The sequence below is a fragment of the Gossypium arboreum genome, chromosome 13 (assembly GCF_025698485.1).
Source record: "Gossypium arboreum isolate Shixiya-1 chromosome 13, ASM2569848v2, whole genome shotgun sequence".
Taxonomy (NCBI): domain Eukaryota; kingdom Viridiplantae; phylum Streptophyta; class Magnoliopsida; order Malvales; family Malvaceae; genus Gossypium; species Gossypium arboreum.
Window position 1 is genome coordinate 127,432,748 of NC_069082.1, and position 142,448 is coordinate 127,575,195.

Consider the following 142,448-nt stretch of genomic DNA (forward strand, 5'->3'; position numbering starts at 1 on the left):
AAGTGAACTCTATACCGATATTTGCAAATTTTAGAAGATGGTCTAACTCTAGTGTGAAATTATTTGAAAAAATTCTATCCATATTTGAAGTGAAATCGTGTATACAAAATATTGGATAATATAAAAAAAAAATTAAGTAGGAGCAGAATATGATTCATGGACAGTTCTATACTCAAATTGATGATATCATAACAATTAAAATGACCCAAAAATAAAATAAAATAAAACACATAAACTAAATTATATATATTCCAACTTTAGGAGACTAATTGTCAACCTAGATGCCAAATTTCCCATTTAAAATAAGACGCAAAAAAATTAATTTTAAAATTAAAAGTAAATTAAAGCTTTTTTATCCTATTGGCAGAAAAGGAGATAGGGTCACTTAAATATGTTCATTGCTCATGAGTGGGATTTGGTATGGATTTATTCCTTACGTCTTGTCATTATTTCCTCTAACCTATCTTTAAAGATAATAAGCAATATTAGTGGAATAATTAACAAATATGGAATAAAAAATAAAGGTGATCGTCGATTGAGTCTTAACTCAATTATCATGTGCATTGTTACTAATATAAGAGGACGTGAGTTTGAGTGCGCTGAAATACATTATCTTTCCATTTATAAGTTGAGGTAGGGTAATTGAAAAAGATGATAATAAAAGTTAGTATTTAAGTAGAGATTATGCCACATGTTTTTTTTTTTTTGTTAACTTTCATTACACTTTAATATGAGTAAAAGTATAGTAAAGGTTCCTATACTAAAAGTTAGATAACATTTTGCCCCTTCGACAAAAAAAATAAATGGACAAGTTAGTTTTTATATAACAAATTACTGTTAAAAAGTTCATCCATTTGTACTGTTAAAAACTAGTGTGACAAATAGAATAATCAAACTGTGAACGATAAACGTGACATATCTCGTATAAGAACTAATTTGAATGGTAATACATCAAACCTAAATTTCATTTATGACGTATAGAATAATTGAATGTATATTAGTGGATTAATTTTTCTATTCATGATACTTTTACCTCCTAACACGATATATATAAATTTTATAAATTTTAAATTTTCATTTTTCAATAAATTATATGTATATATATTTATGTAATCTTATTTTGGGTAATTTACATTCTAAATGAATTATATATACAATCATATTTAATTTTTTTTGTATTTTTATAAATTATAATATGTTAATAATTAATATTAAATAAATTTTGAATAATATGTTTATATAATTTTATATATTTTAATTAAATTTTTACACACATGTACATTGAAAATGTGTGAAAAGTGATTATCTGATTATGTTACCAAATTTATGTTGAACAACGGAATATGAAACAAAACTCCACGTGTCATTTAGTGATGAAGCTGACAACTTAAGTGGGTCCCACATCACCATTTGAAGAGACAACTATCTGGTGGGACCCTTCACCCTTATCCTAACCTTTTTAAGTTTTTTTTTTTTTTTAAACATGATTCTGAATTTTAAATTTAAAAAAAAAAGTAAATCTTAAATTTACGAAGCTATAATTCGATAATAAATAAAAAAAAAAAAGGAAGAAAGAAAGCAAAAGTGTGAAGCCTTTATTTGATTTGTTATTTCTTCTTCAATTTTATCATATTTCCTTTGAATTATTATTTAGCAAATATGGAACAAAATGAAATGGAATTCGCTTAAAATTTTAAATTTAAACTTAAATCCAGCTAAATTGTGCATATATGTTGGGGTTTTTTTTGTTAATTGGTCAAATAGATCGTTTTTTCAATATTTAGGGAAATAGATCGATTTTGGAGAAAGTATGAAAGCGAGTCTAACCAGATAAACTTTTGTTAACTTGTCAAGAAAGCACGCACAGCTGAAAACGTTTTCTGAAAATTCCAAAGGAAACTTGTCCAGTTGGGTGCACTTTCCCTGACATGTCAGTAAAAGCTCGTCCAGCTGGACGTACTTTCCTACCAAATGTGCAGAAAGCTCACCCAACTAGATGTGTTTTCTTTGGAACTGTGCGGAAAGCTCGCCCAGTTGGTGGGCGAGCTTTCCTGCCAACTGTATAGAAAGCGCGCTTTTCATATTCTCTCTCCAAAATTGACCTATTTCCCTAAATATTAAAAAAAAACGATTTATTTGATAATTTTTTTTTTAAAAAAGCATCATTTATAACTAATTTAACCTTTAAATCCATTCAAATTAAAATCAACTTGAATATATGTATTTCATCTTTAATTATAAGGAAAAAAGTAACAAGTACAAATAAATTTGAGTTTTAATTTTATTATTAAACCAATACATCATTCACATATAATGCATTATTAAATATCTTTGTAATTAATTTCATTCCATGTTTTTAAAATTAATTAAAACCTACAAAATGTTCATTAATGATAATCATAAAATACAAAATAACCTCATTTTGGACTATCAATTGTGTTTTCCATTAAAAATTGTACTAACTTAAAAATACAGAAAATGAAGGGAAAAAATTAATTTGTTATATAATTATAGTAAAATATATAATAATTTAATTCGAGATTTGATCCGAGATCTAACCCAACATATTCGTCGTTTAAGTAATCTCAGGCACTTCATTTAAAAAAGGGGACTCTCACTCTATTTCTTGGACGAGAAGACCATCCCCTCCATCTTAACCTCCATCTTGACTTCTATTAGTACCGTGTATCAAAAAAATTCACTATAAAATAACATTCACTCTATTTGTACAATTAAATTAAAAAAGTTCAATTGACCAAACTCTATATTTTAATAGATTAACTGATTAGTTTCAGTCTTAATTAACTGAACCTATAAATAAATTTAATTAAATGTAATGTTTAATAAAAGATGTCCACAAAAGGCATACATTTCAAATAAAAGTGCATGCACCATACAATTTCAATCAACCATTGGCTTATATCCATTGAATTTGAGTATTTAAAGTTAAAGTTGTAAGTCCAATCATAATAATTTTACAATGGGTTGTTAATTCGTGCTTATTATCTTTTTTCTTAAAAAATTTATTGATTTTCTATTGAATCTTAGCTCAATTAGTATTAGTATTGGTGTCAGTGCAGGAGAACATGAGTGTGACTGTGCTGAAGCACATTTATCCTCTTATTTAAGAGTTGGGATGAATCATGATTAGTTCTAAGCATTGTATCAACTTAAAAACTTCCAACAATTGAATTAATTTTTTTTTAAAAAGTATTGGTAAACATTTAAATTATTTATATTTTTACTTATAACATATAACTTTGTCAAAAAGAAAAAAAGGAAAGAAATTTTGTTGTGGGATTGGACTCTTTCAAGTATAAATTTTTGAAGTGTTCTTTGGGAATCAACGAGTCTTTTAACAGTGGAGATATTGTGCTTGGGATGTCTATATTCGATTTAACCTCGGATTTTGTTTCTCAACTTCGCGAAGAGCACTTGATGAGTTCATGGAGTGAAAAAAGTGGCAACATTCCTACCACCAAAGCTAAAAGCTCACATTTCCTTGGTAGGCAAGGCATGATCTACTCCGTGAACCTGTCATGGGCCATCTACAAAGTCAAGAGACAAAATTTGAAAATAAACCGAACACGGATGCTCCGAGCAAAATATTTTCACCTATGAAAAGTCCATTAACTATCAATGTACCATACCTCAAAAAATTCTCCAAAAAAAAAATCTAAATTCCTCTCAATAACCTCACTTACAATTAATTTTGAAAAGAATTTGGTTACTCAATTCATTCATTAATTGTCATAAATTTTAACTCAAAAAAGGATAAAAATTGTTGAGCTAAAATTGGTCCAATAATTTCAACTAATTTTTGGCATTATTTGTTGTTTTTTTTTTTTTATAATATGATGCTTCAAATGTACATTACTTTTAAGCTTTGATCATTATAATTATATTTTCAACAATTTATCATCTTGCAAATCAAATAAATATTTTCTTTGTCTTTTATATTTTAGAGTTAATTATTAATTAATTGTTCATGCTCAATCCATTACCAAATCTATGTATTGTTATATGAGTAAAAGAAATAAAAAATACATTGCTTATCTTCATACTATCTAAATTTGGCAACTCATTAGGTTTTACATGCATATATAGGCATTGTTCAAATTTTCAAGTTTATTTATTTATTTATTTATTTATTTTTGGAAGAGATAAAGAATAAAGTTATTTGGTGATTGAATTTGATAGAAGACTTGAAAATAAATCTTTTAAAGTTTAAGTACATTTTGCCGATTGAGTCTTACTTTGATTGGTATGAGTATTATTGTAAATACAAAATGACGTGGCTTCGAGTGGACTAAAGTGCATTACCCTCCTATTTATGAGTTTTTATGAGTTGTAAAGGGGCTATGGGTAGTTCTAGATATTATGTCAAAAAGAGCAGATATAATCAGAACTTACAATGAGATTGTTCAAAAGGAATTATACTTACAAATTTAAGAAAAACTTAGACATAACCCACTATGGAGCAAAAAAACTCTAGACAAAATCCATATATATAGCGATGGAGAAAATGAAAATTTTCACTATATAATTTTAATTTTTAGTATAACACAATTAGTATAATAATAAAATTACATTTTGACTTTTTGAAAAATTATTCATTTTATCACTCTAAAACAATCTTCTAACTTGACCCGTACATATAACGAAATTTAAACAAAATCAATACATAATTTACATAAAATAAAACTTGAATCCAAATACTTAAACTCTCATCTCTCAAATTTATCAATCATACCAAATTCCCATTATCTACTCATACATATATTGGATTATGAAATTTCATAACATGGCCAATTGTTAACCAAAATAAAAATAACATAATTTTTTTAACAATCTTATTATAGGTTCTGATTATATCTTTTTTTTATACAATATTTAAAACTATTCATAGCCCTTCTCGAACCTATAAATAGAAGGATAATGCATTTAAACGCATTCGAACTCATGTCCTCTTGTATTTACAACAATATTCATATTAATCGAACTAAAATTCAATCCAAAAAGATAGAATAATTACATTATCATTAACAATTTAATATTATATAACCATGAATGTAACAATCGTGAAGAAGACCCTCACTTATAATTTTTCAAAGTGCAATCCACGTATGACTAAGAAGAAGGACCATGGTTTACGTGTTTTAAATTTTACTTTATAATAAAATGTGTCTAAAATTATATTTATATTATTTTTAATATTTTTAATTGAGCTATTATCATAAATTAAAGAATCTAAGACTTTAAAGGTTTATGTTCGAGTTTCATTATTTATGAGTGTCATATGTGACTCCTCTCTCAAATTATTTCAATTTAAATTTCACTATATGTAGGCTCTAATCATATTTATTCTAATTTAAATATTTTCTAATTTTCAATCATATACTCTATATTGAGTTGATTATAATTATAGTTGATTGAACAGTTAGTCTTTAAGCTTTGAAACATTTTTCACTTTGGAATTTAAATTTTTTTTTTTGTCCACATTAATTTCGGCTCTCCCGTGTTCTTAATTTAATCCTTAAATTTAGATATCGTTAAGGTATGGTGATGTGGCGCTTTGATATTGTATCACATCATATAAAAATTTATTTTTAAATTTTATATAAATTTTAAATGATGATGTGGTACCATTTTATAGTCTACCATTATTAAATCTTAGCGAAATTTGATAATTAAAAAAATTGTGAAAAAATTACATAAATTAATTTATATTTAAATAAAAGAAAAGAAAATTCATTGAACTTTTTAAAGCTGATTTGTTTCTTCTAGTAAGTGCGTTTCCCCATACACTGTTTCGTTTAGAAATTCTCAAAGAACTCCTGAGTGGCCCCCACTTTGTGGGTCCCTTCAAATTTAGTACAAAAATGACGCCATATTTCTCATTAATTTTCTTCTTCTTTTTTTTTTCTTATATAAATACCTTCACATGCTCCAAGCATTAACTCAAAGCTCACCAAAAAAAAAAAAAAAACAACTCAGCTTTCTTTTTTTATTTTCAAGCAAAAATGGAAGCAAGAGAGCCACATAATACGACGGCAAGGACACATTCAGGAGTAAACAGTGAACTCCACACGTCGCCCTGGCATTCGCCGGTGCCGTACTTGTTCGGCGGGTTAGCTGCCATGTTGGGTCTTATAGCGTTTGCGCTTCTCGTCCTTGCATGTTCTTATTGGAAACTATTGGGTTACAACGAGAACGACGGTGAAGGGGGAACGGAGAGAGACTTAGAAGCCGGAGAAGGTAAAGGTGAAGCTGGTCGGCCGGCTATGGAACCAAAGGTTCTTGTTATAATGGCGGGAGAAAAAAAGCCGACGTTCTTGGCCACCCCAATTGGTTCTAACGGGTCGTATTATTTCGGTGACAATAGAGAAAAGCGATGTTGCTGTAGTGATCAAAAGGGAGAGGAAGGCAAGCAAGATGAGAAAGAGGTCTGCCGTGGTGGTGATGGTGGTGGTGACGGTGGAGCTGAAACTACGGTGACCCAACAATCTTCAAGTGATGATCATTGATTTTGTAAAAGAAAAAATTGAAGAAAAAAAGAAAAGAAAATTTAGGATGATATAAGGTCAGATATTGAGTATTTCAAGGTGGGGGTTCTTTTGAAGGATGGGTGGTGGTGGTTGTGTTGTCGGTCTGTATATTTAGCTTTTTATTTTTCAGCTTGCAATTGCATGCTCCATTGATGTTAGCTTTAGCTTTTTCAGTTTTCCTTTTGTTTTTTTCTGTTTTTTTGGGCTCTTCCTCTTCCATTTTTTTTGTTATGTCAGCTTTTCACTATGTTTTACGGTTCATGGTAGAGGTTCGTAATGATCTTTTTTTAACATTATCATCTCTATTAATTTTTCTTTTTTAAAGTGTAATATATCTTATTATTGGACTTAGTCCCTTTTTTATTTTCTAATAATTTCGATAAATGTAAATTTTAATGAGATTGAATGTAAGCAAGAATTCACTTTCTTCCTTGAATTCGATGTTCGTTATAAGGGTGAATTCAGAAAAAAATTTTCTAAGTTTTTCTGAAGTGTTAGAATTAAATTATATATTTTTGTGAGAGTTAAAATCCAATTCTACAATTTTTATAGCTTATATCTTTATAAACTTTAAAAGATTAAATCAAAATTTTATCATCTTTAAGAGGCTCAAGTGTAATTTTACATTTTACAAAATTAAAATCATGTAAAGGTTAAAGGGGCAAAAGTGAAAATTTACATTTTAAAGGGACTAGGCCCTTGCTAGACCCCTAGCACAGCCCTTGGTTCAGCAATCATATTAAATTTCGAATTTAGTTGAATCAAACCTTAAATTGAAGCAAAGGTTTCTCAACATTATTTCTCTATCTATAAGATTCGAATGGTATTGAATTCCTTATCATTTGACTCGATAAACAGAGCAAGAATCACATTAAGATTTGATTAAATTATAAGTTTCGTTTATTCATATTTTAAACAGAAATAAAATTATTTTATTATTATTTTCTTAATTCACAAAACTCGAGCTTAAAAGATCTGATTTAAGAAATATTAAATTCTTTGAAATTTTGGGAAAGTTTTCTCACATTTAGAAAATTTTTAGATCCTCAAAAGTAACATAATTTGGTATATGATAACATGGAAGAGAAAAGTAATTACTATTTATGTTGAATGGCCATATTTTGTGTTTATTAGAAAAAGTAGTCAAAAACATTTTGTTCCAGTGCAAATCAAACTCTTGGTGCAATCGCAAATAAACTTTTGATTAATATTAAATCTTGGGTTGAATTTATCATTTATATCGGTATAAAATTAAATTAGTTTTATATTTTTTATTTATTTTAACGATTTAATCATAAATTTATTAATATAATTATATATTTTATGCATGAAAATTTTGAATCAATTTCATATCTCCATCATATCAATAAAATAATTATATATATTATTATTTATTAAACGATTGAAAGTTTTTACATGAAAAAATAATTTAAAAAATTAATTCATGTAAAATTACTTTAGTTTTACCTTGATATATGTATATAAATATTTATTGATTAAACTTTAATTAAATTAACACCGTTACCTATTGCAACAAAGAAGAAATCCTTTTAAAAGTTAAAAGAAAATTATGAATATAAATATATTAATATTTATATTTTTGGTTCATATTAAAATTAAAAATTCCTTTAAAAAGTGATAAAAGACAATAAATATAAAATCTTAACTGTCGTACAATAGTTCTTTGCTTGTGAAATAATTTAGTCTACTTTTTCCTTATCACTTTCGTCATTATAATTTTCTTTTTTCCTTTTGAGTTAACACAAATATTTTAATTTTAAGTAATCATTTATCAAAATAGTGATTTTAAATTCCATAAGAAAATACAAATATATATATATATATATAAACATTGCACAATCTAATTAGAGCTGACCGTGTACCGTGCTAAATTTTGGTGGGCCAAGTTAAAATTTTAGGTTTGTTTTTAGTCTTAGCCGAAAAATGAGTTTAAAATTTTGCCTAAGTCTAATCTAAATAAAAATGCTAAAATCTAAGCTCGGTCTGGTTTGCTGTATTAAATTTTTTATATAAAATAAATTTAAAAAATATAATAAATCCAAAACATTAAAATAAATGTTTCGAAAATTGAAAAAAAATTAAAAATTATACTTAAAAACACTAAGACAAGTGCAACTTAGCAAACAAATACCTCTAAAATAGTAGTAAAATTAATAATAAAATAAGAGTTATACAATATCTAAATAATAACTATATAATAGCGAAATGATACCAAAACAATGAAAAAATAGTGAAAAAACAGTAAAAAACAACAACAGTTTTTGATTTCATAAATTCGGGTCGGGCTAAAAAAAGCTTACTTGAGGCTCGCCTCATTTAGAAAACGAGCCTTACTTTTTGCCCAAACTCATTTTTCGGGTCTATATTTTTACCCAAACCCTCTCACTTTTCTAGCGAGCCTTCGAGTAGGGTTGAATGACTCAACCCATGATTAGATCTAAATCTAATAGCCGTACAAATTATGATTGTCTTATTTATTTATTTTGTTGGAGACAATTGTCTTATTTATATAATAAATGTAATGTACATGATCGAAGTATAAACTCAATTAGAATACATTATTCCAAGGTTCCTTACAACTTAGTAAATGAGGTTTTGGTTCGTTAGTTAAAGTGGATGTCTTCCAATTTTATTATAAATAATTACGATGTGTGGGTTTTTATTCTATGCATATGTTATTTACGAGTTTTATCTTCTTCTTTTTTAGTTCAATTCTTGTTTAATTTCAGTCCTTTGTGCTTTACATTAATTTAATTTTACATTGTAGTTAGTTTAACATATATTTGTATTGTACTTGTGAATGTACTATATTTATATTAGTCAAACTCTCCTCTCCAAAAAAAAAAACTAAGACAAAAATATGCATAAACAATGATATTCTTTTGAGGAAAATATTGGTCAGTGGAGATAAAAATAAACTTATAAAGAATTACGAAAAGAAGTAAAGATTATCCAAGCTTTGAACCCATGATTAGATATCAATTTAAGACTTGATAATACAAATCTTTTACCGCTACATGAATAGTTTAGTTGTCTCAATTTACCTTTTAGTCAAATTATGTTTTTAATCATTATACTCTACATAAGTTGTAAATTTAGTTTCTATACTTTAGTCTAATCTTTTTAATCCTTATATTTTTTAGTTTTGAAATTTCAATCATGACTTAGCAATAACGTTAAATCTATTAAATTAAATTTTTCTATTTCCAAGATCTTATTACAATTTTCATATAATACTCACAAAAATGCCATGCCATTGTTGTTAATGGATTTAGTGGCTACAATTCAATTCAAAATTGAAATTTCAAAATCTAAAAAGTAAAGAGACTAAAATGATTAAATTGAAGAACAATGACTAAATCCACAACTTACTCATAGTATGAGAGCATTAATAAAATTCGACCAAACGAATTTAACTACTCCTATTTGAATCAAGACTATAATATTAAAAATAAAATTAAAAATTAATCAAATTAAAGTACAAAAACTAAATAATTTTTATGATGAAAGTAAAAAGAAAAGCAATACTTCTCTATGGGGTTCATTTTTTCTGGTTTTCATCATAGGAGTGAGCACCCTAAATGTAAAACGAGATGGCCCATGGGCTGAATCTTAGGTAGGCCCAAGATTAGAGTCCATAATAGATGTTCAAATCAGAGAAACCAAGCCTACATTCTAAAAAATTTTAACATAGGATTATTATCTTATTTTAAATGCAATTAGTTTATTTTATTTTATTTTATTTTATAGAGTAGTTAACAGCATATGGAAGCAGGAATTAAGGTTCATTGTTGGATATCATACTTTAAATCTTATTGATGTAATTCTCCACCATAATTTTGAAGGTGAAAATATTTGATAGCTCTCTATTATAGAAATAGGATTAAATTTATGACTCGATTATTAAATAGGTAAATTTAGTCTATTTACTCTAAAAAAATCACATAAAGCTAGCATTCGATAGAATTAACATTTCTTGTTTTAATATATATATATATATATATATATATTATTTACTATTTAATAAATTTAATGTTGTGAAAGTTTTATGACTTTTGTAAATGAAATCGAGTTGAATAATAAATTTTAAAAAAATTGATGTCTACGATTTAGTTTTATTTACTTTTTTAATAATAATAAGATTAAATTAATCTATTTAATAATAAATAAACTAATTTGATTTAATCTCTATAATAGAGGTAGACCTAATCATGGGTCGGGCCACTCGGCCTGGGCTAAAGGTTAGCTTGAAAAATGAGAGGGTTTGAAAAAAAATATAGACAAAAAAAATGGGCTTGAACAAAAAATGAAACCTATTTTCTAAACGGGTCAAGCTTTGGTAAACTTTTTTTTGCCCAAGCCTTGCCCAACTTGAGTTTGCAAAAAAAAGAAGTTATTTTGTCATTGTTTTAACGTCGTTTTGCTATTATATTACTACTATTTTGTTATTATTATTTTATTATTAATTTTGTTACAATTTTAAAAGTATTATTTTTGCTAAATTTCACATATTTTAGTGTTATTTAAGTATAAAAAAATTTTTAATTTATTTTTAATTTGTTGAAAAATATTTATTTTAATATTTTTAATGTATTTGATATATTATATTTTTAAAATTTATTTTATATAAAAAATTAATATCAATGGACCAAACAAAATTTTTAGCATTTTATCCAAGCCAAGTTTGAGCAAAATTTTAGACTCATTTTTTAGGTTGAACTTGAGTCTAAAATTCTACTGAGGCCCGTCTCATGATCACCTCTAAATAAAAGGAACCAAAGAAGAAAGTGTCGAGACCAAAAAGGTATGCATTGCATTTTCAAGAATAAATAAAAGTTCAAATCTTGATTTCGATATTGTTGAGAGAAGTAATAATGAATCCCAAATATAATCCGTAACATAGACATGAACGATAAAAAAAATTTAGTTTGAGAAAAACCCAAGTAAAACTTTAGTAACATAAAAACAAAAGAAGCCCCTCTCAATAAAAATGGTGAAAAGGGCTTCATTTTTTTCAGAACTGCAAGCAAAATATCAGTTCTTAGAACTCTAACATCTGCTTGCGTATAACCCTAAAAGCCCCAAATATCAACGGCTACCAAAAACATCACCGTTATTTGGGTTACATAATATCTTCCTCAATCTTAATGGACTTGGGATTATTATTCTACTTGCTACATAAACTAGTGGAATTTTACAATATCATCACTAAAATTAAATTTTTTGGTTTCATTTTTCCACGTTTCCCTTTCATAAAAAAGATGGGACGATACCGTAGTAATGCGTGTGGGATGTCGTTGTTGTTGATGATGGTGATGTTGCCGAGTTACAGAGATGGTCAACTCGGTTGTAGATTTGAGTTCTTTTAACGAAACGACCTTTGATTCTCGGTCTTGATTCAGCGTAGGCTTTTCGTGAAGCGTAACGAACTGTTTTCTCAAATTTTCTCTTCTTTCTCTTTTCTCTGTACCTCAAAACCCGAGCCACTCGATCCATTGAACCAACTTGGTCTACTTGGTTGTTGCATATGAGTATGCTTGGATCAGTTGTGGTACCTCTTAATGGGTATGAGATATCTGATAAAGAATTCCCATCACCTAACTCAACCGAGGATGACGATACCTGAAAATTTTTATTTAATTGTCCACATCAAAATCTATACATATATTTGGTTTCAATATAAGTAAAAAAAATTAAATTATATGATAAATATATTTGGTTTTAATCATATTATGTGTATTTATAAATTAATTTCTTTATATATAAGATATGAAATAATAAAAACATCCTTAAAACAACATAATTTGCTTTGTAAAATAAATGTATTTTCATCATTATCTAAGTGAATTGTTATCTAATTGACTCGTAATAAGGGGTAAATCTAAAAGTGCTAGCAGAGGCTTTGGCCCCTTGAATAAAAAGACTATATTGCAATTTTAGCCCCCTTAAAACTTATCAAATTGATTTAACCCTTGGCCTCCCAACAATTTATATTTTTATCTTGACTCTCCAACCAAAAATTTCTAGCTTCACTCTTTTGCTCGCATGGGCAAAGTCAAAAAAATTGCTTTAAGGGGCGGTAGATGAATCATAAATTTAGAAGCCTCAAAGTATAATTTTATCATAATATTAATATGTAATTTCATAAAATTTTAAGCGGTTAAATGGCAAATCTACCATTTTGGAGGGTCAAGGACAATACTTGCGTTTTTGCCTTCGCCCCTGCCTGCTCATGATATCAAACTCAAATTTTAATATTAATAGAGATATAATCCGAGAAATAGGATTGAAGTACGTACACTATGGCTGAGAGACTGAGATTGGCAGAAGTGAATAGGGTTGACCACTGGAACTGTTGTTGCCGGTTCGATCTGAACTGGAACTAAGCTTTCCATACCTAAATTATGATGCTGTAAAACATGATATCCATCCTGGTACTCCAAATCAATAAATGGATCCATTTCTGAAATCCCCAAATCCTCTGTTTCAACCAGTTTATGATTGAAACCAGGTAACAAAGACCAAGAACCCATCACTACTACATCCTCTTTTTGTGGACCAAGAAAAGGGTCGATCGGGACACGGTAGTGACGACGAGCCAAATGATTAGCGGAGTGAATATCGGCATCACAAGCGACACAAAGCGCGGCGGCATCGGCTTTGCAAGTGAACGCAGCCGGAACTTGCTCGCAAACGTCGCACATCAACACCCTCCCAATGCAGCCATGGATGGCGGTGGAAGAATCATAACTCAGGCACATAAAATCTGGATCGGTAGCTGTTGGTTTACAGGCGTCGCAATGCTTTGCAGCCATTTCAGTTGATGGGTTGAGATCTTTGGAATCAACGTGGAGTTTTACAACAGGCTGTGTGTATTTAGCGAGGCAGGAAAATTAGGTGATAACGAGTGAGAGAAAGACACGTGGTACGATATACACCGTGGAAATGTATTTTGGGGATTTTTAAATGTTAGATTGAAAATGATGGCTTTGTGTCTGTGCCGACAATGGGCCCAAGAGGGACTGATAAGGAAGATGAAGTCATTGCAATAAAAATATTGATAACTACCATTTAATTTTCAAAAGTTAAATAACCACAATTATATTATTCAATAAAATTTATTTAAGTTATGTATATTTTAAAAAAAGTCTAACTAACTAACAAATTTTAAGTAATGATTAAACGGTATAGTAGCAGGGTAGATTAATACCCAATAGCCAATGTCAAAAAATGAAAAAATAATTTTTTAAATTTTAATTCGTAGACTCGTGATGTTCAAAAATATTTTATGAAGAAAAAAATTAATTTGTAAAGAGAATGGGAATAAAAGTTTTTATTGGTGCAAAAATGTCAACAAAAAAAATACATCAGTAATTTTAATAGTTTGATAATTTAAAAGAAAATTTTGAATAATTTAATGATTATTTTATAAAATTTTAAAATTAAGTGAAAAATATAAAATTATTAATAATTCGGATTACCGGTAGAATAGAATTTGACCATGAATTTAAACAAGTCATAATTTAATTTTGATGTAAAGGAGAAGACAGAGACATATTAGGATATAATAAATAAATAAAGTATAACATTTGGGCGGTCATATGGAAAAGGACGTCGAAAACCACTAAACATTTTGATTTTTTTAAAGGGTGTTGATGTTTGAAAATTATATTTAAGTAAATGCAAATCATTTACTCCTATATTAATATCTAATACATGATTGGAATTGTATATGAATGTTTACGTATGGTGGATTCTGGGATTAAATTTTAGGGTTTAATATAATTTTAAAAATTTTACGATTTTAATGGAATTTTAAAAATTAGGGTTTAATTAAAATTTTAAATTTTTTGGGATCAATCAAATTTCAAAAATTTTAAAAGAGACGGAAAAAAAAGTATACTGGTGTCGATTAAGTATTAGCATTCATTTTATTTAAATCAAACCCATAAATTAAATTTTATTTATAATAAGGATTTTGTTAAATTAAAAGGAATTTCATGTTTTCAATCAATTTTAAAATCCAAAATTTGATAGTAAGATATAAAATGTGTTCTCATCATATTTTTTTATTTATAAATTTTAACTATGAATAATTTTAAGTATTGTATAAAAAAATATGATCAGAACCTATTAACAAAACAGACAAAATAACCAAAATTATAAACAAAATAAAAGCCAAAACATATTTAATTTAACATTTTAATAAATGATTTTAATTGCAATTATAAATTAAAAAAGACTGGACTCAGTGCTTTTTATGTTAAATTAGGCTTCAGCCCAACTAATGGCATTGATTTGGGCCAATATTATATGTCCACTTTCAGATGGACCAAAAGTTTCATAATACATGAAACCATTTATAGCTGATTCAAACTATGCTGAAATTTTTAAATATTTAAAACTCGTGTTTTTATATATATTAGTTGTAATGTTATATGTGTTGTACGTGATTTTATGTATATATAGATTAGTTTTAATGTTACATGCGTAAAGACGTGATTTTATGTATATATAGATTAGTTTCAATGTTACATGCGTAAATGCGTAATTTTATGTATATATAGATTAGTTTCAATGTTACATGCGTCAGACGTGATTTTATCTGTATTTTTAATTTAGTAAATAATATTTTAAAAGTAATGAATATATAAAAGTAAAAACAATTTATAGTAAAATATTGAACAAACAGATAAAATAATTTGTCATTCGAATATGAGTCAAAATTTTACTTACAAAGAACCCTTATTTTAATATTTCATTGCGTTTAACATAATATTTCAAAATAAAATGGAAAATAATCATTAACAATTACGTAAGTATTATTAAAATCAAATAATAATAAAACTGGCGAATATCAAATAATAATAACTAAATTTATCAAATGATAATTAAAATCATAATTTTTGTGATGGAAACATAACCATAAAAATGATTTTTCCGGTCAATTCTTTAAATGTTATTTAATGAAAATGTTTTGCTAATACATATATTTACGATGCTAAATATTAGACGCAATATTAATTAAGTGATAATAATCTAAAATAATAAGTGTGATGCAATATTAATTAAGTGATAATAATCTAAAATAATAAGTGTGATTTAATATGGATTTAAAGTATAATTGAGTGATGATAATTATTGCATTAATAATGAAAGTATTATTAATAAAATAATTATAATTATTAATAATTTGTTATGAATCTAAACCTATCTCTTAGTTTTATATCTAAGTTTTAGTGAAATTATTTGATACACTATAAATAGAGTTTTTAGACAAAAATTAACAAATATTCTATAAAAATATAGTAAAATATTAAAAAAAGAGATACGTGTCAAATTTAAAAATTGCTCGTGTAATAAAAAGTACCCAACCATTGTACCAATTGCCAACCTTAAGATTTAATAGAAACATTATTAGTAAAATAATTATTATCATATTTAAAATAAAATCATATATTTAAAATTTTTAATTATTTAATAGAATATTTAATTAAAAACCTAAATTTTTATTATTTTAATTTATCTAATTATATTAAATAGTTTTATAAATTTATAATTTTATTAATTAATAATATATTATGTTATTTTTATGTAGAACTTTTAAAAGATATGACTAAATTAATTAATTTCATATTTATATACTGCCATATTAATTAATATCATTTTATTATTATCAATAATAATGTTGATAAATTATTTTTAATGTTAATTTAGTAATATAAATAATTTATTGTTAAAATAATATACGAGTAATAAAATAAGGAATATATAAGGACAAAAGTCAAGGGTTAATTATAATTTTACTATAATAAAAATATAATTTATATAATCATTATTAGTTAATCAATTGTAATCATTAGTTCAAATTGATTGTATTATTTATACTCTGAATGTGCTTAGGCTTACTAGACCAGCTTCAATGGGGATATGACCTCAGCAAGTCTGAAGAGCAAAAGCATTACTTAATTTCCGAGCAGTTTAACACCTCCAATTGCCATCGTCACCGCAAGGAGGTTGCCTGAATCACTACTCAAAGTCCTTTTTTAAAAAAAAAATGATAAAAAGATGTACGAGCTTTGTTCAAAGAAGTCCGCTAGGTTTGCTCGACCGATGGATGATCGTGGCAAATTTCGGCGACAAGATTTGATATTGGGAGCAATATTCATCTCCATGTCAGGGATCTGGGTTTTTAGCCAGAGCCAAACTCTTGCCCCGTTTTTTCAAATTCAATTCATACAATAAATCCATTAATCAGAACAACAATGAAAAAAACAATAGCAAAACTGAGACATGGGGCTTAGGGAAATTAAAGAAATTTAAAAAGAACAACAGAAAATGAAAGAGAAATCAGAGAGGCGGCGTTGGTAAATTAGGTTTGAGTGAGAGAAGTGAAACTTGAGACGCCTAGCGGCACACGTAATAAAGAGACGGATGTTGAATTTAGGGTTTTCAAAATATGCAAGGCGGAAATTATATTAGAGTTTTCCATCGGTTGACCCGCTTTTATAAATTTCTTATAAAATTTTAAATTTGTTTGATAGACACAGATATGGGCGGTTCAAAAAATGAATTTAAAGTTTTACTCAATTTTGAATTTGGATAAAAATGTTGAAATTTAAATGTAACTCAACTTATAAGTATTATTTTTTTATATATAAAAAATTTTAAAAATATAATAAATCAAAAATATAAAAAATATTTTCTAACAAATTGAAAATAAATTTTAAAAAGTTTTTATACTTAAAGAATATTAAGGTAAGTATAATTTAATAAGCAAATACCTCTAAAATAGTAGTAAAATTAACAATAAAATAATAGTTATCAATATCCAAACAAGAATAAATAAAATAGTAGCAACATAATAGTGAAATAATAATAAAACAATGGCAAAACACCAACAAAATAGCATATTTCATTTTTGCAATTTTGGGTTGAGTTTGGGCCAAAAAAACTTTACTCCAAACACGACTCATTCTCTAAACGAGCCTTATTTTTTCCCAAGCTTACTTTTAAGCCTATATTTTTATCTAAACTTTTCCACTTTTCGGGTCTAGTAATCATTTTAGCATTTTATTTAATTTTTCGCCTCTTTAAAAATGACTATAAAAATTAACGTTTGTTAACTTTACTGATACAACAATCTACATATATATCACGTAAATAATTGATTAGCTGTTGATGTGGCATTTATGTGACAATTTACGTACTAAATTAGACAGAGAACTAAAATAATTTTTTATAAAATTAACAAGTAATTATCTCATTAGATTAATGAAAAATATATATATATATTTTAGTGACAAAAGATATTTCCTACAAAAGTTTCCTATCATTGAAAGGGACGACATATTTATGTGATGGCAAGTTGTTTTGAATCTAACCAACTCCATTTCTTCAAATATATATATATAAATAATTTTAAAAATTCAAAATATTTATAAAAATTCTAATATTTATATTTTAAAATTTTATAATATATATATAAAGAAATTTAAATTTTTAAATTTTCTAAAATAATAATTTTATAGACATAAATAAGTTAATTAATAAGTTAAGTTTATTATACTAAAGTATTTTTTTTAATTGTTTTGTTTTGAAAAAGTTTTTAAATATACATGATTTCAAAATTATGTGCTCTAACATGAAATTAGTTATACCGGAACAAGATTTTAATTTTTTAATTTAACTCAAACAATTTCACTCAATTTAATTCGACTCGATTAAAAAAAATTAAATCAAATTAGGATGATAAAATAGGACTCGTTAATTCAAAATATTTTCACTCAACTCGATTCGATCGAGCACTACCCTAACTCATAGCCGAAAGTTAGAGAAGGGAAAGGAGAGGAGAAAGCTCTTGAATGTTCGGTCACTTGGGGAAGAAAATTGAAGGTAAGTTCATGGTAGTTTGCTTCTATCTTGATGTTCATGAGTTCTTCTTGATTCTACCTTAACTCTTGAAGCATATTTTGGTTTTTAGTTGTGTTGTGAGCATTTAGTCCTGAATTAAAATGAAGGAAATGGTTGTTGTTTCATGTTTTTTTGATGAAAAATGGAAGATATGTGAAGTTGAGCCAAACAAATGAGCATGCATGTGCCTTAGATGCTAAGGGGAAAAATCGGCTAACATGTTGTGCTTTAAAATGATGAAATGGAAATTATACTTAAATAAAATCATAGATATGTGATGATTGATTGGTGATATACATGTTTAAATAACAAGCATGCAAGTTAGGTGTGAAAGTGTGATTTGGTAATAAATCTGCTTGGGACAGCAGCAGTAACGTGACTTTGGAAAATCACCATAAATTGTGGGAGATGAGTTAGAAGTTGCATAAATTATGTAATTAAAGTTTAATGAGTCTAGTTTCAAATGGAATAAACGAGAACATATTTTGAATTCTGTACAATGAGAAATTTGATTCGTAATGAAGAGTGGTCAGATTAGTCAAACAGTGAAACATGGGAAACTTTAAGAAAAATCTGGTATTGATTGGCCATACCAAAAATTCTAAAAATTTTATGGATAGAAGATATATGAGTCTATTTTCAGGAAAAATTAACGACACTTGATTTAGAGTTTCGTAGCTCCAGTTATAAATAATTTAGTGACTGTTGCTCAGGAAGACAGCTTGCAGTGAAATTATGATTATGTGGTAAACATTGACAAAAATTTGTTAATGAGTTGCTTATTGTTTTCTTATAAGCTTACTATGATCTGTAGGTGTGGTTGGCCGAATATTGTAAGGGGTTAATACGTAGTTTGTATTTGAATAGTTAGATTAACGTGTTAGTAATCCAATTGTAGACGGTTCGTGTGTGGATCTCGTCAGCATATCGTCGCAAACAAGTGTGTAACTGACACCCTCTCATAGACTAGATTGGCAAAAGCCGAAAAGCCGAAATGCCAAAAAGTCGGTATTTTAGGAATTTGCGAGTGTGCGAATGCTCGTAAAATAGTTGGGTTTGTATATTTGGTAATCTAAAGTAATAAACTGCAGTACGCGCGATTTCGTACATTTTGATAATTTGGGCTTAATGGGCCAAAGATCGGGTTCATAGGCCAACGGGCTCAATTCGGTAAGTATGCGCGGTAAGTGTTCTGATAGTACATAAATAGTTAGGATATGCATGAAAACCCTTAAAGTAGCTAAATTACTATAATACCCTTATGTATGGAAAATTACTGTTATAACCCTAGGTGCAAAATTACCATTATACCCTTAGGGTTAATTTTGACTGAAAAGCATGACGATCTAATTCTGTATGATGTATGCCATGATTATATATCTGTTGCATGGGGACATGGGTTATATTATGGAGGAAGCGTCCTGGTGGCTATGCCACAATTATCTGATCTGATGGCTCTACCACATATATCTGCTCTGGTGGCTATGCCACGATTATCTAATTCGGTGGCTCTGCCACATATATCTGTTCTGGTGACTCTGCCACAATATCTGTGTCGTAACCATTTTTTGAAAAAAACGGGTATCGACTTGGAGAAGAAAAAAAATATGAAAACATGAGTCGCCACCAATCTTTTTAGGTGTGATCGGATCACCTTAAGTTAATCATTTTAATAAAAGTTAAGATTTACTAAAACGATAATTTTTGGTCTACGAAAATCAGAAAATGAGTTCGGGAGTCGGTTACGCACGAGGAAGGATTAGCACCCTCGATACGCCCAAAATTGGTACCTAGTTGATTAATTAGTGTCTTAGTGTCGAAAATTTGAAAACTTGAAAGAATTTAAAATACGATCCCTCTTTGTAAAGAAAATGCTCAAATGTTAAGGACCTTCTCGTCTCACAATATAAAATGTCACATCCGGTAAGTTAGGACACGACATCTTGAATTTTCGAGAACGAGCTTGCCTTTTATATAAAAATTCGTGTATTTCAAAAGGTTATTCAGTTAGTTAAGGTGAACGAGGAAAATCGAAACCCAGTAAGTTAGGGCACGTTTCCTCGAATTCCCAAACACCGAATATTGCCTTTACTTGCAAAAATCTTATTTCGAGGTAACAAAATGCCATACCCAGTAAGTTAGGGCACAACACCTCGTATCTTCGAGAATAAGTATTTTTCAAAACTCATGTCGCGATTTAAAAGAGTATTCCGTTATTTAGGTTAAAGGAGAAAAATCGAAACCCAATAAGTTAGGGCACGATTGTCTCGAATTACCAAATACGGAATATTACTTTTATGAAAGAATTATTATTGGGTTGGATATAATGATAATAAGAATAATATTAAAGTAAAGTAAACAATAATACTATATATAAATATATATATATATATATGTATATAATAGAAATACACACTACTATATAATAATAATAATAAATATAGAAATACAAAAAGCAAATATAATAAAAATATTAAATTAAAGTAATAAAAAACAATACTATATATAAATATATATATATATACATAAAATATACACTAATATATAATAGTAATAGTGATAGCAAAAATAATGAAAATATGAGTAATATTAATAATATATTAGAATACAAAAGTAAAGTAATAACAATAGGGTGATAATAATAATAATGATACAAACAATAATACATATATATATAATAATAGTAGTTAGAAATAAAAATAATAAAAGTAACAATAATGATAGTAATAATATAAATAAATATGAAGAGGGCATATATAATATAATAATAATATAAATAATAATATATACATGAAGAATAATAATAATAATATAAATAATAGTAAAAATAATAAAATAATAAAACAAAGCTCTCAACTTTCTTTCTCCTCTTTTCTAAATCCGCCGTTGGTCCGGCTTTGCTTCAGTCATGGACCCCACGGGTCACATCATCGGCACCACCACACTGCAATGGCGGACCTCAAAAAAACTTTTTGGTAATGAAAATATGGGTAAGCTTCTTACTTTTATTTTTACTTCAGTATAAAAAAAATAAAATTGAAAGGAAAACAATAAACAAACAAAGAACTAAAGATAAGAATAGACAAAAGAAACCTCTTTTGCTTTGATCTTTGATTAATCTCCAAAAACTAGCCTTTCCAAGAAACAAAAATAACCTTCTTTCCAAAAAAACAAAAAAACCTCCTCCAAAACAAAGAACAATCCTTCTCCAAAAAACCAAAAACCCCCCTCTTTAAAATCAAAGTCTTGAATGGCTTTTATAGCCAAATTTTACAAGTGGAGTGGTTGGGGTGGTTTAGGTGGCCAAGGGTGGTGGAGTTGGTGGCCAAGGTGGTGGAGTAGGTGGCCAAGGTTTTTATTTATTTATTTATTTTTTTTTTTTTGTGTTTGGGTTGGGATTAGGTTGGGCCAAAATTGGGTTTGGGCTTGTAACTGGATAATAGGCTAGGTTTAATTCGGGTTTGGTTTTATTGGGTCCCGGGCAAAATTTGGGTCTTACAATCTGTATCTGGTGACTTCGTCACAATATCTGGCAGCCTCGCTGCGATTTCTGTGGTGTGTAGCGGTTGGGTGGGTCGAGTAGTCTCCCCAAATTGTGTAAGGCTGGTACGAGGGTGTTATGGATGAATCTGGGTTGGGTTTCTGCATAAACATGTAATATCTGTTCTGTTCTGTTATGGGCCTATGGGCTTTATTCTGAATTCTATTCTGGGCTAAGGCCAACTTATTCTATTTCTGTGGTTTGAGCTGACTTGGGCTTTGAATGGGTTTTCCTTACACACTGAGTTTCCCCAAACTCACCCCTTTTATTTTCATCCACGCAGGAAATCCCCAACCATAATGGGCTTGGAGCTGTGAGGGAATTCAGAGTTGCCACCCGTTCTGAAAGTTTGATTTTCTTCTAGTGAACTGGACATCCTTTTAATTACGTTTAAGGTTTTGGGCTTTTAAATGTAATAAGGCCGCTTAATTATTTTTTGTAGTTTTAATATGTATTACTAAGATAGGTATTACTTATTTTAACTGTTGAAATTGGATAGTTTTAGGGCGCATTTTCAAAAAAAAAAAAACAATTGATTTCAAAATAACACGACAATAAGCAAAGCTTCCGCAATGAAAGTATTTTCCAAGATTAATCACTTTTCCTAAAAATGACTTAATCAAATCGGTTTCCTAGAAATATCCATGACGTTAAGGTGTGGCAATGACAGTATGCATGTCTAGGATTGGATCCGAAGGGAGCTTGGTACTTAAGTAGTCCGATGGACTCACCACCTCTTTTCCGGTTTCCTACCTGGTGCACAGCTTCCGTTCACTTTAACCTATAATGAAATTATCTTTTAAAACACTAAGTAAGTTTTTCTGGATCAACAATATAAAATGTTTTGAACGCTTCGATGTGGCATGTCGGATCCGGTCATAACGTCTGGGCCGGGTTTGGGGTCTTACATTTAGTGGTATCAGAGCTTAGTTGCAACAACTCGGCTGTGGAATGGGTTTACAAAAAAAATAAAGATTTTCAAAAACAAATTTTTTTTGGGAAAAACGCGATTTTCAAAATTTAGATCTTTAGAAGGTGGCATTCCGAATCTCCGGCTCAAGTCTATAAGTATTACTCTGAACTTGTCTAAATATTTTTCTGAATTATCTGTCTGTACTAAAATCCTGCTAGGATACTCTAGATAGGATGATACTGAAACTATAGAAAAATTTGATAAGAGACTGAAACTGTAGCTAGACTTCGATTCTGCGAAAACAAACTCTGAATTACTATCTGATTCATAAAACATCTGTAATAAATACTGGAATATTAATTGATGCATAAAAATTCGTAATCAATATAATACGATATGAGTACAAGAGCCGCTCGTGAAAGAAGCCGTGGACGGGGCCGAGGAAGTGCTCGAGTGAGATCTTCGTCATCAGGACATATGCCGATGGTGGATGCACCAGTACCACCGGCAACAGAGGTAGAGTCTTATGACTGCGGTGCCGGGGATGATGCCCTGTCACAGGCAATGCTTCGTGTTTTGAAAAGAGTTGCCGGGGCAAGTATGGGTAACGGAATTCGGGGATCTATTTCTAAACGACTTCGGGCTAACGGAGCGGAGATCTTTAGGGACGTGTCTGGTATAGCCCCGAATGTGGCGGAATTTTGGTTGGAGGCCACAAAACAGATTATGGACAACTTGGACTGCTCTGAGGAGATTGTGAGTGGGGTATCTGTACTAAGTCCTTTGGGTCACTCGGTTATGGTAGACAAACTGTATAAAGATGTACCCTTAGAAACTCAAGGTAGGATTTTCCCTGGAGATCTGATGGAGTTACCGTTCAGAGAGTTTGATCTCATTTTGGGAATAGACTGGCTTGTTAAGCATAAGGCGACCCTGGATTGTGCTGCTAAACGAATGGTGTTAAAGACCACAAAAGATGAAGAGGTTATGGTGATAGGTGAGCGAAGGGATTATTTGTCCAATGTGGTGTCGGCATTAAGAGCCGAGAAGTGGATTTGAAAAGGTTGTGAGACCTATTTGGCATTTGTAAGTCAGTCGGAAGAGGAGGGACTGATAGTGGATAAGGTTAGGACCGTAAAGGAGTTCGAATATTTTTTTTGGAGGAGCTTCCAAGATTGCCTCCGAACCGAGAAGTTGAGTTTGGAATAAATTTGTTGCCTGGAACGAAGCCTGTGTCCATCGCACCATATAGGATGGCACCGAAGGAGTTAGTAGAGTTAAAAGCTCAAATCAATAGTTGTTGGATAGGGGCTTCATTAGGCCAAGCGTGTCTCCATGGGGAGCATCGGTGCTATTCATGAAAAAGAATGATGGTACGATGCGGATGTGCATTGATTATCTCCAGTTGAACAAACTGACGATTAAGAATAAGTATCCACTGCCAAGGATTAACGATCTGTTCGACCAGCTTAGAGGAGCTTCTGTATTTTCTAAGATCGACCTTCGATCTGGATATCATCAGTTAAGGGTCAATGAGACGGATATCTATAAGACGGCATTCAGGACTCAGTATGGTTATTACGAGTTTTTGGTTATGCCATTTGGACTGACGAACGCTCCTGCAGCATTTATAGATCTGATGAATCGGGTGTTCCAACCATTATTGGATCGATTCATAGTCGTCTTCATTGATGATATCCTGGTATATTCTGAAACTGAAGCGAAACATGATGAGCATCTCCATATAGTGCTGCGAGTGTTAAGAAAGAAGGAACTCTTCGCGAAGTTCAGCAAGTGTGAATTTTGGTTGAGGGAGGTAACCTTCTTAGGACATGTGGTCTCTGCCGAAGGGATTAAGGTAGACCCTCGAAAGATTGAAGCGATTTTGGAGTGGAAGCCGCCTAGGTCAGTGTCGGAAATACGAAGTTTCCTAGGACTGGCAGGATACTACTGAAGGTTTGTGGAAGGTTTTTCTGTGATGGCAGCACCTCTAACAAAACTCATAAGGAAAGGAGTACCGTTTGTATGGACTAAGAAGCAGCAGTAAGCTTTTGAGAAGTTGAAGAAAGTTCTGACTGAAGCACCTGTGTTAATTCAGCCGGAGTCTGGGAAGGATTTTACTGTGTACAGCGATGCATCGTATGTGGGGTTAGGATGTGTACTGATGCAAGAGGGTAAGGCGGTCGCTTATGCTTTGCGGCAGCTTAAGCCTCAAAAAGCGAACTACCCTACGCATGACTTAGAGCTAGCAGTAGTGATCTTCGCGTTGAAAATCTGGAGACATTACTTATATGGAGAAAAGTGTATTATATACACGGACCATAAGAGCCTAAAGTATCTGTTAACTCAGAATGAGTTAAACCTTAGGCAATGAAGATGGGTAGAGTTGCTTAAGAATTACAACTATTCGATTGAGTACCACCCAGGTAAGGCTAACGTGGTGGCTGATGCGTTGAGTCGAAGGGTTGTTTCTGATTTGAGAGCCTTGTTTGCATGTTTAAGCCTGTTTGATGATAGAAGTCTGTTAGCAGAATTGCAAGTGAGGCCTATTTGGACTGAGCAGATTAAAGAAAAACAGTTGAATGACAACTCGTTGGTTCTTCGGTTTCAGCAAGTTGAGAAGGGTGAGAATGAGGATTTTGGACTGAATACTGAAAGAGTTTTATGCTTCCGAGGAAGAATTTGTGTTCCGAATGACTCTGATTTAAGGCAGACAATATTGAAGGAAGCTCATGGGGGACTATGTGCCATGCATCCTGGAGGGAATAAGTTGTATCACGACTTGCGAGAATTGTACTGGTAGCCTGGACTTAAACGAGAAGTAACGAAGTTTGTAGGGAAATGTCTGACATGCCAGCAAGTGAAAGTTGAGCATCAATTACCTTCTAGACTGTTGCAGCCAGTGAAGATACCACTTTGGAAATGGGAGAGGGTAACCATGGACTTTGTGAGTGGGCTGCCCTTGACACCATCAAAGAAAGATTCGGTATGGGTGATTGTGGATAGGTTGACCAAATCGGCATATTTCATACCTGTTCATACTGACTTTCACTTCAAAAGTTAGCCAAGTTGTATGTGGCGGAGATTGTATGACTTCATGGAGTCCCAGTTTCAATTATTTCTGATCGGGATCCCAGATTTACATCTCGGTTTTGGCAAAGGTTGCATGAGGCATTGGGGACGCGATTGAATTTTAGTACGGCTTTTCATCCCCAGACTGATGGTCAATCGGAAAGGGTTATTCAGATTCTGGAGGACATGTTGAGGAGATGCGTGATTGACTTTCGAGGTAGTTGGGAGGATTACTTGCCGTTGGCAGAATTTGCATACAATAACAGTTACCAGACGAGTATTCGGATGGCACCATATGAAGCACTGTATGGACGAAGGTGTCGTACACCTAGTTGTTGGACCGAACTAGGAGAGCGACAAGTTCTTGGACCAATGTTGGTAGCTGACACTGAGGATAAGGTCAGAATAATTAGGGACCAGTTAAGAAAAGCATCTGATAGGCAAAAGTCGTATGCAGATTTGAAGCGTAAGGAGATTGAGTACTCAGTAGGTAATATGGTCTTCTTAAAGGTTTCTCCTTGGAATAAGATATTAAGGTTTGGTAAGAAGGGCAAGTTGAGTCCCTGGTTCATTGGGCCTTATCGGGTTTTGAAGCGAGTAGGCCCAGTGGCTTATCAGTTGGAATTGCCTCCAGAGTTAGATAGGATTCACGATATTTTTCACGTCTCCATGTTAAGGCGTTATTGTTCTGACCCTGCTCATGTCCTGCCAGTTGTAGAAATTGAAGTTCAGACTGATTTGACCTTTGAGGAGGAACCTGTGCAAATATTGGCTCGAGACGTTAAGGTTCTCAGAAGGAAATTTGTCCCGTTAGTGAAAGTACTTTGGCGTAATCATGGAAGGGAAGAAGCTACTTGGGAATTAGAAGAGACTATGCATCAACAATACCCTCAACTAGTTGGATCAGGTAAATTTCGAGAACGAAATTTTTTTAAGGAAGGTAGAGTTGTAACGCCCCAATTTTCGGGAATTCTGTGAATGTTGGCATTGGTTTAATTATGTTAGTGGGCCTTTAAAAGGCCCAAGCTTAAGATAGAACCCGACAATTTTAGTTAATTTTTGTTCCATAAAAAAATTGGGGTGAAATTATGAAATAGAACCTATGTGAAAATGTTTGAAAATGCTATAGGCTAAATTGAAGTGGCCAAATAAATAGGAGTGCAAAATAGGAGGATTTGCATGACAAACCTCCCATTTTACATGAAGTGGCCAGCCATCATGTTGTTGTAGACAATATGAGCACTTGATATCCATAATTCATGGTACAAATTGATAATGGGTTAGGTAAATGTTCCATGATAATGGATTAGGTAAATATTCCATGATAATGGGTTAGGTAAATGTTCCATGATAATGGTTTAGGTAAATGTTCCATGATGGGCATTTCATGTCTTTTGTATTAAAAAATTAAATGGATGAAATATGAAATTTTATTAAAAGAAAAAGGGGTGAAAAGAACAAAGTTTTGTCCATCTTTGTTCATCATAGTCGAAAATTAGAGAAGAGAAAGGAAAGGAGAAAGCTCTTGAATGTTCAGTCACTTGAGGAAGAAAATTGAAGGTAAGTTCATGGTAGTTTGCTTCTATCTTGATGTTCATGAGTTCTTCTTGATTCTACCTTAACTCTTGAAGCATATTTTGGTTTTTAGTTGTGTTGTGAGCATTTAGTCCTAAATTAAAATGAAGGAAATGGTTGTTGTTTCATGTTCTTTTGATGAAAAATGGAAGATATGTGAAGTTGAGCCAAACAAATGAGCATGCATGTGCCTTAGATGCTAAGGGGAAAAATCGGCTAACATGTTGTGCTTTAAAATGATGAAATAGAGATTATACTTAAGTAAAATCATAGATATGTGATGATTGATTGGTGATATACATGTTTAAATAACAAGCATGCAAGTTAGGTGTGAAAGAGTGATTTGGTAATAAATCTGCTTGGGACAGCAGCAGTAACGTGACTTTGGAAAATCACCATAAATTGTGGGAGATGAGTTAGAAGCTGCATAAATTATGTAATTAAAGCTTAATGAGTCTAGTTTCAAATGGAATAAACGAGAACATATTTTGAATTCTGTACAATGAGAAATTTGATTCGTAATGAAGAGTGGTGAGATTAGTCAAACAATGAAACATGGGAAACTTTAAGAAAAATCTGGTATTGATTGGCCATACCAAAAATTCTGAAAATCTTATGGATAGAAGATATATGAGTCTATTTTCAGGGAAAATTAACGGCACTTGATTTAGAGTTTCGTAGCTCCAGTTATAAATAATTTAGTGACTGTTGCTCAGGAAGACAGCTTGCAGTGAAATTATGATTATGTGGTAAACATTGACAAAAATTTGTTAATGAGTTGCTTATTGTTTTCTTATAAGCTTACTATAATCTGTAGGTGTGGTTGGCCGAATATTGTAAGGGGTTAATACGTAGTTTGTATTTGAATAGTTAGATTAACGTGTTAGTAATCCAATTGTAGGCGGTTTGTGTGTGGAACTCGTCAGCATATCGTCGCAAACAAGTGTGTAACTGACACCCTCTCATAGACTAGATTGGCAAAAGCCGAAATGCCGAAATGTCGAAAAGTCGGTATTTTAGGAATTTGCGAGTGTGCGAATGCTCGTAAGATAGTTGGGTTTGTATATTTGGTAATCTAAAGTAATAAATTGCAGTACGCGCGATTTCGTACATTTTGATAATTTGGGCTTAATGGGCCAAAGATCGGGTTCATAGGCCAACGGGCCCAATTCGATAAGTATGCGCGGTAAGTGTTCTGATAGTACATAAATAGTTAGGATATACATGAAAACCCTAAAAGTAGCTAAATTACTATAATTCCCCTATGTATGAAAAATTACTGTTATAACCCTAGGTGCAAAATTACCGTTATACCCTTAGGGTTAATTTTGACTGAAAAGCATGACGATCTGATTCTGTATGATGTATGCCATGATTATATATCTGTTGCATGAGGACATGGGTTATATTATGGAGGAAGTGTCCTGGTGGCTATGCCACAATTATCTGATCTGGTGGCTCTGCCACATATATCTGCTCTGGTGGCTATGCCACGATTATCTAATCCGGTGGCTCTGCCACATATATCTGTTCTGGTGACTCTGCCACAATATCTGTATCTGGTGACTTCGTCACAATATCTGGCAGCCTCGCTGCGATTTCTGTGGTGTGTAGCGGTTGGGTGGGTCGAGTAGTCTCCCCAAATTGTGTAAGGCTGGTATAGGGGTGTTATGGATGAATCTGGGTTGGGTTTCTGCATAAACATGTAATATCTGTTCGCTCATTATGGGCCTATGGGCTTTATTCAGATTCATTCGGCTAAGGCCAATTTATTCTATTTCGTGGTTTGGTGACTTGGGCTTTGAATGGGTTTTCCTACACACCGAGTTTCCCAAACTCACCTCTTTTATTTTCATCCACGCAGAAATCCCCAACCATAGTGGGCTTGGAGCTGTGAGGGAATTCGGAGTGGCTACCCGTTCTGAAAGTTTGATTTTCTTCTGGTGAACTGGACATCCTTTTAATTACGTTTAAGGTTTTGGGCTTTTAAATGTAATAAGGCCGCTTAATTTTTTTTGATGGTTTTAATATGTATTACAAAGATAGGTATTACTTATTTTAACTGTTGAAATTGGACAGCTTTAGGGCGCGTTTTCAAAAAAAAAAAACAACAATTGATTTCAAAATAACACGACAACAAGCAAAGCTTCCGCAATGAAAGTATTTTCCAAGATTAATCACTTTTCCTAAAAATGACTTAATCAAATCGGTTTCCTAGAAATATCCATGACGTTAAGGTGTGGCAATGACGGTATGCATGTCTAGGATTGGATCCGAAGGAGCTTGGTATTTAGCGATCAGATGGACTCACCACCTCTTTTAGGTTTCCTACCGGTGCATGACTTCCATTCACTTTAACCTATAATGAAATTATATTTTAAAACACTAAGTAAGTTTTTCTGGATCAACAATATAAAATGTTTTGAACGCTTCGATATGGCATGTCGGATCCGGTCATAACGTCTGGGCCGGGTTTGGGGTGTTACAGCCCGGCCAGAAGGTCCGCCTGAAATGTGAGAGGGTTTGAGCAAAAATATAGGCCCGAAAAATGGGCTTGGACAAAAAATAAACCGTTTAAAAAATAGGCTGGGCCGAGCCTCAGGTAAGGTATTTTTAGCCCAGGCCCGGCCCGGCCTGAATTCACTAAATGACAAAAAAATCTGCACTTTTTTTTATTTTTTATTTTTGAATGTTATTTTCTTGTTATTTTCTCCCTATTTTGTTACTATTTTACTATTATCTTACTACTATTTTGTTGTTATTGTTTGAATATTATATAAAACTTATTTTATTGTTAATTTTGTTATTATTTTAAAGGCATTTGTTAATTTTTATTATTTTAGAGGCATTTGTTTGTTAAGTTGCATCTATCTTAGTGTTATTTAAGTCTACATATTTTTAAAATTTATTTTTAATTTGTTGAAAAATATTTATTTTGATGTTTTAGTATTTTTAATGTATTATATATATTTAAAAATAATATAAAAATTATCTGACGGTAAGCCTTGCGGGTTTTAGTATTTTATCCGGTCCGATTTGGGTAAAATTTTAGGCCCATTTTTAGGCTCGGCCTTGCCCGAGCCTAATAAATGGGTATGATTTTTTAGTTGAGCCTGACCCAAACCCGGCCCGGTCCGACCCATGAACACCTCTATCCCAAAGGGAAGTCTACTATAGATAATTCCAGTGCTAAAATTTAGCTAGATTTTTCTTAAAAATTATTACTAAATAAATCAAAATTAAAAATTAAAAATAAAATAAATATAGATTTTAACAATATAAAAAATAATTTGATCTTTATCTAGCTAATTTTAAGTCTTCAATATTTATCTAGTCAACTTCAAACCTTTGATCTTTCAATCTACCCTTCCTCTTTGTTTTTTATTCAAATTTAGCTTATTTTTGTAAGAGTATGAATTCAGTACACCAACTTCATTCCTAATAAAAAAATTCAAATTTATAAAAATATTAATTTATCTTGCTATAATTGAAAAAATTATTGAACTGAATTTTAATATTTTTATCTATTCAAATCTTTGACCTTATCAAATGTTCAGAGTGACGAAATAAATCAATTTATATTTCTTTCAATTAGGACAAAAGAAAAGCGTGCTAGTGATGAGTCAGCTCGATTCTCGCTACTCATAATATCTGTAGCCATTTTTGTTTTTTTATGGAATCACTTTGATTCTTTTTTCCCACATTAGCTCTGCAAAACCAGAGCTTTCTTGGGGAACAAACAAATACATGGAGAACCTTGAAGAGCGAAGGGACTGCCTTGAATCCCCACTAATTCCTCAATCTCAACAGGGATTTGCCAAAGATGAGATATTGGGCGAGGTTAAAAAGCAGCTCCTGTTAGCTGGCCCTCTTGTATCTGTCAATTTCTTGGTATTTGCTTTGCAGCTTATATCAGTAATGTTTGTGGGTCATCTTGGTAAGCTTCCACTTTCTGGTGCTTCAATGGCTACTTCCTTTGCTTCCGTTACTGGTTTTAGCTTGCTGGTAAGTACCCTTTTCACTTGAACACAAGCGTGTGTTTAATTGTCCTTTCTTTTCTTTAATTTCAGTATTAATCCTATTAAGTTAAAATCTTGTTATTTAAGCCAAACATATTATCGTGTATATATATATATATATATATATTTGATGTTATGTTAGTTTACTAATTTCACTCACAGAAAGCCAATTATTTAACGATAGTTGTTTTTATCAAAATTGAAATTTTGATATTCAAAAATATAGTGACTAAGAATTATCTAATTAGAAAATATGGACTAAATTTACAATTTTACAAATAGTATAGGATTAATATTATAATTTAACCAAATAAATTTAACAGTTAGGGACTAAAATTTATCAAATTAAAATGTAAACACTAAATCTATAACTTATGTGCAGTACGTGGACTAATAGTAGAATTTCACCTTCTAGTTCTAATGTTTTCCCCCTTGTGATGGTTTAGAGGGGAATGGCAAGTGCATTAGATACATTTTGTGGTCAGTCTTTTGGAGCAAAACAGTATCACATGCTTGGTATTCACTTGCAAGGGTCCTTGCTTGTTCTACTAACAGCCAGCATTCCCTTGGCATTTATATGGACCAATGCTGCTTCCATCCTTTTATTCTTCGGACAAGACCCGGAAATAGCGGCCGAAGCCGGTAAATACGCTCGTTTCATGTTGCCAAGCATCTTCGGTTTCGCCATCCAGGAATGCCATATCAGGTTCTTACAAGCTCAAAACAATGTGGTTCCCATGATGATAATCTCAGGATTCACAACATTACTTCACATCCTTGTTTGTTGGATACTGGTGTTCAAGTCCGGTCTCGGAAACAAAGGCGCCGCTTTGGCGAACGCATTCTCGTACTGGACTAATGCTCTGCTTCTAGTATTGTATGTCAGAACCTCTCCTTCTTGTAAGAAAACTTGGACAGGTTACTCCATGGAAGCTTTCTATGGTATCCTTAAGTTCTTGAAACTATCAATTCCTTCAGCTATAATGCTCAGGTGATTATGATTGTTTATGGTCATAGTTATATGAATGTATTGATTGTAACTGTAAATCCGTCTGTACATGTTCCGAAACAGCCTGGAAATCTGGTCCTTTGAGATGATGGTCCTTTTATCTGGTTTGCTTCCAAATCCAAAGCTTGAAACTTCAGTTTTGGCAATCAGGTTTATATCCCATTCCATTAAATGCGATACCTTTAAATTAGGTAAATGTATCACAGAGCCCTTTACTAGAAATCAGAATGTATTTTGGTTCACTCAACTCAAAAAAATGGGTAAATTAGTCATTGTACGTTAGATCCAAGAATAAATCGATCCTCTTATTAAAAATTTTATCTATTTTCACTGTTAAAAACTGGTCTTTGTATGTCAGTTTGAGGTATATATGGCACACCACGTCACTATTTAATTATTTTGTGCGCTACACCAATTTATAAGAATACCAAGGGATAGAATTTTTACTAGAAAGGATCAGTTAGTTCTTTGATCTAATGTATAGGGGCTAATTTGCCTATTTTTTTAATTGAGTGCGTAAAATACAATCTGACTTCAAATACAAGGGCCTCCAATAATGTCATCAAACATCATTCACCAATTGTGAATCTGTTACTCTTTCAGCCTTAATACATGTTCAACAATTTATATGATACCCCTTGGACTTAGTGCTGCAGTAAGGTGAGCTTTCAATAACTTCATGCGGTTTAATTGCTTCTTTTTGTTCATTTCCCTCTTATGGTTATATTCTTTGATCAGCACAAGATCTTCCAATGAACTAGGAGCCGGGCGACCGCGGGCCGCTCGACTAGCGATCTGTGTTACGTTGTTGATGGTGGTCACTGAAGGAACCTTGATGGGCACCGTCATGATTTCGGGTCGAAAATATTGGGGTTATCTCTATAGCAAAGATGAGCAAGTGGTGAAATACGTAGGACAAATGTTGCTGCTCATTGCTGCTTCCCATCTTATTGATGGTATTCAATCTGTACTTACAGGTTAGTGTGCCCCCAACTTACTAGTTTTACCCATTTATGCCAATGTATCCAAAAAATAAAAAGTAAAGGGTAAACTCTACTTATTAAACTATTAATAAGTTTATGTTTAGATTACTCAATTTAAAAAAATTACAAGATGATCATTGAACTATTCAAAAAATTTTATTTAAGCCACAATGAATTAGTACCCATCGACGAGAAGAATAATATACTTTAAATCGAAGTCAATCTTACAATCAATATCAATGGTCGAAGAATAAAATTGTTTGGATTTTAGTTTGTAGATGTGTGGCGTTCAAAATTGTTTCATGAAAAAAAATTTGAAGTATAGAAAATAATGGTACAGGTAGTGCGAATAGGGAAAGCTATACAACAAGTTTAACAGCCCAATAACTTAAATGAAAGATTTTGAATAGTTTAAGGGTCATTTTGTAACTTTTTAAAATTTAATGCTCAAAACATAAAATTAAGAATAATTTAATGATCTTGAATATATTAAATAAGACCTTGAGTGTAGTTTACCTATAAATAAAGAAGTACACGAATAAAAAAAATATATTGCAGGGGTTGCTAGGGGATGTGGATGGCAAAAAATTGGGGCATGGATTAATCTGGGTGCATATCATCTTATTGGTACCCCTTGTTCAGTTGTACTAGCTTTTGTTTACCATCTTGGAGGGGAGGTAATAGTTGAGTTGCTTTCAATGATTTTTTGAAATTCTTTTTAATATAATCGAGATATCTTTCATATTTATTTTACCCTTAATAATAATTTTAATAATGTTTTGATTACTGTTTGCAGGGACTTTGGACAGGTCTAATAGTGGCACTTTTTGTGCAAGCAATATGTTTAGCCATAGTAACTCTAAACATTAAATGGGAGGAAGAAGTAAGTAAAGCTCACTTTTGCTAGCTAGATAAATCATGTATATATATATATATATATATGGGATAAAGTAATATTTAGTCATTGAATTTTTTGGGTCCATATTAATATAGGGATTTGTCAAATTTTTCAGTTTTGATCCAAATGATAACGTAATACTCGATATTGTATCATGTCATCACTTAAAAATTATGATAATGACATGGTATAATCTTATAATGTCATGTCCTAATATAGATCAAAATTGAGAAAAATTGTTAAGCTTAGAAATTAATATGAACTAAAAAATAATTCAAGAATCTAATTAGAAAAAATGCAAAATTAAATATTAAATATTGCTGTATCCCTATATATATTATGATATATATTTACATATATATATATATATGTAATATTAAATTTTATTTTGTCTATTTGCAGGCAAAGAAAGCTTTTAATAGAGCAACAAATTCATGGGGTGCAATGTTATCATAAAGAGGAGAGATTGACTTGTACTGTTATGCATTATTGCCACAAAGTGCATTTCGATTAGCTCTTAGTTCAATTGGTATATGCTTTGTTAACAATGTAAGAAGATGTGGGTACAAATATATTAAAGCACATTATTATTCTATTCATGAGTTTTGAAGAGAAACTATGAACAATTTTAGATATTAATGGATACGATCAGAATTTATAATAAATTTATTAAAAATAAAAATAAAATAATCAAAATATTTGGACTGTTTATAAATTGGTCAATGTTTTTTATTTTCCATTTAAAAAATGAATTTAAAATTAAATTGTGGAAATCTAGTGCACTAAAACCCAGATTTAGATGCTTTTAGTTTATAATATTGTGATAAATTTGACTGAAATTTAATTAAAAAAAATACAAAATACATTGTATGATGCATATTGGTCCAAACAATTTCTTCCTTTGCTATTTTCTATATTTATAGCAGCAAAACAAAAGGTGCAAGTTGCTTCAAAATTTTGTCATTTAAAGGGTTGGATGCTTTATATATAATGGTAAATTACTTAATTAGTCACTGAACTTTTTTGTGTCTTTGTAATTATTGTAGCGACGTAAAAATTTTACTCTCGGTTGGTCGCTAATTGTGGCGATTTATTGAAAAAAAGTTTAAAATTTGACGTTTGATTTTTGAAATAAACATGGAGTCGCCACCGATCTTTTTTCTTAGGTGTGATCGGACACCTATTAAATCTCCTATTAAAACAAATAAAAGGCTGAGTTTAGGTCTACATTAAAATCCAGAGAAAATTTAGGGTTCGAGAGTTGGTTACGGGCAAGGAAGGTATTAGCACCCTCACGACGCCCAAAAATTGGTATCCCATAAACATGTGTTGTCTAGATTTTCAAAAATACGAGTTCAATGTAATGTTTAGTCGTGATCTGGTTGAAAGGACAAGAAATTTTAGTTTTTTCAGGTTTTCAGAAGGACATACCGTTTTAACACTAGTCAATGGAGTTTCACCCAACATAGCGATGAAATTCGATGACTTAATGTCAAGTCGATACGTTACCTTATTTTTGAAATTAATTAAAACATAGGAAAAAATATTCCTAAAGTAAGAATTTAAAATAAATCAATAATGCAAATAATGACATTATGAATGAAAAATATTAGCATGGGATACTAGAACATTCGAAAAACAATAACAATGACATTTGCAAAAGAAATAAAATTAAAGACAAATCATGAACGAATACAAAATATACTTAGTAATAATAATATAAAATAATAATATGTATATAAGGTAACATAAAAATATTTGTTCAACTAATAACATGAGAAATACATACATAATGTAAAATTAAAAATAATGTGCATAAGGTAGTTTAAAAAATATATGTACATATTTATATGATAATATGTAAAATGTAATATAGCTTGAAAAATATATATGACGATAAAAATACAATAAAAATATACACATTGAAAATATATGTATAGTATAACACTCAAATATTTATATGATACATACATATTGGGAATAAAACCTATTGAAATATTACATAAATGTATACTTATATATACTAGAGATATATGCACATATATATATAAAACATGTATTAAGATTAACAACAATAATAAATAAGATAATAGAAAAATATGTACGTGAAATAATATAAGTATATACTACTAACATTAAAATACATACATAATATATACATATTAAAAGATAATAAAAAACTATTGACATTGCTTCCCAAATATATAGGTATACACTTAAATGTACATGATTATATTGAGAACACGTGTTTTTAATATTATGTGAAATAATATATAGAATACAATATTAAAATATTTACGAATATACATATTAAAAATAACTAATAATAATATCCCATAAATATATATAAAACACATACGCATATATGTACATAATACAATATACACCACTACATATATTAAATATAGTAAATATAACAAGAATATAAAGATTATAATTAATAATAATAATTAACAGAAAATAAAAAACAAATAATTTGAAAATAAAACCGTAATCTAACAAAAAGGGCTAAATCGAGCTCAAAACAAAATTTTTAGGGCGAAATTTGAAATAAAATAAGCCACGGGACCGAATTGCAACGCGCATGAAACATGGGGGGATTGAAACAACAATATTTCCGCTATATCAAAACGCAGCGCATTAACAGGGATTAGATCGCAAATCAATTTAAATCTTAGGGCCGATTTATAAATAAATATAAACATGATTTAAACAACAAAAAATGCGGAAGGACCGATTGCACAAATATCCCATTGAGTTAAAAACACGCGGATCCTGAAGCGGGTTTGGGTCGAATCGGGTCAGGCCAAGTAAAACGACGTCGTTTTTTAGTCTAAGTTTGAGCGCCAAAACGGTGCCGTTTTGGTGGGCTATAAATAGCCTAAAAATTCTACTTTTTTTATTTTTTTGTATTCTTTTTTTTGTACTATATTTTATGTTTATATTAAATAAAAAATAAAGAAATGTGTATATATATGTATGCAAAAATCGAAAGAAATAAAGAGAAAAAAATGCAACCTTTTCGTTTACTCCTCGTTTGTTTGAACAACCACTATTGTCTGTTTATTGAAGTCTATAAATTCCTTTCGATGTTTACAAAGAATAAAGGAAGAAAGGGAAAGGAACCCTCATTTCAGTTTTCTATTCGGCTTTTATAGCCTATTTTGTTACATACTTTATTATTATTTTTGCTATTCTTGCTTCTGCTTTGCTTGTCTGTTGTTTTTGCAGGGCATGGCCGGTGCTGGTGGTGGGAGTGTCAGACGGTATGGGCAGTGCCAGGTCTCGGGCAGAGGCATGCCTAGCATGCGGCTGAAGAGGGGCTAGGGTTTTTCTTTGCTGGAAAATGTTTAATGATGGTGGGCTAGGGTTAGTGGATTAGTTTAGGTGGGCTGTTAGTTTAGATTGGGTTTGATGATGTTGGGCTGATGAAATTGGGGTGGGTATTAGATTGGATTGGGTTGTAGTGGGCCATTCGGGGGTATGGGTTAGATATTGGGCTGTTTTGTATTGGATTTTAAGGGGTTTGGGTAATTGGGTTGTATTTGGGCCAAAATTGACCTACAACAATTATTAATTTAATCACTAAATTATTTGAACTCGTTTTTTAGCCACTATGCCATTAAGTTTGAAATGGCTAGATAACGTGATTATTATAAACTGCATGAATGGTCACTCAATTATGAGAGTGTTTTTGGTTTGGTCACCCAATTATATATTTTTTTATTTAGTTACTGAAGTATTTTAAATTAGATTAAGCTGGTAACGAAAGTTTGACGTGATTTTTTTATTTGTCTAATAATAAATTTAGCCCTTTTGATATTTATACATTTTTATCAATTTAGTCTTAATTCTAAAACCAATAAATTTAGCTCTCAACATTTTTAGATTTTGTCAATATAAACCTAATTATTAGTTTTTTTTTCTCTCTGCCTAATCTTTTATGCTCTTAGTTGGTGCTATAAACTCAAAGGTCTCCGGCTTCCTATCTAGAAAAATCATAAGTTGTTAGTAAAACTTTTTAACAATCTAGATTAAACGGTGCTTCTCCGACACTAAAAAACTCAAAAGCTTTTAGTTTTTGGCGCCAAATAGACCATAAGTCCTTGGAATTTTTTTATATGTATTTTTTACTTTAAAACACTGATTCTCCGGTATCAAAAAACTTAAATCTTACTAATATGAAATAAAAAATTATTAAAAACCTTCTACTGCAAATTACTAATAAGGATGTTTAGGACCAAATTTGTTGATTTTTGTTAAAGAATTAGGACTAAATTTATAGTTCATATAAATATTAGACCAATAAAGAAATATCACGTCAAACTTCCGTTATCAACGTAACGGCAAGGTGACCAAAAAACTAATTTCAAAAATTTAGCGACTAAGTAAAAAAAAATTATAGTTAGGTGACCAAAATAAAAACACCTCATAGTTAAGCGATTATTAGTGTAGTTTATAATGGCCACGTCATCTAGCTGTTTTAGACATGACGGCACAATGACTACAAACAATGAATTCAAATAGTTTAGTGTTCAAATTTAAAATTTTCATAGTTCTGTGATCAAAATAGAAACATACAAAAACTTCAGTGACTAATTAGATATTTTACCCAATGTACGCAAGAAGAAAACCTACACCAAAGATAATTATTCTAGATTTAAAAATATGAATTAATGAAAAAATTGCAAGTTTTTGTCAACATATAATATTGTTGAATGATCTTATAGAATCCAAATGTGAATGTTGTGGGAGCACCAAAGAAGTGGCTATCACAATTTTATTTTGCTATTTTTCTTTATACTTTAAAAAAGTTATGAATTTAGTCCCTATACTTTAACCCGATCAATTTTAGTCTCTTTACTTTTCGAATTGGTCACTTTTAGTTCTTATACTTTTCGAATTTTAAAATTTAAGTCTTGACCTAAACAGTAGCTGTTAAATTTATTTGTTTAAATTTAATTACTAGACCCGTATTGTATGTACAATTATAGATTTAGTACAAAGTTTTCAATCGAATCATTCTAAGTTGCGGATTTTGAAAGTTCAATCTTGAGGCAAATGACAATTGTTAATTCATTAACTAAATTTGTAGTGAGTAATATATGAAAATAACAATATGATACACATAATGGATTCCCTTGGCTTTGCCTAAGAAATCTACATGTAGGAGACCCATTGACCAATACTAATTATATTTTAAGAAATTATTTATTTTACCAACAAGTATTGGTTGTAGTGGTAATGCGCATTACATTAAAGATGAAGTTATAAGTTTATCTTTGAAGGGTCAAAATTAAATTTTAAAATTTTAAAAGGGTCAAAGTATAATTTTATCTTTGTATATGCTTGCTATTTTAAAATGGATTAATTTTTCATCTTTGAAAGTCAAAATGTATTTTTATTATTAAATTAACTTATAATTTTAAAGACTTTAAGGGATTAAAATAATAATGTCATTTACGTGAATTCAAATTCAAACTTTAAAGATGAATAGCTACAAAACTCGAGAAAAGATATATCATATATAAAGTATTCCAAAGTTATATGGTTAGAAGGAAATTAAGATTATTATTCACAAGTCAATTGAGTCTTAGCCAGAGGCGAAGCCAGAAATTTTTTTTAGGGAGGCCGGATGAAATTTTAATTTTTTATAGTTTATATTTTTATAATTTGTAAAGGATTAAATCGAATTTTTATAATTTTAGGGGAGGCCAAAATGCAATTTTACCTTTACTAATTTAAAATTTTTAAAAAATTTTAAGGGCTTAAAATGTAATTTTACATTTTAGGTCGGGACCATGCCAGCCCCCCTGGCTATCCCTGGTCTTAGCTTGATTGATATGGACATTATTGCCAATGTAAGAGGACGTGGGTTTAAACGCGCTGAAACGTATTATCCTCCTATTTAAATATTGTATAAAAGAAGAACAAATAAATACGATGAAAAGATTATTATTCACAAAAATTTACATCATCTCAGTCTGAAATCCAACCTTAGATGTCCACTTTCCATGCCCAAATAAAGCTTAAACCCCTTGCCTACCAATCCCCCAAACTTGTTTTTCTCCTTCTTTTGTACTTTTCCTACATATTAAACCCCAATTCATAATCTTTGAACATTTCATTGAACTGAACAACAGAAGAAGCCGAACCCCAACAGTTAGAAGACCCTACTTTTGCATCAAACCCATTAGACCACCAAACCATGTTGTCCTTTAAACCATCAAACCCATCAACTTCAGCCATTTGACCACCATCTTCTACAACAACAAACTCATCCACCACCTCACCCTGCCGGAAACTCGAAACCAGTGGTCCCATTGCCACCGGTTTCGAGTCCACCAAAGTATCTCCGGTTAAGGGTGTTGTAGCAGCTGCAGCAGATTCCATAACAATGTTAGGGGTACTGCCATTAGAGGCACCTTGGATGGTTACTTTTTGTTGCAATGGAAGAATATTAGGCCATAGAGCTGGATTGTTGTAGAAGGAGAAGATTGGATTTTGAAGAGCTTGAAGTTGAAGATGGAGTTGTAAACGTTCCATAGCTGAGTTTGTTAAACCCTGTGTGAACTGATTATTATTATTATTACTATGGTCCGACAACTTGGTATTGATGTCGGATTGTTTGTGCCTCCCAAGTAGTTTCTTCTTCAGTTTGGTGTTCCAGTAGTTTTTTATATCATTGTCTGTTCTTCCAGGTAGCTGTGCTGCAATTATGGACCACCTAAGACAAAACAAAGCACATTATCAATTGGTCTAAATCCTATGAAACATGTATACATATATATTTGACGCTTAGAGTTTTGGGGTCTTGGAGATAATTTTGAGATAAATGTAATTTTTAGTCTCTTAAACATAATTTTTATTATCGTTTTTTATTTAGTTTTTATATTAGTTTTAGAATTTAATAAATTTTCTCGATTTGACTCTTCTATTAAAATATGATAACGTGACACTTTTAAGATTTTGTTACGTCATCACTTAAATTTTAAAATTTTCATATAAATTTTTAAAATTTTTAAAAAATAACGTGACACAATTTAAAAATGATACCCACTAAAAAATTAAAATTTGATGAATTATTTTAAAAATATGATGATTTTACACATTATCACAATTTAACGAATTCAAAATTAATGTATACTCAAAGAAGTTCAATACTTGAATTGAGAAAAAATTATAAAATTAGAAAAATACTAAAGCATAAAATAAAAAGACAATCCTCGCTTGTTAGGTTGAAGTAAAAAAAATTAGAAAAATTTCGCTTCAATTAAAGTCTAATTCTAAATTTAATTCAGACTTAATGTAATTTAAAAAAAAAAATCCAAGATACCTGCTTCCAATACTCAAATAGAGGTTGCAGATGATGTTGTCTTCTTCTTCAGAGAAACCACCATGTTTAATGTTTGGTCTCAAATAATTCAGCCATCTCAGCCTGCAACTCTTCCCACATCTCTTCAAACCTGTTCACAAGGCCAACTTCATCAACTATATCTTATACAAACATATATATATATATATATATATATATATATTACTTAAGGTTTATATATAGGGTTATACCAATTTTGTGGGGAAGAGCAATCCAATTGCCACCACGAGTGCCATGCTTCTCTATATAAGCCTTGAGCTTAGCATCCTCTTCGGGTGACCATGGTCCTTTCTTCACATTGGCTTTGTCACAGCAAGGTGCCCGACCCATCTCTTTCTTCAAAATTAGCCAAAGCGGAAAAGCTGGTTAGATGCTGGGAAACTTGGGTAAATGAAAGACCTTGATTTATAGGTATGAATTAGTAGTGGGGTGACGTCCACTGACGAAGGTATCTATGTGGACAAAAAGTCCAACACCTTACCTTCATTAGTCAACCCTATTCTTCTCTTTCTTCTCTACCATTTTATTATTACAAATTCAAGTATGATTATTGCAACGTAAGATTTACTTAACACATTATCGAATATGTTACGTTATTCTGTTTGGTTCAATTGGTTGAAAGATAAAGTTTTGAGTGTTTAACTGACGGAATTTACGATTATTATATATACATATACATTTTATTCAATTATATTTTTAATAGAATTTGTTTCTCTTAACTATTTTTTTAATATTTTTAGTCTCAATTTTCACAACATCATATAATAATTTTGGTAGCTTTTATTACAATATTTATTAATAAGTAAATATGTGGTGTTGAATATATTTATATTTTATTTACATAAAGAGTTAAATTTAATAAAATAATAAAACAAAAGAGTAAAAATGTCTAAAAATTAAGATTCTAGATGGACTTTCAGATTACTTAAGGAAGAGATTGTATTGAGGATTACCTCTCATGTTTCAAAATCATGACGCTATCGAAAACGTGAAATTATTAACTCATGAGAATGTTTGAAATCCAAACTTGGTAATCACGTTCTCAAAATCTTTCATTACTACCGAGAATATAAGATTTTACAAATTAATTATCCATTTCAAATAAAGCCCTCATTACAAGCATGTTTTAAAGATTTGAACTTGTATTTTCAATGTTAAAAAAGACGAGATTACTACCATCTCAACCAACAATATTTTTATCTTACTTTTTGTATTAGTTTGATTAACTATATGATTAATCTATGCATAAGAACTAGACAAAGTATACCACAACTTTTCTTCTTCTTTTGCATTTTAAATTAATCTCCTTTAGTTTAATTTAATATTAGGGAATTGGACCAAATGTGTACAGGTACAAGGACTTGATATGAAAAAAAAAAACACACACACACCTTATCTTTTCAAGTTTGTCTTTTTTTATCTTTGTTTTGTTCTATTATTTTTGAATAATCTCATTATAAGTTTTGATTATATCTATTTTTTTTTTACACAATACTTAGAACTATCCATAATCTCTTTCCAACCTATAAATAGGAGGATAATACACTTCAACCCACTCGAACCTATGTTCTCCTATGTATAATACCCATGCCAATCGAACTAAGATTTAATCGATGCATTAGTTCTATTATTAATCTAGGCTTAAAACTTAATTAATTAGACTCTATGAAATTATATATATGCTTAGAGTATTATTGTATATAATGGAGAATAAATTAATGCAAATACAACTTTTTTTTCTTTTCTTTTTGAAACAATGCAAACACAGGTTTGACTGGTAATTAAATATGTTAAATTTAATGGTATATAATTTTCACAGAGGAAGTTTCTTGGAATGACACTATAGTACTGATAGAATATGTGATCAGATGGTATATTATGAATTCATACCTTGATTAAGATATGTACGTTGGAAAACTACATTTCAGAGTTGGATCAAATTGAGTAAAAAATATATGTTAATTGAGTTGACGAGTTATATTTTATTATTCTAATGCGATTTGATATTTTTTGAATTGAGTAAAATTGTTCGAGTTAAATTAAAAATTAAACATGTCAAATTAAAATCTTGTTACAAGATAATTAATTTAATGTTAAAGCACATAAATTTTAAAAAATTAAAATAAAATAATAAAAACAATAAACTTGAATAATTAGTTAATTTATTTAGGTCCCAAAATTATTATTTTTAGAATTTTTATATATTTTTCTAAATATAAATTTTGGAATTTTTATAAATATATTTTTTGATTTTTTTTTGTATTTTTTGTTCAAAGAGTCCAGTTTACTCATTTTCAAAATTGTCAAGGACTAAAGGAGTATTTACACCAATCTGTTATTCGAATTATTCGAATTGTAAAATTTAATTTGACTCGAACTCAAAACTTGAATTACTTATTTGAGTTGACTCGAATAACTCGAAATTTATTTTTTTTCGATTTTTTCGAATCGAATCTAGTTTTGCTCATCCCTAATTTCTTCAATGGCTACTTTTTCTTTTCTTTTCTCGGCCAATGACTATTTGAGGATATTTTGAAACCAATAATATTTATGAATTTGATAATTAAGTTGATTTTGATTTAGGATGTTGTTATTTTTTTAATATTATATAAGGTTGATTTTTTTTTTTTAGTTTTTAAACTTTGTAATTAGGTTTATTTTTGTTGGTCTAGTTCTAGAGTGTCACATTATCGATTTTTACATTTTCCAAATTCAAAGATCAAAATAAATATAATTGTCCAATTCGAATATCAAAGTGAATCTAATTGTAAAATTCTAGAACTAAAAGTTATATTGAACCCATAATATATAGGTCACTGTAAAATTAAGAGCAGAGGGCGACACATACCCTTTTTAAAAAATAAAATATTAAATATTTTAAAAAAGATACATAATATTATTTGAACCTTTTATTCTTCCTCGTAGAATAATTTTTTTACTTACAATGTATCAAATATTAACCTTTAAAATTTTTAAAAATAACACATATTACCCTCCCAAACCTACATGCGAAATTTTTTATTCTACTAACGGTAAACAAAATTTACCTAAATTAAAAAGAAAGACAAACTACAAAAATAGTCATCCAAATATGCTTTGATTTTATTTTGGCCACTTAATTATTAATTTTTTTCGATTAATTACTCAACTTTTTGAAACTAAATATTTTAGTCGCTCTCCCGTTAGTTACCATTCAATAAACGTCGGAAAGCTGATATGAATCCTTTTTAGTTATCGTTTTACTCGAATTTTTCAAACTCTATCCCCCATCTTCACCCTTAATATGCTATTAAGAAAAACCAGTTACATATTAGGTAGAAAGTATTTTTGTAACTAAAATGAAGTAAAAATGGCTCTATATTTGACCTACTTGTACTAAGTGACCCTACTAACCATGTCATGGTAATGCTTTTTTTCTCTTATTGTTGTCAAAATTTCAATTATAGTAAAAAAAAAGAAGTATAAATTGCACATCATAATCATATGGTCATAGAAAAACAACTAAGTAGGTTACTACCATTGAATTGTACAATGAAAATCTAGAAGAAAATGGTTTTAAAAATCAGATGAATAATCGAATCAATTAGATCATTGATTCGATTTTAATTAAATAAATTATAAATTTTATAAAACTAATTTAACTGGTTTCAAGTGGGTTAATATATGATTCTCGATTTAATCAATTCGATCCAATTCCAATAATCATGGATTAAATTTGTAAATGTTGATTCGAATATCCAATTAACTTGAATCCAAATTAATTCCACATGTTTTATTGGTCAACGTTTCGCTAAACTGATAAGAAACAAATAGTCACAATTAGGGGTGAATCAAAAAAAATTTTTTAGAGGACCGAAATTGAATAATAAACTTTCGAGAGATCAAAACGTAATTTTATAATATATTAATTTAGTTTTCTTCATTTTAAGGGTCAAAGTGGAATTTTATGATAAATTAATTTTAAATTTAGTCATTTAATGGGAATTTATATGATAAATTTTCATTTGACGGGGACCAAGATTCCTACTTTCCCTTTAGATTCGCCTCTGATTTATGCTAGATGTAGCGATCTATAATTTTTTTTATTTGTATTTAGTGATATTTTATGTCCTACTCCTTTTCTTTTTCCTATAGAAGCAAGTAGAACAACTCATTGTTGACCTTATTTCCTTTGATTAATATATTTATTAAGGAATGAGAAGAAATAAAAGTGTTTTTAGAATCTTAACTAAATGAAAATAACAAGGGGAAACTATCAAAATCAAAATTATTCTAAATTCTTAATCAACAAATAATTGACTAAGATTTTTTAATTTTTCTATTTATACGATATGGTTCCCAGATTATGTGACGTCGTAAGTAGGTCCCTGTGCATGTCAACATGTACCATATTCTAATATTAACACCTATTTTTTAGTGTGAACTCACTTCGTGCGAGCTCATGAAAATATGCAAACGCCTCACGTTCAAATCCAAGATGCAGACGATGCAAGCTAATTTCCCCTTTAAAGAAAAACCTTAAAAAAAATAGAGTTAATTGCATCATAAATCTTCAAATTATAACTTTGATTCTAAATTAGTCCCAAATCAAAACATTTGGAGATGAATTTAAGAATGTCTAGTAGAATTTAATTACAATTTTGTGTCTCTCTAATATAAGGATAATATTTAAATTTAATGGAGGTTAAAGGGTTGAAAAATAATAAATGTAATGGTAATTATTTTATTTTTTTGTCTTGTATGTTTGAAAAAGGAGAGGGTTAGCTAGTGCTAAGCTGAATATTAGGCATGATATTAAAGGACAAATGCCTTAGTTCAAACAAAGTATGTGTATTTTAATCATTAATTTATTTTTAATGATTGATATTTTAAAGCCACCTGTCATTTTTAGATTCGAATTTTATTTGTTATTTTAATACCCCAAAGATTAAGATAAGATTGAATTTAATTCCCAAAGATTAAGAACAAAACATAAATAAGTCAGAGGCATCGTTAAATTATAATTGTCAGCTAAGTTGACAATCATGCATGCAATTTGTTGACTTTCATATCTACACCATAATATATTACACCACAATGTACAGTTAATTATCTCGTTATAAATTTTGATTATATTTTTATTTTTTTATACGATGTCTGGAATTATTCATAGTCCTTCCCCAATTCATAAATAGGAGGATAATACGCTTCAGCGCACTCGAACCCACATCCTTTTATATTGGAAACTAAAATTAACGTTATTAACATTATTATTATTTTTAAATTTGAAAAATAAAAAATTAAAGTTCTTAAAGTAAAAGTAAAGAAGCTAAAATTTAAAGTTGAAATAGTGCAGGAACTTGTAGCATAAAACATTATTCTTTAGGAATGTATCCACTGGAACAAATTTGATAACTGATCTTTCATGTTCTTTAGGAACATTAAGGGGCCGTAAGTTTTAAAGTTGTTTCATACCTAAGGCAATGATCGAATCATTCTTTAGGTTAATGCACTTTTTTTTGATAAAATAAGAGAGAAAATAATGTCTTGTTGAAGTGAAGTTGTTAAGTTCAAATAATTGGTCCCCTATCTTTATCCCTCCTTCAAGTTACCAAAAACTATCAAGTCTTATTGCTTTTTGTTATAGAGGTTTATCGATTTCCGTAACAAGAAATTTAATATTTTTTAAGTAAAGTTTTGAGTTTGAATATTGTGAATAAAAAGAATAAAATTAATAAAATTTTACTTAAATCTTATTCGATTCAACTTTACATTTAATCCGGACGTAATGTAACTAACAAATACCAAAACACCTCCTTAAAAGAAAAACAAATATGATTGAATATAGTTGTTGAATTTTGTTATTTCCTTGAGAAAAGAAAAATTCCACAAAATGGAGTCAAATGGAAGACTGACTGAGTTTCAAGACAAAATCATTCCCCTTTCTTGTATATTTCTGTTAGTTTCTTCTAAGGTTAATGACTTATGGAGATGATGTATGGTTAAATTTCAATGGAAAATGCCTCTAACATTGCATCACGCTTGTTTGAATAGTCACCATGTAACTAGAAAACTAGGCTCCTTTCTACTTTTCTTTTTTTCTTGTTCACCAGATTCATAAAATAAAATAAAATAAAAATCTCGAAATAAAAAGTTTATTTTCGTTTTCGTAAAATATAAAAAATATTAAAGAAATAATGTTTGGTTGAAAATTTTAAAAATAATATAAAATTTAAAAACAAAAATATATTATTTTTCACTGAAAATATTTTGTAAAATAAAAAAAAGTTAAAAAGGGAGGGTTTTTAATTTTAAATGAATAAAACCTATTTCAAACCTATATAATAAAAAAATACTTTTTAATTAATTTTTAAATATCAAATAGAAAAATTGGCTTAATACATATTCGGTACCTAAGTTTGACATTTTTTTGAATATAGTACTTGTATTATTTTTTGTTTAATGTGGTACATGTATTTTGCAAAATTCATACATTTTGTACATAAAGTTAACTTCTTAGTGTTTATTTTGGGTTTTATAGTTGATGTGGTGTAAATTCATAATTAAATAATAATATTATCAATTAAATTTCATCAAATCAACCCTAAAACCCTCCAAAAATCAAAGTTGTCATATTGTATCTAACAAATTAAACACAAAATTAAATAAAATCACAGTTAACACTAAATTTATTCTATTAACAAAATAATAAGAATTCAAACTTAATAATAATAGCAATTAAGTTTAATCATATCAAATCAATACCTGAATTAAATACTAAAATGTCAACATTGTTACGTTTGGGTACCAAAATATATAACGTTTGCTAAATACATGTACCACATTAGACTAAAAATAATATAAATGTCACATTAGAAAAAAGAAAGTGTCAAACTTGGGTATCAAATAACATGGGGCTAATAAAATTTTTGGCCCATGAACTTTGCACCATATCCGCTTTACTATTTGTACTTTTTTTGCGCATTTTGGCATTTTAAGATTGTGCCACATCTATCACTTGAAAAAGTAAAAAAAATTATATTAATTTTCAAGTGATGGTGTGATATAATCTTAGAGTATCACATTCAGTGTTTTAATAATTGAATCGATGGTTAAACAAATCAGACCATTGGTTCTCGATTCAACCAGTTCGACTGTCGAACCAACAATAATTGAATAAATAATTAAAATTTCATAAAGAAATCTTTTAAAAAATTATTAAACCGGTTCATCAATCGATTTTTGTCCTAATTTTTTATTTTTACCAATTTCAAGCAGTTTTCGAGTAAATTGGCTTCATTTTTTTCGGACCGTTAAATCAATCGATTCTCAATTCTTTTTATCCTATCTTATTATAGTAACATTAGTCACATCATTAAACCTTAATATAATCCAAATTGAAGGACTAAAATAAATTTAATTGTCAAATTAAAAATTAAAATAGAAAGAAAATAAACTCACAAAAATTATATTATGTCAACAATATAATAAGCCTAACAAAAATTGAGAAGTGAATGGCACATGAAAACTTTGACTTGAAAACCAAAAGGTACTTTTATTGTTTTCCATGTGTTAGGTGTATGAGAAAAGGATAATACAAGCAAAGTAAGGAGTTGCATAGGGGAAAGGCAATGGGGGGTTGGAGATGATGAAGTCACACTATTTGACTTTCCCCTCCATAGCTCCCATTAAATATCCCAATTCATATACAGTCAATAAAATCTTTGAACATCTATTCCCTTTTGATTTTGGGTAAATTACTTGAAATTAGTAAAAGTAAAAAAATTCATAATTGAATAAATTGAACTGGTTTAATATATAATTTTAATTTTTATGAATTTTTAGTAATTTATTTTACTATTGTTAGTTTAACGGTCGAACTGGTTGAATCATGAACCATTGATCTAACTCGTTCAATTATTTGTCTTGTTATTAAAACTCTGAATATGATACTCTGATATTGTATCACATCATCACCTTGAATTTTATATGAAAAATTTAATTTTCAAGTGATAATATGGTACAATTTCAAAGTACTACATGTATAGACGTTAAATTTTTATATTTTTTAAGTTCAGACTTCAAAATTGACTTAATTATCAAGTTTAAGTGCTAAAATGAAAAAAATAGATACTAATATAAACTTAATTATCAAGTTTAGAGCAAAAATTATATAATTTTTTTAATTATTTAGTTGGTGTATATCACAACAATAACCTTGGTGAGTGAATGTGGGGACACATAGATTACAAATTATCAACTAATCTAGATACCCTTCTAATTTTGTTTTTTTCTTTTTTTTTTTTTAATTCGAGGGTTGAAATTCTTCTATGAAATATTACAAATTAATATTTTAAGATAAACTAGAGTTTTTATTTTAATTGATTCATACAAACATCTTTTTTATAAAATGATATTCATATATATATATATAATAAATTTGTGATTAACTTTGTCGGAGTTTGGTAGACATAGTTAGCAGTAGGTAGTGACTTTGGCCCTTCCTTAGCTACGGGGTAAAATGATAATTTTAGTTCATTGTAGTTACGAATTATTTAATTTAAGTATATTTAAGCATTTTTTTAACATTTGCCCCCTCAAACTTTTAAATTTTTATTTTGGTGCCCCTAATATCATACTCCTGACTTTGTTTCTGGAGACTGACATGATACTTTTTGTGATTCCAATTCACTAAACAATCTTGTTTAAAACTCGGTGAGAATGTTAATAGTAGAATGTTGTATTGTAAAATGGACTCCTCCTCCTCCCTAATTTGTTGAAGGAAACTATGATGCCTCCAACTATTCGATGAATTTGGCATAGGAGGTGTCTTTCGAAATCGTTGTGGAAAGGGGATTGATGGTTAGGTTGAGGTTGAGGTTGTTGATATTGGATCAATTGAGAGCTCTGTGACAATTGCTCTTCCCCCATGCTTATTTACACACAAAAGAAAAAGGGTGGATCAAAATTATTATTGAATCTGATTGTCGGAATGTTATCGACCGTGTTAAATTAGCTTTATCATATGAGTCTTCAAATAGTTATTCTGTTGAAAACTCATCCTCTTGTTTTTTTTTTTTTTCCTTTTGTTGTAATAGAAGGAAACAATGTAACGGATTGGATTGCTAAATATGTTAGATCTAGTTGTATTCTTAATGATTAGGTTTTGAGCCCTCGAACGAGCTTATTTCACTCATTGCTTTGTAGAGTCTCTATGCAATACTAGATTGCAAAATGTTTTAAAAGAAAAAACTTGATTTCATTCAAAATATCAATAGTTTTAACAGTGGCGGATATTGGGACTAGACTTTAAGGTGCCTAACTAAAAATTTCAAAAAATTTAGAAGTTTAATGAGATGTTTTCAAAACATTGGGGTTTTAATTAAAATTTTTAAAAAACGTGAGAGATTAATGAGAATTTAAAAAAAAAATGAAAAAGAAAAGAAGAGGCTAATTAAGATTTTCAAAAAATTAAAAGTCAATGAAAATTTTCAAAAATTTGAGGGACCAAATTAAAATTTTTTAACAAATTTCAAGGAAAAAAAAAGAAAATTTCCAAAATTTTTTTGAGGCCCTTGGCCTCTTACGGTCTTGTTAATGTCCATGAAAAACCATGATGGTGTTTTTTAACGTAATGAGATGTTCACAGTAGGGATTAATTTGGTCTCCCTTAATTGAAAGGTATAAACTTTTTCGAGCTTGCTTATAAATTAAATAACTCAATTTAATCCCTTTTAGTTCTTTAATTAAACGAAATAAATTCATTTTTAGCCCCTTCAAGAAATTAATAATTCAATTTAACCCAAATTGAAAAATTATAAGACAACATACATAGCTTAAAGGGTGGTGTGGATCTCTCATTTTTACCAACAAATATTTACATTTCAAATCAAAATGTACATTGTAATTCCCATGCAAAATACTGCGATGAGTCTCTTACCACAATCGATAATCTTGCCCGATAATATTATTTTGTGTCACGTATATTTATAATTACTTATTTAGCCCGTCATAGATTAATAATAAAAATGCACGCGAAAATAAACAACACTACTTCTATAACAACATCTATACTACATGATTTGTTTCTTTATCTTCCACGAGAATAAGTTTCTCCTCTATTTTCACCTCAGCACTACAACCACGTTAAAATCATTTAAAAGCACTGTAATCAGTTGTGTTCTTAATGTTATGTCCTAAAGATTATGCATGGGTATATACACACTCATTTAATACTTGGTAAACATTATCTTAGTATAAATGTTAATGACATGTTGTGAATATGAGACATGAAAGATATTATTCTATCTAATATATGCAAAGTTTTATGTCGGTTTTATTAATAAAAGTAAAATGAAAAAATACTCTTAAGAATATAAATTATTTCAATCCTTAAAAAGAATTTACGGCTTCGTCCTTGCTTAGCAGACCATGTAACTAAAAATAAAATTGTAATGAAATTAAATTTAACAAAATAATTTTAACAGTGTTAATAGTTCGATCTAAATTTTAAAAATTAAAAAGTAGAAAAACTAAATTCTTAAAAATAAAAATATTGAGACTAAATTCTAAATTTATAAAAAGTAAAGGGACTTATAACATATTTTAACATTAGAAAATAGAGCCAAATTTGAAAAATTTTCTCACCAAAAAAAAATATTGAAAAATTGGAAATTTTATTTAAATTAATTTTACGAATTTAATATTTTTATCCCCACTCAGCTGGAACGCGCACTGTTCTTCCCCCTCCGTTTTTCAAACATTTCACTTGCTTACTACACCTTCCCTTCCACTCTTTCCCACCATGCTCCTCCGCCGTCATCACCACCACCGTCTCTTCCGACTCCGTCTCCTTCTCCTCCACCACCACCACCATCAATTCCAGTCCTTTTCCACTCTCACCATCCCACTTTCCCACCCAACCTACATAATCTGGTCCTCCAACACCTCCCTCGGAAAAACCCTAGTTTCCACCGGCCTTTCCTCCTCCTTCCTCCTATCCCCCTCCTCCTCCTCCAAAAAATTTCTCTACCTCAAACCTCTCCAAACCGGCTTCCCATCCGACTCCGATTCCCGCTTCCTCTTTCAAAAACTCTCTTCTCTTTCTCTCAGCCGCAATCTCCCCCTCTTTTCCTCCCATTCTGTTCTCCTCTCTTCCCTCCCAGCTGCCAAATCGTTTAAGCCAAATGAATTCTCTTTAAATGAGTCGCGGGAGATGTGTGAATTGGGGTTTTATGAGGAAAAGAAGGTTTTGGAAGCGGGAAGGGTGGCTCCGGAGCTTGTTTCGGAGACGATATATGCTTGGGAGGGCGCATTGTCTCCACATTTTGCTGCGGAAAGGGAAGGCGGAGCGGTGGAGGATTCTGAACTGGTTAAGAGGTTGGAGACACGTTTGAAGGAAGGATTGTTGGAAGGTGGTGTTGAGAGGGGAAAGTTGGATGGGTTTTGTGTGGTGGAGACTGCCGGTGGGGTTGCCAGTCCTGGACCCTCTGGGACGCTTCAATGTGATCTTTATCGGTAACTGTTTTATTTCTTCTCTAATGCTTCTTATTCATTTCCTTTGATCCTGTTTGCCTATTTTTGCACTGAAAATGGAGAGACAATGGGATGATAAGATTATAGTACATTTATAAACAAAAAAGGTAGAAATTTCATTTTAGTATGAAATTTAAATATTTTAATTAAATTTAAAAATAAAATATTCACACATGAAAGGAACACCCTTTTTTTTTCTTTCCTTTTATATTTTAAAACTTATATATTCTTCCACTTACATGCGTGAGTGTGATATAATCTAGATTTCACATGTTAAAATTCGTGTTCCTTTTTAGTTAGTTATTCCTTTTTAGTCAATCGTAAATTTTTCACTAACAACAAAAGAAACAAGCAACAGTACCTGCTTTCATCTTGTGTTCAGGTACTTTCAGGATTCCCAACTGATTGGAAATTTTCCTATTCTATGATTATGTACAATTATTTAAGTCAATTTAATTGTTTCCTTAAACAAAATTAAGGGTTATGCTCTGATGGGGTCTTTATTAGTATGTGGGTTATTCTTTTCTTATGCTTGCATTGTTTCCGTTGGTGTTGTGTTCTAATGCAACTATTCTTTTTTGGTTCTTAGTTGATTGGAATTAACTAATTTAATATCGGCTTAATTGTGAATTTCATCTCTTTACTTTATAAAAATTGAGAAGTTAGTCATTCTACTTTAATTTGTCAGTACTTCAAGAAAACTAAGAATTTAGGCCAGTTATTCATAAACACAACACATGTAGTTGAAGGGTAGTTTTTTCTAACTTATCGCATATAAATTATTGAATTGCTAAAATTTTACTAATTTCTTGCATATAAATTTCAGAATTGTTGATTTTCAGGTTTGCCATTTAATGACAAGGTTTAATAGTGTTTACCCAATTAGACAACTTTTCAATTTTAGTGAAGTACGAGGATCCAATTCTGACAAATAGAAGTAGAGGGACTAATTTCTCAATTTTTGTAAAGGAAAGGCATGGAATTCATAATTAGACCTTTAATGTCTTTTAGAATGTTTTGTCATTTTCAAAATTACCGTTGGCAGTTTGTATTTTATTGTGAACTTAAGAATCATCGCTGAAAGTTTAGCAAATCATAGTTTTTATGTTTTGTTGGAAAATAAGATCATATATTTTGGTTGATGTCTGTAAATGCTAACTTTTTTTGCTTATATAATCTATCCTGATGCCCTTTTTATTAAATGTGTAACCAGGCCCTTGCGCTTTCCTGGTGTTCTTGTTGGAGATGGCCGGTTGGGTGGTATATCTGGAACTATTTCAGCTTATGAGAGTTTGAAACTAAGAGGTTATGATGTTGTTGCTATTGTTATTGAAGATCACGGCCTTATAAATGAAATACCATTAAAGTCATATTTGCGTAGTAGGTAGGTAAGTTTTTTTAACCATCTTTTTTTGTTTTCATTGGGGTCTCGATCCTTTACTTTTTCTGTTTGTCCTCAGTAGAAGCTTTTGGGGCAATATCACCCTTGGCCATTCTATATAATGGGTTATTAACTTATTATTTTATTCTTTCCAGAGTGCCTGTGTTTGTACTGCCACCCATTCCACAAGATCCATCAAATGATCTAATGGAATGGTTTGATGAATCTTGCAATGTATTTAATTCTTTGAAAGACATAATGCTGGAAGCTTATTTAGAAAGAATGCGGAGACTTAATGAAATGCCGAGAAAAGCTGGAGATGTTTTCTGGTGGCCATTTACTCAGCACAAACTTGTACCACCTTCTACTGTTACAGTCATTGATTCACGCTGTGGTGAAAACTTTTCAGTGTACAAGGTTTGTGTATTTCAAATAATATAAGATGAACAATAGCCTAGCTCACTTCTATCTTCTGTTTTATACTCTACTTTTACAATATTGCATACCAAGTTCTTTTTGTCTTTCGTTCTAAATGTTAGTTGTCAGGTTTTGATGTAAAAATTAATTAGCTGTCTTTATTTCTACATTAAATTACAGGTTCAGAACAAAGAGTACATAACTCAACAATTTGATGCCTGTGCTAGTTGGTGGACTCAAGGACCTGATGCAACTTTACAGGTCATCTTTATGTTTTCTACTCTCTTTCTGCTCCTCTCTCTTTTTCTCTGATGGTCTGATCTTTTTTTATTTGTTTGTCTACTTAGTCTAGCCAATTGCAAATGGTTTCAAACGCTGGCCTAACACATGGTTTGTAGCTACATAGCATGTTGCTGAACCTGGGCCTAACAAACTTTATATTGGAATAGAGAGTTTCTTTTTATGCCCTTTTCAGGTTGTCAGGGGGGGCGGGGGCGGTTGGGCTGTTCTTTTGGACAGGACATACTTCTAAAATGCTTAAAGATTTTGACAAAGAGAACTCAATGCAATTATCTGTCTTTTGGACAGGACTATGGAACAAAGTTTCTTACTCTCTTACTAGTGGCTTAATCTGCTTTGTAGTTTAGTTGCAAATTGATATTGGGATTTTGACATCCAGGGGCACCCTTAAATAGGTTTGTGGAACTATTTATTATGGCAATGGACAAAATGGGAGATACAAGGAGCTGAGCATCAAATTATACTACTTGAAAGCTATAATTGGGAAGTTTTAGGCACTTGGTGGATAGTTGAATTACATGTTAAGATTTAACAGTTTTGTTTGATTGATAAGAAAAAAAAGTGGTATCACTGTTTATAATTTACAATTGCTGAGATTGTTTTCCCACTTCTATATCTACGTTGCAGTTGACAGCTCTTTGCAGATATAGTGTTAGTTTTGATCCAGCCTATAAATTGAAACTTTTCCACCACATATTCATCTCAAGATACAGAATGCTCAAAAGTAGGCATTATGTATGAATACTGAAAAACTCATGTTGACATATCCATATTTAATTCTTAAAGTTCATTATCAGCATGTTTTTGCTGATATGGAGATATGACTGTTCAAGGATCCTCCAAATACATGGAAAAACTTAGAAAAGTTGAACAACTCATACTAGACACATTCTTGTATCCAACACTAACACCTGAGCTTGAGTAACATAGCTTGACTCTTTCGCATTGCCATGAGGTATAATTTACTTTACCTACTTTGCAGCTGTCAGTTGTCTGAATTTTTTTTAATGCGGTAATTCATTTAGGTGGTTTCAGACTGAACTTGCAAGAGACATGGGTTATGCTGCTGCACGATTTGGGCATGTAATGTTCCCTGAGAATGTTTATGAGCCAGCTTTAGAATGTGCAGAGCTTTTGCTTGATGGTGTGGGGAAAGGTACGTATTATGTTTCTCTTTAGATATATATTAGCTTTGATTCTCGTCTCATTGATTCTTGGTTCATCTGAGAACATTGACTGTCACTTTCCACATTCTTTTCTTGGAAAAATGAAAACAATAACATAAAGGAAAAAGCTGATGATGGCTGTCAATATTGATCCTTTTGTAAAGAGCTCATTTTTGTTAAATTCTTTTCTTCGGTTTGATAAAGGAATGAGAATATGGTCCATGGATGATTTATATCTCTTTTATTATGTTTGAATACTAGTTTTTTTAATTTAATTGCAATAAATTATTAGGAGTTAGGATTCTTTTGTGTAGGTTGGGCCACTCGGGTGTACTTTTCAGATAATGGTTCTACAGCAATTGAAATTGCTCTGAAGATGGCATTTCGAAAGTTTTCTTCTGATCATGGAATTTTACCAGAGTTATTGAAGAATAACCCAACAGAAAGTTGTACCGAACTAATGGTGGGCCTTTTCTATCTTTTGGTGCCTTAACTACATATTTCATGCATTTTTCCAATAGCTAATGTTAAAATAGCTTGTAACATGCAGAGTGAAATAATATTTTTATCCCTCTGAATATATTTTAGTTCATGTCTTGAACATTCTCCCCTTCTCTTCCCTATCGTATATTTTTTATTTCTCTTGGTTTGCTGCTTGTAGGGCCTTCTATTAATGCTTATATATTTTTAAAAAGTTTGAGGTTCATGATAGACAATGTAAAATGCCCTTGTCTAAATTAAAAAATTTAAAATATTAGAATGGGAATTCTCTAGTTGAAAAGGATTATTTGGCTGATTCTAAGCACAATGGGAGGTGAATTTGTTTGTTATAAAACGGGAGTATTCATTGTGGTTGTGTTCCTTTTTTGTTTTTTGAACTCTTAAGTACTGCATTTTTGCATGAATGTGCACACAATATGTGCCCATGCACGAGTTTATGCGTCTGGATCTGTCAATATGGTTTGTATCTGTTGTATGCATTGCATGCATGTGCCATGTACATTTTGCCTACATTCATATGTCTGTCCATATGTGGGTATCTATGCATTCATGAGTGCATTGTCAATTGATAAACTCAATTGCAGAAGCAACTGAACAACAAGAAGAATCTGGGGTTATGTTATAAGTGCCTGTTTATGTTTAGCAATCATTTGGAAAAAACAGTGGCTATATTGTTCTTCACCACAGCTGTATTTTCAATGCATTCTTGCATGTGATGCTGAAACTTTTGCAAACAAGGGCTAAAAATTTGTTTGGACAGCTCTTAATCTTTTCAAAGTGCTTCATGTAGCTTGATGGTAATTCTTTTGGCAATAGCTGCATTCTGTAGTTATATGTAAAACACAGCTTTTCCACTACATGGAGTCAGTTATGTGAGTCAACTATATTTTTGTTCTATATTTAGGATCTTATCTTGAGTGAGACTAGTAACATCAAGGTTTTTCCATCAAATCACATGTTCTTTACACGTAAAATGTACAAGAGTTACATTATTTTTTCTTGTTGCAGAAATAGTAACCAAAATGGCCTCTTTATTTCAGGTCCTAGCTCTTAAGGGATCTTATCATGGTGATACTTTAGGTGCAATGGAAGCACAGGCTCCATCGTCTTTTACTGGATTTTTGCAGCAGCCATGGTATGGATTATTCATTCATGAATGCATTATTCTTTAAGAAGATTACTTCCGTTGTCTGAATCTTTAATTCTTCCTTAGATTGTGTGGATTTGATGTATTGTATTTTGACAAATGGTGCAAGGGAATTTATTGAAGTATTGTATTTTGATGGGTGATGCAGGGGAATTTATCTTATCATAGGATTACATGACTGCAAAGTCACATTTAGGATATTCCTTGTTCCCTATGATGTGTGGATTAAAGTATGTTTTTCAGAATTACATTTTATTACTTTAGCTAAGAATAAGATGAGATTAATTGGTGAGAGTCACTGTCTGTTTTAATCTCTAACTAGTGAAAAAGCTACTCCCATTTCCATACTCTCTCTGACAGAGAGTTGGCTAATAATAATACTTAAGGGTGGAAAGATATGATCTATTTTAATCTTTTCAGTTTGCGGCAAAGACCAGGCAGAAAATGTCCATTTAATTTCTGTGTATGCATGCATGTCTGACTCCCTGAACTTGAATTGAAGTTCCAGACTTCTAGTACCTGTTCATGCTTGGACCATTTTTCTATTGAAACCTATATGGCCATTTTAGTTTTTGAGACTTTGCAGTCAGAATGTCAATATTGCACATTTGCTGACACTGCAAGAAGGCAGTGAACCACACGGGAATAGATTTGAACTAGATGCACTCAAAAAGTGAATATTGCATATTTACAAACATTCCTTATGTATCTCCCAAAATTCAGTTTATTGATTTTAGCAATTTCTTTAAAATGGTTACAATAGATCCTCTAAACTTTGAGACCAGTGATATAACACTTGTGAACTACTGCATAGAATTAAGTCAATATAACACTTGCAAACTAATGCAGCTAAAGAAGTAATATTCTGAATTCAACAGGTATACAGGAAGAGGGCTTTTTCTAGACCCTCCAACTGTGTTTATGCATAATGGCAAATGGACTGTTTCACTTCCTGAAGTGTTTCATTCTGCAACTCTGAAACCAGAAGATACTAGTAAGTGAACTTGGTCCCCCACACCCATTTCCCTTACCTTAAAAAAAAAGGTGGGGGTGGGAAGTGTTTATCATCATCATAATTTCTAAGGTATTATTTTCTCATATATTTGTGGTTGTGGCAGCCTTCAGGTCTCGTGATGAAATATTTCTTAAGAGCAGGGACGAATCAAATCTTGCTGGCTTGTACTCATTGTATGTTTCTCAGCAATTATCTCAGTATTCAACATTATCTGAGACTAATAAGCAAATAGGAGCCTTAATTATGGAACCAAGTAAGAACTAAATTTCTTTAATTTTATTATTTGACAGTATTACTTTTTGCATGACTAGGTTTTATTTTCTCATGAGTTTGGAATTAAAGTTCCATTTTTATCTATACAACTACTGTTTTGAACTATAGTAACTGTCTGTTCTGTATACTCTCACGTAGTCTCAAATAAATTTCACCGATTCTAGGAAGTCATCCAGATCAGAAATGTTGTTTTTGACTGGCTTGGATGTTTCGAATAGATGATTGTGGCTAACCTTATTCTGCAAACCCCTGTTCCTTTCTTTTTACTTGAAAGCTTCTTGCTACACTTCCACTTGCTTGTATCGACTTCTGGATTGCTCCTAAGAGAATTGCTAAATTGTTTATGTGATGTTTAACCTCATCTGGTGGATGGATTATTTTATAGTTATCCAAGGTGCTGGAGGAATGCACATGGTTGATCCACTTTTCCAGCGGATGCTTGTCAATGAGTGTCGGCACTGTAGAATTCCAGTAATCTTTGATGAGGTTTTTACAGGTTTCTGGCGTTTAGGAGTAGAGGTTTGTTGCTTTTAATAGGATTTGTCAGTTCTTTTTCATTGGAAAATTATTTTGCTGAGATTTATTGGAAGTTCTCTAATCTTTATTTCGTGGCAGTCTGCAGCAGAACTGCTTGGTTGTGTACCAGATATAGCTTGCTTTGGAAAGCTAATGACTGGAGGGATCATCCCATTAGCTGCCACAATGGCAACCGATGCTATATTTGATTCATTTACTGGAGATTCAAAGGTGTTATATTGTTATTCATTGTCTTTAGAACTATTGTTTGGAATTTTTGTACTTTGCGGATTCAGATTGTTTCTTGTGGGAGAAACACTAGTTGTATTTCAAGGCACCTGCATTTATCCATAATCCACCTATTTATTTGCATTTTAAAAAATAAATAAATTACTTACATATATGTGGTTTGCTGCTTTCAGCTTAAAGCTCTTTTGCACGGACATTCATATTCTGCACATGCAATGGGGTGCACAGCAGCTGCCAAATCTATTAAATGGTTCAAAGATCCAAATACAAACCTTAACATCACATCTGAAAAATCTCAGAAAATGATGCTTAGGGAGGTATGTTAAACTTTTACTTTTCCCTTTTTACAATTTTAGTTTCCATACCTTTCTCTATTCTAAGACGAGAACTTGAGGTGTAAAACTTTCCAACAGGGTAGAATGTTATGCTATCCTCTTCTGGTTGGCAGTTCATATTAGCTGTCTTTTACTCTATTGATTTTATAAGGCTTTTAAATGACATCTTTCTTTTGGTTTTTTCCCCAAAGAAACAAGAAGGATCCAGTCTTGGATAAATCAATCCGGTTAAACTGAAATCAAATTTTCTTAAAAAATTAAAGTTTATAGCAACGATTTTATTCCAACTGCCTGTCATGAAAATACACAGACACATTGCTGTTTCCTAATTATATGCTCTCACACTTGAATTCCTGCAGTTATGGGATGCAGAACTTGTGCAACAATTCTCATCACATCCTTCTATCTCAAGGGTGGTCACATTAGGAACTCTTTTTGCGTTAGAACTACAAGCAGATGAGTCTGACGCAGGGTATATTTACTTCTTTCTCTGTCATATAGTTCTCTGGAACCACCATCCTACTTGTCTACCTTCTATTTCTTTAAGACTGGTAATTTTTTCTGTCAAATGCTTCAAACCTTTTGAATGCAGAACTGTTTTCTATGAAAGGCAATACCTTAATCCATCATGTACACGTGACAGTACTGCAATAGCAGTATAAGAAATAAATGAAACGTGCAATTAGTGACCAACAATAGTCCAAAAGATTTTTTTCCCTAGTAAATGAAGACCATCCTGGAAAACTCAAATTTATGACATTGATGATTGAGTGGTATGCTGAGCCTTCGGACCTACTTGAGTTCGATTGGCAAGTCTCAAAGTTCCATGATCTATGGCGTGCTGATCCTTTTTTTTTTTTTATAACAGGTATGCATCTCTATATGCAAGGTCTCTGGTTCAGATGCTCCGGGAGGATGGTATCTACACCCGACCCTTAGGAAATGTCATCTATGTCATGTGTGGTCCTTGCACATCCCCAAAAATGTGCACTCTACAACTCCTCAAACTTTACACAAAGCTTGAAGAGTTCACCCTAGTCAAAACAAAGATGAATATCATTTAACTGGTATCCTACTTTTCTCTCTTTTTTTTCCTTTGCTCTATGTAGGCCTTTCTTATTATGAATTTATGATTACCAAGTGAACTTTTTCTCTAATTTGGAAAAAAGCCATTTTGGGTTAGATAAATTTGGTCTGACACATTCTGTTGATGTTATTAATATTTTGATATGATGATATTTATCCCATTAATGGTCCCATTTGAGCCTTCGTATTCGAACATTTTAATGTAAGTGTCAAATCTTTTCATTGTCAATAAAAACTTTTTACGAAGTTAGTGGATGACATATATCTTTGGGTAAATCCAAGGGCGTTTTGGTAATTTAACTTAAAAAAATTACAAAATGATCACTAATTATTTAAAGTTTTCATTTAAGTTGCTTAAGTTTTTAAAATTGTTGTTGCATAGTCTTTTTTATTTGTCTGCTTGCATTTATTAAAAGTTATTTTTTTTTCCTTTTCTTTTTACAGTTTAATTTTCTCGTAAAATAGTTTTAAACTTCATAAATTCTGAATCAAAATTTCAATAGTTTTGTTTTTCAATTTTCGATATTGATCATCATATTGACTTGAATCTAAATTATGTTTTACTTGTTGATGGTATTGATTTATTGTATCAATCATTGAATTGTTACTAGGAGTTTATTTCTTGGATTTAAAAAAATAACATCTTAATGACTTGAATAAAATTTTTAAATAATTTAATTACTTAAATAAAAAATTTAATAGTTTAATGATTAATTTATAATTTTTAAAATTAAGTGAATAAAGTTAATTTAATTTTAGGGATGATAAAGAGTTCATATATGTAATTCGAGCTATTCAAGGAAGTAACTTTGCCACTTCGAACTCTGCTTTAATTAGGCGAATTTAGAATATGCTATTTCAAGAGAACTAATAGGTTTTGCGCTATATTTTCAGAGAACAAAATGAAGCTGATGATTACATGGCAAAAGAAGTGCTATCTTTTAGAATTGATCTGTAATTTTTTGATACTCCTCTTAGGGTTTCAAATTTTTTAGATTTGCACCAGTTTAAAGCTCTTTTCTCAAGTGTGTTGGATGTAACTAATTAGCTATTCATTTTTTGTTTTTCACCGAAAAAAAAATATGATAGAGTTGGATGTCGGCCAAAAATATTTTCAAAAATGTAAATTTATAAATGTGTTACCACATAATTCAATTTAATTTTTTTAACTCAAATTCAAACTTAATTAGAATCTAATATAAATAAACACCAATCTTTTATTTTTTGTCAAAATTCACTGTCAAATAGGGGTGTGTAAATTTCAGATAAAGCTGAATTAATTCGGTCGGGGGTTGATTAATAATTTTTTAAAAGTTCGATTAACGATTAATTCAGTTCGAAATCGGTTGGTTAATTGAATCAATTGAATTTAATAAATAATATTATAATATATTTATTTGGCTGGGGATCGGTCGGTTCAGTTAATTTTTTAGAAGTATAAATTAATTGGCCAGTTAATTTTATATGTTTTATATTTGTTTTAACAAAAATAAAAAAAATATATAAAAATTTTAGTTAATTTAATTAACTGATTGAATTTACTAAGAAGGTTTAATTTAGTTAACCATTAAAGATTTAAAAGAATTGATTAATTTAATTAACGATAGTTTGAATTATTAACAGATTCAACACTAAAAAACAAAAAAAATTCAATTGGGAATATATTCTTTTGAGCATTGTTCTTTTGTGGTTTTAAGGAACAAAAATATATTTATAGAGTGGTAAGGTGACTCTGTGAGCCTGTAACGTCGCTTGCAAATCTTACAATTTGGACGGCTCAGAAAATGACATGTGTCCTACCAAAACCACTTACTCCCGCTACAATGACTATTGGATATCTAAAAACTGACGTGGTTGACTCATCATCCGACAAACATCCAAATTCCAATCCACTAGCAAAAATCCCTTGCATCAGTATCCACCCTAAAACTTCCTTTCACCAAATCCCTCACTCGCCCGCCCTCAGTTTTACGTTAACCGTCATCGCATTACTCTGAATCTTGGTGTACAAGATTATTCTCCTCATCACTTTTTGTCTGCTAAGATACTAAAAGGCAAAAAAAAACACAAATACACAAACACTCACTGCAAAAGGATTTTCTCTCAGATTTTTCTTTCCTTTTTTTTAAAAAAAAATCTCTGTTTATTAATTGTTCGTTTAAGAGTAAGAACCGAATTTTTTTTTGTTTTTTTTTTTAAATTCTTTCAGTTTATTTTATCATTCTTTTTCTCTGTTTAAAAAGGAAGATTAGATAATGATTTTTATTTTTGATTAGTGAATTAGAAGTTTTCATTTGAATCGGTGATTTTGATTTTGTTATGATTGCAGATCTGGTACTTAGAGAATGCAAAGGCAAACGCGGTATATGACGAGGACTAATAGTATGGTTAGAGGGAAACGGAGTTTGGAAGGAGATGAAGACCAGCAGCCGGAGCCAAAACGTCCTGCTTTAGCTAGGTATTATCGGCACGCTTTCCTTCGCTTGCTTGGATTTGTGTTGTGTGTTATCCTAGTTGTTGACTTTTATATTTTTTGTTCATCAAAGAAGGAAAAAGAAGGAAGGCAAAAAGTGCGGTTGGATATGAAAGACAATAGTATTTCTGGATAACTAAAAGTAAAAATTGTTTTTCAATAATTGTATGACTTTGAATTTTTTTGTAAAACTTGTATGTTAATTTTAGTTATATGTTTGTTCGTTTTCAGTCAACTGGCGAAAGCAAAAAAAATATATATTTTTTGTATTCTGCTTAGTGAAATTTTCAACGCGTAAGGATTTTGATTCTGTTGACACAATGGAGGAGTTTAAAATCTTAATATTATGGTTAAGAAATGATGGGGGTCTTCTCTTTCTATATGGTTGACCTAGTGTTTTTTTTCTCAAAAATTTACGTGTATGTGTTATGCAGTGTGATTGTTGAAGCTCTTAAGGTGGACAGCTTGCAGAAACTTTGTTCATCTTTGGAACCCATCCTTCGTAGAGTTGTAAGACCTATTTCCTACTCCTTGCAATCAATTCTCTTGTTGTGGAGGTTTTATTAAGGTCTATGTGCCATCAATGAATCTTCTTTCTTTTTATTCTTTTGGTATAGGTTTGAATAGTGCAATTGTCTTATATGCAAATTTAAAGACTGTTAAATTGTATGGCGATGTTATTGGGAAGCATTGTTCTTCTGCTGATTGGAGTTTTACTTCTGAAATAGAGCCTTGCATGTATTGCAGATATATGTTTACACTTAGACATGCATCTACTGTGCTTTTACACCTGGTTACCTGTTTGTGTACACTACACAACCAAATCTTTCTTAAAATGTATGGAAATCATCATTATTGAAGGTTTCGATTTCTTATGGGACTGGAGTAAATCCTGTACATTTCTGTGATTTGAATGAAGAATGCTGATTGTCGTGTGTAACTTGTTCATATGTTTTCTCGTAGACGCTACGTGCTACATATAAGACTTTCCTCCTTTCATTTTGTTTTTGGAGTATTCCAACTCTCACCTCACTGTTATCTTGTTAGGTTTGGCGGTAGGTCATATGATTAGAATTTGGTGCGATTGGTCATCTGTTGGCACTGTCACAAAATTGCATGATTCTTCAATATATTTTTAGTTAGACTCATAATCCTAGATTAATAATGTTGTGAGATAGATTCATGATTAGATCTTTTAGATGATCTTGTATTACATTTGGCACCATCTTTAACTATGACCATGCCTTTTAGGATGTTATTGGTTCTTCCTTCTCCAGGGTTCTCTTAAAAGGTTAATTGATGTAAAAAATATTTTAACTTTGACCTTTATTTTTTCAAAGTGATCACTTGTTAACGCTCAGGTGCCCCATGCCCATCTTTGGAGGGTGATTTTGTTTTTCTAGGTTTTTTGCATCCTAGACACTCATGGAAATGGGTATCTGTGGTGCACATCTGTTCTGCATCCATGTAACATATATGCTCAAAGTTTTTGCAAAAATTTTGTTGGATGATGACAAAATGAGCTTTTTTTGTATTGCATATATGAGATCAATTTAGAATCTCTATTTTAGTGCAATTTAAAGCAAATCTGTTGTGTATTCTGTTATTCTCCCCTTTGGATTATGTTCTTTTCCTCATGTCTCGTATTATGTCTGCAATCGATGTTTTGCAGGTAAGTGAAGAGGTGGAAAGAGCTTTGGCAAAATTAGCCCCCCCTAGGCTTAATGGAAGGTAAATAATTAATGTCTGAGCATATATGGTTGCATAGTTGAATTTTATGTTTGTAATCTCTGGTTTTTTTAAACAAAGAAAGAAAAGAAAATCTGTTAATTATAAGACATGGACAATGATGCATGATAGGTGGTGTTACATCCCTATCAGTTTTGGCTTGGGATTTGTGGTAACCTCAAATCAGCTTGTGCTCCTCCCCCCCTTCCCAATTGCCAATGGGATTGCAATGCTTAACAGCATGGAATCAAATAGGGAATAATCACACCTTACATGACTTAAACAGACTGCTATTTTATTACTATGAGTAGTGACAAGGGTGTCTATCAATGCTAATAGTTTGTGTTTGATCTTGGCTGATCAAGTAGCCAATATTTAAAGAACATTGTGCATAAAAATTAAAGGGCTGGGATGAAATTCTGAAAGACCTTTAAGTGTTCTTTGGCTTAATTCTTTTCTTGTTTTTGCTTTGTAGGGTTGCATTGGTTAAGAAATTGCTTAATTTTAGATGAACTTAAGCATTATTAATGCAAGAATGCGTGCTTGATGAAAGTCATACAATATGCTTGGTTTTACAATAACTTTTATTAGGTTTTTGGCTGGTTGATAGGTATTAGACTTTCTTGAATAAGGTTGGTCACCTAGTGGAATTGTGTGTATTTTGTTTTCCTTTGTTGTTTTTTCTTTACAAAGAACCAGCTCTTCTTTAGCATTAAGGTTATGTGTTCTCTAGGCAACATCTTTTACTTTTTTCATGTGGAGAATATTCTAATATTTTTGGTTTTCAGGTCTTCTCCAAAATGTCTTGAAGGTCCAGGCGGAGGGAGCTTACAGCTCCGCTTCAGGTCCAGGTTGTCTCTCCCTCTTTACACAGGAGGAAAGGTAGAAGGGGAGCAGGGTGCTGCTATCCATATTGTTCTAGTTGACTCCAACACTGGGCATGTTGTAACAACCGGACCTGAAGCCTCTATGAAGCTAGATGTTGTGGTGCTTGAAGGTGATTTTACCAATGAGGATGATGAAGATTGGACACAGGAGGAATTTGATAGCCATTTGGTAAAAGAGCGTCCAGGAAAAAGACCACTGCTGACAGGTGACTTGCAAGTGACCCTGAAAGAGGGGATTGGAACACTAGGAGACCTCACTTTTACTGACAATTCAAGTTGGATAAGAAGCAGGAAATTCAGGCTTGGCTTGAAGGTTGCTTCTGGATACTGTGAGGGTATACGTGTACGGGAAGCTAAGACAGAGGCTTTTACTGTCAAGGATCACAGAGGGGAATGTGAGTTCATACTTTTTACAATATCTATTTCATTTGTGGATTTTTTTGAAAATTTTTTACTTGCTTGGCAGTGTATAAGAAGCACTACCCACCTTCACTGAATGATGAAGTATGGAGATTGGAAAAGATTGGGAAAGATGGGTCATTTCACAAGAGGCTTAGCGCTGAAGGAATATTCACTGTTGAAGACTTTTTGCGGCTTGTTGTCAGGGATCAGCAAAAGCTACGAAATGTGAGTTTGGATTTTGGTTCTGAAATGAAAAGGCTATTCCTTTGTAGTTGATTTCTGATATTTCTATTTCTGCGTGTTTGTAGATTCTGGGAAGTGGCATGTCAAATAAGATGTGGGAAGCTCTATTAGATCATGCAAAGACTTGTGTGCTGAGTGGGAAGCTTTATGTTTACTATACTGATGATTTAAGGAACAGTGGTGTTGTTTTCAATAATATCTATGAGTTGAATGGCCTTATTTCTGGGGAACAGTATTTTCCTGCTGATTCTCTATCTGATAGTCAGAAGGTGGGTATGATATACACTGTTTTCAGTTTCTAATGAACTGCAACATCTACTACACTTCTTTTCAAAGGTTACTATGTGGGATGCAGTAGAAGCAATGTTATCTATGCCTTCGAAGATATTTCTTTTTGCAGTGCTTCATATATTTTAGCCCAATTTCATATGAACTATATATAGTTGATATATAATATAATTTTTTGAGCATATTGGTTCGTCTCATCGGTGTCTGACTTGTATTCAGGTAAGGGTATGGGGATAAACCATACAAGGACCCCACAAATACATGGAAAATCTTAGAACAAATGAACATACATGTGTCCATGCATAGCTGTATCCCAACATGCATACCCAAATCCAAGTAACATAATATAGGACTGTTCTTTGCAATTTAACTTCGTCTTATGTGCTAAAAAAACAATCTTTTCCCATTTCAGGTTGTATTATATATAATAATGATCATCTGCTTCGTTTAGAGGTGGTGTATTTTATTTTTATTTGGTCTAAGTAGAGGGGTACTGGCTGGCTGGCTGGAAGGAAGGCCAGCCTAGGACTTATAACCCAAATGAACCAAGAAGAAAGAAAGATGACAAAACTGTGGATTATGTGGATGCTTTTATGGTTTGATAGATTAGGATGCCTTGGATAATAATTTATACATCTAAGGGAGCCTACAGAATAGGTCAGATGTGCATTGATCTAATATAAAATGACAAATCATGCTGAAAGGGATTTGGTTAGGCTGTTCTATGTAGGTTTACTTAACTGCATATCAGTTTGAGATGATGAGTAACCAATAGATAAATGCCAAATTTTCTCTACTATTGTACTGCAGATTTGTTCAGATCAATTAAAAGTAGGAACTAAAGAAATGAATAAGTAAAAAAATTAGTGTTGTATTTTTGTGGGTAATAGATATTATTCTGTGGCACCAAGTAAAATAAAACAATTTAGAAAATGTTGGTAGCTGGAAGGAATGAGTAAAGTTTTCTGAGTGCAGGACAGTATCATTCTGTCTCTGAAAATTCGTTACTTACTGGCAGTTTCTAACTTCAGGCTGGGGCAGCTTGATTTTGATGCTGCTGGCCTGCAGGTTTCAGAGTATGAGGAGGCTGATCTGAGACTTTCTCCTTGTTTCTGGTTTGTCATTTTGGATAATAACCTTCTATTTTCTGGTTCTGCTCTATGGTGGAAGTGGCAGTTTAATTAAGCAGTGCCTGCTGCATGAATTATCATATATGGTTCAGATTCAACTAAATTTCTTTAAATCGATAAATAGAGTCATTGTGAACTTCACTGCTTGATCTTAAATTTAAATTTATCAGATGCCATGGAGTTGCTTTGATTTTCTTCCAAATGTAGTACTTTGCTTTTTTCACCCAATAGGTAGGCCTTGATTGAGTTGTGGCTTGTTCCCAACTGCTGAAGGTTGGGGTCAGCTTTATTTTTAATTTCTTTTTTTATTTTAGTAAAATAGTTTCATTTATTTAACAATAGAAACAAAATTTCTGCAGGTTTATGTAGATTCACAGGTAAAGAAAGCCTATGACAATTGGAATCAAGTCATAGAGTATGATGGCAAGTCACTGTTGAACTTCAAGCAAAATAGGTGGTCAAGTGCCCGGGATGAACTTCAGATAGGTGAACTAGATTACACAAGTGCTGTCGATCATCAGATGCAGTTACCACGGGTGCCAGTTCCAGTTCCTACTGAGCAAGTTCACTCAGGCCTACAAGTTGGAGGTAAGTTTGCAGACTACTGTAAATATGTAGCTTTAAGGAGTTTTCATTTAAGTCATGTATAGCTTTGTTTAACCCAAACTTACACTCATATTCAAACTCGTAAAATCCATATAACTCAGTAATATTTGATTTTGAAGTAAATGTAGAATGTACCATTTCTGATAACAAATATCGTTGGACCGTTTTGTGTTGTACACTATTTCTTATATTAGGGCAATTATTGAGTTAGACACCTAGATACGTAGCAACACTGAACACTTGTAGCTCAAGGATCAGCAACATGGTGCTAGCTGAGATCGTAAATTGGTGGTTTGACCTTTGTCTATTGTTTTAAAATATAATTATAGATAGATACTTCAACATCATGCTGTCATTGAAATTGTTTGAAGGAAGGAATTCTTTGATATCAAAATGACTTTCTTCTAGATAACAATTATTATATAGTGAAATTTGGCTAGTTATAGAGATCCGGTCGATAATGCCTTGCCGTAAACAAGATGTGGTAATGTGTTGCTTAACACCAAATAGTGATGTACCTTGGTGTTGGAAATTATGCCTTTTGTTTGAGCATCTGATACAATTTGTTTCTCGAACACACTAAGGAAATATATACCTAATTATAATTGTGGCCTTTCTGATGAAACGAAAGTTGCTTTCGTTTTAGTTGGAAATGTCTCATTCTATTATTGTTTGATATCTTAATGTCTTGGTACAGTGTTCAGGTTTATAACCACCTTTTTCCCTTTTCTCAGGGTATAACGATAATCAGTCGACCGGATATTCAGGGCAGTCCCAGATTATGAATCCAAATTCTCATAATCAATTTGGCAACACGCAATTTGTGCCACAAGACCAGCTAATTGACAATTCTCAGCAACCACAAAGCTCAAAAAACGATACCAATGTTGTTGGGCTGGCTCTTGGTCCTCCACAATCATCTATCATAGGATTCCAAAATATTGGTTCTTCAATGCAGCCATCAAATCTTAATCCTTTCAACGATTGGACGAACAACCACGATAAGGGAGTCGAGGACTTTTTATCAGAGGAAGAGATCCGCGTAAGAAGTAATGAAATGCTCGAGAATGAAGAAATGCAGCACCTTCTCCGCCTTTTCAATATGGGAGGTAATGCTTCCATTAATATGACAGAAGACAGTGGGTACGGGTTCCCAAATTACATACCATCCCCAATGCCAAACTTTGTAGACGAAGACCGTTCACGTCCTGGCAAAGCTGTTGTAGGCTGGTTGAAGATTAAGGCCGCAATGAGATGGGGATTCTTTATCCGAAAGAAAGCTGCTGAGAGACGGGCACAGATAGTTGAGCTAGAAGAAGAAGAAGAATAGCTATGAAGTCTATTTTTCATTTTTAAGTGGAAAGGCTCTCATTTCCGACTGGTTTCGGAAGTTGCTAGAACTCCATGAATGCCAGAGAAAAACTAGTGACACCGTGGGGAATCTCTTCTTGTACAGTTTCCTGTACAGTAAGCTGTTTCTTTTCAATTCCCTTAGTTATGTACTTTCTTTTTTACCTTTGGTTTGTGTACTTGATTATTTGAGTTTCTATTAAGGGGTCCCTTCCCCTCTCTTGCCTTGTTGACTGATTTTTTTTTCTAATGCATTAAGTGTGTGACCAAAGTCGTTCCAGGTATTTGTTGTACAAAAAGGCTGTAAGCTATGTGGCCACGGAGATATTTTCCACAATCCAAAGAAAAATCCACCCCACCTCATCATTCGGAGCAGGTTAGTATCCATCGAGCAGTTCAGGTTTTGCCATATTTAGAAAGGCATATATTTAATCTATTGCTTCGCCTAGTGGGGTGGAATCTTGGATCCAGTTGTTCCATTCCTTTCCATGACACTTGCAGTGTCAAGTGGTTTCAAATCATTTTGGAATCCATCGGGTTAGTTCGGATTTTAACATCTTTAGAAAAGCATGCATTAGGCCATTGCTTCACCCCATGGGATGGAATCTTGGATCCAGTCGCTTCATTCCTTTTTATGGCACTTGCAGTGTCAAGTGGTTTCGAAGCTTATTTTAGCTCATATGGCTCAATATTTAAAAGAATTTGAATAAAAATATTAATCTTTAAAAAAAAAGCTTTAATAATTGATACATAAGTTCAAATGGTCCCATTCCAAGTTCATATTCCTGTACAGTTATCACGCAACTGATGTATGCTTTAATCGTAGTGACTGACAGACATAAAACAAATGCATTTTTACGTAAATCCAATCATTTGATTCAACTTTCTTCCGAGACTATCCAGAAATAAAAATTGATGTAACAATTTTTCTTGAATAATCTTATTATATATGTTTGGATTATATATTTTTTCTTATACAATGTTCAGAATTATTTATAATTTTTCTCAATTCATAAATAAGAGAATAATGCATTTTTACGCAATCAAACTCATATCTTAAATTGACAATAATATCCATATCAATCGGGTTATGATTTAATCGATTGAGCACTTTTAAATTATGTTATAAAATTGTATTTTCATCAAATAAGGAGCAACTACTATAAGTTAAGATTTGTCACTTATATTCCAATTTTCATTGATTCACTCTTATTTTTTAATTATAATATACTTGTTGGGGTACGGACGAAGCATGAAGAATGTTTAGGGTTTTGGTTACGTACGAAGAAGCGAGTAGTAGCAGCAAACAGCCTTAAATTTTAAGTCAAATGGAGTTAAAGCAATTAGTAGATCATTATTATAAAAAAAGAATAATGGACGGTTAGATTTTCATCTCCATCAAGTTCCCAAAATGTTAAAAGTTTATTTTCTTTCTCCTTACGTACTGGTTTTGTTCTTATACCCTAAACCAAGTGCCCCCCATTGGCGCCATGCCCTAATCAACCCAGGCTAAAAACCCAAGAAATTGGGAATTTTAAAATAAGTTACAAATCTGTAAAGTTACCTGTTAAAAAAAGTTGTGATGATGTTTGAAAAATGGATTTGGGTAAAAAGAAATTAGACTCATTTAAAATACGGGTTAGATTTAAGTTTCAATATTCTATGATCAAAATATTCTATACATTTTTTTATGTTTTATATATTATATACTTTATATCATTATATAAACATTAAAAAAATTAAAGTTGCATGTATTTAAAATTTTAATAAAATAACTGAATTATTAAATATTAGGTATATATTGTAAGAATAATATGGGTGTGATTATGGGTTAGTAATTCGTCAAAATGAGTTTAATAAAAATTTAGATCCAACTTTTCGGGACAAGTCAGTTTTGAGCAAATATATAATGTATTAAAATCATACATAAGCTTGGTCTCGAACCTAGCTCAGCCCATAAACACTTCTAAGCTAGAATTTACTCCTTTAAATGTGAAAAAAAAATTCACATTAATCAATTTCGACCTGAGATTTATTGTCAAGCCATTTGTAATTCTCTGTTCAATCAAAACAACAACTCAATTCTATGTCTAAAATTTATTGATTGGAATTAATTCTATTTAATTGATTCGAGCATTGAAATTCGATTCAACCTAAATATTAATTAAAAAAAATTTCCAAACTCATCTTAATTCGACTCAAGAATAAAAACACCAATTAAATCAATCATTATATGAATTCCACAAAAAGTGCAACACTTTTAGTTCCAATAATACTTGATATAAAAATAAATAAATTCTTATTTTAAAATCTAAACCCCAAAGATAAAAAAGAAATAATTTATATTTCAATGATTTGGTTAACAACCATCTTCACCTTTCCCATTAGCATAATAAAAGTAGACCTCTTTGGTGTAGTCAACTTCACATGTATGCCAGAATAAAAGGTTTGAAAGTCAAATACATACATAAATTCTTATATGTATTATTTTTGGGGGGGTTCAAACTTAGATGTACATAATATACATTGAATCAATCTCAATTTATTACCCTAAAAATGGTAGTTCCTTAGCCATGAGAAAGGCCTCGATTTGCTCCGGCTACCCGGCCTTCTTGTTCCCGTTTTGGTCCAAGTCTAAGGGTGACTTTAACCTTCATTTTGAGACAAAGTTAAGAAGGACCAAAATTGAAGTTTATGCTATCGTGGCATATTGGTGATAATAAATATTAGGGTAAATCACGTTGAAAGTTATTAAATTATTAGTAAATTTATGTTCTGGTCAATGAATTATTTGAAAGTTTTATTTACGTCATTGGGTTGTTAAAATCGTTGTTGTATGGCTTTCTCTGTTCATACCGTCTGTACCAATTGAAAACTTTCCTTCCCCTTCTATTCTGTAGTTCAATTTTTTTTTCATGAAACAATTTTGAATGTCATTAATTTGTGAACTAAAATTCAAACAACTTTCTTCTCCAATCTAAGGTATGTTCTTCTACTTATCGAGGGGTACTAATCCACCATATCAATCGTCAAATCGTCGCTTGGAACTCACTAGATAGACTTTTAAAAAAACTTTAACAACCAAATAATTTAAATAAAAACTTTCAAATAGTTCAGTGACTATTTTGTAATTTTTTGAAGTTGAATGACCAAACATAAATTTACTAATAGTTTACTAACCTTAAGCGTAGTTTACCCTAAATGTTAATATATACACTATTTTAAATCGATATGATAGTCATATCAGATCAGTTCGAAGATTGTTATAAAATGTTTTATTTATAATTACAACAGTGCAAGGGTAAAGTAAAAATCTTCTGTTTTTGTGAATGTTAGCTTTAAATTGTAAAATTTTGATAGAGTTAAAATATATTTTTACTACTATAGTAATGTAGAATTTTACAGTTTCCTAAAGGATTAAACAATAAAACTTGAAATTAATTCTATTTTTCAAAATTTCAAATTCAGGTCCAATTATTAACATCGTTAATATTTTTTTTGTTAAATTTGTTAACGTAATATTTTGAAATTAAAAAAAAACTTACCCAATAACCATATATCAAGAAAAGATAATGTTATAATAAACATGAATTTAATAAAATAATTTCAACATTATTAACAATTGAACCTAAAATCGAAATCTAAATAATAATAATAAACTAAATTTCAAAAATAAAACTCCCTTGACTAAATTCTAAATTTACGAAGAATATAACAACTTTATCCCATATTTTAACCTAGAAAATAAAAATAAAAAATCGTACGACGTTGTGATTTCTCTAGAAATCCAACAAAATAACCTAAGATGGAAAATTAGTAAGAAAGGACCAAATTATAAGAGTAAATAGAAAGAAAAGTTAGGTGGTGTCTTAAGGCATTGGTTACTGCACATGCTCTTCAAACCGCCCTAAAATTATTACAATCTTAGGGACAAAGAAATTATCCTTCTCCTTTTTAATCTTTCCTCAAAAAGTATATTATTATTAATCACTAAAAACACAAGTTTTATTATTATTATTATTATTATTATTATTTGTTTCTTAATATATTTATTAGAGCGAACCTAGTAATAACTTCTCCGCATTTTATAGACCCATTAAAGAGATAGATGCTGGCCACGAATTTTAAAATTACTCCATACTCAGTACGAAGATCGAACCCTCGACTATTGATTACACAAATTTTATTATTAATCATAATTAAAAAATAAACACATGCTTAGTCAACTAAGACAATATAGGACCATGTGCCTCTCTTCTCTATCATTTTCCACATATACCGTTAATTTAGGATCTTAATGCCTTCTATATATATTCGTCCATAATCTATCATTTCTAGCTCATCAACTTGTTCAACAATCATCAACTTACATTGAAGAAGAAGAAGAAAAAATGGATTATGCTCGTAATAGAGGGATATCTTTAATTCAAGATGACCAAATGTTCTTCCATCGAATCATCTCGAGAGATTCTTTGGTTGGTTGTTCTTCTCGGATTTATTATTATCGAAGTTCCGAAGGTATACCTTTTAATTGGGAAATGCAACCTGGGACACCGAAAGAACCGCAGAAGGAAGATGTTCTCCCTCCTATTAGTCCACCTCCGGCATTACTTAGCCTCGGTTTACCTAAACCGCGTATTGATGTCGTAGAAGAAAATAAGGGTTCGAAACTGAAAGTGTTCAAGTTTTGGAAACACGGCAAAAAGAATGACAAGAAGAAGAAGATTGATGATCATCAATCAGATAAGTACTCAAATTACGAGACGTGTAGTTCGGATGACGACGGGGAATTCGTGGGTTCACCGTGTGTATCGAGCTCGTCTTCTTCTTCGTTCTCTTTCGGATCATCGAATACTCTGTCAAGGGACTCATCGTTTAACCGACATTACGGTTGTGGTCCATTGAATTTTGCGTCGTTCCTTGTTCGTGTTTTGAGGTCTAGGTGACGATGTTATCATATGCGTATGTTGTTTTATAAAAACTGAAAATTTATGTTTTTTTTTTATTATCTGAAGTTGTATTTTAACAAAATCTATAAATAGTTTACAATATAATGTATGAAAATGTATACTTACAAAACTAATTTAGTTTTGCTTAATACAATTATTGTATTTCGTGTTTTGTTGATATAAATTATGGATAATAATTTTGCAAAAAGTTACAAATACATAATAAAAAAAATTGAATCATACCCACAGCAGCATAGTGAAGTCAAAAAAATTGGTTTAGGGGAATTAGAGATAGAATGATAAATTTTTGAAGGGTTAAAGTGTAATTTTATCATTTTACTAGTAATTTCATAAAGTTTTAAATGATTTAAATAGTCGATTTAATAATTTGGGAGGAGCAACCAGCTCCAAAACAGTTGGTTGATATGGTTGCAACTAGAGATATTTACGTATCAGATCATGCTTACATATGATATTGATAAGCTTTATGCTTGCTCAATTGCAACCCGGCCGAAAATATTGGCCTGAAATTTTATCCAAATTTGTTCACATTTGTAAATGGCTAACCCATGACTATTTTAGGCCTATCTATATTATTTTCTTTTTATTTTTTTTGAAAATATTTATATTAGTTTTGGTTTAATATTTAATAATTTTATATATAGGTATTTTAAGCATTTTAAATTTTTTACATTATAATATTATATTACAATAGATTTAATTTTTATATATTATAAACATAGAAAATTAATGAGTCGAGTTAACTCAGGCTTTGAATGTTTGAGTTGAGCTCAACCCATATTGTAAATGGGTTTAACTTTTTTGTCCAAATCTAATTTTTGAGTTTATTTTTGTTCACACCCTCTTAAATTTCGAATGAACTTTTACGCTTAAATGAATGATTCAACCCGTAAAAAGTCTAATTGCAGCTCGATAAAAAAAATTTGAATATTAAGAAGCGAATTTGTTGTGAGGAATTTACATTTATTGTATTTTAACTAAAAATTTGAATTAAAACTTGTATACAAACATTAAATTAAATAATTAAAAAATTAAACAAACTAACTTAACGAAATAAATGTAGATGAAGAAGCAATTTTGGGTTTTTTATGATTTAAGCCCAAACCCAACAGAATTTGAGTATTTAGCCACACATAGTGACCCAAATGGTTCAACACTAGATTTGGACTCAAATTGGGCCTTTTAACTTCGTTAAAACAATCACTCCAGAACTAGATTGAAAGGCCTTAGTAAAAAATTAGATTGAAAGGCATGACAATAGTAAAAGTACTATAGAGATTTATTTAATAGGAGTACGGTTACATTTTATCTTTTTATATTTAAAAAACAAGTAAATTAATCATTTTACGTTAATCAAAGAGCAAATTTATCTTGTGTGTTAAAAAATTCATCCATTTGTACTATTAAAACTGCCCCATATTGCATCCACATCTCAAACACAAAAATGAACCGATTCAAAATCCATCAAGTGATTAAAATTTTGCCATTTCTAATCCCGTTTATGGAGTTAAAAAACTCTACAAACAATAATATATTTGTAAGGAAATAACCTTGTATGCAACGAACAAGTAAATAAAGTAAAATCAACAAGATCGAACATGCAAAATTTATATGGAAAAACTCCTCAAAAGATGATAAAAAAATCACGGGTAAAAGAAGATTTCACTATAATAAAATGAGAGTACAAAAGATGAAGATAATCAAAGGAAAACCTGAAATAAAAAACCCTTCAAAACAAAGAACAAAATTTTCTCAATCTCAATATTTCTGTTACATAAAACCTAGAGCAACTAAGGCTTATTTATAAGCTTAAATTCGTAACATGTATGACTAGAATATCCCTAAGTAAATCAAAGTACAAGTGAAAAATTAAAAACAAAGTTTAAATAAGAGAAGAAAATCGAGAAACTTGAAAAATATGTCGTCGAGATAAAAAAGTACTTTTTTATTACAACGTCACACACTATTTGATTTGAAAATGTGAAACATAACTCCACACTATCTAATAATTTTGCATTGTCGTTTTCCAAAAAAGAAATAAAAAAGAAAGAAAGAAAAGAAATCCTCTTTGATGAGAGATTATTCAAAGATTTGTATTATTTGATTAGCCAATCTATGTTTCTACAAAGGACATTTTTAATTGTGATTGGTAGCAAAGTTTTGAAAATTACAACTTTGAAAGGATAAACATGGATTTTATTCAAAATCAAAATTAAAATCAAAATCAAAATCAAAATCAAAATCAAAAATCAAAAATCAAAGTCAACATCAGCATCAGCATCTTTCTTCCCAACCCTTTTTTAACTTTATTTACACTTAATTATTATTTTTTTACATAAATAATAATATCATAATCAAAATGTAATTTATTCGAGTTTTTTAATATTTTTTAAAAATAAATTTTAAAATTTTAGATATATATTTTAAAACTATATAAGAATTTTAATTCAATACACAATTATATGTATAAACTTTGATTTTGCATAATTTTATACATAAATTTTTATTTGATTCAATTCTCACAAATTATTAAGTACACAATTATTGATGTAACATTATTTTATGTTTATATATTCGCATACATAAATAATTATATTTATTCAATATAAAATAAATTGATGTATTTATTTTTAAAACGTGTATAATTGAATCAAAATTAAAGTTTCATGTGTATAATTACACTAAATTAAAGTATCAAATTGAATATTGAAATCAAACTCAAGAACCAAATAATATATTACTTTTTTTTTTGAAACACTAATCTTATTATAAGTTTTTATCATATATATATATATATATATATATATATATATATATTAATACAATGTCTAGAGCTACCTATAGCCCCTCCTTAACCCTTAAATAGGAGCATAGTGCTTCAGGGCACTCAAACTCATATTCTCCTATACTGACAATAATATCGATACCAATCAAATTAAAATTTAAAAAATATATAAGAATAGAAAATAATTACATCTCACATCTATAAATATTAAAACAAAACAATAGTCAAGTACAATAGAGATGGCTAGTTGACCCTTTATGCTTAAAGAAAACTAGGTGGTGTTGGCAACCCTCCATTATTGGCAATACCCATCATTGAGTTGATATTTCTTATCACTACAACTTTATTTATTTTGCCAAAAAAAACTTAAAATCAGAATTAAAACAAAACCTGAAAATGGTAATAATTAATAAAATTAAACTACAATTTGAATGTAAGGAAAGCTGCTTTGCAAGCTACTACAGTAAACATCTGGGTTAATTTGTTTTATAAGTCCCTGTGTTTTTGTAATTTTCTTAGATGGTTTTCTAGTTTTTTTTTAATTATAGTATAAGTCCTCATGATTTATGACCCTTACAGAAGTCTGAAATTGAAGTCTATAAATATACCATATTATTTTATTTCTTTTAATTAAGTTTAAGTATAAATTATGTAACTAATCTATTTAAACATTTTACACAGTTTCAACATTAATAACATTTTTATTAATAGTTGCAACACATAGTAATAATAATAATAAATTATCAGCATGAAAAATTATTTTATATTAGATTATATCATATCCACGATGAGTGAAAAAATATATAACTAATAAATAAAAGTGTATATAAATCTCGAGATAAATCTTAAAATTATACATGAATTTTGATTTGGTGTAATTATACACATGATATTTTAATTATGGTTCAATTGTATACATGAAACTTTAATTTTGATTCAATCATGCATATTTAAATAAATAAATATATCAATTTATTTCATATTAGATAAATATAATTATATGTGTATGCATTACTTAAACATAAAATGATACTATATCAATAATATGTGAGAATTTGATCAAATCAAAAGTTCATGTATAAAATTACACAAAATCAAAATTCACATATAAAATTACAATTAGACAAAAATTTATGTATATTTTAAAATTTATTCCTATAAATCTCAAATAAAACTTGAAAATATTGTATAAATTTAAATTTCACAGTGTGAAATTTATTGATTTTATATAAAAATATATAAAAAGAAAAAATATTCTAATAATATAACTTGCTTTGCTTTGTATATAAAAATATTTTAATAATTTGAGTTGGAAAGCATAGTATAAAATATATAATATGGTAATGTAGAGTAAAATAATATAAAAAACCACTCACGTGCTAACTTACTTTCAGTGATGAAGGAGAAGCGAAAAAGGAATATTTAGATTTACCCACCAAAACAAAAAGGAAAATTTAGTGGGAAAAAACTTTTAAAGATTAAATTGCACCAAGGTCACTAAATCATTAATAAATTTATGTTTTAGTCACTTAACTTCAAAATGTTATAAAATAGCCACTGAATTATTCCAATTTTCATTTAAGTCATTAAGTTGTTAAAATTGTTATTTTATGGCCTTTTTCTGTTCACATTGTTTGCGGCAATCAGAACTTCTCTTTTTCCTTCCTCTTCTACAATTCAATTTTTTTATTCGTGAAATAGATTTGAAGATCACGATCTGCGAACCAAATCTAAACAACTTTTTTCTTTGATCTCCGACATTAATCATCAAACCAATTTTGATCTAAAGTATGTTATTCTACTTGTTGCTTGCTAGTCGAGCTTTATATATATATATATATATAAAAGAAATGTAACAACACAATGACTTAAATAAAAATTTCTGAATAGTTTAATAATTTAAATAAAAACTTTTGCATAGTTCAATGACTATTGAAGTTGAGTGATTAAAACGTAAATTTATATATATATATATATATATATATATATATATATATATATATGGAGTTTACCTAAAACCAGAGTGAGGGTAGATAGCCAGATATTATATTTTTTCTCTTTTGAGGTGAACAATCAATCCAGGTAGATGTACGGCCCGCATATTTGTATTATTCACTTTGTATATTTTATTTATTATTATATTTAACAATTTTCTCATTTCATAAAATAAATTACTTAAATAATAATATACTAGATTTTATCACACTCAATTTATAAAAATTATATTAAAATTAAATAAAAGCTTAGTTAAAATGATTAAGTTGAAGATTTAAGTATTATGTGTCATAAATTCAAATACTATCATAATATTATTTCATTAAAAACGTGTATTGATAATTTTAAACTGAATTTATATTTGTTAAAAATATTTTAATATAACTTTTTTTTTTCTAGGAAAAAAGTCTTAGACGCTCAACTTTCTCAAACCAAATCTTAGGTTTGTTTGTACCGACCTTCGGGCTAGTTGTTGATTGTAGCTTTTTCAACAATAATTTCTTTAGCAATAGTGATTTTTTTTCTTACTTCCTAGTCATGATTTAGTGTATATATATATATATATATATATATATATATATATATATGTATAAATACACACACATATGGGATTTACGAAGTTAAGGGATTTGATAAATTTATTGGCAACAAATTTCAAAGGGTCTTATCATAATCAACCACAGTAATGGTGTTTGATATGGAGGAGGATATACCATATGAGGCTAGACCCTTTGTGCATCACTAATGCAGTGGTTTTTTTAGGCTCTTGGAGGTGATTCTTTATTGATCGGAATTCATCTTCAAGTTGGTTTGATGATGACGGGGCTATGATGTAATTTTTAGCCATTTGATCGATGAGATGTATCTTTAATTTGCTTTTGAATTCTTCCATTGTTGCAGTTATTGTTAGTTTGTCCTTCTCCTCTTTTTGAGAGTATTTCGTAGACCTGGCATTTGTGCATAAGCTTGTACCATGTGTTTTGTTTTTATAGAACTTTCCACTCCTATAAAATATCTACCTGAGTTTTTTTTTCAAGATATTTGAAATAGGACATGATTGGCCGATTAGATTGAGAATCAGTCGGTACACAAATTTGGAGCGATAGAAAAAACTGTTTTGTTTCACAAACTGATAGAAACCTAATAAACTAATAACACTTGAAGAGAGATCACAAAGAATAGAAAGATTTGTTTAAAGAATGATATTAATCTTTGCTTATCTTGAACCGTGTCGATATACACGATTATATACACTTGAGAACTCCTCACTATTGTTAACAATTTTACCATCTTGATAACTGCCTAACTACCTATGCTTCGCAGTAGTATCGGCCGCGAACAGGCTATTCACCATGAGCCAGACATCACCGGTAGTCTAAACTTCCGTGAAAGAATACAAAAAAGAGAAACTTATTGTGGACAACAGCCACGAGGTAAAAAGATTATCCTGTTGATCAAAGATTGATGCAGATGGATTGATGACCAGAGTACCATCGGAGGACTGAACGAACCTCGGAGGAGCCGTCAACGTACCATCAAGAAAACTGAGCAATCCGTAACCACGAAGAATGAGACGAATCTGCTGCTGCCACTGAAGGAACGAGTCAGCATCAAGCTTCACCACCTCATGCCGAGGAAACGACGTGACCACACGATCACCAAGAAACACCGATCCATTCGGCTCAACAAAACCAGACTCAGTGGAATGCATGGTGGCCATGCCCAAGACTCACCTTGCGATTGATACCATGATAGAAACCTAGTAAACTAATAACACTTGAAGAGAGGTCACAGAGAATAGAAAGATTTGTTCAAAGAATGATATTAACTCTTTGCTTATCTTGAACTGTGCCCATATACACGATTATATACACTTGAGAACTCCTCACTATTGTTAACAATTTTACCATCTTGATAATTGCCTAACTACCTAACTAATCACATTAATCACATGTATAATCTCATACTATAACACAAACTAAGTTAAACCGACAATTGAATCGGATTTTATAAATTTTAAAATTTTTACAAATTTATAATATTTTATTTAATTAAAACCGAGCCCACAATTAACCGTTACTAATTCAACCACTGACCTTGTTCCAAAAACATTACTACCTTAAAAAACAAAGCCAGTGTCTTAAAATATTAGTTTATTTATATTGTTTTGTATAATTATTTATAACATGTTATATTTTTAGTTTTTTTGGACAAATATTTTATGGGTAAACTTACATCTTAGGTCGAAAACTATTACTAAGTTTATTTTTAGTTAATTAATTTCAAAAAGTTACAAAATGATCATTAAATTATTCGAAAGTTTTTATTTAAGTCACTGTGTTATGAAAATCACTCTTGTATTACTTTATATGTTCGCACTACCCGCAACAATCGTCATTCTCCTCCTTTTTTATAGTTCAGTTTTTTTTTTGTAAAAAAATTTTGAACGTCACGAATATATGAACCAAAATCTAAACAACTTTCTTCTTCAATCATAAATATTGACTGTTAGATTAACTTGGATCTAATGTATGTTATTCTAATGTATGTTATTCTACTAGTTGATGGGTATTGATCCGCCATATTAATTATCTAATCGTCACTTGAGTTTGCTAACTAGACTTTTTTGAAACAAAACTCCACAACCCAAAGACTTAAATAAAGACTTTTGAATAGTTCAACGACTTAAATGAAAATTTTTGAATAATTCAATGACTATTTTGTAACTTTTTGAAATTAAGTGACTAAAATGTAAACTTACAAATACTCTAATGACCTTGATAGTAATTTACTCTATTTTTTATTTAGAACACGCGTGTAATTGGTGTCAGATATATGAGAGATACTGTCTAATACATGCAAGGAGGGTTCAACATAAACTGTAGCTTTCTGTTTGTGAATATAAAGAAGAGTTGGGAGTAGCCACGCTACCATTTTATCTGTCTCTTTCTCTCCATTTATTTCATTTCAGCTGAAAATCTCTCCCAAAATAAAAAACCCCATTTTTTCCCCTATTTCCCACCTTTTTTGCATTTTTTTTTTGCTCAATCTTTTCTTTTCTAAAACACCCATTTTAAAAAAAAAATATACTTATTTGGTTTTTAATTGTGTGACTGAAGTGAGAAAGGGGTTTTAGCCTTTTAGGGAGGGTTCTCAACATTTCCAATGGATGCTTTACTTCTTGGGTCCTCTACTGGAGGACTTTCTTTGTTCATCTCTGGTTTCTCTCTCTTTTTTAGCTAATTAATCTTTCATATCAATTTTTTTCATTTCATGTTCTTTCTTGGCTGACCTTTTTTATTTGATTCATGGAATGAACATAAACTAGGAAAGAGTAGCTGGAGGAGTAAAGACTTGAAGGCTGTGCATTTTCCAAGTATTATTTGCTTTTTTCCTCCCTGCTTTGTTTTTGTCTTTTTATAATCATTCACATGTTTCAGTACATTTTTATTTTGACATAAAAATGAGAAATTAAAGGCTTTGAATTGCTAATGTACGAATTGTTAATTAATGTTTAAATGAACTACTTCTTCAACTATTTTCTTGAAAGTAATGAATTTTGCTGGTTCAACTCATATCCACTTGAGTGCTGTGCTTCAATTGAGAGGTATATTTGTGATAGTTTTTAACAGTTTTGATTGATTTCATAATTTGGGTTTATCCTTTTTTATTTTTATTGTTATTACTTGCATTTTGCATTTTTTTTTCTATTTTGGGTACTTATTATTTTGGCTATTTGTTAAGTACTAGTATTTGTTTCTTTTAGATGTTGCTAAAAGGCAGAATCAAAAGCAAAGAGTCAAAGGTATTTCTTTTTCTTTTTCCCTTTTTAAAAAAAATAAAAATCTGAACCCCAAATGATTATGGATTTTAGATTGTGTATATGGTGAATTTGGGGAAGGTTTTACTTAGATTTATTAAAAAATAAATACAATTGAAGTCAAACACCATCAGTTGATAACAAGGAAGTTGAATATTTTAGCTGGAGTTTGGTATATAATTCATTAATTATTGCATAAAATTTGTTCCTCAGTACAAGCTTTTTGTCCATTATTTTCATGTTATTGGTCTATTAGAGAATATGTATAACCTGTTGGTAATATTTCATATGTATTTGTTATTTTAGTTTGTGTTAGATAAGGTTCAATTTGAACTTCATTTATGTTTATTGTGTTTAAAATTTTTTCTTCATACTTCTGTATGCCTTACAACTGATGTAAATGTATGTTATTTAATATTATTACGATCCCTCAACTATAGGTTCTGCTATACGAGTGCAAGTGCCAACAAACAAGTCATATAACCTCATTGGAAACTTTTATACTCAAAGGATTCAGCATTGTGCGAGAGGTATTCTGGAAACATCTACAGTCTTCCAGAAAAGTAATACAAAGTTTCTAGTGAATGCGACTTCTGGTCATCCGCTTGAATCAGAACCCAAAGCTTATCCCAATACCCCATGGAATTCTGCTAAAAATGCATTGGATGCTTTTTACAGGTTTTCACGGCCCCATACCGTTATAGGCACAGTTAAGTTTTTGGGTTTGGTTGTAGTTACGTAGAAATTTTATGTGGATTTGTCTAAAAAAGTAAACTCATTTGCATTTGTCCCGGTAGGCACTCAGCATCATTTCTGTTTCTCTCCTTTCTGTCGAGAAGTTATCGGATATTTCTCCCCTGTTCTTTACTGGGGTATTAGAGGTGATCATGCTGAACATCTGTATAATTTTTATGAACTTATCAGTAGTTACAATGCTTACATGTCTATTATATCTTTTCAGGCTGTAGTTGCTGCTCTTTTCATGAATATTTATATAGTTGGTCTAAATCAGTTGTCAGACGTTGAGATTGACAAGGTAGCTTGATATGAAAATATGGTCGGTACAAGTTCTTGTATTTAAATAAAAATGAAATAATCTGGTCTATGTCTTGCTTTATTTGAATGTGCTCGTGACAATATTTGACTAATCAAATAGTCTCGATGCCCTTCTTATTCCTTGCTCTTTCGTGCATCCTGGTTTGTTAACAAGAGATTTATGCACTCAGTTTACTTGGATCATGTTAGAGTGGATGAGCACATGAATTTTCTAACCTCGGATATGTTTCTTTGCAGGTTAACAAGCCTTATCTTCCATTGGCATCGGGAGAGTATTCAGCACTTACCGGCATCATGATTGTCACATCATTTTCCATCATGGTATTCGTAATCTATTCTATGCAAAACTTTCTTCTTGTATTGTGGCGAATATATATTTTGTCAGATCATCCTGAGCTATTTCTTTTTAATGTTTAAGCTGACCAATCTGGATTCATAACTACGAGCTCGTTATATTTTTTACTTTCAGAGCTTTTGGCTTGGATGGATTATTGGTTCGTGGCCATTGTTTTGGGCACTTTTTGTCAGTTTTGTGCTTGGGACTGCATATTCAATCAATGTGAGTTGGACTTTGGGTTTTCCATCACATATGTACATTAAGCAAAAATACTATCATACATTATGGCAGCAAGTGTATAGTTTCTTCTTGCACCTCTTTGGTTCAAATTCTTTTGCAAGGAGCCGCACAACGTTCTTCTCATGATTGCTAGATAAGGCATACTTGTGTTATGAGTACAATGCTTTGTCAAACAATTTTAGATTCATAATAGGGATGGAGAAGGAATAGGTGAGAAGTTCTTGCTCTACATAGGTCACTATTCCTCTGTGCCAGCTTCCCTCCTTTGTAAAGAATTGATCCATGTTGATGCCTATTCTTAGTTTCCTTGAACTAGGGGAATAAGAAATACATTGCATCAATAAAGATAATACAAGCATAGTTCCTAACTTCTTGGCTAAACCCTATAAAAATGCTGTAGTAATATACAAAAATTATCACAACGGTCTGACTTTATGATATTTAACAGTTTTTTTAATGATACAGTAAAACTTTCTGTAATTTCAGTTGCCACTATTACGATGGAAACGGTTTGCATTGGTTGCAGCAATGTGCATCCTAGCTGTCAGAGCAGTGATTGTTCAACTTGCTTTTTATCTTCACATACAGGTTGCTCTTTTTCTCTTTTTTTTTGTTTCTTTCTTTTCTCACTTTTCCCTAGAGTTCAATAAAACCATCTCTGCTTCTCTATTGTCATGGCCTCTAGATTGAGGTATGCCATGATTATATACTTAGGTACATTGAAATTGATATAGCCAAAGCATATCTTAGCTCGTATTGGTTCCACCAAATTAGTGACAAAAACAATATTTAACGTCCAACTGATCAATATTGTAAAATGGGTGAAAAGCATAGTTCCCGATTTTGAGGTAAAAATACTATGAAAGGCCACTGCACTAGGTCTCAGATTGCTTTTTGTCATCTCTACTCATAAAATGGGCAAATTCGCCCCTATACATTAGATCAAAGAGAAAACTGGTCTTTTCTGTTAAAAAAATAATTCATCTTTTACTTTTAAAAACTAGTATGACTGACTGAATAATCAATGACATGTGGCGTGCTATATGTACCTCATGCTGACGTACATGAACCAATTTTTAACAGAAGGACCAATTTACTCTTTGATCTAATGTATAAGGACTAATTTGCTCATTTTTTTAGAAGTGGACAATATGTAATTCAGCTCTTAGTACAAGCGCCTCCATGGTACTTTTACCCAATTTTGATGTTTGAGAACTCCAAGAGGGTCCTCAATATGCTTGAAATTGGTCTCTAAAGGGCATAGCAGCAGTTACAGTTTGAGACTTGACTGTCGAACATTGTAGTTGTCTCTATTCCCTCGTGTAATCGAAGCCCAATGGGGCATAATGCAATAAAAAATGTACAAAACTTATACATACATTTCATCGTCCAAAAATGTTTATGACGAGCATGTTTGCCTCTATTCACGATTCACCTACGGAAATCTTATTTTAAAGGTCGATGCTTCTTCTTAATTGTCTGATCAATTAAAGTGATTTAATCTTTCATGTGATGTTTCAGACCCATGTATTCAGCAGACCAGCTGTCATTTCAAAGCCTCTAATTTTTGCTACTGCATTCATGAGCTTCTTCTCAGTAGTTATAGCACTATTTAAGGTAAATGTTGCCCTCTGTATATTAATGAACTGCTGTATCTTCTTTTTTGCATTTGATTTTAGTCCATTAACTCATTTAATATTTCATGGTAAAAGCAGTAATTTCCATTCTATGTTTGTGATGGATATGGTGCAGGACATTCCTGATATTGAAGGAGATAAAATATTTGGAATCAAATCTTACACAGTACGTCTGGGTCAAGAAAAGGTTGGTTTAAGCACATAAATGTTTCATACATGAGAGCTCTCCCATTTGACGCTTTTATTATTCTTTAACCATATTAATTTAACTTCAACAGGTGTTTTGGACTTGTATTTCGCTTCTTGAAATGGCGTACGGTATTTCTATTTTGGTCGGAGCAACATCACCCTACACCTGGAGCAAAGTTATCACTGTATGTAATCAAGATATTTTTACTCGAATGTTTCTAGATTGCTTTCTTCCTTTTTCTTCTTTAAAGAAATATATGGCAGTAAATGTTTACCCGAGCTTGAAAAATTGGGTGTTTCATATAATGTTACGAGTCACTTACAGTTTCGAGTCCCTTACTAGAAAGTAGGCCGGTAAAAGTATCATGGAGGCCCTTGTACTAAGAGTCAAATTGCATTTTGCCTTTTTACTTAAAAAAGTAATTTTATATTAGAGGAAAGAGCAAATTAGTCTTTTTTGTTAAAAATTTCATCCATTTCTACTGTTAAAAACTAGTCTCTGTACATCAGCATAAGGTACACACAACACATCATGTATAACTGTTTGGTTATTTTGTTAACTACAATGAAATTTTTAACAGAAAAACCAGTTTGCTCTTGAATCTAATGTACAGAGACTAATTTGCTTATATTTTTAGTAGAGGGAGTAAAATGCAATCGGGCTCCTAGTACAAGGCCTCCATGGTACTTTTTTACCAAAGTGGGCCCTGTGTTTACCATTCCTTCACCTTGGTGAATATTAAAGAATGACATACACAATTGCGTCATGCCAGAAGAAAACCAAAAAAAGATGTCGGAAAAGATCATTATTTTATCGAGAATCTTTGATTGTTCTATTGTCGGTATATATGTTATTCATGGCAAACGATGTTGGATAAGCCGTTTGATAGATGATTACTTGTGTCTAATTAATTGAATAAGTAGTATTTGAGCAATGACTGATATATGATCGCTTCTCCTTCAACCGGGGTTAGGTTTTGGGTCATTCCGTCTTAGCTTCGATTTTATGGATCCGTGCCAAATCCGTCGACTTGAAGAGCAAAGCTGCAATAACATCATGTTATATGTTTATTTGGAAGGTAATCTTCTATCTTGGCCTTATGAAATTATTATTTTGTTTCTAAAATATTATGCTAATATCTTCACAATTTCTAACTTCACTTCAAACAAGAATTTTGTGCTTAAATATTATATTTGTGTGGCATATATGGACTAACCTTATTAAATACAAGGTATTGGATTTCATATAATGGAATCCAACGTTTGGTTTTTCCAAGTGAAAATTATAATCTTCATGTTATTTTTTTAAAAAATTATCTTGGTTTTTGTGTAATTTCATTGATTGAGTTGATGTAGTTTATCAGTGAATGTACTTGAGAGGTCCCTCTACTATTAAATTGATCAATTTAATTCTTGTACTATTAAAAAGAATCATAAGACCAAATTGAAATAGATTCAACATTTATTGTTAAAAAGATCATTATTGTTTAACAGAGTTAATATCTTTAAAATTTTTATAGTTCTGTAAATGAAATCTTTCGTTTGGAATTGAATTGCAACTGAAAAAAAGATTCAAGACATTTTTTATAAAGTAAATGTTAACTCTTTTTAATAGTACAATTTGGGTATCTTTCCCCATGCTTGTGCTTTAGGAAATATTGCTCCTTGGGAGGATTATTTGTGTGTGCATATTGTGTCTCGTATTCTTTTTCCTTGTATTAGCTGTTTAAATACGGATACGATTCTTTATTCTCATATTAGCTGTTTAAATACGATACGTGAACTAAACATACCCATGCTTGAAAATTTTGTTCTTCATCTTCAATAACTATAAATTTGCTTGCTTTCTTGCAGCTCTTTTATGCTGAGTACTTCCTTATACCACTTATAAGGTGAGTAGTGTGAAGCATTTCATACAAATGTTTACATCCGAAAGTAAAGATAGACAGATGCCATCGGAATACAAGACCCAGAACGGTATAAATAACGATATCGGGTTGTAGATTTGATCATACCGTGCGACGCCTATAAGTGAGTACTCGGTATGGTTTGACAATGGGATGAAGTAAATGTAGGGGGATTTACATTTTTAATAGACTATTGGAAATATGAATAGAAGACATAAAAGCTCAATTTCTTGGTGTGGTGTACTTTCCCGTCATGAACCTTGTTATCTTTAATATAACCAGGGGGAATTTAGGGGGTTGGCAGGCCGGCCTTCTTAAAATATAAAATTACTATTTAAGCTCTTGAAATTTTTTAAAAATTTTAAAGTAGTAAAGATAAAATTGTATTTTACTCCCTAAAATTATAAAATTTTAATTTAATTATTTAAAACTTATAAAGATATAGATTATCAAAAATTAAAATTTTATCCGGCCTTCTTACCAAATTGATTTGACTTCGCTCTTGAATATAACATATTGGTTGCAAGGCAAATTTGATTCAAAACTTTAATTAACTTAGAAGTTATAAAATAGTTATTAATTATTTAAAATTTTTATTTAAGTTATCAAATTTTATTTAAATTACTAAATTGTTAAAAAAATTTAAAAATTCGATCAACGAGCTTCAATAGTTGCTAAAAGACAAGAAAAGACCATTGAAAGAATTGGCTGCATAGGAAAGGACAGCTTAGACTCGATCAAGGTCTAATATCTCTAGCTTTTATATATATATATATATAAATTTCATTGGTATTTTGTTTGGTCACTAAGAGCTAACAAGTACTTTTCCAGCAATAGACTTGTCGGATATGATGCTTCCTTTAAGTGTTCATTCAACCAAACATTTGTTTCTTAGTATCTTCATAATTTATATATATATATATATATATATATATATATAAATAGAACTTAATAAATAAGAGAATATCGGCTTCCCGCAAATAAGGCTTTATTACTATTGGTAAAGGTGAAGATCTTAAGTCTAGAATATTTAGGTTCGAGATCTATCATATTCAATTATATGTGTGAATTTTCGAGTCTCACCATATGTGGTTTTAATTCAGTTAATCAATTCTAATATGGATTATTCGGTTGTTATTACGTTAGTAATTAAATGACCTTATTAATAGTTTGGTGGTAATATAAGTGCAATTAGTTATTGTACCATTCTTTAATCTATGATTCTAATTGAGTTATTTTTAGACTAAACTTTTTGAATTTCAAAATTTTATTTAATAATTCAAATAATAGTTGTTAAATTTTACTATTTCCCAAATTTTATAATGTCATGCTAGCTTTACTATTTCTACATACTCACAAAAAAAGTCACTTAATTTTGTTATTGGATTTAATTATTACTATTTGAGTTAGAACTGGAATTTCAAATTTCAAGAATTATAGAGACTAGAATTACAGGATCGAGACTAGCTCCACAATATATGCACAACACGAGTCTAATAACAAAATTTGACTGAATAAATTTAACTATTACCGTTTGGGTTAAGACTTAAACTCCAGAATTCAAAAAATACACAAACTAAAATAAATCAAATTAGAATACAATGATTAAATTCACAACCTACATATAGTATATAGTCTAATAACAAAATTTAACCAGCCGAATTTAATTATTGCCGTTTGGGTCAAGACTTAAACTTCAATATTTAAAAAATTACATAGACTAAAATTGACCAAATTAGAGCATAAAGACTAAAATAACAACCTAGCCATAGTATAGGGACTACTAACAAAAAATATTAGAGAATAAAGATTAAATCCACAATTTACGAATAGTACAAGATTAATAATAGAATTTGACAGAGCAAATTTAACTATTACCTTTTAGGTCAAGATTTAAACTCAAATTCAAAAAGTACACTGGCTAACTTAAAGTACATGGACTAAATTTGCAATTTGCACATAGTATAGAGACTAAAAACAAAATTTAACTAAATGGTTTTAACTGATATTGTTTGGGCGAAGACTTAAACTTCAAAATTCAAAAAGTACACGGACTAAAATTTGACCAAACTAGAGCACAAGTACTAAATTAACAACCTATAGACATAGTATAGGTACTAATAACAAAATTTGACGTAGGAAACAAAATGAGCCAAGATATGTGGCCGGCCATTTCCACACATTGTATATTGCATGCCTCAATAGAAATTAACTTCCAAAATTAAAAAAAAAAATTAATTATTTTGAAGCATGGATCTAAGAATATTCACCTGTAATTCAAGACAAGAAACATAGCTTCCCAATTCACTCAACAACATTTCATCATCAGCCATCATCTCTTTCCCTCCTGGTATAAGCTTCCTCAAACACATCATCCTCTCTTCCTCTTCGTGTTCGGTTTTCGGTTTCTTCGTTACGGGCTCACCGTGACCATCTCCTACACGATCATCATCATTGTAGTTCAGTCGAAGCTTGTGCTTCAAGGCACGGCTCCAAGCGAACCCTTTGGCCGATAAAGCCAATGCCATGTCCACTTCATACCTAACCATCTTCTTCGTTTCTTCATCGACGTCGTACGATGCTCGTAAACTGCCGATGTTTGTTAGAGCTGGAACCAAGTAGCTTACGTATTTCGTTGTAAAAGTGGTTGAATGGATTACTTTACTGGATTTCATAGGATAAGTACGTTTCCGTTCGTAGCTTTCCATCCCAACCTATAAACATTAAATTAAAAATAAGTTAAATAATGCTTCTTATGAGAATCAAATCCATCAAGGAATTTAATTTGTATAGTTTTTTTGTTTTTTGTTTACCTGTTTGCAGAAAACTAGCATGTACAGCTTAAGCATGTAGGTATAGGGTTTATATATATATATATATATATAAACAAAAGGTGGATATTTCATTTATCGTGATTGTGAACGTAATAAATATTATCAATTATATCAATATAATGGAAAATCGAAATCCATGACTAGATTCTCTTACTTGAGTTGAAGTGAGTCCACACTACACATACATATAAAAGAAAAATAAAAGGTGAATGTATCTGAGAGGTCCCTCTATTATAGGGACCTCATCAATTTAGTCTCTTTATTATTAAAAAAATAAAATAAGATTAAATCGGAATAAAATTATCATTTACTGTTTAATAGAGTTAATAATTTAGTCCGTTTTTTATAATACAGGGAACTTTCAAGTATATTAACCAAAAAAAGGTTGAATGCTCTTACCAAACCTACTTTGACATAAGGACTCATCAGCCCCGCTAATAATTTGAGTGGTCGTAAAATAGAGGGGCCAAAACTAAGGAGTTGATTGTGGAAGCTGAAGGTATAATTAATGAGGATTCTATTGCATTAATATTATAATTTATCGGTATATCAAATATTAATAATATGATTGTCGGAATTAGATAAAATAGTTTGGTGGTTCAATTCAGTTCAACCGGTAAAAAACCGATTGAATTGGATTTAAATTAGTTTAAAATGTTTAATTTTAACTTTATAATTTGTAAAATGAATGTTCGTGTTTCTATTATCATTTACTTGTATTTATTTTTTCCTTTATTTTCTGATTTTTCTTAATTAATTTTTGAAAATTTTATATTTTTATTTATAATTTTTAAAATTTGAACCTCTTTTAACTAACAATTTGAACCAAAAATTAATTGTCGTTTTGGTTCAATTATCGATCCAGTTCTTAAAACATTAATAAATTTATTTGTGGCCAAATTCATTTACTATTGTAGTAATAAGAAGAGAAGGATAGAAAGTTTTTTTTTTCTTCTTTTTTTAAAAGTCTAACTAAAAATTTTAAAATATTTGCAGGATTTAATGTGAATTTAGAAAAATTGTGAAGTGTAATTAAAATTTTGAAAGGCTTGAGAATCTACTTTAGACCAAAATTAAAGTTTAAAAAAAATAATGGTCTAATGAGAATTTCCAAAACAAAATTTTGGGAAGATTTTGGCTTAATTGTCGCCTCGATAATGATGTTTGATAATGATGTTTGAATTGGATTAAATTGAGAATTTATCGGGGTATCAATTCGAAGAAAGTCATTAGATCAATTGATTCAAGAATCAATATGAATTGGTTGAACTAGATAAAAACTGGTTGGATTGATTTTTTTTTTTTTATCTTTTTAGTATTTTTAAAAAAATTTAATGATTTATTTAAGAAGCTGACAAATCGATCGGATTAATTAGACTAATAAACCAATGGCCCAATCAGCTCAACTATTGATTTAATTTTAAAAATCTTACTGTCCGACTTTCTCAACAATACCGTCTCTAATATTCAAACTCAAACTCTCTTTTTAAAATGCTGCACACGATGTTTACACTAATAAACACATAAAAACACCAAAGATTCATGTGAAATAAAATAATTTGAAAGGGGGAGGAGAGTGTGGGGGAGGGGGTCTGTTGACACTTGATAATGAGCACATGGTCTCACATGTTACAAATTTGCCTTTTGTGCACCTTATACCTAAAGAAGGGACTCTTCTCTCATCCCATGTGCCACTATCCTACAAAACCAACACTAAATCCCCACTATAAATGCCCTCACATGACTCTCCCCTTTGTACTTACTTTCTCTCTTTATTTTCTTCCCTGCAATCCCATCATACTCCAATTCTTTCTAACTATGGACCTCACAATATCAGATACAAAATAATAATTTATTATTCTATATATTAAAGTGTTAAATTACTTTTTGAGACTTACACTTGGCAATTTTTCCTACATTAGGAGTTAAATTTTTTTTTATCCAAGTTTAAGAAAAAAAAATTATGCAAGTTTAAGCCCTGAATTAGGTGGGCGTGAATTTTTTTTATTCAAATTAAGCCATAAACTTGGCAATTCTTTTTACGTTGGGGCTTGAACTTTTTTTTATCTAAATTAGTCCTTGAAAACCCTAAAGTTCAGGCCCAATATGAAAACAATTGCCAAGTTCAGGCTCCAATGTGGGAACTGTTGCCAAGTTCAAGGCCTAGCTTGGACAAAAGAAAATTCAAGCCCCAATGTAAAAATAATTGCCTAATTCAGACCTCAATGTGGTAACAAATGCTAAGTTTGGGGCCTAACTTGGAAAAAAAATTCAGACCCCAATGTGAAAAAAGTTGTCAAGTTCTGGCCCTAAGTAGTGCTTTAACCTTATATTAAAATTATATATATTAAATTTATACATGAATTTTGGTCCAACGTGTAAATTGATCCATGAACTTTGATTTTGATTCAATTGTATACATTTATTTTCATATCGACTAATAAAATTGCTTGTGTATCCAATATATCAATTTAAAAATATATTGATTTGATAACATTATTAGTAATTTGTAAAAAAGAATCAAATCATAATTTTATATATAAAATCGTGTAAAATCAATACTCATGAATGACATTGCACATTGGGTTGAAGTTGATGTATAATTTTATATTTATCCTATATTAAAGTCAACATATGCAATATTAATTCTTTGGTTAAAATATGTTGTAAGTCATTGTACCTTTTATAAATTTGGAATTTAGTCTCTATACTTTTATTTATATGAATTTAGTCCCTATACTTTTGTTAGAATTAAGTGACCCAAATTCTTATTTAAATAAAATACGATGGAAAATAAAATAAAAGTAAAATCCATATTGAACTAGACCTCTTTTATTTTATTTTAGAATAATGTTTTTAAACCTTATTAAACTTCATCTATTTTATATTGATTAGGATAAAGTGTTTCAATCCTACTAGAATTTGGCTTTACAAGCCTATAAATAGACATAGTCTATTCCTCTTGTATTGATTCAAATTTTCGACATAGTGAATTTTCTTCTCCTCTGCCCGTGATTTTTTTCCCGAAAGGGTTTTCACGTAAAATTTGTGTATTCTTTATTTTTATTTTTTTATTTTATTTTTTCACAAATTGGTATCCGAGCTTCTGCGTTATTTATCTCGATCACGGTAATGATGTCTTTGAAGTATGAAATTTCGCTGTTGGATCGCAACACCAGATTTGTATTGTGGCAAATTAAGATGCAAGCAGTTCTTGCACAGATAGATCTGGAGGATGCCCTGCTAGGGATAGATAAGATGCATTCGACATTAACAGATGAAGAGAAGAAGCGTAAGGATCGAAAGGCGTTAACACAATTACATCTGCATTTGTCCAACAAAATTTGCAGGATGTGATGAAAGAGAAGACTGCCGCTGCATGATGAAAGAGGCTAGAACAAATATGTATGTCGAAAACTCTAACAAGCAAGTTACATATGAAGCAGTGTCTTTATGCTCATCGTTTGGAGGAAGGTGCGTCTGTACATGAACACTTAACAGTGTTTAAAGAAATTCTCTCAAACTTGGAGGCCATGGAGGTTCAGTATGATAAGGAAGATCTAGGGTTGATTCTACTTTGTTCGTTGCCCCCTTCTTATTCAACCTTTAGAGACACGATTTTATATAGTCGCGAGTCTCTCACAGTTGATGAGGTTTATGATTTTTTAATCTCGTATGATAAGATGAAGCATCTTGTGGTTAAACCCGACTCTCAGGGAGAGGGTCTCATTGTTCATGGGAGACAAAATCGGAATGCTGATGATGATCGTGGTAGGACACAGGAATAACGGAATCCTCGTGGTAAAAATATAGTTGGTCGAAACTTCTGATGAACTGTTAAATAATGATGTCACAGTTGATGTAGTGTTTGACAAGAAAAATGTGAATTTGAAGAGTTAATTGATTTTTAAAAATTCAAAAAAAATCTCTTAAAAAAAAAGTTAAAACATGTCATAAATCTCTATCTTCTTTGTAAATTTAGAATTTTATCCCTTTACTTTTTAGGTTTTAAAATTCAGATTCAATAATTAACATTGTTAAAAGTTATTTTGTTAACTTCAGGATCATTACAATGTCACATTTTAATTACATTGCTACTAAGTGATTTTTTTTTTTAATTTCAAAATGTCACACCAATCAATTTAACAGCATTAACAATTAGACTTGAATTTTGAAATCTGAAAAGTAGATAGACCAAATTCTTAAAATCAAAATATAGAGACTAAATTTTAAATTTATAAAGAGTAAAGAAACTTATGACATATTTCAACCTTGGGAATTTGGTCCTCACTTATTGCTTTTTATTTTTAGCAAAAATTCAAAGTAGAGAAAAATGGTTGATTGCATGTTATGGGTAATGCATAAATGGGTTTTGTATCCATACGTAATATGGAAGCGTTTGGAATATACACTATACGGTACAATCACGTGTGAGATTTATAAGAAATCGTAAACTTGAACTCTCGTCCGAAATTTATTTAGACAAAAATACGACGTTTAAAAAATGATATTAGTAAAAAAAATAAAAATTAAACCTAGTTAAATTAGAGCACGAGCATAGTCTAAAATATCAAAAGTTCGAGCGCAATTTGACTTGTTTACAAGTTTATAATAAAATTTATGTTGTAACGATCTGATTTTCAGTGGTGACGAAAAACACAGTTTCAAGACTTTATTTTCGTAAATCGAATCCGTAAATATTAAATAAATATATTTTCGGAGTTAGTGTATAAATGAATTGAAATTCGATTAAGTAATTTAGCCGACATTATGGTTAATTAAAGTTAAGGACTAAATTGTAAAAGTTTAATCTTTATAGATTTTTAATTAGAAAAAGACTTGAGGACTTAAATAGCAATTAAGGGTCAGATGGTAAATAAACCATTTTTAAATAGTGGATAATAATGGTTAGAGGTGCTCATGAGTTGGATCAAGTCGAGTTTGGGTCGGGCTTAAGCAATATTAATATGCTTTATGTTTATCCAAGCCCAACTCGACCGAAAATCTTGGCTTAAAATTTTGCGCAAAGCCTGCCCATATTTGCAAAAGACTAATCCAAACCTATTTTAGGCTTGACAATATTATTTAAAAAATAAAAAATATTTTTTTAATATTTAATAATTTCTTACATTTTTTTATTTATTAAAATTACTATATAATCATCTTAACATTATTTTAATGTTTACATTAGATTAGTATTATATATTTAGTATATGTTTATTTTTTTAATGTGTTCTAAATTACATAATATAAAGCATTATAAACTTAAAACAGGTCGGGTCGAGTTCGGACCTTGAATGTTCAAACCCGAACCTAACCCATATTATGGGTATATGTAATTGGATTTGATTGTTTTCTTGTCATGATAATTGAATTAGTTTGCTTTGATAATTATATACCTTCACATGAAATTGATTATATACTTATATTAAAATATAGAATATGTATTAGTAGACATTGAGATTATAAATATCTGTAAATGTTATTTTATGCTATATTATCTTGAATCATGAAAGCATCATTGAACTTTATCGCTCAGCATATTGTTTGTTCCGTGTGCAAGTGCAGGTAGTTCTCAAAGCCTCGGGTCAAAGCTATAAATTGTTAAATTCAATTACCTCCATATATATTAACCCAAAAAAAAAAATTTAGTATCTAAACGAAAGCGATATAATTTGAGGGTTAATTTCGTTATTAAACCTTATCCTAACTCACTAATTAGCCACCATTAATTAATTTAGTGTATTTACATTGATTTCTCTTTATATTTTACTTTTTAACAGAAAAATGATCATATAGTTTTATTGCCAAAAACAAAATGATGAATGAACTAGTTCTTACACACTGCTCTCTACACACTTTTTTAATCCTTTGTTTTTTACAACCTAAATTATCAGCATTTGCAAGCACCTAAATGTTGCTCTAATTTTAACCATTTTTCTTTAAAAAAAAAATTGATTAAAAAAATCTGGATATATATGGCCATCAATGCAGAAACAAAGCTCCCTGGAAAGAGAAGCAGCTAAATAATAATGTAGTGATGCTATCCCTTTCACTTCCCACTGCAACCAAAGAAAAAATGTCTAGTTAAAATGATTTCACAAATTGTTGTTTAAACATTTAATCTTTGAACTTAATAGCTTAATTTTTGTTCATGTGAAGATGCAGTCACAGTATCGAAGTGTCACGTCATTACACGGACCAAAATTGAGAAAAGTTGCAAAGTTTAAAGACCAAGTTGAAAAAACTTGTCAAGTTCAGGGACTAAATGTTTCCTTATCCCTTTTTCCACAAATTGTTATTTAAGAAAAGGGATAAAGGAATATTTAGTCCCTAAACTTGGTAACTTTTTTTCAATTTGGTCCTAAACTTTTCTTTTTTGCTCCACATTAGTCTTTAAACTTGGTAACTTTTCCCAATTTTTGTTCATGTGAAGATATGGCACTCTAAAATTATGTCACGGTGTCAAAGTGTCATGTTATCACATGGATCAAAATTGGAAAAAGTTGCGAAGTTTAGGGACTAAATGTTGTCTTACTTAAAAAAAGAAAAACAAACTTTCTTGATGGAAAAGAAAGAATTTTTACAGATTTTGCAAGAAGTCTTCTTCAACCCGCAACCTTGTTTGCTTGGATCTGAAGAAAAGGCAAATGCACCAAGGAAAGCGGGAGTTAAAACAGTTGAAGACCCATTTTGAGCTTGTTTTGTTTCCATTTAGGCAACTTGTAGAATTCAACTCTTTTCATCCCGAACTTCTCCTTGAACTCGGTGGCTGATAGGTAAGTCTACACGTATCGAACACGGAAATATATCAGAGAAGCAACGGTACAACCTTGTGATAAGCCAATACCATGTTAAAAATCATACCTCTCGTTTGGTCACGTCTATATCGGTGACGGGATCTGTTGATGATGTTGTAAGACGTTCGTAAGGGTGTATCGGAAGGCCTTCCTCGTCTTCGGTCTCACCTTCTTTCATATCTTCTTGTATAGTGAGGGATTCTAGTCTGCTGCTCATGGAATTCTCCTTTGTGTTAGGCTCTGGTGATGTTGTCTTGGTTGCTGCTGGGCTCGCCGCTTCGTGATGAAAGAAACATACGTCATGTGAATATGAAAAATAACATGAACTTATCCAAACGTTGAAAAAGAAAATGCATACCCTTCTTCACAATTCTAGGCATGAGAGTCTCTCGAGCTGATGGGCGATCAAAACTTTCAGTAAGAGCTGCTATAGCTGCAGCCTTCGTCCCTGAATCTGGAGTCCCGGATTTCGGGTAGACTTTTCTAACCATAGGAGGTGGAGTAGAAAGGTTCCTACTACTAGGATTCTCGAATCTAGATGCAAGTGCATTGAAAGCAGGCGACCTGCCCCTCACACGAGGTCGGTCAGGACTGAAGGACACACTTCTCGAACGTTGAGGTTTTTCTGGTGCACCACTAGACCTTCCTCCAATCGATGCAATCCCTCTCCGCTTCGGTTTCTAAGCATCAAATCAAATGTTAAACCGGAGAATTAATACTAAAGAGTATAGTTAAAGTCTTTAACAAGAACAAATGAGTTAAGAGTGGATACGTAATATGATATCTACATGACGAGGTAGTGTACATGGTTTCTATTTCAAAATCTATCATGTATATCGTAGAAGTAATGATGCATTTCGTAAATTTACGAGTTAGGCTTTGTTATACAAATAATATAAAGCATGCCATGTAATCCCTGCTTGCTCAACACGTGTGCTCGCCACTCTTCCTAGTTGGCGAGGTATGGTTCGGCTAGCCGGGTCTTGCTCACTACCAACCTAGCTAGCTCCCCAACAGCTCGCCTATGGTCTGGCGAGCCCTTTACTAGGACACGTGCGTGTCATCACGCCTATAGTCTAGTTGTCCCTAACACGACACATAAGTGGAACTTGCTTCATATATATATATATATATATGACAATGAGTCACTCTGAGGAGGACACAGAGAAACAAACACTCAACAAGTTTGGATATAGAGAACATGACATTAAGGACATAGAAAGTTCAACTAATTCAAAAGAGTAAACTACTGCCTTACATCTGTTATTGGTGTACCCCCGTGTTTCATTATAGTAAGCTTCCTTTGAAATGAGTTCCCATGCATCTGCAAGCAAGGTAAAAACACTAAAATCCTTGCAAAGTAAAATCAACCATGACCACTTTTCATGCAACAGCAAAGATACTCACATTGGACTTTGCAGAGTCCCACGTAAAAAAACGAGTGAAGAAGGGCGGCTCACTCCCTTCCATGACTATGTATATCGGAGTTTCACAAGATAAATTTTCAAAGAGAAAATCTTGCTTGAGAAATTTCTGTACGACAACCAAAAAGAAAAAAAGAAGTCAGAGCACATCTAGCAAAACCTGTCACAAATCGTTCCAAAATTCTTAAATCGATATCGAACCGACCACGACCAACCATGAGGAACATGTAAGTTCACATTTTTTAGAAGTTTTACGAGTGCAACCTCCAATGCAACCAGTTGTTCTTACCTCACCGATTGTTAAGGCCTGCAATTTACTCTTGGTATCAACTAGTTGTCCTACCCAAACGAAGATGTCCGAGTGACAATCTAGGATGAATATATCTTCGGTCATCAAATCGTCCTGGGTGAAGTTATATATCTCCATCACCTGTACGATAAAATTTGGCTCAAACAACATAAAGCACGGCCTACATTGCGTGTTCAGAAAGTAAATGAAAGCAGATACGTACCTTCAGAGTTCCTGCAGAATTGAGCGCAATTAGCGATTAACCATGACAATGAAGAAAGATAAGGGATTAGAAATTAACATTTTACATTCCTAAAATCGAAAGACTATGAAAGAAAAACCTTGTAACCAACTAATACCTTTCGAGTACGTGCAAGAGAATAAATGAGGATCACCTTCAGGTACACTTGAGATCTTTTGGCTTGGGTAATCGGTTTTTCCTCCTAGCAACTCCCAGAACTCGTCAGACTCTGATCCTTCCTTTTGTGGCTTGGTTTGTAAATCGGGCTAGAGAGATAAAAAGTACATCATAAGACCAAAATAAAAGTGCTCCAAACAATTTAGACATTCCATTATATCAAGCCTAAATCGAGTTCTGATAAGGAAGTTGCTTAAAACACACACATCAAACCTTTATGAGATCTAGCTGTCTCTCGACGAGGTCCTGGTCATCCGGAGAAGTTAGGCCTCCGGCCCATGTAAAGACGGTGGAACCACTATGTAATATATAACAGTAGGAAGAGTTCAAAGACGGTGCAACCTGATACAAGTAAAGAAAAAGAAAGAGCAACATTAGTTCCATCTTGTAAACAACAAGTAATTGGATCAAAAACTAAAATTACAAAAGCAACAACCTATTGGATCAAAAACTTGTTTTGTAGTCTCATGGTTTTACACATGATTACACTTGTTTTGAGTTCTGAACTGAAATATAGTAGGTGAAAAGTTGAAAATTGGGGACATACTGCTTCAACTTGTATCGCTTGCATATTTTCGGGTCCAGAACCCTGAACTCGAAACAGTGCGACACCATCTTCAGTGTAAGTCTCATCCGGGATTTCCTTCTCGGCAATGTACTTCCTGTATCCATCACTAAGACCACCCTGATGAATGTTAATAATCAAACCGGTCATTAGAGAAATTCTCAATATAAGTACGAGGATCCATTGAAGTAAATGTTTTACGAATCAAAAACTCCCCAAACCTTGAACAAGATAAAGCTCTGGAAAATTAAAAAGAATAGAACGGGTTCACTTCCTTCATGGATGCAAGTCTGATAATAAGATAAGATACAATGAGAAAAATTCGAAAAGACTGCATACAACAACTTCGATAAAAAGAACAGCAATGATCTGGCCATATAGGTAAAAGAAAACTACTTGTGCAACCATGAACTTCATCGATTCAACCATTTTGCTTGCCAAAGAAACAGCAGAAGCTCTTTCTTCCTGTAGAAAAAATGAATGATCATAGGCATCGTAAGAAAAAGTAGCACGATAAATATATGTTCAAGGTAGCATTAGCTCTTCCTCTCACAGCTAATTGTGCAGTGGTTGCGGTCTTTAGTCATTCTAGCTAGTGAATTAGCCTATAAAGATGATAGTATTCTACTACAAAACCACGGGTAAATGTAACTATTCTAACATTTTTCGAATGATATTTCGTGAGTATGGTCCCCAAGATTACAGCTGAAAGCATTATAGCGGTCATCATTTAATGGGAACCGAGAGCAAGAAACAGTGAAAAAGAAAGGTTAATCACCTCAACGCTCTGCTTTCCAAACCATGTTCCTATAAGATGCTCTTCTTTGTCTTCTTCGGTATAAGAATACTGAAAAATATAACAATCCCCGCTGTAAAATTTCGACTGGTCAGCAGCTGAAAGGAGAACTTTGTTCTGGCCATTCACACGCCAAACCTGTGTACTCAAGTCAATGCTATCATCAGTAAACTGGCGTCAAACTCGAGGTCAATATTGCTGCATATATTATGCACATAGCATGGAGAAGAGCTTTAGTGCAACTCAATACAATCATAGTTAGCATATATAGTATTACATATATACACAGAGAGATATAACTGAAAATTTAATTGTGCTCTAATCATATACCGTTTAATAATAATTAGACTTCAAGTTACCTGCAAATTTCCAGTGCAATCAATATGTGCTTGGGGCTCTTCCTTCTCAGGAGCAGCTTTTAAAAGACCCTTGACATTTAGCCCCTGTCGTTGTAAAAGAGCTACAAAAACCATTAATGATATATTAATAACAACATTGTCAAGTGATTGTATTTGATAGCTAAAATGGTAAAAATCTCGAGGACGACTCATACTACAAACACAAAGAACATTTCAAGATATTACAATTACTAACCGGCAACTTTGCCTCTACCCTCCTCAGTAACAGTAGCATTGGTGGTCTGGGGCCATGACTCAAACTTCGACCGAAATGTAATGGTCTCAAATCCTTCTATTACACGAATTAAGTGAGATTTTGGTCGATCGGAATCTCGGAGTAACTCCTGTTTTGTGATACAAACAGAAGTACATGAGAAATCCGAATAAAAAAGCTTGGTCTAAACCTCATCAGAAAGGACTTGCTATTACCTCAGCCACTCTACTCGCACTCTTCCTTTCATCGAGAGAAGTATTTCTTCCCATCCATACGTAGACTTCTAACCCACAATCTAAAATATAGCATTTATCTGTGTCTAACAACTCTCTTGTCAAGGAATCGACCTCAATAGGATCTGCCTTCCCCTTCTCGACACTTGACAAGCAAACATAACCCGATAAGGATGTTCTTTGAATTACAAAACTATAGTTCCAAAAAAGCAAATGAGAGACAAAGTTTTACCTTAGTAGTTTCTTGGTTGGATGAGAACCAGTAGTTGTGTCCTCATCACGAGCAGCAGTCTTCCTTGGAAGTGGAGCAAAGCCACCAAATAATGCCCAAAACTCTCCACTGTCGGCATCAGCCATTAACTTTCCATCCTCTGCATAGAGTAATTAGACTGAAATCATTAGACTATACACAATTAGCCACTTATTACTTCATTCATCTTATCCTTTCGTGATCCAATCTGTTAATTCACTCACCAATGGTAGCTATATCACATTTCCCATCATGGTAAGTATCCCTAATGTATTGAACAGCTTCTAGTGCTTTTGCTCTCTCTTGAATGGATGTATTGGAACCATTAAATTGAAAGATTTTGGACTGGGTATCCAGTATAAAGATGTTTTCATGGTTGAGTGTGGATCGAGCAAAAGGAACCTGCCATAATACATGTCGAAAACTTCGATTTAATCACACTCCAAATGATAATTTATTAGTCCTTGAAAAAGATCAATAAGGTCTAAAGACTTGCCTCTTTTACTTGGACATATTGTTTCCCTTTGCAAACAAGTAAACGTGTCTTATATTCATCTTCATCAACTTGTTTGAATCCAGTTGCAACTCCACCTTCCCAGGGCATGATACATGGCTTGAAAAGGGAAAGAAACTTGTTTGTTTCTTGGTCCTGCACCTCACGATATTGGACAGCCCGCCCTCCAAGAGCAGCATCAAGTTCAATAGTTTTGACTGCAGCAGCACCTGCTTCATCCTATGTTAAACGACTTGCGGTCACAAAATTGATCTAAAGCTTCTTCTTTTTCCTTTTCCAAATTCAATCTATTACTTGCTGAAAGTAATATAAATTCATGGCAGCAAAGGTTTACCTGGCTTGTATCTTTACCAAGCCAGTAGTGAATATCGTGACGTAACACACCACTTTTCGAGGCAAATGTCTGCGCCAAACAAATAGTAATGTTACAGACAACAATACATATTAGACCCTAAAACCATAAGCATAACCTAGCTATATATTACGAATAGAAATGAAGCAACTACATCAGCCAAATGCATTAGTCCTAAAAGCTTTAACATTTACTTAACATGCAAGAAACCGATTCAATACTTGCCTTCAAAATAATATAAGAGTCACCGGTGAAAAATTTTCCATATGACGAAGTCGGAAGAGAAACCGGCCGAGAGTTCTCAATGCGCCAAATTTCGATTCCACTGTACATTGTTAAGGAGAATAACTCATTCAAGAACAGACATGAAATGTTTGTCACCCTGCACAAAAATGTACAACCAAAAATGATGATTTTCAACTATGATGATACATGAAATGTTGTTTCCGACGTGAAAGGATACGCTTTCTGCCCGGCTCCTTGGAAAGCTTGATCTAAATTTCTCATGGAAACTGCAAGACTCATTATGAAGCTTTCAATATAATGTTTTTGACCTTCAAGTGTTAAGCTGAGGTCCAGAAATATATGTAGTATTTAACCTGAAACACAATTAGCACCATTAATTGAGTAAATTATTGCATGTAAGAGAATCTAAAGGTACAACAACAAAAACACTTCCACACACTGTTCATGGTATTTGTTGTTGAAAAGGTGACCAAATTTATTGTATCAAAAATCAAACAAGGACATCAATAAATATCACATTGTTGAGAAATACAATTACAAACTTGAAAAATTATTTATAGACAATAAAACAAACATATAGAATACTTTAATTATACCCAAAAAAAAAATCAAAGAAGGAGATGACTGAACCCATTTTCCACCTTATTCCTCATGGTAAATTTCCATTAAAAAATCTAGTTTAATACATCCAAAACAATACAAGTAAATTAATCCATTAAAAAGCATAAATTAAACATAATCTAGATAAGAATAACACCGAGCAAGACGAAATTAAGCTAAAATAAATCTAAATAGAAGTCACATATGATACATGATATAACATAATGAGTTTTGATTAAACTTACTGACATAGTACTAGATTACAATAACGGTTTTTCAGTATAATCAACAAAAAGAATAGTAAAATGCTAAAAAAATAGAAATGGAAATAAAGTAATAAAAAATATAAGGATCATTACTCAATTTACCTTTCTTAATGATTTTTTAATTTGCTTTACAGATACAAGTGTTGTTAATGGTGATCTCAGAAAACCAAAATTTCTTGTTTTGTAACTCCTTTTTTGTGTTAATGGTGATCTCAGAAAACCAAAATTTCTTGTTTTGTAACTCCTTTTTTGTTCTTTTTTAATTAAATAATTTTTTTTATATTTTACTTGATAAAAAATTTAATAGAATAAAAAAATTACTAAATTAAGAAAAAAAATTGAAAGGGAATGGCCCGAAAATGACGAGTCACCGGCCATGATTCATGCATTACTAATCTGCTCTAAGGAAAAAAATTAAGGCGGGGCTTGATGTTAGGCCCTTGTGTTTCTCCTTTTACATATCATCCACCAGTTAGTGTTGGATCCCGAATTATGAATGTGCGTAAAATTAATTCTAAAACCTGAATTAAGCACTAAAAAATTAATATTGTTAGTTGTTACTTTTAAGTATCAAAATGTATAACTTTTGTTAAATACAAATATCACATTATAGTACCAAATTATATATTAAGCCTTTATATAAGATTACTAAACTTTCATACAATGGGACTAAACTGCACAAAAATCATTGCAATGTGTATATATTTGTTAACCATACTAACTGCATTTACATTAAGTTCTAAAAAAACTCCTTAAAAATCTTTTGACTATTGCATATTCCCCCCTATCCCTTGCAAGGCTTTGAAGAATTCTCTTTTGCTTGTTCATGTTGGTTGAGATCGAGTTCGGTCCCGGCTACCTTGCGATAGGGGTTACACAACATTTCTACTTACATTCATTCTCGTAGCACGAAATTCAATCACATCCCGGAACCATTTGAAGTTTGTGGCAACTTAGATATGAGTTCAGCATAGCCATCAGCTGAACTGATCGCAAACTCGCTTAGTGAACTCATCGCAACAGACATTCCAGCACAAAGTACCCTTACAGCAACATCGCTGAATTTCTCTGTCGTCATAACATCTCCGACTTCATCAATATTTACCAACTCCATATTTTCCCCTGGTGCAAACCTCTTAGACCCGACTCGAGACTCCTCTCTTAGCTGTTGTGAATAGAGTGACCCCATTCCCGCTGCGAAAAAATCTATCCCGTCGAGGACTGGTGTCTCACGAGTTGCGTCGAGGAACCTTGACCATTGGATGCAAAGTCCGAATATTACGAGTGTCCCACTGGACCGGCAAGGGGAAAACGGTAACTTGGATGTATCAGGGTCTGGCCTCAAACAACGGAGGAGCCAACCACTTAAAGCACGTAAATAGGACCGTTGAGAAAAGATCCAAGACTCGAAACAAGCTCTCCAATTCCTTAACTCGGCTTCGAGATTAGCAGCAGCCGAGATAGAAGACTGTCGTTTTGCTTCCAGCTTCGAAGGTGCTCCGGCTAGTAAAAGCTTAGCTTCATCTAAGGTCCGTTTTTGAGCCTGGTGACACTCCGCCATCACTTTCCACATCCTAGCTAACCTGTTTGTTTACAAATTGAAGTACTTAGTTTGAAACAATAGGATACATTATATGTGAAGAACCGACATACCCGTGCACCAATTCCAGAAGTTGCGGTTGCAACTCCTCATCCCTTAGAGTTTCGATTCTCTTTGAAATAGCTTCAACTGAATGTATTGAAACCTTCATCTGTGTGTGCAGATCCCTAATTGCTGCTCTCGTTTTATCTACTACGGACGGGTCGTCACCCTTGACATCTTGGTTCCTCAGCTGCCTACTTTTCTTCTCGTAAGCAATTCGAGTCTTTTCTCCGGACTGTTCGGAATGTAAGAACAATGTCAGCACGAGGTGAATATATATGTATATATATTCGAGCAATAGATATACCTTGACTTCCTCGTAAAGTTTCTTCTCCCAGGCATACAATCGATCCAGTGTCGATTGGTGACTACCATGGAACATGCAGGATTCTTCAGATACAGAGCTGCTGCTTTCATAACCTGCCTCTCGGGAACTCGAAGAATTCATTAAGAATCTCGACGAGGACGACCGTGATGAAGCAGACCGCAACAAAGCTACCGGATTCAACATTTTCATGCCTGCAAGAATGAACGCTCGAGATCAGTATGCTGAAGTTTAAATGACAAGAAATACCTATTATTGGTCATGTATGAGGTTCGACCTGTAAGCTCATTCGAGGTCGATGAGTACTGAGCTCTACTAGCCTCTAACATTCCCGACACTTCACTCGCTGCATCACAAGCTACCATGAATTGAGCAGCGAGATCATTGATAACTTCTGCCATACTCGTTGGCCTTCGGTTTACATAAACCGTAAAACCGGGTGTTTCTTCTTTAGCTTCGCTACTTCCAACTGCCGTTTCTTTGTTACTAACTTCGACTTGTCCAGCAGTTTGTGATCCTACTACTTCTACACTCACTTTCCGTTGTGGCTGTACATCTTTTACATCGTGCTCGGTTTCAGCCATATCTATTTCCTCCTCATCCTCGTCATCCTCATCAACATCCTCAACCGTAACTTCTTCTCTATTATAGTTTGTATGTATTTTAGCCTTCTCTTCTACCGAATTCACCTTATTTTCGGATTCTTCATGTTCAGTTTCATCTTCTTCTAAATCGGGAATTCCTTCTTCTTCCCTTACCTGCCTTAGTCCTCTAACATCATCGTCCATGACTGCCTGATCAAGACTACTCCGGTTGGGATAACCATAGTAATCTAAAGACGAAAACGGATTCCAAAAAAAGTCCCATTGCGACGATTGAGGTGAAGGGGGAGGTATATTCGGCCTATTGTTCGGAGAATAAGTAAAAAACGAGGAATTATTCATTGGAGAAGATTGCATTGCGAAAATACCATCCATGCCATAATGATGCACTGGAGAGTAAGCTTGAACCCGAACAGTTTCCGGCGATTGAGGTCTCTCCTCAACTGCAACAGCAGGGTTACCACCTGATCTCAAATAACTCACCTTCAATGTGGACTTAGGATTAGATTGAATCGATATGAAACCGGGACTCCCTTTCTTAACAGGCGTAAAAGGCGGGGTTATAAACGAATCTAACAAGAACTCATGACACTCATCTCCTTCGACATAATCCCGAAGAGCTGCTGAAACTCGTTTTAAGGATTGAATATAAGCTAAATGCCCTGTAGCAAATCTTGTTCTTTGCTCTACTGCTTGCTTAATGAAATTCTTCCTATCTTTACAAAGCTGAACCGCCTCTTCATCGTCTAATTTCGATGTAGAACATCCCATGATCCGCTCTTTTACTTATCAGTTCAACAATGTGAACGAAAACCCCAAGCTAAAAACGTGTTCCCGAATATTTCCAACCAGATTCCTACGGATTATCCCCAAACTGTTCATAAAAAAACAGATCAGTTCAACAACAACTTGAACCAATTTAATGAAAGCATTATCAATGGATTCTTTAGCTCATAAACAAAGGAAACAAGTATACAAAGCTATGATGCTTTCCTTAAACTTCAAGCCTTAGAACATATCAAACTTGTGTGCACCATACATACATACATACATGTAAAGAACTTATGGTTTAACACAGATTATGATACATGAACAAAGGGATATTGAACAAATGAAAATGAAAACAATACTAAAATGTAATATATAAAAATACAATAAAATAGATAAAATGTAAAAAAAAAAAAAAAGATAATTAAAGGTTTGGAACAAAAAAGAAAAGAAAAAGTAATTAAAGGGAAAAAATAACCAAAAAAATTAAAAACAGTAGTTTTTTTTTCCTTAAAGAAGAAGGAACTCCAAAAAGAAAATCCTTGTCAAATGAAGTGAAAAATAATAGAAAAATCATTCCAAAACTAATGAAAAACTGAAAATTCATCATTAAAAAAACACACACAGCAGAATTCTACAGTAAAACAAAATTTTCTTTTGCAAAAAAAAGAAAACATATACTGTGTGGACAAAGTGCAGCAAAAAGAATGAAAACTAAACCAAAAAAAAAAAACAAAAAAATGGGTTTTAAACATTTCATTGTTGAATGAATGAAGAGTGTTCATATTATAATTTTGAAAAATAAAAAAAAATTATTGATAAAGTACCTGGGAAGAAATGTAGGCGGGAATAAGATGAAGTTTTTTTGCTTTGCTCTGTTTTGTTTTGATTTTTTGGGGGTTGGATCAGAGGGCAGAGAGAGAGAGAAACGTTGTGGGAAAAAAAACATTAAAGCAACGGTCAAAAAGACAAAAGTCAAGTGAAGGACAAAATTGGAAAATGAAAATTAAAAATAAAATAAAATAAATAGAAAGTGTCATGTTGGAGAACTTACTGATAAAGTGAGATACAGGAGGACAACGAATATCAACTTGTCAGAATGTTTACCCTTCATGTTTTCACTTTATTACGATAGTGCCACGTCGCTTTATTTTCTGATCGGTTTAATTCTGCCGTCGTCGGTCCCTATACTTTATGGAATTTTGAAATTTAGTCCACTTTTATTTTTAGGGTTTTGGCCTCTCTGTTTGCCTGATTTAATGGCTAGATAGGTAATATATGCCGAATTTTTTTAATTTGTCAAATATGTTGTTTTTTGAATATTTAGGAAAGTAAATCGATTTTGAAAAGAGTGAAAGAAAGCGTATCTAGCTGGGCGAGTTTTCTACTGACATGTTGAGAAATTGCGTCCAGTCGAAAGCATTTTCTAAAAATTCCAAAGAAAAACTCGTCTACCTGGGCGTGCTTTTCCTAACATATCAATAGAAAGTTCTTCCAGCTAGACAAGTTTTCTTACCAATTGTGCAGAAAGCGCATCTAACTAGACGTGCTTTCACACACTTCCTTTAATACTGGCTTATTTCCCTAAATCTTGAAAAAAATAGCTTATTTGACCAATTTAAAAAATCGACATATATTGCAATAGCTTGATTTAATAATGTTAATGAATTTTCTTGAAATTTGAATGTGTATTGTTTTGATGTTTAATGATTTAATTTAAATTTTAAAATTCAATTGATAATATATATTCTTTTTAATCGATAACACGTATTTAGATTTAATAGAGATCAGTCAACAATGTTATCAATAGGGGCAAAGCCAACAAAAGGTAAGGGCCTTGGCTCCCATGGTTTTAGGGCGAAGTCAAAAAAAATTTGAAGGACCGAAATTGAATTATAATTTTTTATTAAAGTCAAAATGCAATTTGTTTCATTTGTAAACTTGTACCTTTACCATTTTCAGAAGAGTTAAACCGTAGTTTTATCATTTAGGAGAGCAAAATGAAATTTTTCCACGTGTTAACTTATAACTTTCTATATTTTAAAGGAATTAAAATAAATAAATTTTCCATTTTATGGGGCTAGGCCCTTCGACTCCCTCCCTCTAGTGTTGTACTTGCTTTGTTAAATAGTTTGACTGCATTTTTATCCCCATAAATCATAACAATTCAAATTAGTCTCATTTACCCCATGTTAAACAAAAATTTTCAATTTTGGTATCTCTTAAAAATTAATAATTTGATTTAAGTTATTCTAATTCAAATTTTTTATCTCCCCTCTTCCCCCACCCCTCCGCCTTCAAGTTTCTTATGGCTTCACCGTTATCAATTGGACTTTAATTTTTAAATCAAACAAATTAAATTCATTAAATTAAAAGCAGAGGGATTAATTTTCAAAAGCCTAAAAATACAAGGACTGGAGCATAATTAAACCTTTCTGACCCAAAAGAACAAAATCTACCCTCTTTCTAGTCATCTTCATAGTTATTAGGAATATTTAATTATTTTCCTTTAATTATTACTAGATTGTATACCCACTACGTTGGGAGTTTAAATAATTAATTGAAAATAAAACTTTTAATTCTACTGAATAGTCTTCAATTTAAATGCCTTTCCAAAAAAAAAAATTCAATTCAAATATTATTTTTTATTTAATATTTTATGAAAATAAATTTAGAATTAAATTAAGATAAATTAGTAAAATACGAGATAATTTGATATTAAAAATATACTGTAATCATGACACATCATTTAATATGTGGATTAATTAATAATATATTTTAAAAATAAAATAATTGTATAATTTTTTTATAACCCGCAATGTTATTGGCACATGGCAAGAGGTTGTTCGCATAATATAAATAGTTATTTAAAATTATTAAATTATGTCAAAATTAAATATAGAGATGAGATCCTATTAGTTTGGACATTACTTACTCTTCGCATTAGGTTTATTGTCAGTTTGTGTCAAATTATAAAGTAATGCATTTAATGTCAAAATATGTTATAAGTTTTTGTACACTTATATATTTTGTACATTTAAAATTTAGTCCTTCTATTTTTTATTTTTAGGAATATAGTCCTTAACTTTTTAGATTTAAAATTTAGGTCCAATTGTCATCATGATTAAAATTCTTCTCTTAAATTATTTAATGTGATATTTTGAATTTTAAAGAAAATTTACTTGATAGTCATATAATAATAAATATAACGTTGAAAATATTAATTAAGATTTTATCCTAAAACACTCATTCAAATTGCCGTGATGATAAAAAAAATTCTATTGAAATAGTTTTCTTCGTGAAATTTTTATATCATAATTTTAATTGAAATAATTAACAATAGACTAATTAATGACACTATAAAAGTAGTGGACTGAATTAAGTTGAAAATTAAAGTATATAAATTAAAGTTCAAGTTTTAACATAATCTAGGGGTCAAATTAGAAATTTGACCATTGCTATATAATGTCAAAAAAGTGACGTACCTAAAAGGAATGTGAAGCCATATGTCAATCTTTAAGACTCTTGGGATATTCAAATTATATATAATCACCTAATGTTTTAATCGAAAAATTAATGTTACTAACTATTTTGACTAATTAATAACATTATAAAAATATAAGATCAAATTATGTTAAAAATTAAAATATATAGATTAAATATAAACTTGTTCATGGGTTGGGCCACCCCACAACGCTCGAAGGCCCTCCCGAAATGTGGGAGGGTTTTGATAAAAATATAGGCCCGAAAAATGAGCTTGAATAAAAAAAGGCCCGTTTAAAAAAAGATCAGGCCTCGAGTAAGGCATTTCTAGCTTAGGCCCGGCCTGACCCAAATTCACTAAAGGACAAAAAAAATATGCTCTTTTTTTTTAAATGTTATTTTCTTGTTGTTTTCTCTCTATTTTACTACTATTTTACTATTATATTGCTACTATTTTGTTGTTATTATTTGGATATTGTATAAAACTTATTTTATTGTTAATTTTGTTATTATCTTAAAGGTATTTGTTAATTTTGTTATCATTTTAGAGGCATTTGCTTGTTAAGTTGTATCTATCTTAGTGTTATTTAAGTATACATATTTTTTAAAATTTATTTTTAATTTGTTGAAAAATATTTATTTTGATGTTTTTAGTATTTTTATGTATTATATATATTTAAAAATAATATAAAAATTAATCTGAGCGAGCTAAGTCGGGCCCGGGCCTAGCAAATGGGCCTAAATTTTTAGTTGAGCCCAACCATGAACACGTCTATTTATGAACAAGTAAAAAATAGAAGAAATTATGTTATGAACTCTTCTTACCACATACGATATCCACTTGTCAATCAAATAACCATACCACCTATGCTTGTTTCTTAAAATTTTTTGAACATTAAGTTTTTATCATATATATTCTTTTGATAAAATGCTTAGAATTACTGATACTCCCTCCCCAACACTTAAATAAGAAGATAACGCGTTTTAATGCACTCGAACCCACATCCTCTTGTCAGGGGCTAACCTAGAAATTTTATTAGGGGGTCGAAATTAAATTTTAATTTTTAATAGTATATATCTTTATAATTTTTAAATGTTTAAATCAAATTTTTATAATTTTAGGGAACTAAAGTGTAATTTAACTTTTACTAATTTAAAATTTTAAAAATTTTAAAATGTGTAAATAATAATTTTCTATTTTAGGGAACCGGATCTTGCCAACCTCTAAATTTACCTTTACCTTTTACACTGATAATAATGCTAATGTCAATAATCCATTATTGTAATGAGATTTATGTGTATTTAAAAGGCAATTTTAATGAAAACCATGCCCTTGCATTTTATACAGTCAGCAAAATAGAAGAAGAAAAATGTGATTGCAATCACATGCATGATTGATGGTAAGTACTGACAAATTTGTATTTATTTGTTTACTTAGAGTGAAAAATTAAATAATTTATTCATGAATTATTTTTACAAATAAAATTAGAAATAACTAAGAATTTTAGTTTAATTGGCATGTTGTAATAATCAAAATGTAGATTTTTTTTTTTGAATTGAATGATAAAGACTTTATTCAACAAATATAATTGGTCCAGTTTAATTATCTAACAAAAAAATCTCTCTTTTTTATGCATATAAAAATTAATATTTTGAAACTGATCAAACTATCAATTATTAATCCAATCAATCTATCTAGTTAAATAAATTATTAATAAATAAATAAATAAAATTCAATTAAACCAATTTGTAATCTAGTTTAATCGGGGGGTCAACCTATTTTCTTTATCACTCTTCGGCAGGGATGAAAACAAAGGGTTAAATGGATAAATTTTTTATTTATTCCTACTCCTAAAACAGCTTTCTACCTTCGTCCCTTCTTCCTAAAGTGATATTCTAATCAATTCTCAACTAGATTCTGTTTAGATAACACTAATATTATTAATGAATACCAACAAAAACCAAAATTAAGAAGAACCTTTTTCCTTTCATGTAAGAATAAGAAGGAACCTTTCCCTGCTTTATCCTTCACTGCTAAAAAGTAGTTCCCACACAAAAAAAAGATTCTACTCCTTTTTTTTTTTTCCCAGTCCACACTGAATCCCATTCACTATTAATCACATCTAATTTTTTAAAGGTTGTTGAAACCAGATAAAAGGATCGGTTAAATAAGTTCATTCAAAGCAATGAAAAAATTAGTTAATTTATAATTTGATTGGATCAATAATTAAATTGGTTGAATAAGATTTTATAGTTTTAAGATATTTTAAATAATTTATTTAATTAAAATTAAATAAATTAATCGAATCGAAAATATAATTCATCTTTTCAGTTTGAAAAATTATATTTTTATTCATTATACACAAATCTTAAATAGGGTTGCATCCAATTAAAATTGTAACTAATTGAAATTAGACTTGTATATGAGTTGAACAGCTTGTTAAGCTTGAATAGGTTTTAATCTCTCGACTCTGGCTTGTATATAATTTAAACAATAAAAATATTTTAAACTTTAAAATTAATAATAAAAAATATAAAATATTTTTATTTTTTTCCCCTTATGGGAGAACCAAAAATGAGTCTCGAGTTTGAATTTGTTTTGTTACCGGGCCAGGCCTCCGGCCCGGGATCGAAGGTGTGTGTAGAGAATTTTGGTTTTTTGGGGAAAAGCGAAAAAGAAAGACTTTCGGCTCTAAAGTAGAAAAAGATAGCAGCAAGTGTGGGTCCCACTGTGGAATTGGAATAGAATGAATGGATGCCTCGGTTATGGTTTCCTCAACTATTGCCCACTATTTTTCCATCTATTATCAACAATGCCATTGGACTCTTCCTTTTTTAAAAATAAAATAAAAACTAAATTGTGTTTAAATTCGTTTTTAAATTAAATTTATTTTTATTACTTAATTTCAAAAGTTTATAAAATTACCATTAAATTATTCAAAAATTTTATTTAAATCATCGAACAATTAAGTTTAAAATTTTATCCAATGTTACATGAAGGTATGTGTTTATTGCATTAAAATTAGACATAATAATTTTTTGCCCTCCAACTTTATAGAAAAAGTCATTTTGGCTCTCCATTATATTTTATTCTCTTTTAGCTCTTAAACTTGTATTTTTATTGAATCACCTCAAAATTGATTGAAAAGTTAATGTTTATTAACTTTTCTAACATGGCATACACGTGGATTGCCACGCAAATGACATGGCATCATTTAATTAATTTTAAAAAAATAGTTTTTATATTTTTTTTGAATTTTAGAATTTTAAAAAATTAATTAAATACTTACATATTAAAAATTAATTAAATACTTACATGTTATCCACGTGACAGTCAACTTGTATGTCACATCAATAAAGTTAAAAAACATTTAATTTTTCCCTCCATTCTGAGTGATATGGTAAAAAATGTGAGTTTAAATGCTAACAAAGATGAAAAAATAAATGGATAGATAAAATGGATTTTCTGTAAGTTGGAGGACCAAAAAGACTTTATACTTTAAAATTAATATATTTGTTTTTTTTTTAGCTTATGTTTCTACTTGTAATTAATTGATTATTATGCCGTTGAAGAAAAATTAACTTATTCTTTTGGTATAAGATTTTCTATATCTACTCATATTAAATTTCAATGATTTTAAAATTGAGTCGGATTAAATTTAAAATAGGAATAAATTACCCATAATAGCAAATCTCTAAATGGAAGATATCTTCTTTGTATAAAAATATATTTTTCTTTTTTAAAAATAAAGGCATAATGATAAATTAAGCCTTTAATATTTATTTTTATTAATTTAGTCTTTATTATTTTTAACTTAAATTTAGCCCACAACATTTTAAACAGAGTCAAATTTGACCATTAACCTCTTAAAGAGAATTAAATTGTTATTTTTTAACAAAAAATCTTATTAAAATGTTAAATTTTTAAACAAGAAAGCTCGCATGACAATCTACGTGTACTTCATATTTTTATTTATGAATTTTATAATTTTATGAAATTAAATTTATTTTATTTTAAATATTTTATAATTTTTAAATTATTTGTTAACGTGATATATAAGATAAATAGTGTTATATTAACATGAAATGCTACCATGCATGTTGATCATGCCGATATTGCTAAAAATTAATATTTTAGTGGGCATTTTCATTAGAGAAAAGTAATTGGACTCTTTTTGAAAAGTTGAATGCCAAATTTAGCTTAACAAAAAAAAAAGAGCCAATTTGACAAAAAATCTAAACGTTAAAGGCTAAATTTATAATTATGCCAAAAATGAAATAGAATATAACACACGCATACATAAATGTGTTTAAATATGTGATATTGAAGTTGTTGCAACAACAACAATATAAACCTAGTAAATCAACCACAATAGGATAAGTTTAAGAGTGATATCGATTCGGTTCAATCAAATTTTTAGAATTTTTAACCGTCCATCATAATTTGGTTCAATTCTCTATTTTTCTATTGATTTTTATTTTGAAATTTAGACTTATTTTTATAAATGAGCTTTGTTTTATGGCTTTTGAATATTATTTGACAAAATGTAAAGGTATTTTCATAAATATTTCTTAAAAAAACAAAATTTGAAGAACTTTTAAATTATTTTCATTATTTTGAATATAATTTTTTATTTATATCATAAAAATCAAGATTAATTAAATATTAAATAAAAAACAAAATTTGGTTCGATTTCAAGTAACCGTAATTTTTAAACTTACATTTCATAAATCATTCAAAAACCTCGATTCGAGTTGATTTTCTAATTTTTTTGGCCTTGCGTAAGTTTAATCAAGACAACCTAATTTATTTTGCACCTATTGTAAGATTTTTTAACTTCATACGGGATTACCATAGATCTTATTTTTAAATTATTAATCGAAATATTATTTTAATCTCAATTAGAGAAAAATTAATGTATCCTTAATTATTTTTATTATTGACCACTAATTGTTTTTCTTTTATTATTATTTTTTATTGTTTTTACTTTATTTTTGTATTTTTAAATTTAAAATAATAATAAAGTAACCTATCATTATCAAAACAATTTATTAATTCATCAACTTAATAGCTTTTAAATTATTAATTTCATCAATTTGATTTAAAAATATTAATTCACCTGCCTCCTCATCCTTCCCATTCAACTTTCTCTGTAAATTGGCGTTAAGAATTGCCTCAGCATTGCCTTCTACTTCTTGTGTAAAGTTAAACAAAATAACCAAAGAACCCAGCATTGGTTATAATGGACCTATTTCAGGTTTAGGCCCAAACCAGTTTTCTTCTTCTTTCTCATTAATATATTTTTTTTTGTTAAACTACGTGGGATGTCCCTGTATTATATGGACTAAATCAAATTAGTCCATCTATTACTACATAGATCAATTTAATCCCTATCTTAAAAGTTTAAATTTGTAGCAAATTTAATATTTACTATAAAAATATCTTGAAATTTATTTTTATCAGTTGAACTTCAATTCCAAACAATATATTTCATTTGCATAACTATAAAAACGTTGAAAGATACCTTTAAAAATATCAAATTTTTATTATTTTTAGAGGGTCAAAAGTAAAATTTTACCTTAATTATTTTAAAATTTTAAAAAAATTTAAGGGCCTAAATGAAATATTTTCCATTTGGGGGCAGGGAAGGGAAATGCCACAGCAGCTACGAATCTCTCTGTAATTACATGTTTTTTTTTTCCTTCGCTATTTTGATAATGGTTTCCCCCTATGCGCGCATACTCTGCCTTACTTATTCTTGCCCCCTTTCTTTTTCCCTTTACAAAATTAATTTGTTTATATCAAATATAATCTCTACAAATATTATAATTTCAATCAAAAGTTATTATTATTTCAACCGTATTAAAATTACACAAAAAATTTACTAAAAAGTTGCACGGATTTAGTAAATGGTAATCAATTAATTTTACGTATTCATTAAGCAATTATAATATTGCTATTTACATTTTATGAAAAAAAAAATCTTTTATACTATAAACAAATTTCAGATCAATTTGGATCTAAGGTATATTTTTTTATTAGTTAATGAATACTGATCAACCGTACTGATCATTGAATCACCGTTTGAAGCTCATTAGCGAAACTTTAGAAAAGAAAAAAGCTCACTATTATAAACTTTAAAAAGTTACAAAATATTATTTAATTATTCGAAAGTTTTTATTTAATTCATTAAGTTGTTGAAATCATTGATGTATGATCTTTTCTGTTCTCATCGCCTACACCAATCGAAACCTCTAATTCATTTTCTTTTCTATAGTTTTTTTTTTCTTTAGAAAATAACTTGGAACATCATGAATCTATGAACCAAGATCCAAACAATTTTTTTATCCGATCTCTAATCATCAGATCGACTTGGATCTAAAATATATTTTTCTACTAGTTGATAGGTATTAATCCATTGTACCGATTGCTGAATCACTACTTAGAACTCATTAGCCAAACTTTAAAATTATCATCAAAGATATTAAAATAAATTTATAAATAGTCAATAATTATATTCTATACCATACACTAACAAAATATTTTTATAGAACTAGTTGAGTTTTATTATGTATTTATTAAATTATTATCAAAATCAAAATTATATAATTTATATAATAACAACAAATATTTATTAGGAATGGTGATTAAGGTTTCTGTTGACCTAAATAATACGAATTAATAAACGAACATAAATATTGAAAAAGATCTGGTCCTGTACCCAGGAAATCTAGTAATCGTGACAGTTTTGCCACCGCTATTGGTTTCGGTTTCTTCCAAATTACGAATCGAAAAAGATCCGGGCCCGCCTGACATTAGTTTCGCCACCGTTGTCGGTTTCGGTTTCTTCCAATTTACAAATATAAATATCGGTAAGTATCTGGTCCAGTACGAAATTTAGTAATACCAACAGTCTCCCAAACTCTGGTTGTTGCATTCTCGAAAAGGTTGGTCTAAAAACGACTTTCCCATCAACAAGCAAATTCCCTAATAAGAAAGAAGAGATTAAATTTGTTGACAATGGCAGTAAGCAACAAACATCATCTTGAATTCTTTAAACTACCCACCTCCATGCACATCTTCGTTCGGATATTCGTTTTCTGAATCTCGAATCCCTATACAAACATAACGCCAGTTGTAAGCCCTAATAAATGAGAACACCATGTAAACCCTAATAAATGAGAAATGAAATTACCTCCAAGTTCATGAGCCATCTTCTTAGAAATAAAAGCACGAAACCCAGTATACCACGATGTTGCACTAGAAACAGCGTATATTCTCTTTTTCGCTTCCTCTTCACTACAAACAAAAAAGATAAATAAAACCCATTTCTCAAATTCCAGGAAAAACCCAAAATTGAAGGAATTAGAAACCTGCCGACAACAGAAGCGAGAGTTTTAACGTAGAGATCGATCTCTTCGCCTAAGGAAGGTTCTTGGTCTTCCGGGAATTGGAAAGGGATAACCCAAAGATCATCATCACGTCCAACTGCGAAGTGGGTATTTGAAAGGGCAGCCATTGGTAGTTGCTGTCTACGAAGGACTTTCCCATCAACAAACAAATCCCCTGAGAGAAAAGAGATTAAATTTGTTGACAATGGCAACTTCAATAGCTATAAGCAACAAACTTCATCTTTAAACTACCCACCTTCAAAAAAACGATCTTCGTCATCCAAATACTCAATTGATAAAACCCAGCGTACACGAGGTAACCCTATGGAAACATAATGTCAATTGTATGAAAAAGATTGATTTTAGAACAAAGTGGATGCATCATCAATTATGAGTTCAAAAACACTCACAAAAACAACTGGGGAAAACCGTCTAAACCCTAATAAATTAGTATAGGAAGTAATCACGTCGGGAGGTTTAAAACCCTAAAATAGCTAAGAAAACATCACACACTTTTTCTCTTTTTTTTCTTTCTTTCTGAAAAACCATTGTTTCAGAAAACACAATTCTTCTTCCAATTACACTAGAAAAAGGGAAAATCATGTAAAACCTAAACCCTAATAAATGAGAAATGAAATTACCTCTAAGTTCAAAAATCAAATCCTTTGAGAAAAAAGCACGAAACCCAGTGTACAGCGTTGTACAAACAGAGTATATTCTCTTTTTCGCTTCCTCTTCACTACAAGATCAGAACAAACAAAAAAGAAAAATAAAGCCCAATTCTCAAACTCCCGGAAAAAAAAGCCCAAAATTATGAAATTTGAAGGAATAATTATTATTTAAAAACCTACCGACTACAGAAGCGTTTTAACATAGGTATCGACCATTTCTTCTTCCAAAGGTTGTGGGCGTTCTGGGAATTCCAAAATGATAAGCCAATGTTCATAATCGACGCCATCTAGGAAAGCAGCTGGTGATCGGAAAAGGTCGCTCGAAGTCGAGTAGCCGGACCCGGATGTCTTGGTTCGGGTCAGGATTTTGGTTGCTTCGGGGATAAAAACTGGGGTTTTGTTGAGGAGAGTAGCAGTGAGGCGAGAACGGGAAGGAAAGGAGGAAGAAGAAGAAGAAGAAGTGAGGGCGCGGCTTAAAAGGGTTGATAGACATCGTCGGGCATTGACAAAAGCCATTTTCCGGCAACGCTGGTTCTCTCTGATAATAAGCTTCGTTTCTTGGACACTCCCAGATTGAGATTGTAATAAAGACCACCGGTTCACCGATTAGTTGTCTCCTTCTGTTCATCTAATTTATTAGCATAATATCATTTCATATTATTTCTTCGATCTAATTTATTAATACAATATTTTATCATATCATATCTCTCTTTATTTATGTATTTAATTTTAAAATTTGAATCTAATCTCATTCAATTCGTATTAATTTTTTATATAAATTTAATATTATTTAAAAGTTAATAAAATATACACTCAAAATAAATTTGGACAAATAGATATCAAAATTATCTTAATCTAAACACAAATTTATCCAATTTCATATGGATAGTTGCAAAAATATAAAATTTATGATTTTTTTAAAAAGAATACTGTTTAGTATTATATAAAAGGGCCTGAAAAACCAAAGTAGAAGCAAATCAAGGAGAAAACCCAACAAACACGCCACCATTTCACCAAAATGGTAAGAGACGTGCCTCTCCACCGCCGTTGACTCAGCCCATTGCTATGAACAACCTGCAAAAAAAAAAAAATAGAACACAGAGCAGAGAATAGCATAAACACAGAAGCAGAAAAGCAGGATTAGCAGAAATAAAAAGGAGAAAGCAAAAAAAAAAAAAAAAACAAAAATTAATACCATGTAATCTATTTGGCTATAAAAGCTGAAACCATTGTAACAAAAAAAAAGAGAAATCAAATACAAAAAAATATTATATCTTTCAATATTATTAAACATACACATTTAATTATTTTTATTTAGTGATATAATAAATTATTAATACAATTCTATTTTAATAATTAATTTTAAAATAATAATTCTAAATAATTTTCTTCACATATTATTGAAAATATTCAATATTAATATAGTAATAATAAATATTTATTACAAATATAAATATATTAATAATAAATATTTTTAGTATAAAGGTTAAAATATGTCATAAGTCTATATACTCTTCACAAATTTGTAATTTAGTCTCTGTATTTTTATTTTAAAGGATTTAGTCCTCTATTTTCATATTTGAAGATTAAGTCCAATTGTTGATATTGTTCAATTTTTTGGTTAATTTTGTTGATGTCACATTTTAAATAAAAAATACTCACTTGGTAGTCATATAATTAAAAATGACGTTGTAATGAACATGAATTTAACAAAATATTTTTAATATATGCAAATACAATGTAAAATATAAAATTATAGATGTAAAGTAAACACAATTAGAAAACGAAAATATAATAAAATCTCAAATGTAAGTTTTATGAAATATTTGTAAGAAATCTATCAAATAATATAAAATATTTTACATATATTCATTCAAACAATGAAAATATTTAACTTTTTATGAAAGTCAGAGAGAAAATGAGAGAGAGAAAGCCTTTTTTTCTAAAACATGGATAAATAAATTTTTTTGTCAAAATATATAAGTCAACTCCCATTTTTTCATTTTTTCAAAATATATAAGTCAATTCTTTTTTAAAAAAAATGGTTTCGACACTTTACATATCCTTAACTTCATGGGCAATTAGGGACTACAACTTTACAAGGTGGCCCGATTGATAGAGATTAGGTCCATTTTGGATGGTTTAGAGTGGGACCATTATGCATTATTAAATTCTCAAAGTCCCACATTCAAATTTGTTGAGCTGAACATTTTAAATATAATATGACATAAAATATACGATGGAGCACCAAAAAAATTATAATAAGAAAATTCATTTATATAAATTAGAAAGGTGAAAATCACAAATTTAAAGTGAAAAGATTAAAATATCTTCAAATATATTATTTACTTTAATTATAGAAGGATATTCTCGTAATTTTCTAATGTAATTGATACAGAATTTTAGTATAAATAATTATTTACCTATTATTTTCACCATATTATTTTTAGAAAATAATTTTATTTTTAAAATTAAAAAAGTCTCGTAAATAGAAATAAAAATTATTTTAATAATAAAATAAAAAAACATAATTGGTAACTAGTTTTCTCCAACTCATCTAAAGTTAAAAACATTTATTTATTTTATTATCTTTTTCACTTTTACAAAACACAATGAAAACAATTTTTATTATTTTCTAATTTTCATATATTTAATTTTTTCAAAATTATTTTTAAAATTTCAACTAAACACATTTTCTTCAATATTTTCTATTTTCCAAAATAAAAAAATAAAAATAACTTCAATTTCCTTAAACCAAACACAACCTAAATTTCTAATTAAAACAACAAAACAAAATGTAAGTGAGTGGTCGGTATATATATTTTGACATGTGACTTGTGAGCCAACTAAAAAGCATAAAGCATTTATTTGTTTTATTCTATTTCAATTTTAAAATGTTTTATAATCATTTTATTTATATTTTATAAATTTATAAATATTAAAAATCTTACATGGATAGTTTGTATATTAATTTGACTATTTTAAAATAAAATTTTATTCTAATATTATTTATTTAATTTTAAAATATTTTATAATAATTCATAATTTTTACATGAAATGTTATCTCATATATAATATGTGCAAAAGATGTTATAGGATATAATAAAGAAATTTAAAATTAATATATAAATAAATGAAACACTTGTCACATTATACTCGTGTAGTTTAAAATTTCTTAAATTATGTATAAAATAATTATTTTTATTCAATATTATTGTAAATAAAACATCTAATTAATTAACAAAATAATTATATAAATATATAAAAATAAAATCTTTGACAAAAGGTAAGCCTAATGTATATACAACCTACAAATCACGAAACATGATTAAATCATATCAGATTATTTAGAAAGAAAATTCCAAACCAAATTCAAAATATTTAATTAAATCATGTGATGCTCATCCTGTGAGTAAAGGAAAAAAACATATAAAATCAACATTAAAAATCGAGCAAGCATCAACTTAACATTTTGAAATTTTCTGTAATCTAAACTATTTAACTTAAAATAAATTATAAAATTATTGGAAGATATAATATCTTTATTATAAGGGTAAACTACAAAAGTACTCATTTTTATTTGTCTCAGGTTACATTTTAGTTCTTTATGTTTGAAATGTTATATTTTAGTCACTTACATTATCGTTTTGTTACGAAGTGATCACTCTATCATTAAACTTCGTTACCTCTTTAACGACAATCCTACGTGGCATATAGGACATTCAAGTTGGCATTTCAAACATATATGGATTGCCACGTAAGACCGCCATTAGGAAGGTAACGGAGCTTAACGGTAGAGTGATCACTTCTTAAGAAAACGATAACGTAAGTGACTAAAACATAACATTTCAAACATAAGTGATTAAATTGTAATCTGAGACAAACAAAAATGACTACTTTTGTAGTTTACCCTTATAATAAAATTTGTTGTCTTTAAAAATTATATTTTTAATTTTTTTTCAATTTAATTGATGTCTAATTAACTTGTAACACTAACTCAATCAGAGACTTTATAAGTAGTATACATTAAGAGAAAAGTTTACCATAATATGGGCTTAGGCTAAACGATAAAAAATCCTTAGTATAAAAAAGAATTAATCAAGCTCTTATGAAAAGATGTACTCAATTGTGTGCATAATAATAAAAATCAATCGGTCCCTTTCGTTAATAAAACAATCATTGATCAATTTAACCATTAATATTTGTTGATGTGGCAGATGTAAACTATGAGAAGTTGACATGTGACATGCCACTTGGATAAGTATGCTGATGTGTTATGCCATGTAAGCAAAAAAAAAAATTAAAATTAAAAGTCTAAAATGGCAAGGGGCGTGCCTCTCCACCGCCGTTGACTCAGCCCATTGCTATGAGCAACCTGCAAAAAAAGAAAAAAAACAAAGAACAGATAGCAGAGAATAGCATAAACACAGAAGCAGAAAAGCAGGAATAACAGAAACAAAAAGGAGAAAGCAAAAAAAAAACTAATATCATGTAATCTATTTGGCTATAAAAGCCGAAACCAAGGTAACAATAAAAAAAAGAGAGAGAGAAATCAAATACAAAAAAAGAAAACAATGAAATTTCAAAAACGAAGGTAGTCTATTTATTTCGATTTTTTATTATTTTCAAAAAAAAGAAAATAACAGAAAATAAAACAAAAAGTTTAGATCTTTACCTAACGTTTCGTCTCACCGCCGGCGTGGGTGGCCTCCCTGATTCGAAAGGTCTCCAAACCTCTTAAGGTTCGTCGAGAGCCTCATCGGATGAGAAAGAAACCAAAGGGTTTCATCTTCTTTTTTGAAGGTTTGATTCTTTTTAGAGGGTTTTGACCCTAGGATCACGTTCTACGCGTTGAGAATTTTTTAATTTATACAGCCCCCTAAAACGACATCGTTTTGGCACGACACAAAAATTTGACCCAAATACCTTTAGGATCCGCACGTTTTCGCATGGAAGGTCTAATTGCCACTTTGGTCCTTCCGCTTTTTTGCCCCTTTTTGATTTCGTCCTATTTATTTTTTATTTGTTTTAATTTCACCCCTTTAATTTTAATTTCTTTAAAAGTCAATCCCTTGACGCACTGTTGGCCTAAGGGAATGACATGGGGTTGGGATAATTTCCCTCTGAGTCCCTATACGTTTCTTCTCATTTTAATTTAATCTTTTATGTTTTGTTTTCTTATAATTTAGGATTTAAATTTGGTTATATTTTCAATTTAGTCCTTTATTTCCCTTTCTTTATTTTTTTTGCAATCCATGCTTTAAATTTTGTTTAAATCTCAATTTAGTCCATTTATTTAATTCAACCATTCCTCTCTTTTTTCTATTTTTATTTTTTAACATTTCTAGTTTATGTCATTTATATTTTTCCCTTTAATTTACATTTTTTTATTTTTATTTTTTCATTAAATACAATATTAATTATATCATAATTATTTATTGTTAGCATCATTGATTACTATTATTATTACTATTATAGATGTATTATTATTTATTAGCATGATTACTATTATTTTATTCTCACTATTATTTTGCTATATTATAGTTCTGTTTTTTACCCATATAGTTATTTTGTTCTATTTCTGCCATTACTATAGTACGTAACATGCTTAAATATTTGTTCATCTTTGTACTATGCCCAAATAAATTAATTGTTCATCACATTAAATGTTATATTCGTTTTTACCCGATGCATAAGAAACAACTAGAATCGTCTTTAATTAGGGGATTTGAGAAATCGTACCCTAACTTACGGGGTACGATTTTTCTTGAACTGAGATAATCGAACATCCTTTTAAAATTCAAGACACATATAGGACTTATGTAATAATCAAATGGCGATTATTCTTATTTTCAAGAATTCGAGACGTCATGCCATAACTTACTGGGCATGATCTTTTCTTCTCAATTAACTAGAAATAAGAAGACCATTTCCATAAAATTTAATTTAGTTAATTAGCGGTATTTTAATCAAATAACATCATGCAAAGAGAGGATCGTATTTTAAATTCTCTTCGAATTTATAATTTTCGACGCTAAGACATCAAGTAATTAACTAGTACCAATTTTGGACATTATGAGAGTATTAATCCTTCCTCATATCTCAGTCAACATTCAGCTTATACTTACCCATCATTCTCATTTAATGTACAAATTAACATGTAGTGAAAATCTCAACAGATAATCTTAATCTATTAATTACTTACATCATGTTGCCAACCCCTCCATTCGATTCATCTTCATAAACACCTGTTTGATAATGTTTTGTAAGCGAAAATAAAATCAGAAATCTCGTATGGAAAGTGTCACTCATGGTGTTGCATTTGCACGAACATACAATTTTCTGTCATTTTTTATTATTATTTCGTAAGATAAATAGGTAATATTGAAATTAAATTGTTATTAGTAAAATAAAGTAAAAAATAAATATCAATCTTCGACCCTTCTCTGATATTTATTTTTAAAATAAAAAAATAAAATAAATAATGAGATATATGAATCCACCAAATCGGTTTCTTCCAAATTTCGATTCATAAATAACGGCAACTATCTGCTCCTGCACGAGATCAGTTTCACCACCACTATCGGTTTCGGTTTCTTCCAACTTTCGATTCAAAAAGCGGTCATCCTCCGCATCATATCAGCTTCACTAATACTGTCGAATACGGTTTCGTCCGATAAATTCCGATCAGAAATAACGTCAAGTATCTGGTCCTGCAAGAAATCTATTAATCCCACAAGGTGCCCCACCTTTGGTGGTTGCATTTTCGATAAGGTTGGTCTAAGAACGACTTCCCCATCAACAAGCAAATGCCCTAATAAGAACAGGGAGATTAAATTTGTTGACAATGGCTGTAAGCAACAAACATCATCTTGAATTCTTTAAATTACCCACCTCCACAAATATCTTCGTTCCGATGTTGGACCTCTGAATCCCGATAAAAGCCTTCTACAAGGGGTAACCCTATATAAACATAACGCCAGTTGTAAACCATGAACCCTAATAAATGAGAACACCATGTAAACCCTAATAAATGAGAAATGAAATTACCTGAAAGTTCATGAGCCATCTCCTCAGAAATAAAAGCACGAAACCCAGCATACCACGATGTTGGACTAGAAACAGCGTATTCTCTTTTTCGCTTCCTCTTCACTACAAACAAAAAAGAAAAATAAAACCCATTTCTCAAATTCCCGGAAATGCCCAAATTTGAAGGAATTAACAACCTGCCAACAACAGAAGCGAGGGTTTTAACATAGAGATCGATCTGTTCCTGTAAGGAAGGTTCTTGGTCTTTCGGGAATCTGAAAGTGATAACCCAAAGATCATCATCACCACGTCCTCCAACTCTGTGGCTGCTATTTGAAACGCCAACCCTTGGATTCAATTGCGGTCTACGAAGGACTTTCCCATCAACAAACAAATCCCCTGAGAAAAAAGAGATTAAATTTGTTGACAATGGGAACTTCAATGGCTATAAGCAACAAACTTCATCTTTAAACTACCCACCTCCAAAATAATAATCTCGGCCACCGATAAACTCAGCTGGTAACACCCACCGTACATGAGGTAACCCTATAGAAACATAATGCCAATTGTATGAAAAAGATTGATTTTAGAACAAAGTAGATGCCTCATCAATTATAAGTTCAAACAATTGGGGAAGGGGGGGGGGGACCGTTTAAACCCTAATAAATTAGTATAGGAAGTAATAACATTGGGAGGTTTAAAACCCTAAAACAGCTAAGAAAACATCACACACAATGAAAGCCAATGTTAACTCTTACTCTCTCTTTTCTTTCTTTCTGAAAGCCCATTGTTTCAAAAAAACACAATTCTTCTTCCAATTACACTAAAAAAGGGAAAACCATGTAAGCCTTAAACCCTAATAAATGAGAAATGAAATTACCTATAACGTCATAAATAAAAGGCCCTGGGAAAAAAGCACGAAACCCAGTGTACCTCGTTGTACAAACAGAGTATATTCTCTTTTTCGCTTCCTCTTCACTACAAGATCAGAACAAACAAAAAAGAAAAATAAAACCCAATTCTCAAATTCCCGGCGAAAAGCCAAAATTAATGAAATCTGAAGGAATTATTATTATTTAAAAACCTGCCGACTACAGAAGCGAGGGTTTTAACATAGGCATCGATCATTTCTTCTTCCAAAGGTTTTGGGCGTTGTGAGAATTCCAGAATGATAAGCCAATGTTCATAATCAACGGCTGCTGGTGGGTTACTCCAGTTAGGAGATGGGTCGTTCAAAGGCGAGTAGCCGGACCCAGATGTCTTGGTTCGGGTCAGGATTTTGGTTGCTTCGGGGATAAAAACTGGGGTTGAGTTGAGGAGAGCAACTGTGAGGCGAGAACGGGAAGGAAAGGAAGAAGAAGAAGTGAGGGCGCGGCTTAAAAGGGTTGATAGAGATCTTCGGGCGTTGAGGCAAGCCATTTTCCGGCAACGCTGGTTCTCTCTGATAATAAGCTTTGCTTCTGGGACACTACTAGATTGAGATTGTAATAAAGACCACCGGTTTACCGATTTATTGTTTTAAAAAAAAAAACAGAAATTTTGTCTCATATCATATCATATTCTCCTTTTAATCTAATTTATTAGCACAATATCATATCATATCATATCTTTTTCTTAAAATCCCCAAGTCCGATTCTACCTAGCCTGTATTAATTTTTCTATAAAAACTGAATTCCTAAAGCTTTTAATTATGAGCTTTCTTATTTTAAAAGATCCAATCTTGAAAACTTATGTTAGTACATCACCTCACTTAATTTCTAAACTTGTAATACAAAATATTTGACAAATCAAAAATAAGGAAACTAAACTGCAGTTGGTTATTAAATAAATCAAAATTGAAAATTTTCAATTTAAGGTTGAATAACACAAATAATATTTGATAAATTTAAATCCTCATACCCAGTTTAAGACTTTTTACCAGACTAACATGAACATAACAAACCAATAGATAAAAATCAAACTTGTTCATTCATCTTGACTTTCCTTTCTCATCATCTAAACAAAAACACAAGAACGAACCATATTGCCAATTAGAAACCCAAACCCAATTTTTTTTTTACCTTTATCACTTATATCTTCAACAGGGAAAGCAACATCCTTGACATGGGCTTCAGCTACAGAAGCAGATTCTATAACAGGGTCAGGCTTCTTTTCAACCTGAGAATACGGTTCGGATGAGTAGAAGTGTAGAACCTGAGTCGACACCGAGTTGAAGCGGCGAGTGGGGAGAACGAGTGAACTGGGTTTTGGCTGGTTTTAGTGTAAGAGTGAAGAAAATTGTGAGAAGTGAGTGAAATTCCTATGGAGAAAACCCTTTTCATGGCTTCCAAAGAAAAAAAAAAAAAAAGTTTGTAGTATCCAAGTGTTTTCCCGTTCTTTGTTTTTCAATGTTTCTTCGATTTCATTTGAGGAGAAATGCTGGTTAGTTTTGGGTTGTTATTGTAGGCTTAGAACCCACCATAGGTTATGGCTGTTATAGTGGACCAATTTCAGGTTAGCATTCGGTTAGGCCCAGACCAGTTTTCTTCTTCTTTTTCATTAATAAATATATTTTTTTTGGAGGTCCCTGTATTATAGAGACTAAATCAAATTAGTCTCTCTATTATTAAATGGATTAATTTAATCCCTATATTAAAAAGTCTAAATTTATAACAAATTTAACATTTACTATATACAAAATATCTTGAAATTCATTTTTTTCAATTTGATTTAAATTCCAAACAAAAGTTTGATTTTTATTAAAAATTAATTTAATTTAGATTAAATAGTAAATTGTTAAGCAAATTTTGTACAAGAATATGGTATGAAAAAAAGTGTAAAGAGGATCTGATTTTTAAAAAGAATAATAAAGCAAGTACTATATCATCTTTAATTTCTATTCACACCAAAGAATGAACTAATTGAGAATGTACTTGTGACTGTGGTATGTTAGCTGCAACTTGCAAGTGTTCCTTTTTAATTCTGCACTCTAGGAATGGATGCTTCTCTATCATAAAATTCTAGTCTTGAGCACAGATAAACTTGGGGTTCTCATTTCTTCAGTTTCTCCCAAGCCTGGAATTGTAGTTTCGAGGGTTTTGTGTTTGTACAACCAATCCCGGACCTCTTAGGCTGCTCTTGTAGCCCACTTGCATGTGGATCCTCTTTTAGAGTTAACCCTTTGAAGAATCAATTCATCAGGAAGGGCCTTCCACCTCATTATCTGCATGATTTTCATACCAATCCAGTTCTGAAGTAACGGTTTCCTCATCTATTGCACAAACATCCACTAAAGATGAATCCATCGGATTGTCATTGTTACAACTAGGCACAACAGCTACATTGTTTTTAGCTAAGGCAGTGGAACCTCCTTGACACGGTTTCATATTCCCCATGAATCAACTACTGTATTTGATCGATCGAGTCTTTGACACTGATCTAGTCAGCCTCGAAGTTAAAGTCATCTTCAGACGAGTTACATCTAAGATGGTTACTGCTTCTTTGCTTGTCAGCCAAATTTCCTTCCTCATCCACCGGAGTCATCTGAATGTAACGAAAACAAGCATTATCAGCAACAATACTCAGCACATCTTTTCATTTGCAAAAAGAACAGTACCTTTTCTTTTAACCTTGACGTTGTTAAGATCTACGCTGTTCTCCTTAGAAATGAAATGAAGTCGTTAAAGTTCTATTCTAAAAATTATAACATTTTTATTCAGGATTGAATAAAATTTTAGACCATTTTTCGGGTCGGGTCAAGTCAAGTTTAACAGATGAGTCTAAAATTTTAGTTGAGTTCAATTCAAATTCGACTTGATCTAATTATGGACAGGTCTAGTTAAACATATTAAAACTTATCAATTTTATAAAAAATATTTTTAATATTTTTAATTGTTAAAAATTAGTTTTTTTAAAGATGATTTGATTAAAAAGATTGAAATGAAAAACTAAAATAATTATTTTAAAGTTGAAAAGTGAAATATGTAATTATGTTAATATAATAATATAAATGCATAGTACACAACTATACGTAATAAAAATGTAAGCAGTAGAAAGTTAAAAGTTAACAGGTGGTAATGTGAGAAACTAGTAGAGTCTAGTGTAGTGGGACAGTAAGGAGTAGGGACTAGCTCTATAGCTGGCTCTGCACTATCTTACCTTTGTTTGCTACCAAATGCTTCCTATCCCATGGAGTTGAAAAATAAAGTAAATAAATATGTCATTGTTATTTGGATCAATGGTTTTTTTTTTTTTTTGAGAAAATTCGACTAGATTTATAAAATAAGAAAACAAAACAAAATTTTACTTGTCACTTGGCCTAAAACTCAAAACAAACAGGCCCTAACGCCACACAAATAAATCAAATAAAAGGAAAACAGACCCAAAAGCAGTAAAAGGACCACGGGCCACTAAAATAACTAACAAAATAAAATAAAACAGGAAACATAAACTCTAAAATATCTTCAGTAGACAGAAACAGCTGGACCACTTTAATAACATTTCTCTTTTCTCTGAATCGTCACTGCCATTAAAAGCAGAGCTATTCATATTTGCAGAAAAGACTCTGGCTCCCACCTTGGGAGCTGCTGTCAGATATTTAGATCGTACGCTCCATTCCATAGTAGAAAGGTAAAGAGATAGGAGAGTGAGGCTAGCTTTGGGCATCCCTTAAGCCCTAATGTGCCTACAACGACACTTTTAGACCTTTGTTGATGTACATTAATTGTTTTTCCAGCTGGTGGAGCTAAGACAATAGGCCTTTAGAAAGCAGAGCCTACCCAAAAGAGCACGAAGGTAATAACCCACACCTTCCTTCAATGCTTCCTTTTCTATAACATGCGCAAGTATTTGGATCAATGGTTTAATATTCCCTATTTGTGTTATTTTTTTGTTGTGTTGAAATTTTTTAAAAAATGAAAATATTGTAGTACATGAATTGCATTTTAATTACTAATATATACTCCAGTGCTATGAAGCATAGACACGGACACGCAATACTGGTACAACACGATATAAATACAGTGATACGGTAATTTTTAAAAAATGTGGACACAGATACGAAAAGATACGGCAATAAAAAATATTTTTATAATTTTATATATTTTTATATTAAGATACTCAAATGTAAATGGAAATATTGATATTTTTGCTATTTTAAACTACTATAATTTGTTTTTGATTTTCTTACCCTATTATAATTATATAATATATTAACTACTTTTTTTTTTCTTACGCAAACAGCCCCTTTTTTTTTTCCCATTTACCCTTTTTTTTCCCTCCTCATCTACTACAGACAGTTTTACACTCATATACCCTTTATTTTCTTCCCCATTTACCCCTTTTTTTTTCCCTCCTCATTTACTACTTTTACCTTTGCCTTTGTATTTCTTCTCTACAAAACATTCATCTACAAAACTTTCAGCATCATCATCTTCACTTCATATAAGCGAACAGACTCCAAAGAAGGCAAGTGTGTCAAAAATCCCATAAATTATCATGATTAAATGTTCAATTTATGATTTTTATCTGTTTTCTAAAGTTCTATTATTGTATATGGGTTTTTTCCCCTTTCTGATTCACGCCAAAAGAAAGTCTGGTAGTGTGCCTTTTTTGACACGTGTCGAGGTGTGTCCAGTATGTATCTGGCCGTGTCGGCGGCGTGTCCGTGTCGGACACCAGTACAACACTGGTATGAGGGGATTTTTCCCGTGTCGGTGCTTCATAGATCCGGTGGGATGCTCCAATGGGGTTGACGCAGGCAGGTTAGGTTTTCGGGCCGACACATGTAGGAGAGAGGGTCAAGAGGTTTTAAAGGAGAAGATGAAGAGAAGGGAAATGAGGAAGATAAGGAAGAAAATGATAAAGAAGTCTAAGTGCAGCGTGTTCTTAAGGAACAGGAGGAAAGTGGATGCGAAGATGTTACAGACATTAGATGAACAGTACGCCATGTGATTGCAGTGCAAAAGAATCAATGGAGTTTTGGGGGTAATGGGGTTTTTTCTCTACTTCTCTTGCAATGGCTAAGCTATTTCTTTCTTTTTCTCTCTCTATATTTTAACAATATTCCAACACAAGCTTTTGATGTTTTTGAAAATGTCGAAACTAATTTTAAAAGGGGTTGTTTGAAAGACGGGGATCGAATTTTGAAAAATGAAAATGGGAGTCGCGACTAATCTTTTAAAGTGTGATTGGATCACTATATAAAACATTTTGGTCTACGAAATTGTGAGAAAACAGGTTCGGGAGTCAGTTACGTTCGAGGAAGGATTAGCACCATTGTAACGCCTAAAATTAGTACCAAATTGGATAATTTTTGTCTCAATGCTAGAATTTTGAGAATATTAAAAAAAGTGTGGTTTCTTTATTTTTGTAATAATTAAAATTAAGAGAATCGAGATTCATTCGCTTTGAAGGAATAATAAATATCACATTCAGCATAATTGGACACGATACCTTTAAACTTTCGTAGCTAAAATCATCTCATGATTTATAAAATTTGCTTAAAAATGATATTTTAGATATTTAGATAAACAGGAAATTGTAACCCAGCATATCAGGACACTATTTCTCAAATTTCTAAACATCCAAAGCATTGCCTCGTTCATATTCTAAAAGTTCTTTTAATGACTTTTGGTTTTAAAAGTAATGATATGTTTCACATATTATAAGAAATTAAATACAATATATATATGCTTTATCATTTCATGCAAATATAATAAAGGTGACGAACAAGGATCTAAATTACCTAATATGTTATTATTTCATGCATGGTCATAAATAGTATCATTACATACACAATACAACATAGAATATAATGAATTCAATAATATAAATTGTATAATGCATACATAACAACATTTTATGCAAATAAATATCTAAATTATAATAATTAACTCATTTTATGTAAATATAAAAAAATAAGAATAAAATGATATATGAAATTTAACTCATTGTACAATATCAAAATAAAGGAGAATCTAAAATAAATAAACGAATTAGTGTATGAAATATAAAAGTAAGCTATTTTAGAAATATATTAAACGATGTGAGAACAATAAAAGAAATCCCTTTTTTAAAAATATATACATATACAGATTATATTATAATGTATAATAACTTAGTATATAATAAAAATAGTGTACTAGATGTTGTTATTATTTAAAAATGTATATAATTAATAAGTAATAATGTATGCTTTAGGATAAAATAAAGGTAATAAGGAAATATAGTAAAATATAATATAATTTACAAATAAAAATATGTAATAATATAAATCATATAGTAATAAAATATATGTAATAAAATATATAATATAATATAAGAAGAATATATAAAATAATAATAATCTAATAGGTATTTCATATAAAAATATAGTAAAATAATTGATACATATAGAAAATACATAGTATTTACTAACTTTATAAATAAAATATATAATAATATGAATAATATAATATATAATATATAATATATAAAAAATATGTACTAAAACATATAATATAGATATAAATAATATATATATATAAAATATATGATAAAAATTAAAATATATAATAATATAATAGATAAAATATAGTAAAATAAATAATATATATAATGAAAAGACATATAACATATAGTAAAATGCAAATATAACAAAATAAAATATATATAAAAAATATATGATAAACAAATCCTTTTTTTTAAAATAACAATATATTGGACAATAATATATACTATTTTAATATTAAAATAAAAATTGAATTGAAAATTCCGGGGTTAATTGTAAAATAATAAAAACATTTGGACTTAATTAAAACACAAGCTAAAACAGAAGGACTCATTGAGTAATTAAACCCTAATCCCAAAACGATGACGTTCTCTGGAACTGATTTTTAAAAGGGCACTAGGATTAAATTGAAATGAATATAAAAGATTGGGGCTAAATTAAAATAAAAATAAAATGAAATTAAAATTTGAAAACACGGAAGGGTCAATAGGGCAATTTGCCCATTTTTCCAGAACGCGCGGATCCTACCCGGGTTTTCGGGTCAACGCGCGGATCCTGTGCCTAGAAACGACGTCGTTTTGTGCTTATTGGATTAAACCAAAACGGCGCCGTTTCATTTATGCTATATAGGCCAAACTTATAGTTCTAAAATCATTTTGCCCCAGCTCTGAGAAAAAAAGAAAAAAAAATCCTCTGAATGAGGATCTGGGACCAGCATCAGAGCTCCGTCGAGCCTCCGTTCTCAGGCGGTCACGCGTCCACGCGCCACTGTGAACGCCGCCACGTATGATGGCCGAAAACTGGAAAGTTTTCTTTCTCCGACGCGAATAAAAAAAAGAAGGTATATTCCTCCTGTTCTTTTACTATTTGCCATATATATATATGTACATATATTTAAAAAAAATCACCTTTATGTATTTCAATCGACTGTGGTGCCCTATTCAGTATATGTGCACAAAAAAAAAACCTTTTCTTTGAATCTGTATCTTCTGTTTTTTATTCTCTGTGTGAATTTTTCTCTGGAAAATCGTGTTACAAATCAAAAAAAGATGGGTTTTTATAACCCTTTGTAAGTGATTTACAATCTGGGAAAGAAATCTTTTGATTTCTTTCTATATTTTGCCTCTGTTTTCTGTTGTGGTTTTTTCATTTTGCAGATGTCTCGCGAGAAATCCGGTGATAGAAGGGTCGCTAGCGTTGATGGAGGCCTGAAGTATAACATCCCTAACCCGTATCCGTCGCCAGATTGGGGTTACAGAGTATTACTTGAACATAAGTACAATTATTATTATTATTATTATTATTATTATTATTATTATTATTATTATTATTATTTTCCAAGACACATTTAGGCCGAATGCTCTTCTAGTTCACAAGAGTCCTCCCAAATTTTTTTTTTTGAAATTTAGTTACACAATTAATTAATTTACAATTAATCCTTAAATACTAAAAATCATATAAAATTTCAACCCAAAATATATTCATCTAACACTTATAATTAAATTTCTACTATCAAACTCAAGGATTTCATAAATTCTATCAATGGCCGATTGCAAAATCTATAACCATTTCAAAAATTATCACTTGGGCTAGATAAACTACTTAACATCAATTCAAAATATGCAAAAATTATAAGAAAACCAACTCCAACATACCTTAGTTTAGGCTTACATATAACCGAAAGTTTGAAGCTCTTTCTTTCTTCTTTTTTTTTTTCTTCGGTAATATCTTGGATGAAGACATGCAAACCTTTTTCTTATTTCTTTATAATATTAATAACTTTACTAAATAAATTATTTTACACATATTTTCTTATTAATTCATTTTTATTTGGATTATTTAATCATTTGCTAACATAAAAGTTTATTTAATTAGACTTAGTGGAGGAACATCATTACTTGGCTAGCTACTTCATGCATTATGGGCATTTTGACATGCAAACCCAAGCTTTCACACTTTGTAGTTATTTGATCCTTATAATTTACCTATCATCTTTTCTAAATTTCTCAACTAAGTCCTTTCAAGAAAATTCACATTCCTAAGGCTAATTTTAAAATTTTAATTAATTAATTTTTTTTCACACATACACTATTACACATAAATATATGCAATTAAAACAAAAATAAATTTTTGTGACTCGGTTTTGTGGTCCCAAAACCATATTCCGACTAGGGTCTAATTAGGGCCGTCACAACTCTCCCCCACATAAGGAATTTTCGTCCCTGAAAATCTTACCAGCGAATAAGTTAGGATATCGATCCTTCATAGTGTCTTCAAGTTCCCAAGTAGCTTCTTCGACCCCATGTTTAAGCCACAGTATCTTCACTAATGAGATTTTCTTATTTCGTAGTTCTTTTACTTCACGAGCCAAAATACCAATCAGTTCTTCTTCATAGCTCAAATCAGATTGAATCTCAATTTCAGATGGATTAATTATGTGCGATGGATTGGATCTATAACGTCGAAGCATCGAGACATGAAAAACGTTGTGAATCTTTTCAAGTTCAGGGGGTAAAATCAATCTGTATGCAATTGGCCCAATTCGTTCGGATATTTCATACGGCCCGATGAACCTCGGACTCAATTTGCCTTTACGGCCAAATCTGAGCACCTTTTTCCAAGGTGAAACTTTTAGAAACACTTTGTCTCCGACCTGATATTCAATGTCTTTTCGTTTTAAATCCGCATATGATTTCTGACAATCTGAAGCTGTTTTCAGACTTTCACTGATGACCTTCAATTTCTGCTCAGCCTCTTTAATTAGATCAACTCCGAAGATTTTACTTTCATTAAGCTCGGTCCAAAACAACGGTGTACGACATTTACGACCGTACAAAGCCTCGTAAGGTGCCATCTTAATGCTTGATTGAAAACTATTGTTGTAAGCGAATTCAATCAAAGGCAAATATCGTTCCCATGTACCACCAAACTCAAGGATGCAACATCTCAACATATCCTCGAGTATCTGAATTATCCGCTCAGATTGACCATCAGTCTGGGGATGAAAAGCGGTGTTAAAATGCAACTTGGTACCCAAAGCTTCTTGCAATTTCTTCCAAAATCGCGATGTGAATCTCGGATCTCTATCCGACACAATAGAAATAGGTACCCCGTGTAACCTTACAATCTGAGAAACATACAATTCAGCTAGCTTGTCCAGTGAATAATCCGTATGTACGGGAATAAAATGAGCCGATTTTGTCAGTCTATCAACAACAATCCAGATCGCATCTTTCCTGCTTGACGACAATGGCAACCCAGATACAAAATCTATCGTAACTCGATCCCATTTCCATTTGGGTATCATGATCGGCTGAAGTAACCCTGAAGGCACTTGATGTTCTGCTTTCACTTGTTGACATATCAAACACTTCGAAACAAAGTCAGAAATGTCTCGTTTCATACCAGGCCACCAAAATTGACGTTTCAGATCGTTGTACATTTTTGTACTACCCGGGTGGACTGACATTCGACTACTATGAGCCTCGCTTAAAATCATCGAAATAAGTTCTGAATTTCTTGGAACACATAATCGACTCTTGAACATAAAACAATCATTTTCGTCAATCTGAAACTCTGATTCCACATTTGAAACACATTCAGCTCGTTTAGCAACCAATTCATCGTCAACTTTCTGGGATTCAAGTATTTGATGAATCAATAATGGTTTGGCCTTTACTTCTGCTACTAACACATTATCGGATGAAACAGACAGGTGAACATTCATCGTTCTCAAAGTAAACAGCGATTTACGACTTAAAGCATCGGCAACCACGTTAGCCTTTCCCGAGTGATAATCAATGACGAGTTCATAATCTTTCAACAACTCAAGCCAACGTCTTTGTCGCAGATTCAAATCTCTTTGGGTCATCAAATATTTGAGACTTTTGTGATCAGTATAAACATGGCATTTCTCTCCAAATATATAATGACGCCAAATTTTAAGAGCAAACACAATCGCAGCTAGCTCGATATCATGAGTTGGATAATTTTTCTCGTGAGGCTTTAATTGTCTCGAAGCATATGCAACAACTTTACCCTCCTGCATCAGTACACAACCCAAATCATTTAAAGAAGCATCACTATAAACGACAAACTCTTTACCGGATTCGGGCTGCACTAGCACTGGAGTTTTAGTTAAATAGGTTTTCAATTGATCGAAACTTTTCTGACATTTTTTTGACCATTCAAACTTAACATCTTTTTGAAGTAGTTTCGTCATTGGTGTGGCTATCATCGAGAAACCCTTTACAAACCGTCTGTAATAACCAGCAAGTCCCAAAAAGCTCCGAACTTCAATAACATTTCTCGAAGGTTTCCAATCGAGTATGGCTGAAATTTTGCTCGGATCAACTCGAATACCCGATGCAGATACCACATGTCCCAAAAAGCTAACTTCCCTCAACCAGAACTCACATTTACTGAACTTAGCATATAACTGCTTATCCCGTAAAATTTGTAACACTAATCTCAGGTGCTCGGTATGTTCGATTTCATCTCGCGAATAGACCAAAATGTCGTCAATAAACACAACTACTAACCGGTCCAAATATTGTCTGAAGATCCTATTCATCAAGTCCATAAATACTGCAGGGGCATTAGTGAGCCCAAACGGCATCACTAAGAACTCGTAATGACCGTATCTCGTTCTGAAAGCAGTTTTAGGTATATCTGAGTCTCGGACTCGCAACTGATAATAACCCGATCTCAAATCTATCTTTGAAAACACTGAGGCTCCCTTCAGCTGATCAAACAAATCATCAATACGTGGTAATGGGTATTTGTTCTTTATTGTCACTTTATTCAATTGACGATAGTCGATGCACATTCTCATGGTTCCGTCTTTCTTTTTCACAAACAATACTGGTGCACCCCACGGTGAGAAACTCGGTCGAGCGAAACCTCTATCCGTCAACTCTTGTAACTGAGTTTTCAATTCTTTCAATTCTGTTGGTGCCATACGGTACGGAGCTATCGAAATTGGTATAGTCCCAGGTACAAGTTCGATGTCGAATTCTACCTCTCGAACGGGTGGAATCCCGGTAATTCCTCAGGAAAAACATCTGAATACTCACAAACCACTGGCACTGATTCAAGTTTCTTTTCTGACTCTTTGCTATCAAGTACGTACGCAAGATATGCTTCACACCCCTTTTTCACATATTTCTGAGCTAACATCGAGGATATTATTGCTGGCAATTCGTTCAGGTCAGTAGACTCAACTCAGATTATCTCATTATTTGCACATCTCAAATCAATGGTCTTTCTTTTGCAATTTACAACTGCCTCATGTACAGTCAACCAATCCATACCGAGAATAACATCAAATTTATCAAACGGTAAAAGCATCAAATCAGCTGGAAAACAGGAACCTTGGATTATTAGGGGGCATTTCTTACACACCTTGTCGACAAGCACATATCGACCTAAGGGATTTGACACTCGAATTACGAACTCAGTAGACTCAACAGGTAGAGTCTTACTAGACGCTAATGTTTCACATACATAAGAATGAGTTGAACCAGGATCAATTAAAGCAAGCACACTAGTACTATAGAGAGTAAAGGTACCAGTGATAACGTCAGGTGAGGATGCCTCCTCTCGTGCACGGATGGCATAAGCTCTGGCGGGGGCACGAGTCTCAGATCGAACAGCCGTATCAGTAGTCCCTTTCTGATTACCACCCCTGCCTCCTGCATTTCTTAGTGGTCTACCTCTAGTTGTTGTATCACTCGACCTCCCACCTTGCAGTTTATTTTTCTCGTCAGGTTCCGTGCAATCTCAAACGAAATGATCCTGCGAACCGCATCTATAACAGGCTCTGTTAATAGATTTACCCCAACATTCACCTACATGTCGTCTTCCACACTGTGGACATTTGGGTTTTTCTGGCCGATTGTTGCCAACACTAGCAACCGAAGTAGCTCGAGAGTCCGTTGATGGTCGCTCCTTAATAGAAATTCCTGCAGTCGTCTTTGATCTATTAGTATCGTCTCTGAACTTCTTTGCAGCCAAGAAAGAAGTTTTACCCATCGATCTTTTGCGAAAATCTCTAGCTTCAGTTTCAGCTTTCTTTTTCTCCTTTCCAAGTTCTTCAACCTTGCAAGCTCGTTCAACCAGTGTTACAAATTCTTTTAGTTCTAAAATACCCACCAGTAGCTTTAAATCTTCATTCAATCCCTCTTCAAATATTTTACACATGGCAACTTCATCAGCTACACACTCCTGAGCATATCGACTGAGCCTTACAAACTCACATTCATATTCGGATACCGTCAAACGACCTTGTTTAAGCTCCAAAAATTCTTTGCGCTTTTGATCAATGAATCGTTGACTGATATACTTTTTACGAAACTCCATCTGGAAGAAGTCCTAAGTAACTCGTTCCTTTGGAACAATCGAAATCAAGGTTCTCCACCAATAGTAGGCCAAATCACGTAATAAGGATATGGCACACTTTAGACACTCATCGGGTGTGCAAGATAGCTCATCAAAAACACGGATGGTATTATCAAGCCAAAACTCAGCCCTTTCAGCGTCATCAGTAGCGGTGGCTCGAAATTCCTCATCCCCGCGCCTTCTAATCAAATCAACAGGAGGTTTACTAAGCCTCATAGGGTCAGTAGTTGCTGGTATTATAGGCACCGGAGAAGGATTATTCAAATTCGGGAATTGTTGAGCAGTCGGGTTTGTTCGGGCATATTGTGCAACCCACTCATTCATCATGGTAAAGAAGGCTTGTTTAGCCCCATCATCTTGATTATTCGCAGATGGTTGAGGTTCAACAGGCGCTGTCCCTTGCGTGGGAGCAGGCGCTACACTCTCAACGTCATCCGCTAAGGCTCTCTCTGGAGTGGATTCCATTTACTAATCAAAACAACAATTTCAACCGTCAGAAGTCATCACACTATCATATCCTAGCATTATGGCATGTATAGCTAGAGTCATACGCGCTACGGTAGTCCTAGAATCGACTAAACCCTGCTCTGATACCAATAAAATGTAACACCCCTAACCCGTATCTGTCACCAGATTGGGGTTACAGAGTATTACTTGAAC

At 31.1% G+C, this 142,448-nt stretch overlaps 14 protein-coding genes, 2 long non-coding RNA genes and 1 other non-coding gene across 29 annotated transcripts; 7 read left to right on the forward strand and 10 right to left on the reverse strand.

Moving 5' to 3' along the window:
• Positions 1–5,904: 5,904 nt before the first annotated feature.
• Positions 5,905–6,922, forward strand: LOC108451816 (protein GLUTAMINE DUMPER 2-like). The gene has a single exon (XM_017749506.2). The coding sequence runs from the start codon at positions 6,024–6,026 to the stop codon at positions 6,525–6,527; it is 504 nt and encodes a 167-aa protein (XP_017604995.1). The 5' UTR covers positions 5,905–6,023; the 3' UTR covers positions 6,528–6,922.
• A 4,569-nt stretch (positions 6,923–11,491) lies between these two features.
• Positions 11,492–13,458, reverse strand: LOC108450540 (zinc finger protein CONSTANS-LIKE 5). Its single transcript, XM_017748215.2, has 2 exons — positions 12,869–13,458; positions 11,492–12,191 (listed from the first exon to the last, which is right to left on the reverse strand). Exons 1-2 carry the CDS (start codon positions 13,382–13,384, stop codon positions 11,820–11,822), a joined length of 888 nt encoding a protein of 295 aa, XP_017603704.1. The 5' UTR covers positions 13,385–13,458; the 3' UTR covers positions 11,492–11,819.
• A 3,003-nt stretch (positions 13,459–16,461) lies between these two features.
• On the reverse strand, positions 16,462–16,592 carry LOC128287281 (small nucleolar RNA snoR77). Its single transcript, XR_008277979.1, has one exon. It is a non-coding gene; the product is annotated as a small nucleolar RNA snoR77 (small nucleolar RNA).
• Positions 16,593–31,133: 14,541 nt separating this feature from the next.
• On the forward strand, positions 31,134–35,108 carry LOC108450065 (protein DETOXIFICATION 16-like). 3 transcript variants are annotated; one of them, XM_017747507.2, is made up of 8 exons: positions 31,161–31,588; positions 32,049–32,593; positions 32,675–32,761; positions 33,215–33,271; positions 33,350–33,588; positions 34,153–34,271; positions 34,391–34,477; positions 34,895–35,108. In XM_017747507.2, exons 1-8 carry the CDS (start codon positions 31,331–31,333, stop codon positions 34,946–34,948), a joined length of 1,446 nt encoding a protein of 481 aa, XP_017602996.1. In that variant the 5' UTR covers positions 31,161–31,330; the 3' UTR covers positions 34,949–35,108. The 3 variants fall into 3 exon arrangements, with proteins under 3 accessions (XP_017602998.1, XP_017602996.1, XP_052880738.1); XM_017747509.2 differs by lacking the exon at positions 34,153–34,271 and having other exon boundaries at positions 31,134–31,588; positions 34,895–35,005; XM_053024778.1 differs by lacking the exon at positions 33,215–33,271.
• A 5,323-nt stretch (positions 35,109–40,431) lies between these two features.
• LOC108451242 (transcription factor MYB36) lies at positions 40,432–42,249 on the reverse strand. The gene is made up of 3 exons (XM_017748956.2): positions 42,059–42,249; positions 41,829–41,958; positions 40,432–41,219 (listed from the first exon to the last, which is right to left on the reverse strand). Exons 1-3 carry the CDS (start codon positions 42,195–42,197, stop codon positions 40,580–40,582), a joined length of 909 nt encoding a protein of 302 aa, XP_017604445.1. The 5' UTR covers positions 42,198–42,249; the 3' UTR covers positions 40,432–40,579.
• A 10,296-nt stretch (positions 42,250–52,545) lies between these two features.
• Positions 52,546–62,936, forward strand: LOC108453715 (bifunctional dethiobiotin synthetase/7,8-diamino-pelargonic acid aminotransferase, mitochondrial). 2 transcript variants are annotated; one of them, XM_017751986.2, is made up of 15 exons: positions 52,546–53,363; positions 54,595–54,765; positions 54,918–55,179; positions 55,360–55,440; positions 56,515–56,635; positions 56,960–57,108; positions 58,187–58,281; positions 59,172–59,287; positions 59,412–59,561; positions 59,967–60,100; positions 60,197–60,328; positions 60,520–60,663; positions 61,041–61,153; positions 61,550–61,748; positions 62,662–62,936. In XM_017751986.2, exons 1-14 carry the CDS (start codon positions 52,651–52,653, stop codon positions 61,743–61,745), a joined length of 2,577 nt encoding a protein of 858 aa, XP_017607475.1. In that variant the 5' UTR covers positions 52,546–52,650; the 3' UTR covers positions 61,746–61,748; positions 62,662–62,936. The 2 variants fall into 2 exon arrangements, with proteins under 2 accessions (XP_017607475.1, XP_017607474.1); XM_017751985.2 differs by lacking the exon at positions 62,662–62,936 and having other exon boundaries at positions 61,550–62,027.
• A 666-nt stretch (positions 62,937–63,602) lies between these two features.
• LOC108453270 (calmodulin-binding protein 60 C) lies at positions 63,603–71,145 on the forward strand. Of its 2 annotated transcripts, XM_017751280.2 has the most exons (9): positions 63,603–63,931; positions 64,097–64,225; positions 64,675–64,750; positions 65,913–65,971; positions 66,757–67,250; positions 67,322–67,482; positions 67,566–67,769; positions 69,278–69,506; positions 70,259–71,145. In XM_017751280.2, exons 2-9 carry the CDS (start codon positions 64,113–64,115, stop codon positions 70,852–70,854), a joined length of 1,932 nt encoding a protein of 643 aa, XP_017606769.1. In that variant the 5' UTR covers positions 63,603–63,931; positions 64,097–64,112; the 3' UTR covers positions 70,855–71,145. The 2 variants fall into 2 exon arrangements, with proteins under 2 accessions (XP_017606769.1, XP_052879965.1); XM_053024005.1 differs by lacking the exon at positions 63,603–63,931 and having other exon boundaries at positions 63,938–64,225.
• Positions 71,146–75,196: 4,051 nt separating this feature from the next.
• Positions 75,197–76,031, forward strand: LOC108452726 (uncharacterized). Its single transcript, XM_017750523.2, has one exon. It carries the CDS (start codon positions 75,266–75,268, stop codon positions 75,818–75,820), a length of 555 nt encoding a protein of 184 aa, XP_017606012.1. The 5' UTR covers positions 75,197–75,265; the 3' UTR covers positions 75,821–76,031.
• Positions 76,032–83,483: 7,452 nt separating this feature from the next.
• On the forward strand, positions 83,484–90,137 carry LOC108450426 (homogentisate phytyltransferase 1, chloroplastic). 7 transcript variants are annotated; one of them, XM_017748044.2, is made up of 14 exons: positions 83,484–83,844; positions 83,953–84,000; positions 84,391–84,429; positions 84,885–85,153; positions 85,242–85,325; positions 85,406–85,480; positions 85,738–85,821; positions 85,970–86,059; positions 86,564–86,665; positions 87,599–87,694; positions 87,830–87,901; positions 87,993–88,088; positions 88,878–88,982; positions 89,758–90,137. In XM_017748044.2, the coding sequence occupies exons 1-14, from the start codon at positions 83,790–83,792 to the stop codon at positions 89,797–89,799; spliced, it is 1,257 nt and encodes a 418-aa protein (XP_017603533.1). In that variant the 5' UTR covers positions 83,484–83,789; the 3' UTR covers positions 89,800–90,137. The 7 variants fall into 7 exon arrangements, with proteins under 7 accessions (XP_017603533.1, XP_052880100.1, XP_017603534.1 ...); XM_053024140.1 differs by lacking the exon at positions 85,406–85,480; XM_017748045.2 differs by lacking the exon at positions 84,391–84,429.
• Positions 90,138–91,793: 1,656 nt separating this feature from the next.
• Positions 91,794–92,825, reverse strand: LOC108452302 (transcription factor bHLH146-like). The gene is made up of 2 exons (XM_017750079.2): positions 92,624–92,825; positions 91,794–92,524 (listed from the first exon to the last, which is right to left on the reverse strand). Exons 1-2 carry the CDS (start codon positions 92,714–92,716, stop codon positions 92,045–92,047), a joined length of 573 nt encoding a protein of 190 aa, XP_017605568.1. The 5' UTR covers positions 92,717–92,825; the 3' UTR covers positions 91,794–92,044.
• Positions 92,826–98,579: 5,754 nt separating this feature from the next.
• On the reverse strand, positions 98,580–105,422 carry LOC108451241 (villin-4-like). The gene is made up of 23 exons (XM_017748955.2): positions 105,361–105,422; positions 105,123–105,222; positions 104,880–104,948; positions 104,528–104,764; positions 104,256–104,433; positions 104,014–104,152; positions 103,764–103,926; positions 103,531–103,678; positions 103,296–103,396; positions 102,919–103,074; positions 102,537–102,605; positions 102,362–102,430; positions 102,123–102,260; positions 101,789–101,917; positions 101,517–101,664; positions 101,381–101,391; positions 101,158–101,298; positions 100,852–100,977; positions 100,703–100,768; positions 99,803–100,124; positions 99,512–99,720; positions 99,232–99,429; positions 98,580–98,706 (listed from the first exon to the last, which is right to left on the reverse strand). Exons 1-22 carry the CDS (start codon positions 105,420–105,422, stop codon positions 99,316–99,318), a joined length of 2,895 nt encoding a protein of 964 aa, XP_017604444.1. The 3' UTR covers positions 98,580–98,706; positions 99,232–99,315.
• A 1,194-nt stretch (positions 105,423–106,616) lies between these two features.
• LOC108450279 (nitrate regulatory gene2 protein-like) lies at positions 106,617–110,302 on the reverse strand. The gene is made up of 5 exons (XM_017747830.2): positions 110,174–110,302; positions 108,254–109,452; positions 107,959–108,170; positions 107,663–107,886; positions 106,617–107,592 (listed from the first exon to the last, which is right to left on the reverse strand). Exons 2-5 carry the CDS (start codon positions 109,347–109,349, stop codon positions 106,929–106,931), a joined length of 2,196 nt encoding a protein of 731 aa, XP_017603319.2. The 5' UTR covers positions 109,350–109,452; positions 110,174–110,302; the 3' UTR covers positions 106,617–106,928.
• Positions 110,303–119,439: 9,137 nt separating this feature from the next.
• Positions 119,440–120,984, reverse strand: LOC108452358 (multiple organellar RNA editing factor 3, mitochondrial-like). Of its 2 annotated transcripts, XM_017750136.2 has the most exons (6): positions 120,863–120,984; positions 120,478–120,543; positions 120,204–120,396; positions 120,026–120,129; positions 119,898–119,945; positions 119,440–119,817 (listed from the first exon to the last, which is right to left on the reverse strand). In XM_017750136.2, the coding sequence occupies exons 3-6, from the start codon at positions 120,347–120,349 to the stop codon at positions 119,612–119,614; spliced, it is 504 nt and encodes a 167-aa protein (XP_017605625.2). In that variant the 5' UTR covers positions 120,350–120,396; positions 120,478–120,543; positions 120,863–120,984; the 3' UTR covers positions 119,440–119,611. The 2 variants fall into 2 exon arrangements, with proteins under 2 accessions (XP_017605625.2, XP_052880323.1); XM_053024363.1 differs by having other exon boundaries at positions 120,204–120,543.
• On the reverse strand, positions 120,470–121,408 carry LOC128286857 (multiple organellar RNA editing factor 3, mitochondrial-like). The gene is made up of 3 exons (XM_053024624.1): positions 121,080–121,408; positions 120,863–120,960; positions 120,470–120,543 (listed from the first exon to the last, which is right to left on the reverse strand). Exons 1-3 carry the CDS (start codon positions 121,406–121,408, stop codon positions 120,470–120,472), a joined length of 501 nt encoding a protein of 166 aa, XP_052880584.1.
• A 3,643-nt stretch (positions 121,409–125,051) lies between these two features.
• Positions 125,052–125,727, reverse strand: LOC128286522 (uncharacterized). The gene is made up of 2 exons (XR_008277107.1): positions 125,568–125,727; positions 125,052–125,267 (listed from the first exon to the last, which is right to left on the reverse strand). It is a non-coding gene; the product is annotated as an uncharacterized LOC128286522 (long non-coding RNA).
• Positions 125,728–127,230: 1,503 nt separating this feature from the next.
• LOC108450710 (multiple organellar RNA editing factor 3, mitochondrial-like) lies at positions 127,231–130,362 on the reverse strand. Of its 2 annotated transcripts, XM_017748447.2 has the most exons (7): positions 129,982–130,362; positions 129,006–129,389; positions 128,802–128,899; positions 128,402–128,467; positions 127,943–128,320; positions 127,787–127,855; positions 127,231–127,706 (listed from the first exon to the last, which is right to left on the reverse strand). In XM_017748447.2, the coding sequence occupies exons 2-7, from the start codon at positions 129,338–129,340 to the stop codon at positions 127,504–127,506; spliced, it is 1,149 nt and encodes a 382-aa protein (XP_017603936.1). In that variant the 5' UTR covers positions 129,341–129,389; positions 129,982–130,362; the 3' UTR covers positions 127,231–127,503. The 2 variants fall into 2 exon arrangements, with proteins under 2 accessions (XP_017603936.1, XP_052879791.1); XM_053023831.1 differs by having other exon boundaries at positions 127,231–127,605; positions 129,006–130,362.
• Positions 130,363–132,353: 1,991 nt separating this feature from the next.
• Positions 132,354–134,340, forward strand: LOC108452008 (uncharacterized). The gene is made up of 2 exons (XR_001866334.2): positions 132,354–132,694; positions 133,489–134,340. It is a non-coding gene; the product is annotated as an uncharacterized LOC108452008 (long non-coding RNA).
• The last annotated feature ends 8,108 nt before the right edge of the window (positions 134,341–142,448 follow it).

Coding starts and splice junctions, on each gene's coding strand:
- LOC128286857 (XM_053024624.1), bottom strand. CDS start 121,408: ATGGCTTTTGTCAATGCCCGACGATGTCTATCAACCCTTTTAAGCCGC. Junction 120,961..121,079: donor ACCTATGTTAAAACGCTTCT/GTAGTCGGTAGG, acceptor CTGATCTTGTAG/TGAAGAGGAAGCGAAAAAGA. Junction 120,544..120,862: donor TTTGATTTTTGAACTTAGAG/GTAATTTCATTT, acceptor ATGTTTCCATAG/GGTTACCTCGTGTACGCTGG.
- LOC108452358 (XM_017750136.2), bottom strand. CDS start 120,349: ATGGCTGCCCTTTCAAATACCCACTTCGCAGTTGGACGTGATGATGAT. Junction 119,946..120,025: donor GATGGCTCATGAACTTGGAG/GTAATTTCATTT, acceptor ATGTTTGTATAG/GGATTCGAGATTCAGAAAAC. Junction 119,818..119,897: donor GAACGAAGATGTGCATGGAG/GTGGGTAGTTTA, acceptor CTTTCTTATTAG/GGAATTTGCTTGTTGATGGG.
- LOC108451241 (XM_017748955.2), bottom strand. CDS start 105,422: ATGAGTCTTGCAGTTTCCATGAGAAATTTAGATCAAGCTTTCCAAGGA. Junction 102,606..102,918: donor TTGGAAAGCAGAGCGTTGAG/GTGATTAACCTT, acceptor TTTTTTCTACAG/GAAGAAAGAGCTTCTGCTGT. Junction 100,125..100,702: donor GGGGTACACCAATAACAGAT/GTAAGGCAGTAG, acceptor TTTGATGCTTAG/AAACCGAAGCGGAGAGGGAT.
- LOC108452302 (XM_017750079.2), bottom strand. CDS start 92,716: ATGAAATATCCACCTTTTGTTTATATATATATATATATATATAAACCC. Junction 92,525..92,623: donor TGCTAGTTTTCTGCAAACAG/GTAAACAAAAAA, acceptor TAATGTTTATAG/GTTGGGATGGAAAGCTACGA.
- LOC108453270 (XM_017751280.2), top strand. CDS start 64,113: ATGCAAAGGCAAACGCGGTATATGACGAGGACTAATAGTATGGTTAGA. Junction 64,226..64,674: donor AAACGTCCTGCTTTAGCTAG/GTATTATCGGCA, acceptor TGTGTTATGCAG/TGTGATTGTTGAAGCTCTTA. Junction 67,483..67,565: donor ATCAGCAAAAGCTACGAAAT/GTGAGTTTGGAT, acceptor GCGTGTTTGTAG/ATTCTGGGAAGTGGCATGTC.
- LOC108450426 (XM_017748044.2), top strand. CDS start 83,790: ATGGATGCTTTACTTCTTGGGTCCTCTACTGGAGGACTTTCTTTGTTC. Junction 85,154..85,241: donor CCCATACCGTTATAGGCACA/GTTAAGTTTTTG, acceptor TTGTCCCGGTAG/GCACTCAGCATCATTTCTGT. Junction 85,326..85,405: donor TCTTTACTGGGGTATTAGAG/GTGATCATGCTG, acceptor ATATCTTTTCAG/GCTGTAGTTGCTGCTCTTTT.
- LOC108452726 (XM_017750523.2), top strand. CDS start 75,266: ATGGATTATGCTCGTAATAGAGGGATATCTTTAATTCAAGATGACCAA.
- LOC108451816 (XM_017749506.2), top strand. CDS start 6,024: ATGGAAGCAAGAGAGCCACATAATACGACGGCAAGGACACATTCAGGA.
- LOC108450540 (XM_017748215.2), bottom strand. CDS start 13,384: ATGGCTGCAAAGCATTGCGACGCCTGTAAACCAACAGCTACCGATCCA. Junction 12,192..12,868: donor CTCAGTCTCTCAGCCATAGT/GTACGTACTTCA, acceptor AAAAATTTTCAG/GTATCGTCATCCTCGGTTGA.
- LOC108451242 (XM_017748956.2), bottom strand. CDS start 42,197: ATGGGTCGGGCACCTTGCTGTGACAAAGCCAATGTGAAGAAAGGACCA. Junction 41,959..42,058: donor TGCTCTTCCCCACAAAATTG/GTATAACCCTAT, acceptor CCTTGTGAACAG/GTTTGAAGAGATGTGGGAAG. Junction 41,220..41,828: donor TATTTGAGTATTGGAAGCAG/GTATCTTGGATT, acceptor GTTTTGTCTTAG/GTGGTCCATAATTGCAGCAC.
- LOC108450279 (XM_017747830.2), bottom strand. CDS start 109,349: ATGGGATGTTCTACATCGAAATTAGACGATGAAGAGGCGGTTCAGCTT. Junction 108,171..108,253: donor GACCTCGAATGAGCTTACAG/GTCGAACCTCAT, acceptor TCATTCTTGCAG/GCATGAAAATGTTGAATCCG. Junction 107,593..107,662: donor CTTCTGGAATTGGTGCACGG/GTATGTCGGTTC, acceptor GTAAACAAACAG/GTTAGCTAGGATGTGGAAAG.
- LOC108450710 (XM_017748447.2), bottom strand. CDS start 129,340: ATGGCTTGCCTCAACGCCCGAAGATCTCTATCAACCCTTTTAAGCCGC. Junction 128,468..128,801: donor TTTTATTTATGACGTTATAG/GTAATTTCATTT, acceptor ATGTTTCTATAG/GGTTACCTCATGTACGGTGG. Junction 127,707..127,786: donor GAACGAAGATATTTGTGGAG/GTGGGTAATTTA, acceptor TGTTCTTATTAG/GGCATTTGCTTGTTGATGGG.
- LOC108450065 (XM_017747507.2), top strand. CDS start 31,331: ATGGAGAACCTTGAAGAGCGAAGGGACTGCCTTGAATCCCCACTAATT. Junction 32,762..33,214: donor ACTTCAGTTTTGGCAATCAG/GTTTATATCCCA, acceptor TTACTCTTTCAG/CCTTAATACATGTTCAACAA. Junction 34,478..34,894: donor ACATTAAATGGGAGGAAGAA/GTAAGTAAAGCT, acceptor GTCTATTTGCAG/GCAAAGAAAGCTTTTAATAG.
- LOC108453715 (XM_017751986.2), top strand. CDS start 52,651: ATGCTCCTCCGCCGTCATCACCACCACCGTCTCTTCCGACTCCGTCTC. Junction 54,766..54,917: donor AAGTCATATTTGCGTAGTAG/GTAGGTAAGTTT, acceptor TATTCTTTCCAG/AGTGCCTGTGTTTGTACTGC. Junction 56,636..56,959: donor GCTTGATGGTGTGGGGAAAG/GTACGTATTATG, acceptor TCTTTTGTGTAG/GTTGGGCCACTCGGGTGTAC.